This window comes from Oncorhynchus keta, chromosome 29 (genome assembly GCF_023373465.1).
Source record: "Oncorhynchus keta strain PuntledgeMale-10-30-2019 chromosome 29, Oket_V2, whole genome shotgun sequence".
Lineage (NCBI taxonomy): Eukaryota > Metazoa > Chordata > Actinopteri > Salmoniformes > Salmonidae > Oncorhynchus > Oncorhynchus keta.
This window is the reverse complement of record NC_068449.1, coordinates 38,874,754-39,000,934: the sequence shown is the minus strand read 5'-3', so window position 1 is coordinate 39,000,934 and position 126,181 is coordinate 38,874,754. Positions and strand designations below refer to the sequence as shown.

At 43.5% G+C, this 126,181-nt stretch overlaps 3 protein-coding genes across 3 annotated transcripts in view; 1 reads left to right on the top strand and 2 right to left on the bottom strand.

The window, feature by feature from the left end:
* Positions 1-11,562: 11,562 nt before the first annotated feature.
* On the bottom strand, positions 11,563-31,368 carry tmem229b (transmembrane protein 229B). Its single transcript, XM_035742281.2, has 2 exons — positions 31,026-31,368; positions 11,563-17,785 (listed from the first exon to the last, which is right to left on the bottom strand). The coding sequence occupies exon 2, from the start codon at positions 17,576-17,578 to the stop codon at positions 17,027-17,029; it is 552 nt and encodes a 183-aa protein (XP_035598174.1). The 5' UTR covers positions 17,579-17,785; positions 31,026-31,368; the 3' UTR covers positions 11,563-17,026.
* A 1,299-nt stretch (positions 31,369-32,667) lies between these two features.
* Positions 32,668-78,866, bottom strand: mta1 (metastasis associated 1). Its single transcript, XM_035743572.2, has 18 exons — positions 78,490-78,866; positions 78,297-78,397; positions 70,942-71,009; positions 63,380-63,473; positions 45,433-45,565; positions 45,184-45,247; positions 43,536-43,653; positions 42,497-42,599; positions 42,063-42,162; positions 40,692-40,880; positions 39,668-39,801; positions 39,042-39,232; positions 38,488-38,639; positions 38,096-38,285; positions 37,737-37,826; positions 37,386-37,541; positions 33,616-33,759; positions 32,668-33,383 (listed from the first exon to the last, which is right to left on the bottom strand). Exons 2-17 carry the CDS (start codon positions 78,322-78,324, stop codon positions 33,656-33,658), a joined length of 1,914 nt encoding a protein of 637 aa, XP_035599465.1. The 5' UTR covers positions 78,325-78,397; positions 78,490-78,866; the 3' UTR covers positions 32,668-33,383; positions 33,616-33,655.
* Positions 78,867-108,880: 30,014 nt separating this feature from the next.
* The window catches only part of crip2 (cysteine-rich protein 2), a 48,403-nt gene continuing 31,102 nt past the window's right edge, over positions 108,881-126,181 (top strand). The window contains exon 1 of the mRNA XM_035743573.2: positions 108,881-109,091. Coding sequence (XP_035599466.1) covers positions 109,049-109,091 — 43 coding nt within the window. The 5' untranslated portion in view covers positions 108,881-109,048. The remainder of the gene's footprint in view (positions 109,092-126,181) is intronic.

The window sequence follows — 126,181 nt, the reverse complement described above, 5'->3', positions numbered from 1 at the left end:
GCCCCCTCCTGTACTTCCTGTATACCCACGACTGAGTGGCCTCACACGGTTCCAACTCCATCATCAAGTTCGCTGACGACACGACTGTAGTAGGCCTGATTACCGACACCGATGAGCCGGCCTAAAGGTGCCAGGTAAACAACCTCTCCCTCAACGCCAGTTAAACTGATTGTGGACTTCAGGAGGAACCCGGGATGGACACACCACCCATCCGCATCAAGTTCCTTGGCGAACACATCTCCGAGGAGCTGAAAGGGTCGAACCACACAGACACCGTGGTGAAGAAGGCATGACAGCGACTATTCAACCTCAGGATGCTGAAGAAATGTAGCCTGTCCCCGAGGGCCCTCACAGTGTTCTGCAGGAGCACCATCGAGAGCCCGTTTCCATCACTCAGGCATGGGCAGTATAGGATCATCATGGCAAAAACTGTCAAACTGCCATATAGTTTCTACCCCCAGGCTGCTGAATAGCCACCACTAGACAGCTACTGCTCCCCCATTCTCCCTACCCCCCTCCTGCCTTCCTACCCCCCCCCCCACCCCACCCCCCACCCAAATGGACATTTATCGTTGCACAATTGTTAACATGTTTATGTTATTGTTTCAATTGTATTACTATAAATGATTTTATATATTACTATAAATGATTTACTGTTGTCTCATTGTTTTATTTCACTGCATTGTTGGAATGTCACTGTACCCTGTAAATACATCTGCAACATATGACTATTCATCCAATCTATTCTAGGGGGAAACTGTTGCAGTTCTTCTCTTCTTTATCATGGGACAACCCTGTGTGCCATGATGCAAAGCAGCGTGGGAAACCTCTGTTCTCTTCGCAGTGCCGCTGTGTCTCGTTATGCAAAGCTTGGCGGGAGATAAGAACAATGGCGCAACCGTTTCCATAACGGAAACAGCCTGCTATGAGCGAGCGTGCGCGCGCCCTAAACTGTTTTGTGTGAAACCTTTTTTTTTCTCTGAAAACAACTTTGCTTACGTTTGGATCACACTGAATACACCCCAGGGTAGGCCTATTCCACCGAAGGCTATATACACAGAATACAGGCCACAAACAAAACAGGCTCAAGAACTCTCATTTAAAAGAAGTGACTTGTCCGTATTGTTTAATGTGCCTTGAAAAGGGAAGTGGGATAAAGATGGCTGCTTCTCCCAACAGGCCTATTGATTCAGCAATCAAAGTAGCCAATGAAACTCTGAAGAAGACTACTACAGATATGTACATAATAGCGATTTCAGAGATACAAACTAAAAACAAATGGTGCTATATAGTGCCAAATAGAGGTTATTTGGCTTGTAACCATAGGATAACCCTTTTTGGTTCTGCTAGCAATAGTAGAGTATTATATTTCTCCTTATTCCATTTGTTAACAAGTTGTATCAGGTGTGCTTGCTCAGGAACAGCTGGCAGTCCCAGAGGAGAGAAGAGAGAACTACTGACTTAGTCAAGCATTCTCAAGTAACACGAGGCCCTCCATGAGTCATTTATAAGACATTATCTCTTTCCCTGCCATGTTTCACACTTTATATCATAACACAACAGATTAGATCAACTGGAATGACACTCTTACTCATGGTTGCACAAAAAAAGAGCTGTGTGCAAACCACGCCCCAAAATATGCTAATGAACCACTTCCCCCTACATTTGAATTATAACTAAAAAAGGAAAGAACCCTTTTTCTTCCTTCTTTTTTTTTTAAACTGTGAAGAACCATTGAAGGGCTCAAAGGGTTTTGGGGTCAGTATGGTTCCACATAGAACCATATCCCTTCCCAAAGAACCCTTGAGGAACCCTCGTTTCTTGGTGTGTAGTCAGTCTAGTCAAAAGCATGAGCTGATGCACACCAAATGTTTGTGGAGGTGCTGACTAACAGAGAGTAAACTGTAGAAAAAGAAAGAAAAGAAAGTGGTACACTATGTACAGTCCTAACAATTGAATGGGTAAAAGTTCCAGCACATTAGTGCCTACTTCAGGTTAAATTGTTGGGTGTGCGACTTTATTTTGATGTTTTTATAGAGCCATATGCTCAAACTGAAAGGTCACACAGACCCAGAGAGAAAACCATTAAGTTACACTATAGCTCCAAAAGTAGCTGTAATATATAACCCACACCCTGGTCTTCTGTACAGACCCAACCAGACTGGAGGAGAAGAGGAGACCCAGTTCAGTTCAGTTTGCCAAGCGGACCAGATGGGGAAAAAGTGACTCAAGAGTCACAGTTTTCCAAAGGTCTCAACAAGACACACACATGAACGCACACACCTAAACTTCTGACTGTCTACGACTGAGGCATACGAATGTGTTCCAGCGAAATCCAGAGGCATTCATTCATTTATTCAAACACATCTTTCGCTTGTTTCCCCCCCCCCCCTTTCTTTCTCGACCTGCATCCCGAAGGACAGCGAATGGACCAGGCCTTGGTCTTGTTGAAGGAGCGATTCACTTTGGCAACCAACCAATGCTCCCACCCCTCGTACACAGGCACGGTCCCCCAACAACTAACACATGGACCGCGGCGTTGTCACTCGTTCCACCTCTCTCCACTGCCAACGCTGACATGCAAGTGTTCAACACGTTCTGAGGACACCTTATACCCCTCTCACACCCCCTCCTCTCCCTTCAGACGCAGGGATCCAGTAACACTATATCTGCTCACCTCATTCATGCCTTTACAAACCACATCTGATGTGGGAAGGTGCTTTCATGTCGCTGTGGCTATTTCCTCCTTGCTGCTTGACTGAATTGGAAACTAGCCAAGACGAACACAAAGAAGTCACCAAACAATGATCACTACACACACACATGTACACACACGGTTGAAAGACAAGTACAATTGCTCCTGGGAGAGTAGCTTCCATTGTTACAGGTGGACAACACCACCTTTCCATATTTGGAGTGCTGGACTGTGATTGGAGGGGAGCTGGTAAAGTAATCCAGGTAAAGAGGTGGGGCCTGACCAGGCTCTGTGTGTTTTGTGTGTGTGTGTGTGTGTGTGTGTGTGTGTGTGTGTGTGTGTGTGTGTGTGTGTGTGTGTGTGTGTGTGTGTGTGCGTGCGTGCGTGCGTGCGTGCGTGCGTGCGTGCGTGCGTGCGTGTGTGTGGTTTTTCTTTGTGTCTTCAAGTGCAGTAGAGCGCAGGGCATAGTGGACACACCCTCACCTGAGATTCTGGTGAGTCATAGGTCTACTAATCCCAGGGACAAGCCCAGGGCCCAGGGGCCAGCAACTGGCAATTAAAGGATTTGTGAAGAGTAATTGACCTAGATTCCAGCTTATAAGCGCAAGCAAACACATACACACACATGTATGAGATTCTGACACACACGAAAGGTGAGGGAGGCAGTGAAAGTAGGAGAGGTAGAGAAGAAACGCCTTCAAGGCATTGTCATTGAGATTTTAATGAGAGCAAATAAATAGTCTTTAAAGGCCAAACTGAACATAAGATATGATGGAGTGGATGGAAACAGTGCTGGCGTGAATAACCCGTATTGAGTGTGAAAGTGTTGTCGTGTCAGTTTAACTCTGTGTAGAGTAAGGGTGTTTTCACATATAGTCCTCTTTAAAGTGAACTCTTGGGTAAAAACAAAAAGCTAAATAACTCTGTTTGTATTCACACTGTCCTTGCCTTTGAATGAGGGCGCAACTCTTTTGCCAGTTCCCTTCACCTATTTTGAGTCGTCTTTGCATTCACATTGCTACGTTTAGAAAGGAACCAAGATTTTTTTCCAAAATTCACTCAATGCATTCTGGGTTTTTAACAAAGTGCAGGACAAGCCATTCCATCAGAACGTGGTATCGGGCAAGCTGGACAGACCTACTTACATTTTGGAAGCTAATAGATTGCATTTAGGTAAAAGATGAGACATAATCATTATCATCAGAAGATAATATTATTTTGTAAATATTATTGGTAACAGAATTACGTAGCAGAAGAATAATACCGATTAAATACTGCTGCAATTGAACATTTTACACCCAGTGTAGGCTACTGCCCCTTTAAGGGCTAGCCTTGATTTTTGGGTAGGTGCTATCTGTGATCTTTGGGACGTCCCTCAATCCTAACCCCTACCCTTACCTTAACCGTTACCTTAACCCTTTTAAATGTTAACTTCGGTGGGTTAATGTCAGAGTTTGGACGTCCCAAGGCTCCCGGATAGCAAGCACCTTGATTTTGTACTCTATGTTCTGATTCTCACCAAATACGAACCGGACCACGGAATTCTTGTGTAGTTGTCCGTCTGTCAGCCCTCGTTTGTATAGCGTCATGGTTCGTTTTGTTATTTTGTTAGTTTGTTCAGTGTTCAGTGTTCATTATTTTAATAAATAAGAATGTACGTATACCACGCTGCACCTTGGTCTGATCCTTATAACGAACGTGACGGACTGTGGCTGTGGTGACTATTGGAAACCTTGTTAACCCCCTAGAGTCGAATTAGCATCATACAAAATCCCCATAAAAATCTGTCAATTTAAGCTAGAGATATCTGCACTTCCGCATCTGCGGTGAGAGGTGAGAGCTAGAGCAGTGTTCGTCAAGACCATGACACACATCCTGAAAATCAGTCTTCTCACAAAATTGTCTGCAGCTTCCGAACAGTTTAGCCTACTATTATGACCCCTTTTTATGGAAAGATAAAATCTCACAAACACGATGGTGTTCTCCGTTTTCCTCTCCGACCCCCACAAGCATCTTGGGACTCGTCTGAAGTCGGTACAGATGATCTGCTAACTTCTGTTGTAACGGCCGAACAGTTTTGGCTACACACTAACATGACCCCTCATGTACGAACACGTACATGTCGATTGTTTCGCTGTTTTTAATCAGGTATTATATCTCTCAGATATAGTACTGACACTTCAATACAAACTTCAATGCATTTGTATGGGCTAATAGCAGTAAGGCCCTCAAAAATATATATATTGTTTTGATACTTCAAGGGGTCAAATAGCAAAATGATCCTTGGTATGACCTTCTTAAAACAATTCCAAAAAGTTTAGTAGAACCCTTGCGTATGCTTATATACACCAACAATATATACTAAGAATGATATGCAGTAGATATATTAGAGTGAGCTATGTCAATAATTCAGTATATAAATATGCAGTGTGTATAAACAGTGTAAGATGCAATGCAATGTACTGTACAGTAGTAGATATACTCGAATGAGCTATGTGAAGAATACAGTATACAGTATGAATACAGTGTGAAAAACAACAGTATAAAATAAATAGTGTCCGGTGTGTGTGTGTCCGTGTTCGTTTGTGAGTATGGGCGTATGCGTGAGTGTATATGTGAGTACAGGAATCGGTTTGTGTATGAGGTGAGTGTGTGTGTGTGTGTTTTGTTTGGGTGAGTGTGTGTGTGTTTTGTTTGGGTGAGTGTGTGTGTGTGTGTTTTGATTGGGTGAGTCTGTCTTTGTCACTTACTACAGGAGGGCTCCCTCTTCTTTTTAATTTAAATTTAACCAGGTAGGCCAGTTGAGAACAAGTTCTCATTTACATCTGCGACCAGGCCTAGATAAAGCAAAGCAGTTCGACAAAAACAATAATACAGAGTTAAACGTGGGATAAACAAAAGTACAGTCAATAACACAATAGAAAAATCTATATACAGTGTGTGCAAATGGTGTAAGGAGGTAAAGGCAATAAATAGGCCGATAGTAGTGAAGTAATTACAATGTAGCAAATTAACACTGGAGTGACAGATGTGCATGTGATGATGTGCAAGTAGAAATACTGGTGTTCAAAAGAGCAAAAAACAGTAAATAAAAACATTATGGGGATGAGGTGGATGGGCTATTTATAGATGGGCTGTGTACAGCTGCAGCGATTGGTTAGCTGCTCAGATAGCTGATGCTTAAAGTTAGTGAGGGAGATTTTTGCAATTTGTTCCAGTCATTGGCAGCAGAGAATTGGGAGGAAAGGCGGCCAAAGGGGGTGTTGGCTTTGGGGATGACCAGTGAGATATAACTGCTGGAGCGCGTGCTACAGGTGGGTGTTGTTATGGTGACCAGTGAGCTGCGATAAGGTGGAGCTTTACCTAGCAAAGACTTATAGATAACCTTTTCTGTCTCCTGGAGTCCATAATCAGCTCCTTCGTTTTTTTATCTTGATGGAGAGGTTATTTTCCTGGCACCACTCCACCAAGGCTCTTAACCTCCTCCCTGTAGGCTGTCTCATCACGGTTTGTAATCAGGCCTACCACTGTCGTGTCGTCAGCAAACTTGATGATTGAGTTGGAGTCGTGGGTGAACAGTGAGTACAGGAGGGGGCTGAGCACACACCTCTGGGGAACCCCCGTGTTGAGGATCAGCATGACGCAGGTGTTGTTGCCTACCCTCACCACCTGGGGCCGGCCCGTCAGGAAATCTAGGACAGAGAGGGGTTCAGACCCAGGGCCCTGAGCTCAGTGACAAAGTTGGAGGGCGCCAGGGTGCTGAAAGCAAAGCTGTAGTCAATGAACAGCATTCTCACATAGGTATTCCTCCTGTCCAGATGGGATAGGGTGGTGTGCAGTGCAATGGCGATTGCGTCATCTGTGGATCTGTTGGGGCAGTGTGCAAATTGTTGTGGGTCTAGGGTGTCGGGAAAGTTGGAGGTGATATGGTCCTGGACTTCATGGGTGAGTGGGGGCACTTCATGGTTGAGTGGGGTGCAGGTACAATGGTGGACATCTTGTGGGGACAACAGATAGGGAGAGGAAGCTGGTCCTGGGGCTCTGTTCACAAACACAAACACACCCTACAGAGCCCCAGGACAACAGCACAATTAGACCCAACCAAATCATGAGAAAACAAAAAGATAATTACTTAACACATTGGAAAGAATTAACAAAAACAGAGCAAACTAGAATGCTATTTGGCCCTACACAGAGAGTACACAGCGGCAGAATACCTGACCACTGTGACTGACCCAAAATTAAGGAAAGCTTTGACTATGTACAGACTCAGTGAGCATAGCCTTGCTATTGAGAAAGGCCGCCGTAGGCAGACATGGCTCTCAAGAGAAGACAGGCTATGTGCTCACTGCCCACAAAATGAGGTGGAAACTGAGCTGCACTTCCTAACCTCCTGCCCAATGTATGACCATATTAGAGAGACATATTTCCCCAGATCACACAGATCCACAAAGAATTCGAAAACATATCCAATTTTGAAAAACTCCCATATCTACTGGGTGAAATTCCACAGTGTGCCATCACAGCAGCAAGATTTGTGACCTGTTGCCACGAGAAAAGGGCAACCAGTGAAGAACAAACACCATTGTAAATACAACCCATATTTATGCTTATTTATTTTATCTTGTGTCCTTTAATTATTTGTACATTGTGTATATATATATATATATATATATATATATATATATATATATATATATATATAATATGACATTTGTAATGTCTTTACTGTTTTGAAACTGTTGTATGTGTAATGTTTACTGTTAATTTTTGTTGTTTTTCACTTTATATATTCACTTTGTATGTTGTCTACCTCACTTGCTTTGGCAATGTTAACACATGTTTCCCATGCCAATAAAGCCCTTGAATTGAATTGAATTGAGAGGTTTAATATGTCCACACTCCAGCCAGCTGGTCTGCGGGCCGGTAGCCTTCGGAGGATTAACACGCTTGAAAGTTCTACTCACGTCGGCTACAGAAAGAAATGAGGAACCCGCGGTCCTCGTGAGCAGCAGGGGCCCACGACGGCGGCTCTGTGTTGTTTTCCTTGAAGTGGGTGAAAAACGTGTTACGTTTGTCTAGGAGGGAGGCGTCTACGTGGCTGGTGTCCCTTTCTAATCCTTGTTTGTCTGAAGTCCATGTCACGTAGGTCCCGTGTCTGAGCCATTTAATTGTGACTCCACCTTGTCCCTGTAATGTCTTTTTTGCCTCTTTGAATGGCTTACGGAGGTCGTAGCTGGTCTGTTTGTACTCGTACTCGTTCCCAGTTACCTTCCTGTGGTTAAATGCGATGCTTTCGCGATTTCAGTTTCTTTGCGAATGCTGCCATCTATCTATGGTTTTTTGGGTTGAATGTGTTCTAATCCTCACTGTAGGGACAACAACTTGCCTACAGCTGAATTATTGTTATGTTTTTACATTGTTATAATTCTAACACGTTGTCATGAAACGATTGATGTTGTCTTTGGCATATATGACAGAGTCAGGAGAGAATGACTGCCCCCTTTCATTGAAGTAACAACGCAGGAAACGGCAGTCCCATATTATAATGAATAGGAAAATCTTCATTGTCAATCTTTCTGTACAACAAAACAATCATTTGGAGACAATCATGGTACCAATAATTGCTTATTTCACCCTAGATGTATGTCCTTAAACCGATTGTTTTAAAATGGCACACAGAAGAAGTTATAAGGATAATTTAGTAGCGAATGGCAGCCTGCAGTACCCCGGTCGGCCTTCAACTTAAAATACTCAATTAGAAGATGCGTCACTGAGCTAGCCTCTGCAACGTCACTTCCTGGAGTAGCTCAAACGTCGCATCTAAGACACCATCTAAAACGAACACGTCCATGATGGTTGTTTCGCTCTATGACGCCCACAGGTTTCACAAGACTTGTCTGAAGGTCCCGCTTTTAAAACCTTCAGGACAGTTTTGAACATTCACTGTGTAGTTTTGCAACAAAAAAAATGTGTTTTCATACACATCTAAAATCTTTTTACTAAAAAAAATCTGAGAACAGTAATATTTTGCACTTCCTTGGCTTCAAATGCACTATTGAGTCTTCACATAGGAATGAATGGTGTCACGTGATCGATGGCTTTGTCCATTCGTATACATAGAGTCATGGCACACGGAGTGGAATGCTACTGAGACTGGTACCCAGGCTACGTTGCCTGGCGACTCGGACTGAATTCTTCTGCTGCTCTATCAATCTCTACATACTTCATTAATGCATGAATTACTTCATTTCAGAGTAGAAACGAACGTTGGCGGGTATGTCGTGGCATTTGGCCGGAGCAATGGGCCAGTTTGTTTTGCAACGGGCCCGGTGCCCCGGGTGGGTGGAGGTTTCACTTAAGGACCAATGGAATGGGTATAGAATGTGCCAGGTAAAGATGTGAGCATTGTTTAGGATTATCGATTCTGAAATGTGTCAGTGACATAATATGACATTCTGTGGTCATTCAAATACATTATACTGTTTCTAAAAACTTGCTGTTAAATGTCAAATAAATGTTTATTGTCGGCCCTTCTCGTTTTGAGGTTCTTTTTAATTCATTTGTGCTGGATCCATCTGCCGTTGGTTTTTCTGGACCATTTCTGGTTTCTGGGTATTTAAGCCATTTGCTCTCGGGGTGGCTGATCATGTGTAGACAATGTGCTGTTGATGTTGTGCTCATGTATAGAGTGCAATAGTAATCGTGCCTTTTTGTAGACACTAACGGAGGCTAACTCCGCCATGGCTGGTTGGCCAAACCCTATGAGAGAATTGTGGGATAATTGCAGGAAGAAGAAGGTCTGTGGTACACACAGGCTTAGGAGATATTATACGTTTTTGTTCCATGACGTAATCTTCATCTGCTTAACATCCCTTTTTGTGAGTTTGAAAGCATTTATATAATTGAATCAAGCATATAAAGCACATAAAGGCTTCATAATTCATAAAGGTCATGTTTAACCGACTGATATTATCTCAAATGTTATTTTCGGCGCATATCCCAAAACCTGATTGTTTCCCCATTAATTTCCCCCAACAAACAAGTAGAAAATGTAGAAAATGCTAATTAATGTCAGGTTTTTGGGACTACAAGCTGGCGAGCTATATTAGACTCATGTACAGGAAGAGTTTTTCGGAATTTCTTGCCGTGTTTGGGCGTTTTGCAATGGTAACCTATGTCTAATCCTTTTTTTGTCTGGTCTTTTACATTTTTTTAATTACAACCACCCTGAAATTCTGGACTACACATTTTGCAAATATCGTCATACCTTTTACACAGTGGGCTTAAATAAAAACAGATTTTTTTCAACCATCTTGCTCCAAAACCCAGCATTCCCACTGGCATTTGATTTGATTTGATTTGGCATCTTCTGACAAGACAAAACCCACTGATCTTATTATTTTGTAGCGCGAGAGCGACACCATGTGGCAGGATAATATCCCTGCAACACTACAGAAAGTTGGGTGAGAAATAATAGTAGTTCACTAGGAAAGTGCATCATCATCACTGCCCTCCGCTGTGTCCTATTGACATGCAGTGGGTCTAGGGTTTCTATAGTGAGATATAAAATATGGCTGGTCTGCTTATCCTCGTCACCCTCTTGTGTGTCCACATCGATGGAACAGTAGTGGAGAGGGTAGCTAGTTTTAAGTTCCTCGGCATACACATCACAGACAAACTGAATTGGTCCACTCACACTGACAGCGTCGTGAAGAAGGCACAGAAGCGCCTATTCAACCTCAGGAGGCTGAAGAAATTTGGCTTGTCACCAAAAGTACTCACAAACTTCTACAGATGCACAATCGAGAGCATCCTGGCGGGCTGTATCACCGCCTGGTACGGCAACTGCTCCGCCCTCAACCGTAAGGCTCTCCAGAGGGTAGTGAGGACTGCACAACGCATCACCGGGGGAAAACTACCTGCCCTCCAGGACACCTACACCACCCGTTGTTACAGGAAGGCCATAAAGATCATCAAGGACATCAACCACCCGAACCACTGCCTGTTCACCCCGCTATCATCCAGAAGGCGAGGTCAGTACAGGTGCATCAAAGCTGGGACCGAGAGACTGAAAAACAGCTTCTATCTCAAGGCCATCAGACTGTTAAACAGCCACCACTAACATTGAGTGGCTGCTGCCAACACACTGTCATTGACACTGACCCAACTCCAGCCATTTTAATAATGGGAAATTATGTAAATATATCACTAGCCACTTTAAACAATGCTACCTTATATAATGTTACTTACCCTACATTATTCATCTCATATGCATATGTATATACTGTACTCTACATCATCGACTGCATCCCTATGTAATACATGTATCACTAGCCACTTTAATTATGCCACTTTGTTTACTTTGTCTACACACTCATCTCATATGTATATACTGTACTCGATACCATCTACTGTATGCTGCTCTGTACCATCACTCATTCATATATCCTTATGTACATATTCCTTATCCCCTTACACTGTGTATAAGACAGTAGTTTTGGAATTGTTAGTTAGATTACTTGTTGGTTATCACTGCATTGTCGGAACTAGAAGCACAAGCATTTCGCTACACTCGCATTAACATCTGCTAACCATGTGTATGTGACAAATAAAATTTGATTTGATTTGATTTGATTTGATTTAATGTGTTTACCTGGCTTGCAGACAGGGTGGACTTCGTCCGACGACTAACAGAGGAGACGGAGACAAGAGGTTAGCCGAAGGGGCCTGTCGGTTCCATATAGCATCAATATTGTTAATGATTTCTCGACCCTTGTTAAGCATATGTACATTTACTATACAGCCAAATGGTTATTTCTAAGTCCCAAAACCAGCTTTTTAAAAAATCTAATAAATAAGTTTATTCCAAAGACTTATTACAAATTAAACACAATACATACACACTTAAAATGTATGATACAATACAGTGCAGTGTTTTCACTAAATATTTGTAAAAATAAATAAATAATAATAATAATAATTGAAACAAATAAATAATTTCAGTGACTGATCAAACCAAGAAAATAGACAACTTGGTTTGGGAAGATTTACAACTGAAAACATTCTGACATGCATGAGTCTTAGATTTCTGTGGTGAGAGATCAGAAACAGCCTCTCTCCCAGTGTCACTAAACATGCAAACATACACACACACGCACACTACGTGTAAGTTCTCATTTATAACTGAAAAGTAGAATTCCAAAAAGGCTACAGTACATAGGCATTTCCAGAAATGTTGGTAATTTACTGTTTAAAGAAATTGGTGTGTTTTTTTCACTATCTACATAGAATGGGGTTGTTCATTAACAGACATCTGTTTGTTTAAAATCTATCACTTGATGGTTTCATTTCAGAGACAAATAATCAAGTTTTTTTCCCTAAACGCTATATATATCTGCCTCACTCTCAAGAGAAATAAGGAGTACTGCTAGGTTTTACAAAGTCAATTGTAACAAATAACTACATTTTTTAATAAAGAAATGTACAAATGACAGAGCTGGCCGTCTGAAGGAAAACTTCGGAAAGTATTCAGACCCCTTGACTTTTTCCACATTTTTCCTTATTCTAAAATGGAGTAAATAAAGAAAATCTAAATCAAATCTACACACAATACCCCATAACGACAAAGCGAAAACAGGTTGTTAGAAATAATGGTACATTTATAAAAAATGTAAAACAGAAATACCTAAGTATTCAAACCCTTTGCTATGAGACTCGAAATTGAGCTCAGGTGCATCCTGTTTCCATTGATCATCCTTGAGGTGTTTCTACAACTTGATTGGACGCTGGGCGAATTGTGCACCGCTCCATGGGACTCCCAATCACAGCCCAGGATCGAACCAGGGTCAGTAGTGACGCCTCTAGCACTGTGATGCAGTGCCTTAAACCGCTGCGCCACTCTCTGGTCTGATGAAACTAAGATTGAACTCATTGGCCTGATTGCCAAGCATCACGTCTGGCGGAAACCTGGCACCAACCCTACTGTGAAGCATGGTGGTGGCAGCATCATGCTGTGGGGATGTTGTTCAGCGGCTGGGACTGGGAGACTAGTCAGGATCAAGGCAAAGATGAGCTGAGCAAATTGCAGAGAGATCCTTGACAAAAACCTGCTCCAGTGCTCAGGACCTCAGACTCAGGCGAAAGTTCACCTTCCAAAAAGACAATGACCCTAAGCACACAGCCAAGACAATGCAGGAGTATCTTCGGGACAAGTCACTGAATGTCTTTGAGTGGCCCAGCCAGAGCCCGGACTTGAACCCGATCGAACATCTCCTGAGATACCTGAATACAGTCGAAGTCGGAAGTTTACATATACCTTTGCCAAATACATTTTTCACAATTCACAGTGTCTTAGGTCAGTTAAGATCACCACTTTATTTTAAGAATGTGAAATGTCAGAATAATAGTAGAGAGAATGATTTATTTCAGCTTTTATTCAATTCATCACATTCCCAGTGGGTCACAAGTTTACATACACTCAATTAGTATTTGGAAGCAGTGCCTTTAATTTGTTTAACTTGGGTCAAATGTTTCGGGTAGACTTCCACAAGCTTCCCACAATAAGTTGGGTGAATTTTGGCCCATTCCTCCTGAGAGAGCTGGTGTAACTGAGTCAGGTTTGTAGACCTTGCTCGCACATGCTTTTTCAGTTCTGCCCACAAATTTTCTATATGATTGAGGTCAGGGCTTTGTGATGGCCACTCCAATACCTTGACTTTGTTGTCCTTAAGCCATTTTGCCACAACTTTGGAAGTATGCTTGGGGTCATTGTCCATTTGGAAGACCCATTTGCGACCAAGCTTGAACAACTGATGTCTTGAGATGTTGCTTCAATATATCCACATAATTTCCCTTTCTCATGAAGCCATCTATTTTGTGAAGTGCATCAGTTTCTCCTGCAGCAAAGCACCCCCACAACATGATGCTGCCACCCCAGTGCTTAACAGTTGGGATGGTGTTCTTCGGCTTGCAAGCCTCCCCCTTTTTCCTCCAAACATAACAATGGTCATCATGGCCAAACAGTTCTATTTTTGTTTTATCAGACCAGAGGACAGTTGCAAACTGTAGTCTGGCTTTTTTTATTGTGGTTTTTGACCAGTGGCTTCTTCCTTGCTGAGAGGCCTTTCAGGTTATGTCTCTATAGGACTCATTTTACTGTGGATATTGATACTTTTGTACCTGTTTCCATCTTCACAAGGTCCTTTGCTGTTGTTCTGGGATTGATTTGCACTTTTCACACCAAAGTACTTTCATCTCTAGGAGACGCGTCTCCTTCCTGAGCGGTATGACGGCTGCGTGGTCCCATGGTGTTTACACGTGCATACTATTGTTTGTACAGATGAACGTGGTACCTTCAGGCTTTTGGAAATTTATTTTCTGAGGTCTTGGCTGATTTCTTTTGATTTTCCCATGATGTCAAGCGAAGTTTGAAGGTAGACCTTGAAATACATCCACGGGTACTCCTCCAATTGACTCAAATGATGTCAATTAGCCTATCAAAATATTCTACAGCCATGACATCATTTTCTGGAATTTTCCGAGCTGTTTAAAAGGCACAGTCAACTTAGTGTATGTAAACTTCTGACCCACTGGAATTGTGATACAGTGAATTATAAGTTAAATAATCTGTTGTTGGAAAAATGACTTGTGTCATACACAAAGTAGATGTCCTAACCGACTTGCCAAAACTACAGTTTGGAAAAACGAGTTTTATTGACTCCAATGTAAGTGTATGTACATTTCTGACTTCAACTGTAGCTATGCAGCAACGCTCCCCATCCAACCTGACAGAGCTTGAGAGGATCTGCAGAGAAGAACGGGAGAAACTCCCCAAATACAGGTGTGCCAAGCTTGTAGCGTCATACCTAAGGAGACTCAATGCTCTAATCGCTGCCATAGGTGCTTCAACAAAGTACTAAGTAAAAGGACTGAACACTTATGTAAATGTGATATTTCAGTTGTTTTTGTTGTATAAATTAGCAAAAAATTCTAACAACCTGTATTTGCGTTGTCATTATGGGGTAGTGTATGTAGATTGATGAGGGGAAAAAATCTCCTTCATCAATTTTAAAACAAGGCCGTGATGTAACAAAATGTGGAAAAAGTCAAGGGGTCTGAACACTTTCCGAATGCAGTGTATTTAAACAAACGTTGTTGAAAATGATTCTATACAGTAATAAGAGATCTGTGTGTAAAACATTTACATTTGACATTTTAGTCATTTAGCAGATGGACTTACACCAAGTGCATTCATCTTAAGATAGCTTCATGAGACAACCACATATCACAATCAAATATACAGGAAACAAACATTCCATTGATCGTAGAAAACATAGGGAACATGAGATTGACTGACCAGGGGAATCCAGGTGAAGGCTATGATCCCTGCTACGTCACTTGTTAAATCCACTTCTATCAGTGTCGATGAAGGGGAGGAGACAGGTTAAAGAGGGATTTTTAAGCCTTGAGACGTGGATTGTGTATGAGTGCCATTCAGAGGGTGAATGGGCAAGGCAAAAGATTGAACTGCCTTTGAACGGGGTATGGTAGTACAGTAGGTGCCAGACGCACCGGGTTGAGTCAAGAACTGCAACGCTGCTGGGGTTTTTCACGCTGAACATTTTCCCGTGTGTATCAAGAACGGTCCGCCACCCAAAGAGCATCCAGCCAACTTAACACAACTGTGGGAAGCTTTGGAGTCAACATCCCTTTTCATCGCTTTCGACACCTTGTAGAGTCCACACCTCAAATAATTGAGGCTGTTCTGGGGGGGAAAGGGGGTGCAACTCAATATTAGGAAGGTGTTCCTGTTTTGAACACTCACCGTAGAGAGTTCTGGCCCTCCATCGTGACATCACTAGGCGGTAAATGAGTTAATAAACCAATAAGAAAGAGAGTTGCAAATCTCTGCCAATAACAGCTCGTTTTCAGTTTCCCCCTCCCCACTCAGACCACTCCCATACAGTCCTATCTAAATTCTTGCTTGAGAAATTGACCCTTTTACTCCTTTACTAAGAAGCTTGTTTTGATTTTCTTGGACCATTTTAATTGAATGCGATCACAGTAGGGCACTTAATTGTTACACAGAAATGATTTGATATTGAGATTTTAAAAAACGGCTGCATTGGGCCTTTAATGTATCGCTTTTGAATCCACTCGGTGGTTTGAGATCCACATTATTCTGCATCATCAAAACAGTGCCAGAGGCCATAAAGCAAGGGCCATTAATAGGGACAAACCAAAGAGATATCTGGGAGGAATACAGCTCCTGTAGTCCTATTTTTGAGACTTCAGATGAAGCTTTCAGATGCAGTATCATGTCGAGTCCACAAGGCAGCAGCAGCTCTTTCAGTGTGGTGACAACGTCCGTGGCTAATAGTGAATGATCACATCACGTGAAAATCAGAGATCCTGAAATCAGAAATCCTGATTCGAACAGATATGCAGTAGAAATAGCACACAATTTGTTGAGTAAGTTACCTGAGACCTCATTTCTCTATAGGCAAATAGCTTATGAGTAAACAGACTGCAGTTGCATACAGAACCAAGACACCTCCCTCATGCATTTCCAAATATTGTGGGTTATCACTAACTGTAGAAAATCATTCTCCATGACAATCAATTATGAACATATTGCATATAGCACCTTATTCAGATTGCTTTTGAAGCTATACAGAAATACAGTACTTATGTATTTCGTTAAAAAAAAAAAAATTATTATACATTTCCATACAATGTTTTAGTGCTTGAGTGGGATTCCAGAGTGATTCAGATTGACCTTTCCTCAATTGGATTTGCTCAACTCCTGTGTCCTCCCTCCTCCAGCCTCTCTGGACTCCTTTTGAAAAAGGTTCAAGGTAATCGTGGAGAGGTGGCGAGGAGAGGGAATGTGGATGAAAATGCGCTCGTATGAAATGAGACTCTCCTTCTCCAATCATGAGTCATCAAGCAAATGACTTTTAAAGGGTGGAATCCCCAAATAAATGTATAAAGTGATCAAAACAACTGTAGCCAGTCGTGCAAGACATGTTGTAGATAAAAGGATAAGTAAGCATATCGTTTTTAAACGTTTGCATGATTTTCTCCTTTGAGAAAAAAATGGCTGATTCAAAGCGGGTATGGGAGATTTCAAAACTCTTCCTCAAAGGACTCAGGTATGATACACTTGTGCTTCCTTGCCAAAAGGAGGCTACCATTTTTCTACTAACAAGTTGACACACTCCTCGACCACGAGACCACTTATATTTCCAGGTCACAGAAGAGAGAGGGCAGAGGTGCGAGGGTGGAGGACGGACTTTCCCCAAATGAGGAAATGCCCTTGTTCTTTGATCAGTCCAATTTAAGATAGCAGTTGGCTCCTCTTTGTTCGCCCCACACGTTCGTTCCTCCTCCCCCGCCTGCATCCGACTGGTCCCCTTCCACCCTGTCCCTGTCCATCCGTAACCGCAGCGTGTTGCGTATAACCAGTCGCTCCGTCATGAAAGATGCACAAAACCAGGGCAGGGCGTACTCCGCTGTGATCAACCCCATAAAGTTATACTGAAAATGGGAATAATCCCAGGGACAGGCGTCGAACTGGGTCAACAACAGCCCTGTACCGAACTCCCAGATATACGTCCATAGGGTATAGATGAGGCATCGCAGCAGCACGGGGCAACGGAGAGCTCGGAGGGCCAGGTACATGTGCTCCACGATGAGGATGCAGGTCCCGTAGATTAGCAGAGCCCATACACTGGTCACACCAGGAAACTTCCAGTTGCGGTTGACCACGAACTCCCAGGCGGCGGTGAACATGACCTCGCAGAAGTAGCCGTGGATGGCGTACAGGTACCAGCGAGACAGGACCGTCAGAGGCACTGGTGGGGGTGCCGGGGTTGCCATTGCGGTGGGCGCGATTTGGAATTGCGCCCTCGTGATAAGGCAGTCCTGCCTGAGAGACGGACCCGAAAAGTCGCCCTCAGACCACAAGGATTTTCTCTTGGTCTAATGGTTGGTTTGGCGTGCCATACTGTAGGTCTAGTTCAACGACACCCGTTACACCATGGTGACCTCCCCTCGCTCTTTATCTAGTCGAGGAGATGCGTAGGTCTGTAAGGGAGAAAGGATTAGAAAAGTGAGTTAGTCAGTTTGGTGTTATACCTCTGCTACGTCAAATGCCTACCGTATGCATGTGGAGCAAAGGAGTGTTTCATAAGGGCAATACTACACTCTTAGAGAGAAAAACAAGGTGCTAAGTCGAACCATACAGGCCTCTTTGAATTGTCCCTATAAGGGAAACCTTAGAACTCTATGCAATCTAGAGCACTCTATATAGGGTTCTTCAAAGAACAACCTGTACATAGTTCTACCTAGAACCCTCTATGAAGGCTTCTGCCTAGAACCCTCTGTGAAGGGTTCTACCGAGAACCCTTTTATCTTTGGACGGTTCTTCCCAGAACCCTCTATGAAGAGTTCCACCAGCCTTATTAGCCTTTAATATCATAAGGCCTTTTTTTTTAGGGCCTATTTATAACCTAAGCCTGCTGGCTTGTAAAGGGATGTGTAATTCCTATAGGAAGCCAGACAGAACTGGGATATCCAACAAGTGGAATTGTTAATCAACCGCAACCTGCACTCCGAATGGCTGCCAGAGTAGGGAAGATTGAATACTGAGACTAACCCAATCATTTAAACTGGAACATCCACCTCAGTAACGGGTGCAATAAATCCAACAGATTGGATTCGTTTAGAGAACTGTGTTACTTATCTTTGTGTAGCATACAAATGTATCAACCATCAATGTACATGCAAAAATACTGATATTATAGTAAAATAAACTATTCTGAAAATCTCCCTGCAATAGAGCATGCTGGGAAATATTAGATATGATTCTATGTAGAACCCTTCTTGCCTTCTAAAGAATCATCAAAGAACCCTTTCTCCCAAAAACGGATCTTCTGATCAAAACAGAACCCCATCCCTCTGCAAATAACTGTTTTGGAACCCTTTTTTCTAAGAGTATATGAAAACTACACAGACTGCTAATGATTAACCTTCAGATGACATGAGGCCTCTTAGATATCCCTTCCAACATTGTTGGCTGCTGGTACAAGGTCTTAATCTGACCACTTGACATTTGAATTAATGTCAGCTTGCATTTCTTTCCATGTCAGTTTGCAATATTAGAACCCGTGAGAATCAACGACTGATCATAAAGGAGTAGGTTGAAGTGGCCTCTAGAGCCTGATCTTGGGTCAGTTTCGCATTTCCCCCACCAGTGGTTAAGGTTAGGATTTGTCGTGGATCTGTAACTAGAGAAAACTTCACTCCTCAGCAATCAGAATGTTGTATCAGCCACACAATGCCATTACATCACAAGTGGTATCGGGGGTCAGACTAACACAATGCTTTCACATGTAGAGAGAGTTAGAATAGACCCCCCCATGATCTGTGTGCATAATGTGCCCTTGCTTTCTGCAGTGTAAATCCCCAGGTCAGACCAAAGACTATATAAATAACGGGTGCAGGGCCAGACACAGGCAATAAGCACCACTGGTATCAAGTGTCAGGAGGCCCTAGCAGGGATGCCATCTCTCAACCACTCCGTCATAGTATATAACCTCGTCCCCGGGCCCCATTGGTTTTGACAGAAAGCCTAAAGTATATAAAGATTCTATAGTGTTTACAGTATGTCTGAATCTGTTCGAATCCACTGCATAGGCCTACTGACTGGCACATGCACATTGGAAAATGGAACCAGTTTAGAGGTCAAACACTTTCGGCGCTAACAGTCACTAAAAAAGAAACACCAAGAGCATCTGCTCTTTCCATGACATAGACTGACCAGGTGAATCCAGGTCAAAGCTATGATCCCTTATTGATTTAAGTGCCTTTGACTGGGGTATGGTAGTAGGTGCCAGGCGCACTGCCTTGTGTCAAGAACTGCAACGCTGCTGGGTTTTTCACACTCAACAGTTTCCTGTGTGTATCAAGAATGGTCCGCCACCCAAAGGACATCTTGACACAACTGTGGGAAACATTGGAGTTAACATAGGCCAGCATCCCTGTGGAACGCTTTTGACACCCTTGTAGAGTCCATGCCAAAATGAATTGAGGCTGTTCTGATATTAGGAAGGTATTCCTAATGTTTGGCATATTCAGTGTATATATAGTTCTGTAAATATTAGTGAGTAAAAGGAGACAATTGTTTCATAATAGTCAAGATTGTAGTTCACAATCGTCAAAGGGGATGATTGTGGACTACAGGAAAAGGAGGACCGAGCACGCCCCCATTCTCATCGACTGGGCTGTAGTGGAGCAGGTTGAGAGTTTCAAGTTCCTTGGTGTCCACATCACCAACAAACTATCATAGTCCAAACACACTAAGACAGTCGTGAGGAGTGCACGACAAAGCCTATTCCCCCTCATGAGACTGAAAAGATTTGGTATGGGTCCTCAGATCCTCAAAAGGTTCTACAGCTGCACCATCGAGAGCATCCTGAATGGTTGCATCACTGCCTGGTACGGCAACTGCTCGGCCTCTGACACCAAGACACTACAGAAGGTAGTGCGTACGCCCCCAGTACATCACTGGGGCCAAGCTTCCTGCTATCCAGGACCTAAATGTTGTCAAAGACTCCAGCCACCCTTAGTCATAGACTGTTCTCTCTGATACCGCACGGCAAGTGGTACCGGAGCGCCAAGTCTAGGTCCAAAAGGCTTCTTAACAGCTTCTACCCCCCAAGCCATAAGACTCCTGAACAGCTAATCAAAGGGCTTCCCAGCCCCTCTTTTACACTGCTGCTACTCTGTTTATTATCTATGCATAGTCACTTGAACTCTACCTACATGTAGATATTACCTCAACTAACTGGTGCCCCCACATATTGACTCTGTACCGGTACCCCCTGTATATAGCCTTGCTATTGTTTTTTTTTACTGCTGCTGTTTAATTATTTGTTACTTTTATTATCTATTTTTAACTTATCTTTTTATCTTTTTTTCTTCAAATTCTGAAAGCATTGTTGGTTAAGGGCTTGATAGTAAAAGCATTTCACTGTAAGGTTCTATTTGGCGCATGTGACAAAATGAAATGTGATTTTGATTTGAAGATTATACATCCAACCGTAATACAATAGTACAATTAAATCCTATCAGAGAGAGGTTGTGAGTGTGACCATGTACAGTAAGAACTGGTTTGAAGAGCAGATGCTGGTTTGGCGAAGTGGGCAGAGAGCCAGGCTAATGAGGATTTTCCTAACAAGGAACAAATGGGCCAGGAGACTGGACTGACCTGCCGTAACGTTGTTTCCCTCACACTCTTCCTGCCTCCCTCCCTCTCTCACCCGGTCTTGCCCCACTGGATCCTAACTCCTGCTCCCTTGAATTCTCCTGAGCTCCTTCTAGTTTCTCTCTCCCTCTCTCCCTCACCCACTGACTCCCTCTCTCTCCCCACACCCCATAGCCCTCGTTCCTCTCCGCTCCCTCCCTCCCTCCCACCCCATGCTCCACCTGTCTCCTGCTGCCTCTAAAACATTCATAGCGTCCCTACCACCACAGTGTCACCTGACCCACACCCAAACACCCTTTAGCATGCCTCTGTAGCCCAGCTTGATCCAGAGCTAAAGCCTGACATACAGTTGCTTGTGAAAGTATTCACCCCCTTGGCATTTTTCCTATTTTGTCACCTTACAACTTGGAATTAAATTGATTTTTTTGGAGGTTTGTATCATTTGATTTACACAACATGCCGACCACTTTGAAGATGCAAAACATGTGTTATTGTGAAACAAACAAGAAGCATGCATAACTAACAACAGCTTTTTCTCTGGCCACTGTTCCGTAAAGCCCAGCTCTGTGAAGTGTACGGCTTAAAGTGTTCTTATGGACAGATACTCCAATCTCCGTTGTGGAGCTTCGCAGCTCCTTCATGGTTATCTTTGGCCTCTTTGTTGCCTCTCTGATTTAATGCCCTCCATGCCTGGTCCATGAGTTTTGGTGGGCGGCCCTCGCTTGGCAGGTTTGTTGTGGTTCCATATTCTTTCCATTTTTTAATAATGGATTTAATGGTGCTACGTGGACCAAACCCAACCCTGATCTGTACTTCTCCACAACTTTGTCCCTGACCTGTTTGGAGAGCTCCTTGGTCTTCATGGTGCTGCTTGCTTGGTGGTGTGCCTTGCTCAGTCGTGTTGCAGACTCTGGGGCCTTTTAGAACAGGTGTAAATATACTGAGATCGTGTGCCACTTAGATTGCACACAGGAGGACTTTATTTAACTAATTATGTGACTTCTGAAGGTAATTGGTTGCACCAGGTCTTATTTAGGGGCTTCAGCAAAGGGGGTGAATACATACACGCACCATTTTATTTTATTTTTTGAAACAAGTTGTGTTTTTCATTTCACCAATTTGGACTATTTTGTGTATGTCCATTACATGAAATCCAAATAAAAATATATTTAAATTCCAGGTTGTAATGCAACAAAATAGGAAAAATGCAGAGGGGGATGAATACTTTTGCAAGGCACTGTGGTGAGCTGGAACTGTTGGGTGTTGTTGATGATGATGATGTTGTTTTTGTTGTAGGTCCTCTCCAATGGTACAAAAAGTACCAAATTGGCATACTTGAGTAAAAGTAATGATACCTTAATAGAAAATGTCTCAAGTAAAAGTGGAAGTCCCCCAGTAAATTTGATTAAAATCCTATTCGACTAAAAGTCTAAAAAATATTTGGTTTTAAATATTCGTAAGAATCAAAAGTAAAATGTAATTGCTAAAATACACTTACGTATCAAAAGTAAAAGTATAAATCATTTTAAAATTCCTTATACTAAGCAAACCAGGCGGCACCATTTTCTTGTTTTTCTAATTTACAGATAGCAAGGGGCACGCTCCAACACTCAGACATCATTTACAAACTCAGCATGTGTTTAGCTAGATCAGAGGCAGTAGGGATGACCAGGGGTGTTCTCTTGATAAGTGTGTGAATTAGACCATTTTCCTGTCCTGCTAAGCATTCAAAATGTAACGTGTACTTTTAGGTATCAGGGAAAATGTATGGAGTAAAAACTACTTTCAAGTATTTTTTACTTAATTAAGTACTTTACACCACTGGTCCTCTCCCACCTCCCCACCTCCCAGTTGTCATGTCAGTTGTGGTATTGCTCCCTCCCTGGCATCAATGGACAGTTTAATGGCTTCTCACTGCTTTTTATTGATCATGATGGTCTGTTCTTGTTATTCTATTTGTGTGCTGCCTGCCATGAGGTGTTGGGTTCTAGGTCCATATCAATAGGAAAGATAGCTCATAAGCAATTACTTCTGGACTGCCTACTGGGTCTTGGCACTGCCCCCACTCTCAGTCCCACTGCCACCTGGGACCCCTACCTGCTTCTGTACATTGGGCTCAGAGGGTGTAAGAACAGGCCAAAAATAGCACTAATATCTGCTCTAATACCTACTACTACTATGCACCAACAGAGATGTGATGCAGAAGGAATGAACTGGTGATCAGGTCAGTCTGACTGTGAGAGTCATCCACTGAGAGAAAATTGCTGGGTGGATTATATAAAAAGAACCAGGTGATGCTGATGGAACAGAGAGAGAAAGATTCAGCGAGGGATTAAACATGCTCCTATAACGCTCCAGTAGGCAGGTTTAAAGGTTTTAAACTGCTACATATGGTCTGCGTTCCCATAATGACTCAAATGTGCTACCTGTCCTAAATGATTGCACAACTGTGATCTACTATTGCTAGGGATCCTCAGGGACAACCGCACAAACTTGACAAGTTCCTTACATTCTTTTTTTGAAAGGTAAACCAAAGATGTAATGTAATGATGCAAAATGTAAGGAAACTAACACTAAAGTGGAAATAACTGATTAAGTAGGCCTACCATAGTGGCTAATATTTAAAGCTGCAATATGTAACTTTTTGGGCAACCCACCCAAATGCACATAGAAATGTGTGTTATAGATCTGTCACTCGGTGAAAGCAAGTCTAAGAAGCTTTATATCAGGGCAGCAAGTAGCCAAGTGGTTAGAGCGTTTTTACTAGTAACCAAAAGGTTGCGAGATCAAATCCCTGAGCTGACAAGGTGAATATCTGTTGTTCTGCCCCTGAACAAGGCAGTTAATCCACCGTTCCTAAGCTGTCATTGAAAATAAGAATGTGTTCTTAACTGACTTGCCTAGTTAAATTAAAAATTAAAAAAATATCTCTTCTATGTACGCTATTTCTATGCCCGCCCCTTCTTTAAGTTTGATTTTTGCATCTTTTACTTTCGGTTTTGTACACCAGCTTCAATCAGCTGAAAATATAATATTTTTGTTATGGAAAATATATCGGTTTAGATGGTACAATGATTCTCTACACTATACTTGCTTGTTTTGTCACAAACTGTAAAGGTTTTCTTCCGTTAAAGGAGAGGAGGACCAAAATGCAGCGTGGTTAGTGTTCAACATGTTTAATAAAGACAATAAACGTGAACATTACAAAATAAAATTAAAACAAATGTGAAAAACCGAAACAGTCCTATCTGGTGCTTAAACACAAAAACAGAAGACAACCACCCACAAAACCAAACACAAAACAGGCTACCTAAATATGGTTCCCAATCAGAGACAATGACTAACACCTGCCTCTGATTGAGAACCATATCAGGCCAAACATAGAAATAGACAAACTAGACATACAACATAGAATGCCCACTCAGCTCACGTCCTGACCAACCCTAAAACAAAGAAAACACAAAAGAACTATGGTCAGAATGTGACAAACTGAAATTAAGTAAACTATTCAAATCAAGTTATTTGTCACATACACATGGTTAGCAGATGTTAATGCGAGTGTAGCGAAATGCTTGTGCTTCTAGATCCGACAATGCAGTATTAACCAACAAGTAATCTAACTAACAATTCCTAAACTACTGTCTTATACACAGTGTAAGGGGATAAAGAATATGTACATAAGGATATATGAATGAGTGATGGTACAGAGCAGCATAGGCAAGATACAGTAGATGGTATCGAGTACAGTATATACATATAAGATGAGTATGTAAACAAAGTGGCATAGTTAAAGTGGCTAGTGATACATGTATTACATAAGGATGCAGTCGATGATATAGAGTACAGTATATATGTATGCATATGAGATGAATAATATAGGGTAAGTAACATTATATAAGGTAGCATTGTTTAAAGTGGCTAGTGATATATTTACATCATTCCCATCAATTCCCATTATTAAAGTGGCTGGAGTTGAGTCAGTGTCAGTGTGTTGGCAGCGGCCACTCAATGTTAGTGGTGGCTGTTTAACAGTCTGATGGCCTTGAGATAGAAGCTGTTTTTCAGTCTCTCGGTCCCAGCTTTGATGCACCTGTACTGACCTCGCCTTCTGGATGATAGCGGGGTGAACAGGCAGTGGCTCGGGTGGTTGATGTCCTTGATGATCTTTATGGCCTTCCTGTAACATCGGGTGGTGTAGGTGTCCTGGAGGGCAGGTAGTTTGCCCCCGGTGATGCGTTGTGCAGACCTCACTACCCTCTGGAGAGCCTTACGGTTGAGGGCGGAGCAGTTGCCGTACCAGGCGGTGATACAGCCCACCAGGATGCTCTCGATTGTGCATCTGTAGAAGTTTGTGAGTGCTTTTGGTGACAAGCCGAATTTCTTCAGCCTCCTGAGGTTGAAGAGGCGCTGCTGCGCCTTCTTCACGATGCTGTCTGTGTGAGTGGACCAATTCAGTTTGTCTGTGATGTGTATGCCGAGGAACTTAAAACTTGCTACCCTCTCCACTACTGTTCCATCGATGTGGATAGGGGGGTGTTCCTTCTGCTGTTTCCTGAAGTCCACAATCATCTCCTTAGTTTTGTTGACGTTGAGTGTGAGGTTATTTTCCTGACACCACACTCCGAGGGCCCTCACCTCCTCCCTGTAGGCCGTCTCGTCGTTGTTGGTAATCAATCCGACCACTGTTGTGTCGTCCGCAAACTTGATGATTGAGTTGGAGGCGTGCGTGGCCACGCAGTCGTGGGTGAACAGGGAGTACAGGAGAGGGCTCAGAACGCACCCTTGTGGGGCCCCAGTGTTAAGGATCAGAGGGGAGGAGATGTTGTTACCTACCCTCACCACTTGGGGGCGGCCCGTCAGGAAGTCCAGTACCCAGTTGCACAGGGCGGGGTCGAGACCCAGGGTCTCGAGCTTGATGACGAGCTTGGAGGGTACTATGGTGTTGAATGCCGAGCTGTAGTCGATGAACAGCATTCTCACATAGGTATTCCTCTTGTCCAGATGGGTTAGGGCAGTGTGCAGTGTGGTTGAGATTGCATCGTCTGTGGACCTATTTGGGCGGTAAGCAAATTGGAGTGGGTCTAGGGTGTCAGGTAGGGTGGAGGTGATATGGTCCTTGACTAGTCTCTCAAAGCACTTCATGATGACGGAAGTGAGTGCTACGGGGCGGTAGTCGTTTAGCTCAGTTACCTTAGCTTTCTTGGGAACAGGAACAATGGTGGCCCTCTTGAAGCATGTGGGAACAGCAGACTGGTATAGGGATTGATTGAATATGTCCGTAAACACACCGGCCAGCTGGTCTGCGCATGCTCTGAGGGCGCGGCTGGGGATGCCGTCTGGGCCTGCAGCCTTGCGAGGGTTAACACGTTTAAATGTCTTACTCACCTCGGTTGCAGTGAAGGAGAGACCGCATGTTTTCGTTGCAGGCCGTGTCAGTGACACTGTATTGTCCTCAAAGTGGGCAAAAAAAGTTATTTAGTCTGCCTGGGAGCAAGACATCCTGGTCCGTGACTGGGCTGGATTTCTTCCTGTAGTCCGTGATTGACTGTAGACCCTGCCACATGCCTCTTGTGTCTGAGCCGTTGAATTGAGATTCTACTTTGTCTCTGTACTGACGCTTAGCTTGTTTGATAACCTTGCGGAGGGAATAGCTGCACTGTTTGTATTCGGTCATGTTACCAAACACCTTGCCCTGATTAAAAGCAGTGGTTCGCGCTTTCAGTTTCACGTGAATGCTGCCATCAATCCACGGTTTCTGGTTAGGGAATGTTTTAATCGTTGCTATGGGAACGACATCTTCGACGCACGTTCTAATGAACTCGCACACCAAATCAGCGTATTCGTCAATGTTGTTATCTGACACAATACGAAACATATCCCAGTCCACGTGATGGAAGCAGTCTTGGAGTGTGGAGTCAGCTTGGTCGGACCAGCGTTGGACAGACCTCAGCGTGGGAGCCTCTAGTTTTAGTTTCTGTCTGTAGGCAGGGATCAGCAAAATGGAGTCGTGGTCAGCTTTTCCGAAAGGGGGGCGGGGCAGGGCCTTATATGCGTCGCGGAAGTTAGAGTAACAATGATCCAAGGTTTTTCCACCCCTGGTTGCGCAATCGATATGCTGATAAAATTTAGGGAGTCTTGTTTTCAGATTAGCCTTGTTAAAATCCCCAGCTACAATGAATGCAGCCTCCGGATAAATTGTTTCCAGTTTGCAAAGAGTTAAATAAAGTTCGTTCAGAGCCATCGATGTGTCTGCTTGGGGGGATATATACGGCTGTGATTATAATCGAAGAGAATTCTCTTGGTAGATAATGCGGTCTACATTTGATTGTGAGGAATTCTAAATCAAGTGAACAGAAGGATTTGAGTTCCTGTATGTTTCTTTCATCACAGGGGCAGCTCAGGACCGAGGGGCAGCTCAGGACCGAGAGGCAGCTCAGGACCGAGAGGCAGCTCAGGACCGAGAGGCAGCTCAGGACCGAGAGATAGCTCAGGCTGGTTGACGGCTCTGGCGGTTCCTGGCTGAATGGCCTGGCGGCTCTGGCGGATCCTGGCTGACTGGCGGCTCTGGACAGGCGGGAGGCTCTGGACAGGCGGGCGGCTCTGGACAGGCGGGCGGCTCTGGACAGGCGGGAGACTCTGGCGGCTCTGGACAGGCGGGAGACTCTGGCGGCTCTGGACAGGCGGGAGACTCTGGCGGCTCTGGACAGGCGGGGCTGACTCCCGGGCTTCCATCCGCGCCGCCGTGCTGCCTCCTCATACCAGCGCCTCTCCGTCTTCGCTGCCTCCAGCTCTTCTTTGGTGCGGCGATATTCTCCTGGCTGTGCCCAGATTCCTTTCCCGTCTAGGATCTCCTCCCAAGTCCATGTCTCTAAATAGTGCTGCCTCTCCTGCTGCTGCCTGTTACCACGCCGCTTGGTCCTTGGTTGGTGGGTGGTTCTTGCGTTGAAGGTGAGGAGGACCAAAATGTGTACGCGCAAAGTTTGACTGATCCAATGAACCATTCCATATCTGTTCAAAATGTTGTATCAAGACTGCCCAAATGTGCCTAATTGGTTTATTAATAACTTTCTAGTTCATAACTGTGCACTCTCCTCAAACAATAGCATGGTATTCATTCACTGTAATAGCTACTGTAAATCGGACAGTGCAGATAGGCAGAAAGCTTGAATTCTTGTTAATCTATATCGGATATGTCTGTCCTGGACTTTTTTTTGTTACTTACAACCTCATGCTGATCACATTAGCCTACGTTAGCTCAATCGTCCCGCGGGAGGGACACCGATCCCCTGGAGGTATATCAAAAAGCATTATGAAGATTCCGAAGGTAGATGCAAAAATGTGGATGGGTTTTTCTCATTACATGGTAGGCCTACTGTGTTGTCTGTATCCAAGTTAAATCTGTAATTCAATGATTTACAGAAAAGTACAATATGTGGTCTTTCTTTAATTCTCTCAATTTTAATGAAAGACCCTGGGGATGTGGAGTTAATCCCGAACATCTTTGTCATGTCCCTGGGATTAGGAATCTGTATGCTCAAATTGAGAGGAAAAGACTTTGTTAAGATTTTGTTAACTCTTTAGTAGATTCACATGTGCATATCTGGAGTGACTAATGATTTCCCTTTATCAAAATACACAGGGAACAGGGTGTGTAAATAAGGCTTGCAGGTTGGCCCGCGACTCCTTGTGCAGGCCCAAGAGAGGAGTTACCGTTACTGCAGAATCACTGTGCCGGCTGCCCCATAGAGATACTAATTTGGGGGATGCCCCTCTCTCTCACTTTTGAAACTGTGACAACCTCAAATAATCTCACTGCGGCAACCCCACTGATAGTGGGAGAAATGTTGATGCCATATAGGACTGTGACAGTCATGGAATATTGGAGGACAGTAATTGGCCAGTAACAATCCTTTTTATTAGATTTTTTGGCACATTATCTCCTCTCCTCCACTGCATGTACCGCCATATACAGTGCATTCGGAAAGTATTCAGACCTCTTGATTTTTTCCACATTTTATTACGTTACAGACATATTCTAAAATGGATTGCAATTGTTTTCCCCCCCTCACCAATCTACACACAATTCCCCATAATGACAAAGCAAAAACTGTTTTTTATACATTTTCGCAAATGTATAAAACATTTCAAACTGAAATATTATATTTACATAAGTATTCAGACCTTTTACTCAGTACTTTATTGAAGCACCTTTGGTAGCGATTACAGCCTCGAGTCATCTTGGGTACGACACTACAAGCTTAGTACACCTGTATTTGGGAGGTTTCCCCCATTCTTCTCTGCAGATCCTGTCAATCTCTGTCAGGCTGGATGGGGAGAGTCGCTGTTCAGGTAGGTCTCTCCAGAGATGTTCGATCGGGTTCAAGTCCGGGCTCTGGCTGGGCCACTCAAGGACATTCAGAGACTCGTCCGGAAGTCACTCCTGCATTGTCTTTAAAGGGTGCTTAGGGTCGTTGTCTTGTTGGAAGGTGAACCTTCGCCCCAGTCTGAGATCAAGAGCACTCTGGAGATTTTCATGAATGATCTCTCTATACTTTGTCTGTTCATCTTTCCCTCAATCCTGACTAGTCTCCCGCTGAAAAACATCTCCACAGCATGATTCTGCCACCACCATGCTTCACCGTAGGGATGGTGCCAGGTTTCTTCCAGACATGATGCTTGGTATTCAGGCCAAAGAGTTCAATCTTGATTTCATCAGACCAGAGAATCTTGTTTCTCGTTGTCTGAAGAGTCCTTTAGGCAAACTCCAAGCGGGCTGTCATGTGCCTTTTACTGAGGAGTGTCTTCCGTCTGGCCACCTGATTGGTAGAGTGCTGCAGAGATGGTTGTCCTTCTGGAAGGTTCTCCCATCTCCACAGAGGAACTCTGGTGCTCTGTCACAGAGTGACCATCAGGTTCTTGGTCACCTCCTTGACCAAGGCCCTTCTCCGATTGCTCAGTTTGGCCAGCTCTTGGAAGAGTTTTGGTGGTTCCAAACTTCTTCCATTTAAGAATGATGGAGACTACGGTGTTTTTTGGGACCTTCAATGCTGCAGACATGTTTTGGTACCCTTCCCCAGATCTGTGCCTCAACACAATCCTGTCTCGGAGCTCTACGTACAAGTCCTTCGACCTCATGGCTTGGTTTTTGCTCTGACATGCACAGTCAACTGTGGGACCTTATGTAGAGGTGTGTGTTTTAGAAAAAGGCTGTAACGTAACAAAATGATGAAAAAGTCAAGGGGTTTTGAATACTTTCAGAATGCACTGTAAATAAAACGAATAGAACAGGCACTCCCATTCAAGTCAATGATAGCATAATGAGTGGACACGCGTCTGGCAGCTATTGCGAGTGTACCCATTGGAGCAGAGCAGAAAGTAAAAGCAGGAAGTGTACCCATCAATATGTGCTGTGATTTGTTGATTCAACTCAACTGACATTCCAAATACATTCCATTGCATGAGTCACATCAGATAACAAACACATCATTTGAATTAACATTCTACATTTCTTTAAGGAGCAACAAAGTTTCATCACGTTGTTAGGGGTCCATGTTACCGCAGAAACGGACTCAACCGAATGCTTAATTTTTTTAGTTCATGACTTCTCATCCATAACCTTCGGTTATACGGTTATATGGTAATTGTGCCAGCCCTAGGCTATGCCTTGCCTACTCCCCCCAAATCAAATATTGATTGCTCATGTGATGGCTTGGGCTGCATTTATATTAGGCTATCCTACAGTAGCCTATGCCAATAGTACACATTTTTCACATGTATCAGTGAGCATAAAAATGGCTAATATTATAGGAAAAACATACAAATAATGGGAAACGCGAAAACTGTTATAAACGCGGGAAATATGTGCTATTCATATTGTCCTCCCCATGGACAGCGCGTCAAGTGGGGCAGCAGAGTTTTTTTTTTAAACAATGAATTTAATCAACTGTATTCCTATGTCAGGATGACCAAAATACATCCTGTAGCCTAGTCTAACCACTGTCCTGCGCGGTTTCAAGTAGGCAGTAAAGTGGAACAATTATATCAACCCGCACATCTTACCGGGAGATTGTCGCCCACGGTTGTAGATTCCACGGAAATGCACCTCAGGACCAACGGTCAATGTGAAGAATCACCATCCGCAAACAGGACATCGTCTGACTGTCAGTTACAGGCTCATTCACCATTCCGGAGGGGACTACTGTCCAATGAAAATTGACACATTTTCCTTCACTGCAGTATTAGCCAGGACAGCAGCACATGCTCAGAGACAGAACGGTCCCTACTCCTGCTGTTCTTGCATCTTTCATTAACTCTTTCTTCACCTCGGTGAGTAGTGGGTTTTATTGAGCTCTGGCAGAATTCAGAGCTGGGTCGTGTTCAGTAGGGAGAAACGTTTTAAACAGCAGAGGTACAGTACTACCTGAACTTGTCCAGTAAGAACAGGTTTTAGTTTCAATCTTCCATAGCTAAACGCTTTGCTACAGTGGGCCGGTTTGAAGAGGACCCAGGCCTTTATACACCAGGAAAACAGTTTCTCTTGATAGTGGGGACATACAAAACAGTGTCAGAGTGCATAACTTAAGCACCTTTATATGTAATACCTTTGGGAATTGAAATCACTATCTTGGTATTTCTATTGCAACGCACTTACCAACTGAGCCACACTGAACTCCAGTCACCATAAGCATTTACCAGAGAAACCGCTCAGGGATGGGAGTTTCCAATAGAAATTAAATGGACCCATACCCTGAACATGATATAGAGCCTTGTCTCTAAAACGGTCTGTCATTGACAGAACCTCTGTGACCTCTAAGCACTTTTAGAGGGAGTGGGCAGGGCCAAACCACTGCAGTTGTATATAGCAAAAAAAAAAAAAAATCTCAGCGCCCAATCAGAGGTCGCATATGGCAGATTGGGTTTGTATCAGGGTTGATATCCACATATGGAGGTGGTATGGTATAAATTGGAAGGCAAAAGATCAGATTCAATATAGTCCCTATATACACCCCTAAAGTAGGACTGGGAATTGCCAGGGACCTCACAATAAGATATCAAAATACTTAGGTGGAATACAATGTATTGTAATCAAAGGTGGTTGGTGGCACATTCATTGGGGAGGACGGGCTCATAGTAATGGCTGGAACGGCTTATTGATATGGTATCAAACGTGTTTGATGCCATTCCAGTCACTCCATTGCCACAATTAGGAGTCATCCTCCCCTCACCAGCCTCCGGTGACTGCCATTCTATATGCATCACGATTCTATATGTACTGCGATTCGATAGTTTGGTTTTATTCCGATTCAATGTTTTAAATATATTGCTCATAGTGTCTGCTGCACAGGTACAAGACGCCATGAGAAAAAAAAAAGTTGATCCGTCATGGCAATAAAAGTGGTGAAAACATGTTGGCTCACCACTTAAAAATAACATTGAGGTCAACCTATAGAAGGAGAAATACTGGAGTTTTGGCACAGGTACAGCCGACTAGCGCTAGCCAACTACCCAAAAACATATCTTATAGAATCTTTACATGGGAGTAACTCTACTGTATCGATTTCTATTATGCATGACTTTAGCCCAGAACCCTGAGCCTGATGGTCAAAAGGACTGCACTATGTAAAATTCAGTGTGCCAAAATTTAGGGACAAACCTGGTTGTGGAACACCTTGAACAGTAATCCCACACAAGGAAAAAAAAAAAAAATCAATCATCTTTTTAATTACATCATTGAAGCATAAATGCATTACTTGTGAAAAAGGTAGAAAAAACAGCATGTTTCAGTTTTTCTCAATAAGTTAAACCTCTCGGGCCAAATAGGGTCGGGCCTGCTCACAAAAAAACAGAATCAGAAAACTCTAGAAGCTTTCAAAAGAATAAACAATAACAACCAAGGAATTATTCTTATGTCATTGAAATTATTTCTCATTGTTGTGTATTTAATAAACATGTAAAAAAAAAACATTTTTTTTTGCAAATGGCTTATATTACAATACAGTCGTTCTTTCACCCTTTTCCACAGGGGTTTTCCACGCAACAACGCCAAGAAGTTGTCATGAAACTTTAAGTTAGCGTTTTTTTAATTAACAATTAAACTGATAAGCTGTCGGGTTATAGTTGGTAAAAAAAATAATAATAATAATTATAATTACAATGACGACAGTAATAACAAGGTTAAGTAATAAACACAGTCCTGTAGAGTCAGGAAGTCTTCTGATAGGCCAAAGCCTTAGAGCCACTCCTTCCATTCCCAAAAACAATTGGTCCATTGGTCTTTGACAGTTTTGCAGGCTCGTGCCGATTGGGTGAGATGATGGACAATCAATGATGGTGCTGCGGCTGTCAGCCCTCCTCCACTCAAATCCCCCCCCAACTCCATCTCTGGATGTGGAAAAATACATTCCCCGTTTCATTTACCTGGGGTAAGAAAACGAGGGTTTAGACTTCATCTCTTATACGCCACTATATGATTCTACTTCAGAACACAATAAAGTACTATTTAACAATGTAAAGGCATTCCTTTTGGAATATCTAGTATCTTATGAGCCCATAAATCGACAGGACATCTTAAAAGACGAAAGTCAGTGAAATAACAAAGACATCAAATCAATCAGCCAACAAATTAATCCTTGAACGAGAGGTGTCCTACCTTTGTGTAAAGGTTGTAGTGAGGTTCCTGCTGTGGTCAGTCAGTCCAGCTCATGTACCTGCTGCATAGGGGCAGAGGTGGTCCGGCCTGGCTCAGCGGTCCTCTTGGCCATGATATCCCACTGAGGGGCTTTGGGCTTCATACCTGGCAGAGGCGAGATGGATATTAATACAGTCACAGACACTAGGGAAAGGCATGTGAAATTATTGCACCATTTAAACAATATCAGGATTTTCGGAACACACAGAGAGACCGAGTAGCCAAACTTGCGCTAGGTTAGACAAACGTGTTGCTGCAAAAGGTTCTCTCATCAGGTAGTGTCGGTCTCGACTGCATCAAATCGATGTGAAGAAGATAGCTAATGTAACGGGGCTAATTGAGGCTATTTTGCTGCGCTCCCTGTCCTGGTCTACAACAACTCCATATTAAAACATCATATACCAGTTGGCTGATCGTTGTAATTGTAGCCTACTCCCTCATTTAGCCAACTGAATCCAATAATTTTAAATTCCATTTTGCATTGATTAGAAATCTCCCACTTCACTTGCTACACACAGAGCCTCTGACTGTACTGCCGCTTTGATTGACAGACAATAACACGCTACAAGTGTGAAGTGCGTAGGCTACCGGTACATCTTTTTGTTAATAGGGCACACTCATAAAAACTGTCATAAAACTGATTTATTAAAATGTCTAATGTAATGGTCTATCCTTGCAGACTATGTAGCAATGTCATATACATCATTTCACTTTAGACAAAGCCTTTTTTGTTAAAAATAGGCCTATACATATTTTTTCCCCCTTTGGAAAAATGGATAGTCTTGCAAGTAATGGAATACTAACGTCTGCTCGGATACTGAAATATTCTAATACCCGTGCCCATGGCTAGCAGACATAATCAAGATTCTAGTCTATTGTAAAGCCTTTGCGCTGCCTTCAGCACTGAGCGACTGATGCTGATGGAGCAGCAGAATTAAAAGGTTACCTCTACTGCCCCGTTGATCTTCTATAGTACTGCATGTTCATGCCTGACCTCTACTGCCCCGTTGATCTTCTATAGTACTGCATGTTCATGCCTGACCTCTCCTGCCCCCTGTTGGTCTTCTGTAGTAATGCATGTCTGACCTCTCCTGCCCTCTGTTGGTCTTCTGTAGTAATGCATGTTCATCTGCCCTGCAGCAGGAGATCCACTCCACCCAGTGACACACTTCCTGTCCCAAACCCTGACCCCAGACAGAAGGGTGTCTTATTAGATAGACAATTGTGTGAACAGGGCTATAATCAAACTGATTTATACAGCATATCAATGAGATTGATGGAAACTTGCTGTAGCATATTCATGTTAATAATGTAGTTGTGCAGTCCGTGACGTGTGCGTAACCAGAGGACAGATCAATTATTTTTCCTAAATGAAAATGAGACATGAAGTGGTGTTCAGACAGACAGCACATGCAGTTGAATTCGGAAGTTTACATGCACCTTAGCCACCTACATTTAAACTCAGTTTTTCACAATTCCTGACATTTAATCCAAGTTCAAATTCCCTTCCTTAGGCCAGTTAGGATCACCACTTTATTTTAAGAACTTGAAATGTCAGAATAATAGTAGAGAGAATGATTTATTTCAGCTTTTATTTATTTTACCACATTCCCAGTGGGTCAGAAGTTTACATACACTCAATTAGCATTTGGTAACATTGCCTTTACATTTTTCAGTTCTGCCCACAAATTTTCTATAGGATTGAGGTCAGGGCTTTGTGATGGCCACTCCAATACCTTGACTTTCTTGTCCTTAAGCCATTTTGCCACAACTTTGGAAGTATACTTGGGATCATTGTCCATTGGTTGGGATGGTGTTCGCCAGCTTGCAAGCATCCCCCTTTTCCTCCAAACATAACGATGGTCATTACGGCCAAACAGTTCCATTTCATCAGACCAGAGGACATTTCTCCAAAAAGTACAATCTTTGTCCACATGCGCAGTTGCAAATCGTAGTCTGGCTTTTTTATGGCTGTTTTGGAGCAGTGGTTTCTTCCTTGCTGAGCGGCTATGTTGATATAGGACTCGTTTTACTGTGGATATTGATACTTTTGTACCCGTTTCCTCCAGCATCTTCACAAGGTCCTTTGCTGTTGTTCTGGGATTGATCACACCAAAGTACGTTCATCTCTAGGAGACAGAACGCGTCTCCTTCCTGAGCGGTATGACGGCTGCGTGGTTCCATGGTGTTTATACTGGCTTACTATTGTTTGTACAGATGAACGTGGTACCTTCAGGCGTTTGGAAATTGCTCCCAAGGATGAACCAGACTTGTGGAGGTCTACAATTTCTTTCTGAGGTCTTGGCTGATTTCTTTTGATTTTCCCATGATGTCAAGCAAAGAGGCACTGAGTTTGAAGGCCTTGAAATACATCCACAGGTATATCTCCAATTGACTCAAATGATGTCAATTAGCCTATCAGAAGCTTTTAAAGCCACAACATCATTTTCTGGAATTTTCCAAGCTGTTTAAAAGGCAGTCAACTTAGTATATGTAAACTTCTGTCCCACTGGAATTGTGATACAGTGAATTATAAGTGAAATAATCTGTCTATAAACAATTGTAATAATTACTTGTGTCATACACAAAGTAGATGTCCTAACCGACTTGCCAATACTATAGTTTGTTAACAAGAAATGTGTGGAGTGGTTGAAAAATTAGTTTTAATGACTCCAGCATTCGTGTATGTAAACTTCCCAATTCAACTGTATTCTAAGGAGTCTGTCCAAACCCAGAGAAGATGTCTGTAGACACCAGCAGCACTGAAGGGTTACCCCAAACTCAGTCCTGCCCCTCCCTGGGTGCACATTTTGGTTTAATGCCCGAGCACGACACACATGATTCAAATAACCAACTCAGCATCAATCTTTGCTTATTTGAATCAGCTGTGTGGTGCTCGGGCCAAAACCAAAACGTGCACCCAGGGAGGAGCAGGACTGAGTTTGGGAAACCTTGTATTAGAAGACACGGGAGAACCACTCATTGTAGGTAGTTTATAGGCCTAGCTCCCTCCCTCCCTCCGTTACGCTCCACATCTCCCCCCACGTTTCTCCTTCTATCTCCATGCAACACACACATTGACAGGTGCCCCTCCCTTCTGATCATGGACATGGTCCCTTAGTGAGTGTGGACTAGCCCTGCTGTGGTCCAGGAGAGAAGGCTTATTAGGGGGCGAGGTCCCTGCGAACCACACCAACCCTCTGGTCTCACTCTGGTCTCAGATAGGTCCTGGCTACCGCGCCGTTACCATGACAACACCCGTCGTAGCCTAGAGCGATAAACACCACAGAGAAAGAAACCAGCCTTCACTACAGCCTACTGAGATGGATGTACAGAGACAAAGAGAGAGAAATGGAGAGAGCAGAACAAACAAAAAGAAGAGAACGGTGCAAGAGAAGAGGAGGGGGGTAAAGGAGAGAGCGACGGAGACAGATGGTGCAAAAATAATAAACTGTCAAGGGAGAGAGAGAGAAAGTGAAAGGCGGAAAGTTGGTGAGCGAAAAAAAGAGGGGCATGTATAACCAGTTACATTGAGACAAAGGGAGACGAGGGGGAGGGGTGGAGAAAGGGAGGCTGCAAAAATAAAGAAAAAAAGATGGCCCCTAAGACACAAGACGTTGGGGTGCCGACTCAAACCCCAATGGAGTGCAGCAATGACCACAACGGTTTTCCATCAACGTCCCAAGGGCTCCAACCCCTTTCTACTCCTCTCCCGCACCTCGGTCTCTCACCATCAATGCCGTTGTGCTGCTCGTAGGTGCGTTTGCCCAGGATGGTGGGCGAGCCGTTGTTGAGGATGTTGGGTGTGGACTTGATGGGCGTCAGGCTACCCGTGGTGACCGTCTGGCCACGCGGGGGGTCATGTTTGGGAGGGCACGGGTGGGCCTCTGGGGACCCGGAGAGAGGAGGACAGATGAGAGAGGAGGACAGAAGAGACAGGAGGGAGAGAAAGGAAGAGAACGGAAAGATATGAGTTTAAATCGTAAAATCAACACTGGCTAAAACAGACAATATATATAATACAGTATGCCATTTAGCAGACTGAAAATTAGAGACTACAGATGGGCGTAACAGATCCTCACCTAGATATCGGACAACAGACTCCAGAGGCTTCCTCTCAACTGGCTTCAGCGGCAAGGGCTTTTTGGGCTCGTCTGGCAACCGCAGCGCACCTGAAATGCACCAGAGTCAGAATGCATGTACCACATTTCAGCAGACCGTTAGATAAGACAGCCACTGAGACCGGTTCAAAACATTTTGTACCAGGGAAATAAAACAAGGGTTTCTTATTGGACAATTCCAGGTAGTCCCTCCCTGTTTTACTTAGTTTTCGTCCGTTTGGTGCCTTAATGAACAGGACCCAGGTCCTTGTCGTACTCTCGCTACGCCTTGATTTTGGGTGGTGAGGTGGTCGTAGGGGGTTGAGGGGTACAGTACTCACACTCTTGTTTGATTTGGGCTGTATTGAGAGGGAGGTAAGGGTGTCGGGCGAGGAAGCGCGGTCTGATGATGTCCTGACAAACTCGTCGGGCGGCGCGTGTCACCTGGGTGGTCTGTAGGTAGAAGGCCTGTTTCGTCTTGACAGCAAACTTGGGGCTCCCACCGTGACGCATGGGAACACTGTGAGGAGACTGGCGGGTGGGGGAACAGAGAGAGGATATGAGAAATTGTCAAGAGAATGGACAACAAATCAGAGACAAGAGTGGAGTCCAAGACAAAAAGTTGTAAGTTGTTATACAGAAGGGCTGGGAAGTTCTCTGGTCAGTTTTGCATTCTCCTTGAAAATGGTTTTATATTTTTTTAATACATGATCTCTCAGTTTGAGTTGTTTACCATGTTGTTGCGGTTGGGTCCAGGTCGCTCTCCTTCTAGTCTGGTTGGCATCTTCAGTCCTCCATACTTCTTCCAGTAGGTCCAGCAGGAGGCACATAGACGACACTGCATGTTGGGGGGACCCCACGAGTACCACTGGTACGAGCTGGTGGCTTCATGCACAGAGAGAAAGGAGGACACACACACGTCGAGAGACACCCACACACAGACTCAGTGAGTCTTTAAATCATTTAAGACTTTATTAACACTACTAAAATAGCTCGGAATAGATTCTACTGCAGCGTGAGCTGAGCTTTGCCTCGCTCTCCCGTCTTAACTCCCACTCCTTCATTGTTAAAGAACAGCAATAGAGATGGAGGCTTGGCTTGGAGCCTTGCTACCCAAGCATGGGGAAGAGATCATACTAGGATGATTCTCAAGGTTCTTCAGGAGGTACTGTATATCTGTACAAGGAGTACTCTTGACTCCCAGGTTTACTTCCTGGTCTCTTTTCTAACATCATCATGGTCTTTATTATATCATCCAGGAAACAGGAGAGTTGTGGCGTTACTCACTGTAGCAGCTTTCGCAGGCGCGGCCCAGACCTGGGGTCTGTCCTGGGGGAACTGATATCACCCCCAGGGCTCCAGGCAAACCCCCGGCTCCGACTGCGGCTCCAGCTGCCGCCCCGGAGCCGTTCACCAGGCCTCCCACACATCCAGGCTTTACACTGTTAACACTCAGCTGGTTGGGGTTGGGCTTGTTGCTATGAGGAAGTGGGCAGAGGATCAGAGACAGAGATGCAACGTACTGTATAATCTGCGGTCGTCACTATCTGGGCAAGTTGCAAAGTCATAAACCTCGCCAATTTCTACAATTTCTCTTCTTAAAATCAGATTTGAAACCTAACTGATAACCTTATGCCTAACCCGAACCTTAAATTAAGACCAAAAAACCTTGCAGCTTGACCATCTAGTGGGAACCGTCATCTGCAGCCAGTCCCAAATATCTCCCTAACCCTTCGGCACCATCCCGCCATTGTTTGCAGACTCTCCACCATTGCCGATTACACTTATACAGAGCATTCCGATCTGCAAAGGCCGAAGACTTAGCGGCAGGGTGCAAAATGGGACCCGCTGTAGGAGTCTGACAAGAAATCACAGTATCCCAGTCCCCAGTAGCCAGCCAGACAGATACTCACTAGTTGGGGATGTAGACTTGCTTCAACTTGCTCTCTGCTTCTGCTGCTTTTAACCGTTTCTGCTGTACGTATCTGTCTGTGGTCTTCCACATATAGTAGTACTCTATGATACTGGTCAGGGATTTCCAGGGGAGCTGCCGGGGGAGGACGAGACACAAGCGGTTTCAACATCACAGATATCCCACCGCCATGCTTTAGAGCCGTTTCCACCTCACAGCAAAGCGGTCCTCGCCATCATGCTTTAGGGCACTACATTAGTACATTTCCTACATCTTTGTAAGCAAATACTTTGATCTTCGGCAGGGGGAAATGAGCACTTGCGCTCTTAAAAAAAAAAAAAAAAAAAAGTTTGAAAGTGGCAACTGAATTGTCAGGATGCCAGAGAGCAAGCCCCACCCCTAACAGCAGCCCGTGGCTGTGGGCTGAGTAGTGCACCGACTAACCCACCACCAGGTGGCAGAATGAGGCACAGTGTAAAGACAGCAGAAACCTCATTTATTCTCCCCCCTCAGGGCAACAGCAGCACCTGGCTGACAGAGATATAGACATACAGTATCCATCTCTATGGCTACAGCAGACATGCTGGGCTCTCAATAGGATGCCTGTGAGTCTCTGAGTTGAGTGTCTCACTATTAGAGACATAAAGGATGGGCAGCTTTGATGGGGGTGGGGGCCACACATAAAAAACAAAAAAAAAAAACATTGCCCCCCCCCCACCCACCTTGCGAGCAAAACATTTTTACCCTCTTGAAAGCAGAGAGAAAACATTTACATTTTACTGTTAATTTCCTGCAATGCTACAAATTTTGCCATGGGGTAAAGATATTTTCTAACTAATTTCATGTAATAGTCATTCTGCCATGGGGAAATTGATCCGCGGGCCACCAGTTGCCCATCCCAGAGATACATATTGTGAGCCTTGAACTGAGCCGGTTCCATGTACATCAAGAGCCTCCTTGTCGAGGCTATTCCAAGCCAAGGCAGCAGAACCTTCCTGACTGGCGACCCGTCGGTCTGTACTCACAAAGTCCTGTTGTATGTCTGTGAAGTCTTTTCCGTATTTCTCCAGGGCCTCTTCAAACAGGTTGGCCTCGGAGGCGCTCCACTCCTCCATCTCGTCCCGGCAGAGAACAGGCCCTCCCTGGGGAACCAGTGCAGCGATGGCCCGCGTCATGTCATAACGCGTCTTATCCAGGCTGTCCATGGCATGGAACTGGGGGGAGGAGAGGGGGGAATGGCGGGTAGTGTTCGGTAGGCACAAAACAGAAGAAATACATCAAAACTGGGGCGGTACCATCTGTACTGGTTCAATATGAAACACTTCTGTGCGTTTTTAAATTCTATTTAACATTATCGAGGCAAGTCAGTTAAGAACACATTGTTATTTACAATGACGGCCTACCAAAAGGCAAAAGGCCTCTTGCGGGGATGGGGGCCTGGGATTAAAATAAATACAATATAATTATAGGACAAAACACACATTTCATTTGATTTTATTTTTTTATTTTTATTTTACCTTTATTTAACTAGGCAAGTCAGTTAAGAACAAATTCCTCTTTTCAATGATGGCCTAGGAACAGTGGGTTAACTGTCTGTTCAGGGGCAGAACGACAGATTTTTTACCTTGTCAGCTCGGGGATTTGAACATGAAACCTTTCGGTTACTAGTCCAACGCTCTAACCACTAGACTACCCTGCCGCCCCACAACATAAACAGAAACCTAGGACAACATAGCGAGGCAGCAACACATAACATGGCAGCAGCACAAAACATGGTACAAACATGATTGGGCACAGACAACGGCACAAAGGGCAAGGAGGCAACAACAATACATCACGCAAATCAGCCACAACAGTCAGTAAGATTGCCCATGATTGAGTCTTTGAATTAAGAGATAACTGTGTGCCCTAATGAACACAACCCTGGTTTTTCCACATACACCCAGCAAACAAAACCCACCCTCGTAACATACAATTCAAGCAAAGGGTCCCCATTATTCTGCTCGTCAAAGCCACCAAGTTTAAGGAACAAAGCATAGTCAAAAAAACAGAAGTGGATGGGCTATTATCTTGTCACTTGACTTAGTGTGAGAGTCTCTATTGGCGAGTCTGAGAGGATGTGTGTTGTGCGCATGTGTTCATGGATGTGTGTACTCTGAAAGCTGGAGCTCGGAGGCCTGTGTTTCATGTTTTATATATGAGGTGCAGAAGTGGGCCGGAACGTGTGGCGTCTGGGGCAGGCTGAAGCCTGCTCGTTACTGATCCTCACACTATGGCAAGCGAACACACCTCACATACACACCTTCTACTGTAGCTCCCAGCATACCCCTGGGCTAACAGCACTCAACTCTGGCCTGACCCTACCTAGGGAAGTGGGCAATGTGTGTGTGTCTTACCAGGGTGATGTCTCGAGAGGCAGCAGCAGCACTCATGTGAAGACTGGGCTGCCGGACAGAACTACTGCAGTCTAGAGCCCGCGCAAAGGTACCAACTGACCTGAGAGAGAGAGGGATGAGGAGGCAGAGGGAAAGAGATGGATGAGACAGGGATACAATTTTTACATTTACGTTATTTAGCAGATGCTCTTATCCAAAGCGACTTAGAGTGCCAGATATCATGTTTTTGGCAATAGTGCAAATCTGACTATATGGACCAGTCTTCTTACTGATCTGATACCCTTGCACCCAGTTTTATCGAGCCTGCCAAAAAATGTCTTTCTAAAAAATATTTTACACTGGCTATCCAGTTCACAGCAGTCTTACCAAGGCACTTCTCCTACAGTAGAACCACTTACCCATTCACCACAGCCCACCGGACCGGAGCCACTTACCGAGCCACAACCAGGAACTGGTCGATCTGTTTCTCTGTGAGGGGACTGCTGGGGTCCCACACCCTCTCCTCCAGCTCGGCCAGGTCCCTGCCATCCTCCTCACCTGGGGGTCCAATTAGCACAGTCACCAGTGAGTAAGCAGTCAGCACAGTCACCAGTGAGTAAGCAGTCAGCACAGTCACCAGTGAGTAAGCAGTCAGCACAGTCACCAGTGAGTAAGCAGTCAGCACAGTCACCAGTGAGTAAGCAGTCAGCACAGTCACCAGTGAGTAAGCAGTCAGCACAGTCACCAGTGAGTAATCAGTCAGCACAGTCACCAGTGAGTAATCAGTCAGCACAGTCACCAGTGAGTAATCAGTCAGCACAGTCACCAGTGAGTAAGCAGTCAGCACAGTCACCAGTGAGTAAGCAGTCAGCACAGTCACCAGTGAGTAAGCAGTCAGCACAGTCACCAGTGAGTAAGCAGTCAGCACAGTCACCAGTGAGTAAGCAGTCAGCACAGTCACCAGTGTCAGCACAGTCACCAGTGAGTAAGCAGTCAGCACAGTCACCAGTGAGTAAGCAGTCAGCACAGTCACCAGTGAGTAAGCAGTCAGCACAGTCACCAGTCTGATACACTATTGGACTAGACAGCCCTGTGGTTAACAAAAGTCAATTTAGTTCTGGCTAAATTGACAACCGTCTTGGGGTGTTGTGGTTACGATTTCTTCGATAGAGGGATCCACAAAACGGTGAATAGCCTGCCCTTTGACCCTCTCCAACTCTATTTGTGTGACATGGCTCCTCAGTAAAACTCACTTTGATAACACACTCCTTGTCATCACGTTGCAAATTTGTTCCAATTGCAGTGGGTTTATTAGGCAGTGGGACAGACGCCCATGCCCTCCTACTGACTGAGCCTTGAGATGAGATTGGACCCTGCTTGCACTACCAGAGAGAATACTAGCCAGGAGGCTAATCTACCAGCCAGCGTGTCACATTTACCTATGGAAAATGCTAACCGTCCAGTTTTGTGTACGAGTGTCTCTGGCGTACGTACCCTCTTTAAGGAAGTCTGTGATGTCTGCCTGGTACTTGTTCCCCACCCTGATCTCCCCTTTATCAGCCAGCAGAGTCTTCTGTTGGGGGTCGTAGACCAGGGAGTAGAAGAACGCATCCTGGAGAGAGAGAGAGGGAGGAGGAAGAGAAGTGGGAGGGAAAAAAAGGAGGGATAGAGAGAAGAGAGACATTAGAAAAGAGTTAGAAGTAGGAATTAAGAAATTGAGTGGGGTTGTGGATTGTGTGTGTGTGTGTGTGTGTGTGTGTGTGTGTGTGTGTGTGTGTGTGTGCGCACGTATGTAGAGAGCAGTCTTTCGTCTCCTCATTACTGACTGTGAGAAGAACATTCTGGGTCAACACACTGAATTATTCATACAGCACTAAGTCTCACAACTAACACACATCACAGTCAGTTGGACACAGGCACACACAAACTCATCCAACATGGTCATACAGTACCAGTCAACAGTTTGGACACATCTACTCATTCCAGGGTTTTTCTTTATTTTTACTACTTTCTACATTGCAGAATAATAGTGACATCAAAACTATGAAATAACACACATAGTAACCCAAATTAAATATAAGTAGCCACCCTTCGCCTTGACAGCTTTACGCACTCCTGGCATTCTTTCAACCAGTTTCACATGGAATGCCTTCCCAACAGTCTTGAAGGAGTTCCCACATATGCTGAGCACTTGTTGGCTGCTTTTACTTCACTCTGCAGTCCAACTCATCCCAAACCATCTCAATTGTGTTGAGGTCGAGGGATTGGGGAGGCCAGGTCATCTGTTACAGCACTCCATCACTCTCCTTCTTGGTCAAATAGCCCTTACACAGCCTGGGAGGTGACAAAATATATCCAATCTGGTTTGCGCTTAGTGGGACTATCACTGCAGAATGCTATGCTAGCCATGCTGGTTAAGTGTGCCTTGAATTCCAAATAAAATCAATGAGTGTCACCAGCAAAGCACCATCACACTTCCTCCTCCATACTTCACGGTGGAACCACACATGCGGCTATCATCCATTCACCTACTCTAAGTCACACAAGGACACAGCATTTGGAACCAAAAATATCAAATTTAGACTCATCAGATTAAATGACAGATTTCCACCGGTCTAATGACCATTGCTTGTGTTTCTTGGTCGAAGCAAGTCTCTTATTCTTATTGTCTGTTACTTGAACTCTCAAGCATTTATTTGAGCTGCAATTTCTGAGGCTGGTAACTCTAAAGAACTTATCCTCTGCAGCAGAAGTAACTATGTGTCTTACTTTCCTGTGGCGGTCCTCATGAGAGCCAGTTTCATCATAGCAATTGATGGTTTTTGCGACTGCACTTGAAGAAATGTTCAAAGTTCTTGACATTTTCCGTATTGACTGACCTTCAGGTCTTAAAGTAATGATGGACTGTTGTTTCTCTTTGCTTATTTGAGCTGATCCACATGCGTTATTTCATAGCTTTGATGTCTTCACTGTTATTCTACAATGTAGAAAATAGTTTAAAAAAATAAAAACCCTTGAATGAGTAGGTGTGTCCAAACATTTGACTGGTACTGTACATCAAAGCCATACATAAGAGGCTATGGCACACACCATTCACTCTCTGAGAAGACAGTGTGTGAGGACAGTAAAGACAGCCACCTACCTCCCGGTCCAGATATGATTTCAGAGCCTCAGTCTCATTGAGCAGAGTGACACAACACTTCCCCCTGAGACAGACACAATCTGATTGAGATGTAGCTCTTAAATACAGTACAGCCGTATAACACCAATGCGTTCCTATAATACAGGTGAAAGTGCCATCTGTTTTCCAGGCTGTGTTTTAACATATAACAACTCTCATGGTCTGTAGCAAGGAGCTAACATAAGGTGAGATGGTAAGTACATGTCATACCGGATGTGTGTAGCAGGTAATGACTCTAGCTGCCGGGACAGGAACAACTCTCTGTGTCTCAGCTGGTGTTTCTGTTTCTCTGGCAGGTCAACTGGGTTCAACTCCGGGTTCTCCATCTCCTCCTCCAGCTCTCCTGATAGGGGTCAAAGGTCATGTTAGTTAACTCGCACACACACACACACACACACACACACACACACACGGGGGTTTCGGGCAGAACTGGCAAGGACTGAGCCAAGTGCGGGCACCACATACTGAAGAACCAGAGACCTAGAGCGAAAAACTAAAGGATTAGATGCTACAGAGATTTGTTTTCCAGGAAAACAGTGACGACAAACAAAAACAGTATTCACACCATGAAGGTAGCTAGGGTAATGAGGCAGATGAGCTAGGGTAATGATCCATAGGAGTTCACGTCAATGCTTTGTGGCACTGCAGGTGCCAGGCTCATTTAGTAAATGAGAATATTGATCCCTGCCTGGACTGGTGAGTTTGTCTATAAGCCCCTCTATTCTCCCCCAGCATGTTTCTCTCTAACCTCTCCCTCTATTTCTTTCTTTATACCCCCTCTCCATGTGGGAGAAGACACAGAAGAGACTGTAATTGCAGCAGGCGTTGGATGCGTGTGATCTATGAGGAAGGAGCTCAGGGCGGGAGGGAGACGAGGGGGGAGGCGAGAGAGCGACAGTGCATTCGGAAAGTATTCAGACCCCTTCACTCTTTGTTACGTTACAGCCATATTCTAAAATGGATTCAACATCCCCACAGCATGATGCTGCCACCACCATACTTCACCGTAGGGATAATGCCAGCTTTCCTCCAGATGTGACACTAAGCACTTCGGCCAAAGAGTTCAATCTTGGTTTCATCAGAGCAGAGAATCATGTTTCTCATCATCTGAGAGTCCTTTAGGTGCCTTTTGGCAAACTCCAAGCGGGCTGTCATGTGCCTTTTACTGAAGAGTGGCTTCCGTCTGGCCACTCTACCATAAAGACCTGATTGTTGGAGTGTTGCAGAGACGGTTGTCCTTCTGGAAGGTTCTCCCATCTCCAAAGAGGAACTCTAGAGCTTTGTCAGACCATTCTCCCCCGATTGCCCAGTTTGGCCGGGCGGCTAGCTCTAGGAAGAGTCTCGGTGGTTCTAAACTTCTTCCATTTAAGAATGATGGAGGCCACTGTGTTCTTGGGGACCTTCAATGTTACAGAAATGTTTTGGTACCCTTCCTCAGATCTGTAAATCAACACAATCTGTGCCTCTCGGAGCTCTATGGACAACTCCTTCTACCTCATGGCTTGGTTTTTGCTCTGACATGCACTGTCAACTGTGGGACCTGTCTCATAGCAAAGGGTCTGACAACAAAAGGATCTGTTTTTAAATTAAATTAAAACCTGTTTTTGGTTTGTTATTATGGGGTACTGTGTAGATTGATAAGGAAAACAAATCATTTAATCAATTTCAGAGTAAGGCTGTAACGTAACAAAATGTGGAATAAGTGAAGGGGTCTGAATACTTTCCAAATGGACTCTGTGTGATTAAGATCCACATCTATATATATATATATATATAAGGAGCGAGGGTGACCGAGAGAAAGAAGGGAGAGGGAAGACGAGAGAGACCAGCAGGCACATGCTCCAGCTCATTTGAAGTTTCATTAGAGAAGGCGCTAGACCGGAGACAGGGAGACCCAGGAGAGAGGGAGACTGAACCCAGAGAGAGGGAAACCGAGACCGGAGAGAGGGAAACCGAGACCGGAGAGAGGGAAACGGAGAGAGGAGACCCAGAGAGAGGGAAACAGAGACCGGAGAGAGGGAAACAGAGACCGGAGAGAGGGAAACCGAGACCGGAGAGAGGGAAACCGAGACCGGAGAGAGAAGCAATCAAAGGATTTCCAGGCGAAGGGAAGTGGGACCAGAATCAATAAGTGCTCACTCTTGCCAACACTCACTCAGCACCCACAAGACAGACTCTTATAGAGACTCTCTTCTTATAGACACCATCACAGAATGGACAGACACTACAGTCCATAGTCCCACAGCCAAACCAATCTGACAAATCATGTACGTTCAGGCAATAGATAGTTGGCCAATGGGCATAACTGATGCGGACAATATAGCTAGAGGGATCTTTTACCATGCCATTTCGGAATCGGACAATATTAGCTAAAAATGCCTTGGTAACAGCCCGATGTCTAGTTTAACACCATGCCTAAACCTTGCGCGCATATCTATCGGAATCGGACAATATTTAAAAATGCCAACATCGGTAACAGCCCGATGTCTAGTTTAACACCATGCCTAAACCTGATGCATATCTATCGGAATCGGACAATATTAGCTAAAAATGCCAACATCGGTAACAGCCCGATGTCTAGTTTAACACCATGCCTAAACCTGATCGGAATCGGACAATATTAGCTAAAAATGCCAACATCGGTAACAGCCCGATGTCTAGTTTAACACCATGCCTAAACCTGATGCGCGCATATCTATCGGAATCGGACAATATTAGCTAAAAATGCCAACATCGGTAACAGCCCGATGTCTAGTTTAACACCATGCCTAAACCTGATGCGCGCATATCTCGGAATCGGACAATATTAGCTAAAAATGGACAATAGTTTAACACCATGCCTAAAAATGCCATAACGGAATCGGACAATATTAGCTAAAAATGCCAACATCGGTAACAGCCCGATGTCTAGTTTAACACCATGCCTAAACCTGATGCGCGCATATCTATCGGAATCGGACAATATTAGCTAAAAATGCCAACATCGGTAACAGCCCGATGTCTAGTTTAACACCATGCCTAAACCTGATGCGCGCATGTGCAAATTGATTTTGCCCCCCCCCACCACCACCACCACCACGACACAAGTTGAAATATCAAAACAAACTCAACCAATTATATTACATTTGGGGACAGGTTGAAAAGCATTAAAACATGTATGGCAATTTAGCTAGCTAATTTGGGATATAAATGTTGATTTGTTATTTTACCGCTACTCCGACAATTAATCCACACATAAAAACAGTCAACCGAATCGTTTCTAGTCATCTCTCCTCCTTCCAGGCCTTTTCTTCGTTGGACTTTATGCGGCGATTGGCATCTAACTTTCAGAATATGGTGTAAAACCAGAACCGACCGACCTCAGTTAATCTTTCAAATCACCCACGTGGGTATAACCAATGAAGAGCTGGCACGTGGAGACATTCTTCTATAAACCAATGAGGAGATGGGAGAGGCAGGACTTGCACCGCGTTCAGCGTCACAAATAGAACTGACTTCTATTTTATCCCTTGGCTACGCAGAAACTTGTTGGCTAGCGCGAGCAGTGCATTCATTGAATAACATGCATGCGTACATTTATTTTGCAACGCACGCGACGTGAGCAGTGTGGTCAGCACGTAACACCGATGTCAAAGCTGACGTGCATACCTATATAACGTAGGTACTTGACTTAAACGTTGCGCTACAAGTATTCCTAACCTAGTCCACAACGTCTGCTGTGTGGATCGGAGCAGTCATTTGAAAGAGTAAGAATATTTCAGCGAGACAACTAAGGTGAAATCCATTAACGCCAAGATCATGGAATTCATTGCCCTTGACAATCAACCGTTCTCTGTCATGGGTGATGTTGGCTTTTGCTATTTTTCAGATGTTGCCCTACCGGAGTTGCACAGTAATAACTGCCATTAGCTTCACGACATACTATGGAACGCCGTTTGGGTCTTTGCGTGTCAAAAAAAATATGTCAAATAAACAAGCAAACACAGGACACGAACGGTGTTTACACAATACCGTGTTGGTAATAAAGTGTTATTTGTTCGACCGCAACTTCTGGGGTAGCGAGCTAGCTTTAGCTTGGTACCTGGCTAGCACCAATACAACCAGCCTGAAAACAATGACCAGTAGAAACTGCAGTCATTTTCATTATTCTTAGCAATGATTTAGGAATCCTTGTGAGTAAGTATTAGCTAGGTAGCCACTTGTTCACCTTTTGAAATTGAACTTCAGTTCATGAAAATAAATAGCTAGCCAGCTACTTAGCCCTGTTGCCCAAAGCTAACGTTAGAAGCAGCCAGCCAGCGCCATCTGGCTAGTAGGCTCGATCGTGTTGTGAAGCTAGCCACAATAAGGATTAGGCACAATAGTTGAATTTGCAGTTTGCCTTCAACATAAAAGTACCTATTTGAAAGCAATGCAGAAGGTTACAATTGATGGAATCATGACATATTTAGACTAGATAAATGTTAAACAAGGTTGGAATCTGAAGTTGGAATGTGAAGCAATGAAATGGGGTATCAGTCTACTCGGTGCCACCCACAGAAAACAACTGTTAAGAGTTTACACACATATTAGCGTTGTAGCTCTTATCTCGGGACTGTGTGTGTGAAATCACCTCCCCAGTCAGCCCATTGCGTGTATTGACATTCATAATGCACTGTACAGCTTTACCTAAGGATTGGGGATTAATGAAATGGGGTATCAGTCTACTCAATACTAGAGGTCGACCGATTAGGATTTCTTAACGCCGATACCGATTATTGGAGGACCAAAGAAGCCGATACAGATTAAATCGGATGATTTAAAAAAAATGTATTTGTCATAATGACAATTACAACAATACTGAATGAACACTTATTTTAATCTAATATAATACATCATTAAAATCAAATTAGCCTCAAGTAAATAATGAAACATGTTCAATTTGGTTTAAATAATACAAAAACAAAGTGTTGAAGAAGTACAATATGTGCTATGTAAGAAAGCTAACGTTTCAGTTCCTTGCTCAGAACATGAGAACATATGAAAGCTGGTGGTTCCTTTTAACATGAGTCTTCAATATTCCCAGGTAAGAAGTTGTAGGTTGTAGTTATAGGACTATTTCCCTCTATACCATTTGTATTTCATTAACCTTTGTTCTTATAGGCACTTTAGTATTGCCAGTGTAACAGTGTAGCTTCCGTCCCTCTCCTCGTTCCTCCCTGGGCTCGAACCAGCAACACAACGACAACAGCCACCATCGAAGCAGCGTTACCCATGCAGAGCAAGGGGAACAACTAGTAGAAGGCTCAGAGCGAGTGACGTTTGAAACGCTATCAGCGCACGCTAACTAGCTAGCCATTTCATTTCGGTTACACCAGCCTCATCTCGGGAGTTGATAGGCTTGCTCATAAACAGCGCAATGCTTGACGCACAACAAAGAGCTGCTGGCAAAACGCACGAAAGTTCTGTTTGAATGAATGTTTACGCTCCTGCTTCTGCCTACTATCACTCAGTCAGATACTTGTATGCTCAATCAGATTATATGCAACGCAGGAAACGCTAGATAATATCAACCATGTGTAGTTAACTAGTGATTATGATTGATTGTTATAAGATAAGTTTAATGCTAGCTAGCAACTTACCGTGGCTTACTGCATTCGTGTAACAGGCAGTCTCCTTGTGGAGAGCAAAGAGAGAGAGGCAGGTCGTTATTGCGTCGGACTAGTTAACTGTAAGTTTGCAAGATTGGATCCCCCGAGCTGACAAGGTGAAAATCTGTTCTGCCCCTGAACGAGGCAGTTAACCCACCGTTCCTAGGCCGTCATTGAAAATAAGAATGTGTTCTTAACTGACTTGCCTAGTTAAATAAAAAGTATAAAAAATAATAAATACATTAAAACATAATGATAATAAAAATCGGCGCCCAAAAATACCGATTTCCGATTGTTATGAAAACTTGAAATCGGCCCTAATTAAAATCGGCCATTCCAATTAGGTCGGTCGACCTCTACTCAATACATGTTGTTTTCCCAACGTCCTCCTCAGAGTTATTAGACTCCAAAAACATCCACGCTGTATTGTTTTTCCTCGGGAATAGTGTTCAATATACATAGGTTGACAAAAAATGTGGCTCAATTCACAGTTGTTTCAGAGTCCCGCAATAAGAGCTACGACGCTAATGTTCTCTGGGTGTCACTGAGTAGACTGATAACCCATGTCATTGATCCACAATCCATAGATAAGACTACAGTGAAATAAGTATGCCCCAATGCAGTTCTAAAAGAATAATACATTCCGTGTGATTAACAGATGTGAAATTAACAAATTGTGTCTTTTGTTGATTTATATATAACATTCCATCCTCATTAGCATGATCTATTCAATTTTGGCATAAATCTACTTTGTATTCATTTACATCACTGTCTATGACATACTTTTATTTTGAAGGCAAACCGCAAAGTCCAATATTGGGCTTATCCTTATTGTGGCTGGCTTCACAAATGGGTCCGACCCACCATTAATCAAATAAGAGCAGTCTTATAAAATTAGGGTTATTTTTAGATGACACCTAGCTATATAGTTTGCTAGCAACTATAGCTACTGAAATAGATGTCGTTTTGCTATGTTGTTCAACCTCTTGTCGTCTGAGATTCCCAAAGATTGGAAAGCAGCTGCGGTCATCCCCCTCTTCAAAGTGGGGGACACTCTTGACCCAAACTGCTACAGACCTATATCTATCCTACCATGCCTTTCTAAGGTCTTCGAAAGCCAAGTCAACAAACAGATTACCGACCATTTCGAATCTCACCATAACTTCTCTGCTATGCAATCTGGTTTCAGAGCTGGTCATGGGTGCACCTCAGCCACGCTCAAGGTCCTAAACGATATCTTAACTGCCATCGATAAGAAATATTACTGTGCAGCCGTATTCATTGATATTCAACCTTCCAGGCAAGCTTCAATGCCATACAACTCTCCTTCCGTGGCCTCCAATTGCTCTTAAATACAAGTAAAACTAAATGCATGCTCTTCAACCGATCGCTACCTGCACCTACCCGCTTGTCCAACATCACTACTCTGGACGGCTCGGACTTAGAATACATGGACAACTACAAATACTTAGGTGTCTGGTTAGACTGTAAACTCTCCTTCCAGACCCATATCAAACATCTCCAATCCAAAGTTAAATCTAGAATTGGCTTCCTATCCTTCACTCATGCTGCCAAACATACCCTTGTAAAACTGACCATCCTACCAATCCTCGACTTTGGCGATGTCATTTACAAAATAGCCTCCAATACCCTACAACAAATTGGATGCAGTCTATCACAGTGCAATCCGTTTTGTCACCAAAGCCCCATATACTACCCACCATTGCGACCTGTACGCTCTCGTTGGCTGGCCCTCGCTTCATACTCGTCGCCAAACCCACTGGCTCCATGTCATCTACAAGACCCTGCTAGGTAAAGTCCCCCCTTATCTCAGCTCGCTGGTCACCATAGCATCTCCCACCTGTGGCACACGCTCCAGCAGGTATATCTCTCTAGTCACCCCCAAAACCAATTCTTTCTTTGGCCGCCTCTCCTTCCAGTTCTCTGTTGCCAATGACTGGAAAGAACTACAAAAATCTCTGAAACTGGAAACACTTATCTCCCTTACTAGCTTTAAGCACCAACTGTCAGAGCAGCTCACAGATTACTGCACCTGTACATAGCCCACCTATAATTTAGCCCAAACTACCTCTTTCCCTACTGTATTTAATTTATTTATTTTGCTCCTTTGCACCCCATTATTTTCATTTTTACTTTGCACATTCTTCCATTGCAAATCTACCATTCCAGTGTTTTACTTGCTATATTGTATTTACTTTGCCACCATGGCCTTTTTTTGCCTTTACCTCCCTTATCTCACCTCATTTGCTCACATCGTATATAGACTTGTTTATACTGTATTATTGACTGTATGTTTGTTTTACTCCATGTGTAACTCTGCTTTGCTTTATCTTGGCCAGGTCGCAATTGTAAATGAGAACTTGTTCTCAACTTGCCTACCAGGTTAAATAAAGGTGAAATAAAATAAAATAAATAAAAATGTTCTTGTGGAAGAACATTGTTTGCATCCATGATCTAGCTAGCTTTTTAAAATTTAAATGACCAGCCCTGTAGGTGAGCGAGACAACTTTACCAGCATCACAGCATACGTATCAATGAAGCATTGTGACATGAAATACAAGTGAGTGTAATCAATGTGTAATAGCCACGCTAAAGAAATGAATGAACGTGTTAAATTATTCTGTGACGTGCAGTCATATACAGGTCCTGATTGGTCAACAAGCTTATTTGACGTGTATTAACGAAACAGCACAGCAAGTATGTGAAAGAAATAGGTTTTGATTATGTTTTACTGGTAATGGGGACATACGTAAATGGTCAGAGTGGTGTGTGTGTGTGAAGTGTGTGTAACCTTTATTTAACTAGGCAAGCCAGTTAAGAATTATCTTTTACAATGACGGCCTGGCCTACCCCGGCCAAACCCGGACAAAGCGGGGCCAATTGTGCTCCGTCCTATGGGACTCCCAATATTAGTTTTGGATTACATTATATTTGACTAGTCGGCTGTACCTGGTCAATAATAAAAATCGCAGTACATATAGAATCACAATACATATTGTATAGGCAGTACTGTGTTAATATCGTCCCAGGCAATTCCCAGCCCGAGTTGAAGAGGGTCAACCATCAGGCCTGCTTTGGCCTGGGGGTATGTAGCCAGGTGGTAGACAGGTGCAGTGGCACCATTATCACCAGCCCCTGACTGACTCCCTGAGCCATGACCCACTCTATCCATAAAAAGACACAGCCAATTTTGTGGCACATCACCAAATCCATACTCTCCACAAATTGCCTCTCCATGCCTCTCCTGCCCGTACCAATTCTCAATTATTGATGAATGAGAGGCCTTACGAGTAGAGGGAAAGAAGAGAGGAGCGACACCTCAGATCCTGAGCTCTGAAGGACTTTTACTTTATTTCAATGATGCATTCTTCTAAAAGTTATGAAGTCTAGCCTACATTGAGAAACGGTTCTTCTGTACTTCCCCACTCGTTTTTTTTGTGAATGGATTCATTGTCACCATTGATGTCTATTGTTTACTGAAACCAACAGCCTAGAGTTCTAGAGCTCTCAGAATAGAAACGGAAATTAAAGAGAGGCTAAGTCATATGGGCCTGAGGGAGGGGCCAGAGGAGCAAAAGGCCATGTCAGTGGAACCGACCACTCAGGAGGCAGCTCTGCCGACAGGGGCGGGGCTAAGACATGGAGTAAGGGTGCAGTCACAGGCCCTCTAAGGGAAGGCTCCAACCGAATCCCGGCAAGGGAAATATTTGATCTGTGACTCACAGCACACACACACACACCGCACAGGCAATAATCCAGAATGGAGAAAGAAAGCCATCCGGTACAACACAAGGACAATGTTCCACAGGGCCACTCTCAGAGTGTAAAGTTCCCTCTCCCATTTCCAAACACACACACTGTTTGGGAAAGCCAACAGGCCCTCAGATTTCCCCCTTTTCCCTCTTTGTCCTTGGGCTGACGGCTCCAGAACTCAGACAGGATACAGCAGCAGCCCACCACCACACCCATGGGGTGAAGAGCCATTCCTTACATGCATACTTCACATATTGCAAATGGCTGTCTGGGGTAGCGTCCCAAACGGCACCCTGTTCCCTACATAATGCACCGAGTCCAGGTCGCAAGTAGTGCACTATATAGGGAATAGGGTGCCATTTGGGACAATTAGGAATTCTGGAGGGACTGACTGATGGTGCTGGCTGCACATAGAACCAAGAGGCCCATACTCCACACACAAACCAGCACAAGTTGGGACTGTCCGGGACACACACAGCTCTCAAAAATGAACAAGTGGTTCTCCCGCAGGAACACACAGAGAAAGAGAAGAGAGGAGAGAGCTCATGGACTCCTGGGTTTTAGAGTTGGATAAATGTAGATAAACTTGCATTTTTTTCACAAGGACTTATACAGTATACTAACCTAAACATTAAAACCTCCAATCCAATTTTTTTTTACTTGATTTTGGACAAAATGACCTGAATGGACTATTACTAACTAAGGACTATCAAGGAAGAAAAAAAACTTCTAACAAACCAAAACCTGCAGAAGAAACACAGTGGAACCTGGAAATACCCTCCAACACAAAACTGAGTGAGTAATATTCAGTCCGAAGCTACTAGCCAAAAATGAAAGGACAATAATCTCTAGGTAATTTTGTTATGTAAAGCTACCCTAAGTCTGATCACACCTCTTCAAACTAAAGGATAGTCACACCACCCACCCCCCTCCAGCACTGAACACACAGAGGTCCCACAACTGCACTACTCCTCCATCACTCAGAGCGAGACACGGTGGAGCTCAGAGCGAGACACGGTGGAGCTCAGAGCGAGACACGGTGGAGCTCAGAACGAGAAGCGAGACAGGGTGGAGCTCAGAGCGAGACACGGTGGAGCTCAGAGCGAGAAGCGAGACACGGTGGAGCTCAGAGCGAGACACGGTGGAGCTCAGAGCGAGACACGGTGGAGCTCAGAGCGAGACACGGTGGAGCTCAGAGCGAGACACGGTGGAGCTCAGAGCGAGAAGCGAGACACGGTGGAGCTCAGAGCGAGACACGGTGGAGCTCAGAGCGAGAAGCGAGACACGGTGGAGCTCAGAGCGAGACACGGTGGAGCTCAGAGCGAGAAGCGAGACACGGTGGAGCTCAGAGCGAGACACGGTGGAGCTCAGAGCGAGAAGCGAGACACGGTGGAGCTCAGAGCGCTAGCCCACACAATCCAAGCCCACAAAACAGACTAGCACACAACAACCCCCCCCAACAAGACCTGAAAGGCAGAAGGTGGAGATGGACAGCTGTCAAAGAGCTGGCTGCTCTACGGACTAAGACAACCTAAAGAGGTACAGATGGCACTGAAGGACGAGGTCGGAAAGCTGAGGTGTGACAGAGAGCAGGACAATCCCCCAGGCAAGACAGCAGAACAGCCCGACTCAGACCTGGTCCACAACACCACAGTGGGACAGACAACAAAGGACCCGCCAACCCAACAGACACCACCCCCCGTCAGCCCTCCTGACAACCCCCCCCACATCCACTGAGGACACACATGACAGAGATTGTGCTACACATTGACTCAAATGGCAAATACATTCAATAGGATAAACTTTTTCCCCAAACACAAAGTGGCTAAACCCTGATTCCCAAACACAAGGCATGTCCTGGAGCTATTGTCAGAGGACAGACTAGGGTTCCCCAGCCACCTAATTCACAGGCACAAATGACCTGAGGGGCCAGCAGGAAAGGGTGACAACAGCACTCAAGGGAGTAATTGAAAAAGCTTCTTCCACTTTCCCCAACACACATGTGGTAATCTCCACCCTGCTACCACGAAAATACTTTCACACTGCCACCATACAAAGGATGAATGCAAGAATTTCACGAGACTGTGCCTCAAAACCTAATGTCTACCTGGCCCACCACTCCACCCTGGACTTGAACAGCCTTTACAACCAGGTCCACCTCTACAAGGCAGCAATCCAAACTTTTGCCAGGACCCTGAAGGACATCACCCTCAGCTGCAGCCCCAGCACCTCAGACAGGAGCAACAGACACCAACGCCCAGACCAGCGAGACACCCTCCCAGACCGGCAAAACCCCCTCCCGAAGGACATGCAGAGAGAACCCACGCCAAGAGGACCTACACCCAGACCACAGCATCACCAGCCACACCCCAACCAGCTAAGACCACCCCAAGCAAACCCTCACCACACCCTATGTAGGCCACCCCATATCAGACCTATGCCCCCCCGCCCCTGCGGCAAGGACCTCAACATAACAGGCCATGAGCAGAGCAACAGGCCCAACCCTCACTATTACCCCCACCCAAGCCCATCCTTCGACCTAAGCGGTATGTATCAGATGCTCAACATGCTCTGCTCACATCTACTGTGATGGTCTGGGCCTAAACCACACAAAAACAACACTAGACGCTATGGAACACAAAGCTTCTACTATCTCATCCTGGAATATACAAGGTCTGATGTCATTTGCATTTGGCCTAAAGAGCAGCAAACTAGACTTCAAAGAAATTGGAAATACAGACAGTCATCCTACAAGAAACACTGTATAAAAGAGCTGGATGCACTGGTTGCCCTCTAGGTTACAGAGAGCTGGTAGTCCCATCCACCAAACTACCAGGTGTGAAACAGGGAAGAGACTCAGGGTGTATGCTAATTTGGTATAGAGCAGAACTAATCCACTATTAAATTAGTCAAAACAGGAACATTTTACGTCTGACTAGAAATGATTAAGGAAATTATCTCAGAAAAATGTCCTCGTGTGCTAGCTATATCCCCCAACAGAATCCCCATACTTTAAAACGATGACAGCGTCTCCATCCTAGAGGGGGATCTCAACCATTTCCAGGCTCAGGGACATGTACTAGTCTGTGGCGAACAAAATGCCAGAACTGGACAAGAACCAGACACCCTCAGCACACAGGGGGACAAACACCAACCTGAAGGTGACAGCATTCCCTCCGCCACATGTCTCACTAGACATAATATACTATAACCAACAAAAACGGGTCACACCTCCTACAGCTCTGTCACACGCTGGGTAAGTACATAGTCAATGGTAGGCTGAGGGGACTCCTACAATAGGTACACCTATAGCTCATCTCTTGGCAGTAGTACCGTCGACTACTTTATCACTGACCTCAACCCAGAGTCTCTTAGAGCATTCAGTCAGTCCACTGACATCACAGCAAAATCATGTGGCATCAAAACCAAAGGAATTGAATAATAAATCAATGCTATAGATGGAAGGAAAATAGTGTGGAGAACTACCAAAAAACAATTAGGCAACAACAAATTCAATACCTTCTAGACAATTTAGCTGGAAAAAAAGGTTTCACTGTGAAGGTGTAAACTTAGCAGTAGAAAACCTAAACAGCATATTTGACCTCAAAAAATTTAAAATGTAAAGCAGACAACCTAAGAAATTAACAATGACAAAAGGTTTGATGAAGACTGCAAAAACCTAAGAAATTGAGAACCTATCCAACCAAAAACAGAGACCCAGAAAACCTGAGTCTACGCCTTCACTATGGTGAATCTCTAAAGACAGAAATACACTACGGAAGAAGGAACAGCACATCAGAAATCTGCTCAATGTAATTGAAGAATCCATCAAATCTAACCACTTCTAAGAAAATTGGAAAACTCAAAAACAGATGTATGGATATACCACTTCTCCGATCTTTTTTGCTCTATAACAGATCAGAAAAAAACATATACATGATCAAATACAAATCTTAGAATCAACTATTAAAAGACTCCCAAAACACACTGGATTCTCCAATACATTGAATGACCTACAGGACAAAATACAAACCCTCCAACTCAAAAAGGCCTGTGGGGTTGATGGTATCCTCAATGAAATTGGCTATACTTAAACTGTTTATCATCCTCAGCTCTGGCATCTTCCCCAATATTTGGAACCAAAGACTGATCACCCAAATACATAAAATTGGAGACAAATTTGACCCCAATATCTACCAGGGGATATGCGTCAACAGCAACCTTGGTGGAAAATCCTCTGCATTATCATTAACAGAAGACTCGTATGTTTCCTCTAGAGGTCGACCGCTTAAATCGTAATGGCCGATTAATTAGGGCCGATTTCAAGTTTTCATAATCGGTAATCAGCATTTTTGGACACCGATCATGGCCGATTACATTGCACTCTACGAGGAGACTGCGTGGCAGGCTGACTACCTGTTATGCGAGTGCAGCAAGGAACCAAGTTGTTTTATGCTAGCTAGCAACTTATCTTATAAAAAAAAATGTATCAGCATAATCACTAGTTAACTACACACGATTGATGATATTACTAGTTTATCTAATTGTCGTGCGCTGCATATAATCGATGCGGTGCCTGTTAATTTATCATTGAATCACAGCCTACTTCGCCAAACGGGTGATTTAACAAGTACAGTCACGAAAAAAAGCACTGTCGTTGCACCGACGTGTACCTAACCATAAACATCAACGCCTTTCTTAAAATCAATACACAAGTATATATTTTTAAACCTGAATATTTAGTTACTATTACCTGCTAACATGAATTTCTTTTAACTAGGGAATCTGTCACTTCTCTTGCGTTCTCTGCAACAGAGTCAGGGTATATGCAGCAGTTTGGGCCGCCTGGCTCATTTATAAACTGTGTGAAGACCATTTCTTCCTAACAAAGACAGCCAACTTCGCCAAACGGGGGATGATTTAACAAAAGCGCATTTGCGAGAAAAAAAGCACAATCGTTGCACGAATGTACCTAACCATAAACATCAATGCCTTTTTTAAAATCAATACACAAAATAATATTTTTTTAAACCTGCGTATTTAGTTAAAAGAAATGCATGTTAACAGGTAATATTAAACTCTGGGTAATTGTGTCACTCTTGCGTTCATTGCACGCAGTCAGGGTATATGCAACCGTTTGGGCCGCCTGGCTCGTTGCAAAACTAATTTGCCAGAATTGTACGTAATTATGACATAACATTGAAGGTTGTGCAAAGTAACAGGAATATTTAGACTTATGGATGCCATCCGTTAGATAAAATACGGAACGGTTCCATATTTCACTGAAAGAATAAAAGTTTGTTTTCGAAATGATAGTTTCCAGATTTTACCATATTAATGACCTAAGGCTTGCATTTCTGTGTGTTATTATAATTAAGTCTATGATTTGATATTTGATAAAGCAGTCTGACTGAGCGATGGTAGGCAGCAGCAGGCTCGTAAGCATTCATTCAAACAGCACTTTACTGCATTTGCCAGCAACTCTTCGCAATGCTTCAAGCGTTGCGCTGTTTATGACTTCAAGACTATCAACTCCTGAGATTAGGCTGGTAATACTACAGTACCTATAAGAACATCCAATAGTCAAAGGTATATGAAATACAAATGGTAGAGAGAGAAATAGTCCTATATTAACTAATAGACAAACAAAAAGGCAAAATCCTCATACTTTGTTGATTTCAAAAAAGCATGACTCAATTTGGCACGAGGATCTGCTATACAAATGGATGGAAAGTGGTGTGGGGGAAAAAAAAACATACAACATAAAATTGGCAAAAAAAATGTTTTATTTCCACAGGAACAGGGGGGACGGGGAGACGGGGAGACAGGGATGCAGCTTAAGCCCCACCCTCTTGAACATATATATATATATCAATGAATTGGCAAGGGCACTAGAACAGTCTGCAGCACCCAGCCTCACCCTACTAGAATGTGAAGTCAATTGTCTGTTTGCTGATGATCTGGTGATTCTGTCCCCAACAAAGGACGGCCTACAGAAGCATCTAGATGTTCTGCACAGATTCTGTCAGACCTGGGCCCTGACCGTAAATCTCAGCAAGACAAAAAATAATGGTGTTCCAAAAAAGGCCCAGTTGCCAGGACCACGAATACAAATGTAATCTAGACACCGTTGCCCTAGAGCACACAAACAACTATACATACCTCGGCGTAAACATCAGCGCCACAGGTAACTTCCACAAAGATGTGAATGATCTGAGAGACAAAGCAAGAAGGGCCTTCTATGCCATCAAAACAACTAAATTCAACATACCAAATTAGGATCTGGCTAAAAGTACATGAATCAATTATAGAACCCATTTCCCTTTTTTGTTGTGAGGTGTGGGGTCGTTGTGAGGTGTGGGGTCAACTCACCAACCAAGAATTCACAAAAAAATGGGGCAAACACCAAATCCTCTGCGTACAACGTAAAACAGCAAATGCCTGCAGAGCAGAATTAGGCCGATACCCGCTAATAAACTAAATCCAGAAAAGCGCTGTTAAATTCTACAACCACCTGAAAGGAAGCAATTCCCAAACCTTCCTAACAAAGCCATCAACTACAGAGAAATTAACCTGGAGAAGAGCCCCCAAGCAAGCTGGTGCTGGGGCTCTGTACACAAACAGACCCAACAGAGCCCCAGGACAGCATTACAATTAGATTCAACCAAATCATAAGAAAACAAAAAGATAATTACTTGACACAGCAAAGAATTTACTGGCCATAAATAGAGAGTACACAGTGGCTAATACATGACCACTGTTCCAGACCCAAAATTAAGGAAATCTTGACTGATGTACAGACTTTGTGAGCATAGCCTTGCTATTAAGAAAGGCTACCACAGGCAGTCCTGGCTCTCAAGAGAAACAGGCTATGTGCACACTGCCCACAAAATGAGGTGGAACTGAGCTGCACTTCCTAACCTCCTGCCAAATGTATGACCATATTAGAGACACATACTTCTCTCAGATTACACAGATCCACAAAGAACTCGAAAAATAATCTAATTCTGATAAACGCCCATATCTATTGGGTGAAATACCAGTGTGCCATCACAGCACCAAGATTTATGACCTGTTACCACAATGGCAACCAGTGATGAAAAAGCATCATTGTAAATACAACCTGTTTATTTATTTCCCCTTTTGTTTCCCTTTGAACTATTTGCACATCATTGCAACACTGACATGACATTTGAAATGTCTTTATTCTTTAATGTTTACAGTTCATTTCACTTGTTTTGTAACATTTTTATCTATTTCACTTGCTTTGGCAATGTAAACCTGTTTCCCAAGCCAATAAAGCCCCTTAAATTAAATGTCGAGCTCCTCCACAAAAAAACAACCCACTGACACAGAATCCCCCCCACTTCTCTGCACACACGCTACGACACCCAAACTAACATTCAGCCCCACAGATGCAGTCGTATGAGTGGACACAGTAGTGCAGTCAGTGAGTTAGGCCTTGGGAGTGTTGCAGTCCAGAAGGCTTAAATTCTCTAGTCAGTCAGATCCTGGGTCTGATGCAGAGCTCCCTCTTCTCAGTCTCAACATAAAAAGGTCCAGTAATGAGCAGCCCAGTGAAACCACATTCAACAAACTCACAGCTACCGCCGGCAACAGCTACCGTCGGCAACAGCTCCCACCCTCACAGCTACCGTCGGCAACAGCTCCCACCCTCACAGCTACCGTCGGCAACAGCTCCCACCCTCACAGCTACCGTCGGCAACAACAGCCTACCGGCAACAACAGCTACCGGCAACAACAGCCTACCACCCTCACAGCTACCGGCAGCAACAGCTACAACCCTCACAGCTACCGGCAGCAACAGCTACAACCCTCACAGCTACCGTCAGCAACAGCTACCACCCTCACAGCTTCCGTCAGCAACAGCTACCACCCTCACAGCTACCGTCAGCAACAGCTACCACCCTCACAGCTACCGTCAGCAACAGCTACCACCCTCACAGCTACCACCCTCACAGCTTCCGTCAGCAACAGCTACCACCCTCACAGCTACCGGCAACAACAGCCTACCACCCTCACAGCTACCGGCAACAACAGCCTACCACCCTCACAGCTACCGGCAGCCACAGCTACCGTCAGCAACAGCCACCACCCTCACAGCCACCGGCTGCAACAGCTACAACCCTCACAGCTACCGGCAGCAACAGCTTCAACCCTCACAGCTACCGGCAGCAACAGCTTCAACCCTCACAGCTACCGGCAGCAACAGCTTCAACCCTCACAGCTACCGGCAGCAACAGCTTCAACCCTCACAGCTACCGGCAGCAACAGCTTCAACCCTCACAACTACCGGCAGCAACAGCCACCACCCTCACAGCCACCGGCAGAGCGAACATACACAAAACACTGACATTTGCCTAGATTAGTCCAAGACGGATACATAGGTCGTTCACTACACATTCACTCTTCAGGCAGAAGTCATTAGGTTAAATTAGGTTTAGATTGCACATCTGAAAACCTTATACACCGAGCACTTGAGTTACTGTCCATTTGATCTATACAAGGCGATGAAGTGTCATTGGATGCTGAATGGTGGTTAGTGAACAGGTCTCTCTTGCAAGACGTTTAATCGGAATGAGAATAGCCTGTTTAAAAAGGTTCCATCCATTCAAAAGTGGTTTCTGACTGAACAGTCACTACTAGAGGATTTGAATTTTAGCATTCGATGTTGAACAGTGGTTAGATGGTGAAGACTTCTGATTGAACAGTGAACCGTGCGTGTCACTCACGTGCGTGTTTGTCGGCCAGGGCGATGAGTGTCGAGGAGATGTCCCTGCGTCGATAGAAACACACCACTTTAGCCTCCACGTTTCCATTGGCAGTCTGCAACACAACACGAGAGAGATGAGATGGAGGGTTACCATGGTAACGACCGTAATCCGCCAGCCCAGCCTGCCACACGTCATTGGTCACACACCGAGAGAGTAGAGTTGGAGTTTGCTGATGATCTGAGAACAGAAAGATCAATACCAGCTAGGCTTATACGTACTAATGAGAAACTAGCCCGGTGAAGTTTTACATGTTGTAGAAACAGTAGCACAACTAGGCTAGGCCTACGTAATAACTAAACTATTTTACATTTCAGTGTTGATTGGTTGATCAAAGTGGGTCGACTACTCATTGATGAGGCACATTTATCTGAATTAGTCTTCGCTTGATTCATCACCTCCTTCCTTCTCAAAAGGCTTCGGAGTAGATGACCCAAAGTCCCTCCCCTCTTACCTTTTCCTCCAATGCGTTGAGGATTCGGAGAAAGAATCCAGTAGAGACTTATCGGGAAAGAGACAGTGTTATGCCTGTCTGGACAGACTGACTGACATGAGAGAGGCAGCTTAGCTAGGCCTACACTCAGCTCTGTGTCTACTGTCAATCACAGACACTAGTCTCCAGTACAATTAAACAACCAGACAGGACAGTTGGCACCTGTTAGGACAAGGGCTGTTGCAGTGACAGTATCACCACCACACCGGCAGTCATGAGTCATACCTCACCAAATTCCACATGACCGTTGAATCACAGTAACTCGGCTTCTCCAAAACTGCACTCTGATGTCGCAGATGGTCATTAGTAGCCTACTAAACTTGCTAACAGCTAGTCGCTAATGGCCTGGTACTCAGCGCTCCAATGTCCCGCTAATCACTCGGACGTCAATGCAAATACAATCGAATTAAACACTTCATGAGAGCCCTGGCATTCAGAGTTTGAGCGGAATAGGATCCCCAGTTGCCCAGCGAAAGAAAGCCAGCTCCTCATAGCTGGTTGATGCATGGAATGAAATAAGTGTTCCTATAAGCCAGTGTTGCACAACATTTCTTCTATAGGCTTTGCAACAAAAATAAGCTATCTCTAGGCTTGGCCTACTATATTTAATTTCTCAACTTTCCTAATATTAAGCACATTGCTACGCTTTACAACCGGAGTAGCCTACCTGGCTGGCATGAAAAATAACTGCCGTAAAAGCTTGTAGATGGTGGTTGTAAGATGGCTGCCATATCATGGGCTCTTCACCAACCTTGCTATTTTTTTTTTTTTTTTTTTCTCTTCACATTTTTTGTACATAATGTTGCCGCTACAATCTCTTATGACCGAAAAGAGCTTCTGGAAATCAGAACAGCGATTACTCACCTTGAACTGGACAAAGAATTTCTCTTTAATGGAGTCGGGCAAGAGGGATTTACTCCAGGCACCCAAACAGGCCCTCATCCCCATCATTCACAGGAGAAAAAGACAGAAGAGGTATAGCGGAAAGAGATCGGGGTGTCTTGTGAGGATACGCCGCCGAGTGGCTAACCTGCCTTTGCCATCCGTACTATTGGCCAACGTACAGCCGCTGGATAATAAATTGGGACAAACTAAAAAAGCAACTATATCCTACCAACAGGAGATTAAAAACTGTAATATCTTGTGCTTCAACGAGTCGTGGCTGAACGACGACATGAATGACATACAGCTGGCGGGATATACACTATCGGCAGGATAGAACAGCAGCCTCTGGTAAGACGAGGGGTGGCGGTCTGTGTATATTTGTAAACAACAGCTGATGCATGATATCTAAGGAAGTCTTAAGGTTTTGCTCACCTGAGGTAGTCTCTCTCATAATACGCTGGAGACCACATTATCTATCGAGAGAGTTTCTACATTTTTCGTAGCTGTCTACATACCACCACAGACCGATGCTGGCACTAAGACCGCACTCAATGAGGTGTATACAGCTATAAGCAAAAAGGAAAAAGCTCATCCAGAGGCGACACTCCTAGTGGCCGGGGACTTTAACGCAGGGAAACTTAAATCCGTTTTATCTCATTTCTATCAGCATGTTAATTGTGCAACCAGAGAAAGAAAAAGGAACTAGACCACCTATACTCCACACAGTGAAGCGTACAAAGCTCTCCCTACATCCTCCTGATTCCTGCTTACAAGCTAAATTAAAGCAGGAAGCACCAGTGACTCAGTCAATATATATATTTTTTTAAGTGGTCAGATGAAGCAGATGCTAAGCTACAGGACTGTTTTGCTAGCACAGACTGGAATATGTTCCGGGATTCTTCCGATGGCATTGAGGAGTACACCACATCAGTCACTACTTCATCAATATGTGTATCGATGACGTCGTCCCCATAGTGACTGTACGTACATACTCAAACCAGAAGCCATGGATTACAGGCAACATCCGCACTGAGCTAAAGGGTAGAGTAGAGCTGCCGCTTTAAAGGAGTGGGACTCTAACCTGGAAGCTTATAAGAAATCCCGCTATGCCCTCCGACTAACCATCAATACAGGACTAAGATCAAATCGTACTACACTGGCGCCGACGGTCGTCCGATGTGGCAGGGCTTGCAAACTATTAGACACTACAAAAGGGAAGCACAGCCAAGAGCTGCCCAGTGACACAAGCCTACCAGATGAGCGAAATTACTTCTATGCTCGCTTCGAGGCAAGTAACACTGCAACATGCATGAGATCATCAGCTGTTCCGGGCGACTAATCACACTCTCCGCAGCCGATGTGAGTAAGGCCTTTAAACAGGTCAACATTCACAAGGCCGCAGGGCCAGACAGATTACCAGGACGTATACTCCAAGCATGCGCTAACCAACTGGCATTTGTCTTCACTGACATTTTAAACCTCTCCCTGTCAGAGTCTGTATTACCAACATGTTTCAAGCAGACCACCATAATCCCTGAGCCCAAGAACACTAAGGCAACCTGCCTAAATGACTACCGACCCGTAGCTCTCATGTCTGTAGACATGAAGTGCTTTGAAAAGCTGGAACACATATGTGAAACTACTGTTCATTGACTAGAGCTCAGCGTTCACCACCATAGTTCCCTCAAAGGTCAATACTAAGCTAAGGACCCTGGGACTAAACACCTCCCTCTGCAACTGGATCCTGCAAGCCCCCATGCTCATCGACTGGGCTGTAGTGGAGCAGGTTGAGAGCTTCAGGTTCCTTGGTGTCCACATCACCAACAAGCTATCATGGTCCAAGCACACTGTCGTAAAGAGGGCATGACAAAGCCTATTCCCCGTCAGGGGACTGAAAAGACTTGGCATGGGTCCTCAGAGCCTAAATAGAGATTGGATCATCAGTGGATCTGTTGGTGCGGTATGCAAATTGGAGTGGTTCTAGGGTTTCTGGGATAATGGTGTTGATGTGAGCCATGACCAGCCTTTCAAAGCATGTCATGGCTACAGACGTGCGCGCTACAGGTCGGTAGTCATTTAGGCAGGTTACCTTAGTGTTCTTGGGCACAGGGACTACGGTGGTCTGCTTGAAACATGATGGCATTACAGTCCAAAACTAATTTCACACATATTATTTAATATATGTAAAAGATTAAATTGAGAATAGTCTGATGGGTGAGAATATCATCACTTGTGAATGATGCCCAGCATGTTCAGTCTAAGACAAGAAACTGCACATACATTACCACTTTTTTTCTTTTTTCATGCATCATATAGTCGACCCCATAGAAACCTCATCAAAAACATGTAGGCCCATCACAACTAAAGAGTCCAAATAACTACAAAACATAGCCAATAGGCCTAGAACATGGTTGCAGAGCTCATAACCTACACACAGAGCCTAACGGAACGGATTCATATCAGCCCAGTAACTGCGCAATAGCGTGTGAAAACAGAGCGTTGACTCCCCGCCATTTAAAAGAGGATGCCAGCTTCCTCGTGCCGCTATATTTATTTGCTCAAATCTTAAAATGAAACACAAATCAATCTGCTTTACAACCGGTGTAGGCTACCTGGCACATTAACATGGGAAGCTCTTCCTCCGTTCCCTATTCAAGTGCAGCCCATGGATTACATGAGGGTTTTTTTGTGGGCCATTCTAAATAACATAAATCCACACATACTAGTAGACATGTAAAGACCAGATTTAAATTGACGATAGTCTGAGAGGTGAGAATATTATCAAGGGCTTGTCAAATTGTGGATGAAAGACTGATGGCGTGAAATAGCAGAGCTCTTTCCTTTCATGCAACTTTCTTTGCAAATCATTAGTTGCATCATGCAGCCTTAGAATGTATTAGGGGAAAAAAGGCAAACATGTAAATCGTTTGTATTAGTGTTGTCACAATAAGGGGGGTAATACTTGTTGACACTTGTTCCCGTTCTGCGCATGTGCCATGGAAAAAACCTGTCAATGAAATTCACACTTCTACTTAATACAGCAGATTGAATTTACTTTCACACTGTTTAGTGAATAATAGAATACTGCATAGAACGCAAATATGAGCAAAATCAGCCAAAGGCCTAACTGTGATTTGGCTGGAGGAATATACCGTTGAAGTCAGAAGTTTACATACACCTTAGCCAAATACATTTAAAACACAGTTTTTCACAAATCCTGACATTTAAATCAGAGTAAAAAATTCCCTGTCTTAGGTCAGTTCGGATCACAACTTTAAGAATGTGAAATGTCAGAATATGATTTATTCCAGCTTTTATTTCTTTCATCACATTCCCAGTGGGTCAGAAGTATATATACTCAATTAGTATTTGGTAGCATTGCCTTTCAATTGTTTAACTTGGGGTCAAATGTTTTGGGTAGCCTTCCACAAGTTGGGTGAATTTTGGCCAATTCCTTCTGACAGAGCTGGTATAACATTGTCAGGTTTGTTGGCCTCCTTGCTTGCACATTCTTTTTCAGATCTGCCCACAAATTTTCTATAGGATTGAGGTCAGTGTTTGGTGATGGCCACTCCAATACCTTGACTTTGTTGTCCTTAAGCCATTGCACCACAACATTGGAAGTATGTTTGGGGTCATTGTCCATTTGGAAGACCCATTTGCGACCAAGATTTAACTTCCTGACTGATGTCTTGGGATGTTGCTTCAATTTCAATTTCCCTTCCTCATGACATCATCTATTTTGTGAAGTGCACCAGTCCCTCCTGCAGCAAAGCACTCCAACAACAAGATGCTGCCACCCCCGTGCTTCACGGTTGGGATGGTGTTCTTCGGCTTCCAAGCCTCGCCCTTTATCCTCGAAACATAACAATGGTCATTAAGGCCAAACAGTTCTATTTCATCAGGCCAGAGGATATTTCTCCAAAAAGTACAATCTTTGTCCCCATGTGCAGTTGCAAACCGTAGTCTGGCTTTTTTATGGCGGTTCTGGAGCAGTGGCTCCTTCCTTGCTGTGTGGCCTTTCAGGTTATGTCGATATAAGACTCGTTTTACTGTGGATATTTGATACTTTTGTACCCGTTTCCTCCAGCATCTTCACAAGGTCCTTTGCTGTTGTTCTGGGATTGATTTGCACTTTATGCACCAATGTACGTTCATCTCTAGGAGACAGAACGCGTCTCCTTCCTGAGCGGTATGATGGCTGTGTGGTCCCACGATTGTTTGTAAAGATGAACATGGTACCTTCAGGCATTTGGAAATTGCACCCAAGGATGAACCAGACTTGTAGAGGTCTACAAATTTGTTTCTGAGGTCTTGGCTGATTTCTTTTGAAAATTAGTTAACGACTCCAACCTAAGTGTATGTAAACTTCCAACTTCAACTGTACATGCACAATGATCTGCATGTCATTGTGTCCGTAAGGGAAAACACTGCATGGAACTTCTACTCTTCAATTAAAACACACACACTCTCCCTCCCACACCGTCTCCCTCATACTAAACACACACCATTCTCGCTCTCCCACAAACACTGCTCCCAACTTTTAATACGTTAGGCCACAAACAAAATTTAAGGAGCACCAGAAAGAAATTGATTTGTGAAACAGTTTAGGCTTACATTAGGCCTATATGAATCCTACCTTTGAAGCACATATTTTCCTTTCTTCCTGTGCCAATCAAATGAGCCTAAACCTACTGTCAAGTTACATTACCAGGTTGTTAGCTAGCTAGGTGACATGACTGAACAACGTTGTTTGTTATCAAAGCAATAGTTTGCAAGACAGGATTAGTTTAAAAACACAGTTTGTGAAACTATATAAAATGCACGTGAAACTCGATAGAAAGTAAAATATGCATCTGGTAATATGGGTCATATTTTGTTAACCGTATAGGCTAGAGACAAGCCATTGTCTTGGCTGTAAACATGCCTGTCACAAAGCAGTGCTCCATTTTCAGAGGCTGCATTGTCAGTAAACTTACAAAGTCTGCTTAGACTGGGCCTGTACTCCTGGTTATAACAGGTGATGAAATGATACAATGTAGCAACATTGCTCCCTCTGGACACTGCTCCAATGTAACAAACCCCCCTCTGGACACGGCTCCAATGTAACAAATCCCCCCCCCCTGTGGTATCGTGATACCACTAGGTATTGTAATACTTGGCCTGGAATCGTTAGTAACATTTTGGTATCGTGACAACACTAATACAAACCTTAGCTTATATTCTTTTTTTCCCAAATAAATTCTAACACAGCATGGTGCAACTGGTCTCCCCGAGTGGCGCAGCGGTCCAAGGCACCGCGTTGCCGTGCTCAGGCGTCACTACAGACCAGAGTTTTGTTCCCGGGCTGTATCACAACGGCCGTGATCGGGAATCCAATAGGGCACGCACAAATTGGCCCAGCGTCGTCCGGGTTAGAACGGGCAGGGCAGAATGTCATTTTATATAAATAAAGAGGTAGTACCATACGAAACAGAACTACAGTATTCTAAAATGTTGGTATCATAAGTATAACATTTTGGTAACATAATATTACTGTGGTACCGGTATACCATGCAACACTAGTGTGTATCACAAATAACTAAATTAGGCAATAAGAGGATCTGTTTCTTCATTAACCTCAACACAGAATATTTTGAAATAGTTCAGGGAAAATATCTTTGCAATTTTACTCAGCCATGAACAACTGTATTCTCCTTACTTTAAAATAATGTAATGCTACAGGAATTAGAAGCCAATCTTACCTGCCAAATCAACTCCTGCAGCCTACGGCCATATAGAATAGCTAGATCAGAGCCCAACTTAAGACTCGGAATATGCGATTTCTGTTCTTCTGAAATATGATATGAGATAAAGTAGACTAATGTTTCTTTAGCCTAAATTAAATCATGGATTTATTGTGATGGTGTCGGCTATAATAAATGGATTCATGTTCCAAAGATCAGAATCGGTGGCTTGCTTGAAGGCTACGCATGGAAGCCCTGAAATGCTAAAAACGTGTTTATGTTCATTTAAAAAAGGTAAATTACCGTGAGACCAGCAGTTATTTGAGTGACAACTACCGGCTGACAATTTCATGACTACCACAACCCTAGTTAGGGCCAGAGAGACTGTACACACACACACACACGCACCACCGTCTCACCTTGTTGAGCTCTTCTATCCGCCGGATCAGCAGTGGGTTACTGGATGAGTTTTCAAAATAAACATAATCTGTTGAGGAAAAGGGGTGGAGGGAAGAGAAGGAGGAGGGAGAGAGAGAAAACACGTCAGTAGAGCGTCTTAACAAGGTTAGCCTAGTCTGTATAGCCAACAGAGATACAGCGTCAACTGTATTCTTGCGGCGTGATTTGGCCACCTGGACCAATGGAGGACTTCAATAGCTTGTACAGTATATCAAAACACTATTTTCTTCCCATTATTTGTCCACTGGATTTCTGGCTCCCTCTCCTCTTTCCCTCCCTCTCCTTTCAACCCCATTCCCCTTGCTCTAAAACTAGCCCCCCCCCTGCAGTCCTCCCTCTCTCCCTCAGGCCCTGGGCTTAGTAGAGTGCGTGCCTTTCCTCTTTAACCTGCATGCAACTTGACTAATGTCAGATTATCATACCCCACCCTTGATAGGCTGCCTGGAGCTAACTAGGAATTGGAATTATATATATATATATATATATATATATATATATATATATACACACACACACACACACACAAGTTTGGGGTCACTTAGAAATTCATGTTTTTGAAAGAAAAGAAAATTGGCCATTAAAATATCAAAATGATCAGAAATAGTGTAGACATAGTGAATGTTGTAAATGACTATTGTAGCTGGAAATGGCTGATTTTTAATGGAATATCTACATAGGCCCATAATCAGCAACCATCACTCCTGTGTTCCAATAGCACGTTGTGTTAGCTAATCCATGTTTATCATTTTAAAAAGGCTAATTGCTCATTCGAAAACCCTTTAGCAATTATGTCAGCACAGCTGAAAACTGTTGTTCTGATTAAAGAAGCAATAAAACTGGCCTTCTTTAGACTAGTTGAGTATCTGGAGCATCAGCGTCTGTGGGTTCGATTACAGGCTCAAAATGGCCAGAAACAAATAACTTTCTTCTGAAACTTGTCAGTCTATTCTTGTTCTGAGAAATGAAGGGCATTCCATGCGAGAAATTGGCAAGAAACTGAAGATCTCGTACAACGCTGTGTAATACTCCCTTCACGGAACAGCGCAAACTGGCCCTAACCAGAATAGAAAGAGGAGTGGGAGGCCTTGGTGCACAAGTGAGCAAGAGGACAAGTACATTAGAGTGTCTAGTTTGAGAAACAGACACCTCACAAGTCCTCAACTTGGAGCTTCATTAAATAGTACCCGCAAAACACCAGTCTCAACGTCAACAGTGAAGAGGCGACTCCGGGATGCTGGCCTTCTAGGCAGAGTTCCTCTCCTCTGTCCAGTGTCTGTGTTATTTTGCCCATCTTAATCTTGTCTTTTGATTGGACAGTCTGAGATATGGCTTTTTCATTGCAACTCTGCCTCGAAGGCCAGAATCCCAGAGTCGCCTCTTCGCTGTTGATGTCGAGACTGGTGTTTTGCAGGTAAAAATAAAGAAAAGCCCTTGAATGAGTAGGTGTGTCCAAACGTTTGACTGGTACTGTAAATATCACCCCCACCCAGTTCATATAAACAAAGAGCTAGAGAGCAATGTAATAAATAAATTACATTTCAACAATGTTTAAAAAGTTCAGACCCCTTGACTTTCCACATTTTGTAAATATATTAAATATTTTTTGCCCCCTCAAGCTACACACAATACCTCATAACTACATAGCAAACAGATTTGTTTTTGTTTTTTTTTGGGGGGGGGGGGGGCAGGTCATTTAATAAATAAAAAAATGTAAGTATCACATTTACACAAGTATTCATTCCCTTTACTCATTACTTTGTTGAAGCACCTTTGCCAGTGATTACAGCATTGAGTCTCCTTGGGTATGACTACAAGCTTGGCACATGCATTTGGAGAGTTTCTCCCATTCCTCTCTCCAAATCCTCTCAAGCTCTGTCAGGTTGGATTGGGAGCGTTGCTGCACAACAGAAATGTTCGACCGGGTTCAAGTCCAGGCTCTGGCTGGGCCACACGGACATTCAGAAACTTGATTGTCTTGACGGTGTGCTTAGGGCTGTTGTCCTGTTGGAAGGTGAACCATCGCCCCATTCTGAGGTCCTGAGCAGGTTTTCATCATGGATTTCTCTGTCCTTTGCGCCAATCATCTTTTCCTCGATCCTGACTAGTCTCCCAGTCCCTGCCGCTGACAAACATCCCCACAGCATGAAGCTGCCACCACCATTCTTCACCGTAGGGATGGTGCCAGGTTTCCACCAGACATGACGCTTGGCATTCAGGACAAAGAGTTCAATCTTGGTTTCATCAGACCAGAGAATCTTGTTTCTCATGGTCTGAAGAGTCCTTTAGGCAAACTCCAAGCGGGCGGTCATGTGCCTTTTACTGAGAAGTGGCTTCCGTCTGGCCACTCCACCATAAAGGCCTGATTGGTGGAGTGCTGCAGAAACGGTTGTCCTTCTGGAAGTTTCTCCCATCCCCACAGCCTAACTCTAGAGCTCTGTCAGAGTGACCGACACAATCCTGTCTGAGCTCTACGGACAATTCCTTCATGGCTTGGTTTTTGCTCTGACATGTACTGTCAACTCTGGGACCATTCCAAAGCACGTCCAATCAATTTCATTTGCCACAGGTGGACTCAAATCAAGTTGTAGGAACATCTCAAGGATGATCAATGGAAACAGGATGCACCTGAGCTCAATTTTGAATCTCATAGCAAATGGTCTGAATACTTATGTAAATAAGATCTGTTTTATATATTTTTTATAAATTAACAAAAATGTATAACAACCCGTTTTCCCTTTGTCATTATGGGGTATTGTGTGTAGATTTGAGGATTTGTATTCATTTAAAACATTTTAGAATAAGACTAACGAAAAAAAATGTGGAAAAAAGTCTAGGGGTCTGAATACTTTCCGGAGGCACTGTAATGGTCAGCCATGCACTCACGTGTGTACTCCTGTAGCAAGTACACTAACCAACTCAATTTGAGCGGTTTACTAATGGGAAACATGCAGCGAATCTTACACTGAACATGCTCAACCACAGCCTTCAAAAGAGCTCAAAAATGTAATAAAAACATACAGAACAGGCAAACCTGCCTGCCCGTCTCTCCAGCTCAGTCTGTCGGTCTCTCTTCCTGCCTGCCTGTCTCTACCAGCCCTCGCCTACCCTCCTGCCAGATCAGCCTGCATGTGCCCACAGCCCGCGTCTGCTACCCCCACCCCTCCCCCACTTCCTGCCTCAGCCAATCATGCGCCATCACTACTCGCCACGTCACAGTGCAGTCAAATTCCCTCAGAGCCAATCGTAGCATGTAGCTGAGCCCCAAAGACAGTGTGTCCATCCATCTCACTCAGATAGAATAGGCCCTGCATTTTCTTTACCTAACACCAGCCAAACTTGGCATGATCATCCATACTGTCTGTGACCGTTAGGAAAAAGGTGGAGGCTATGACTTCTATCTGAGCGGTGTGTTTGCCCTCTGTCAGAGAGCCTGTATCAATTCTGCTGCCAAGGAGATGCTGTGTATCTATGCCGGCTACCACAGTTTGGCTCCAAGGAGATGCTGTGTATCTATGCCGTCTACCACAGTTTGGCTCCAAGGAGATGCTGTGTATCTATGCCGGCTACCACAGTTTGGCTCCAAGGAGATGCTGTGTATCTATGCAGTCTACCACAGTTTGGCTCCAAGGAGATGCTGTGTATCTATGCAGTCTACCACAGTTTGGCTCCAAGGAGATGCTGTGTATCTATGCAGTCTACCACAGTTTGGCTCCAAGGAGATGCTGTGTATCTATGCAGTCTACCACAGTTTGGCTCCAAGGAGATGCTGTGTATCTATGCAGTCTACCACAGTTTGGCTCCAAGGAGATGCTGTGTATCTATGCCGTCTACCACAGTTTGGCTCCAAGGAGATGCTGTGTATCTATGCCGTCTACCACAGTTTGGCTCCAAGGAGATGCTGTGTATCTATGCCGTCTACCACAGTTTGGCTCCAAGGAGATGCTGTGTATCTATGCCGTCTACCACAGTTTGGCTCCAAGGAGATGCTGTGTATCTATGCCGTCTACCACAGTTTGGCTCCAAGGAGATGCTGTGTATCTATGCCGTCTACCACAGTTTGGCTCCAAGGAGATGCTGTGTATCTATGCAGTCTACCACAGTTTGGCTCCAAGGAGATGCTGTGTATCTATGCCGTCTACCACAGTTTGGCTCCAAGGAGATGCTGTGTATCTATGCCGTCTACCACAGTTTGGCTCCAAGGAGATGCTGTGTATCTATGCCGTCTACCACAGTTTGGCTCCAAGGAGATGCTGTGTATCTATGCCGTCTACCACAGTTTGGCTCCAAGGAGATGCTGTGTATCTATGGCTCTACCAGAGCTCGGCTCCAAGGAGATGCTGTGTATCTATGCCATCTACCACAGTTTGGCTCCAAGGAGATGCTGTGTATCTATGCCGTCTACCACAGTTTGGCTCCAAGGAGATGCTGTGTATCTATGCCGTCTACCACAGTTTGGCTCCAAGGAGATGCTGTGTATCTATGGCTCTACCAGAGCTCGGCTCCAAGGAGATGCTGTGTATCTATGCCGTCTACCACAGTTTGGCTCCAAGGAGATGCTGTGTATCTATGGCTCTACCAGAGCTCGGCTCCAAGGAGATGCTGTGTATCTATGCCATCTACCACAGTTCGGCTCCAAGGAGATGCAGTGTACAAACGTCTGTTGCCACTGGTCACTTGTCATTTTACCATATGTTCTCTCTGGGAAAATGTTTCGGTTATTGCTGCGGATCGAAATCACATCAAATGCATTAATAAAGCCCTTGTCACAAAGTACTTATACAGATACCCAGAGAGCAAGCAACGCAGAAGTACATCACACTCAAGGGGTCAGTGATTGACATTTCCACTGATGGCCACTTGCTGAAGATACTGCTTTTTGGTCGGTCTTCCTTTACACAAACATCGATCCCATCATGCACTCTCTGCATGACATGTAGCCAATCACACCTGTAAGGAAGATGCCATGTGATAGTGCCATGGGGGAGGGAGGGGGGGGGCTTTCACCAAAGAGCCAATTCAACTGAATAGTAAAGCTTGTCCAAGCAACCAACTACCTGGATCCTCTCCTGAACTTTGACCCCAGGGGGCCTGAGTTTACACACCTACAGGGAAAGTGGCCGTGGTGCTTTCAATTTGGTGCTCATTCAGTGTGTGTTAGCCAAGACAATAAGCTGAAAATGCCAGACTGATGCTACCGATCAAGGAACTTTCCTCCTATGCCAGAAACAGCACATCGGTTTAGGATATTATGATGTTAGTTCACAATAATGCTGTGTGATTCCAAAATCAAAAGCAACCATACAGACCCTTGTTTTTATCATTTTCCTTGGGTTTTGGAGGGTAAAAATGGTCAGGGACCCTAAAATGCCAGGAGAGGCTCGCTCTCCAGAAGAGTGACCTACAGAAGACAAAGACAAATAAGAGATCTATCGGAAGAAATAAGGCTAAATGGACTTTGGGGTGTAAAATGTTGAAGGCCCATAAGAGTGATCTGCTGTGTGGAAACAAAAAACATTAGGTCATAGTTAGCCTACTGTGTATGTGTGACTGTCTATGCTTCAGCCACAAGGGAAGTCCTCCTCATTGCCTCTGATGATCCAGCATTGTCCACAGCATTGCATTTTTAAGTGTCAGCTATCTTTAAGGGGAACCCGGCTTTGCTCAGATGCCAGGCAATGCCGTAGACTGGAGAAGGGGACAAGGCACCTACCCAGAGAGGCATCCATTTGATCCTGGACCTTATTAGATTTCAGTGTACTGCAATGAGCGGTTCGACATTGAACCAAAGAGCTGAGGCAACGACTTGTGGTTGTCGGGCCAAACGGGACCTAAAGGGAATGTAGCAGGTCAGAAGAGGACTGGCCACCCCTTGGGAGCCTGATTCCTCTCCAGGTTTCTTCCTAGGTTACTGCCTTCTAGGGAGTTTTTCCTAGCCACTGTGCTGTGCTGAACGGCCTCTGCATTGCTTGTTCGTTGGGGTTTTAGGCTAGGAACTGTCAAAACAGTTCCATCAAAAGTCCATCGTTTCTAAAAATGAGTGTGGAGCAGTACTGAATCTGCTGTCAAAAGGTTCCATTCCCCAGCTATCAATTAAAATGATATGCTGTAAACTACTCTGTGTGCACCAACTCTGTGCATAGCAATGAGTGGCTTAAATTCCCCACTTTCCAAAACAATTAGATGGGTCCTCTATTCGGCAGAATCAGAACGATCACAAGCAGATGGACAAACTGTCACCATTTCTGTACAGTGCCAACTAAACTATATATTTTATGAACACTAGCTTGATTGGCTCACTCCTCTGACAAACAAAATGATTCATAACACAACTGGAAGCCAGTTGACATGAGTTAATAGTAAGAGACTAGGCTAGGTTATTGTTATATAGTAGTGTTTCCTCCGTGTTAAATAGTTCCAATAAAAAAAATAAGTAAAACATCGTTTCCTCTAGGACTGGTCACATTGACCCCATCCATCACAATCCACAACTGGTGCTGCTGAACACAGACTGTCGTGGTCGAACAGAAACATGTTCACACACCAGCTAACAATGAATGAAGCTTGGTTTAAAACCTGTGGCATGACAAGCCTACTGCTGGATACAGTTGCCAATTTGATGATTAAAATGTATTGCAAGGGGGAGGGAGTATGACACCGGACCTCAGTATGCACCGAACGAGCCAGGTGAGTTGAAAACTAAATTTAAGTCAACTTGAACCCGAGTAGACTAACCTTGCTTAGGTAGCTATTGTTACTGTAAAGTGGTACATATTATGAAATGCAAACGCTGATCCATTTGATATAGACAAAAAAAAAAAAAAAATCGGTCTAATATGAAATACAGATGCTCTGATTAGACAATAGGCACCATCGTAATGTATGTTCATTACTCTGAAAGTACAACTTCAGAGGCAAGCAGCAGTTAACGTTACCGTGCTCTGCCTCAAAATTATCAACTCTCACCAGAGCCAAATAGCCTGTTAGCCAACTAATGCGTTAGCCAGCCGAACTTACTTTTAAACGCGAAACCGTTGAATAATGACTTTAATAGAAACAAAAAAAACTCTGAAGACGACCATATTGGTTTGTGTGACAACAACAGCGAGACATTTAGAAACAACGAGGGGGGCCGGGGTCCCTACGAGACTCTTCATCGCCATCCTCCTCCTCCTCACAGTCACCATCATCTTCATCACAGACTGAAAGCACAAGGCACTTTAGCTTATAACATTAAAAGACAAAAACCATGCTGCAAAACCCGCGACGAACCAGGGAGAACGAGACACAAAATTGTCCATAGCTGTGTTCCCCTTACCTCCAACCCGGTACATGTTCGCTGCCATGACTGCCCCGGGTCCTGGCGTCTCCAGGTAGGGCTATCTCTCGCAGGAGCCGTCGCTGTTACCACTGCCGCCGCTGTGTGTTGGAAAATGGTGGATTGATCAATACGAAGCAGACTAGCCAAGAGATCTTAAAGAGACAGTACGCGTTATTTCTCCAACACCTACTCGTCCGGTTAGTCCTGCTGTATTTTTTAATTGAGGCGGACTTGAGTAACCCGCGTAAAATGTGGATACAGTTCGTAACAAAGCGGTTTCCCCTGGAAGTCAGTGCACGACCGAGGAGTGGGCTGCAGTGGGAGGGGGAGGGGAGGGGGCACTATTCAGCATCGTTGCCCTCTCACTACCCCGCCTCCCTACCTGCACGCAACACAACAGTACTGTGTTATTTCAAAACTAACGGGAACATTTATAAAGTATTAAACTGTTGCTGTTTGAGTAGCCTACAAAAAAAAAATGTTTTGATTATGGCCAGTTCCTTTAAAAATGTATGTTCATATCTCCCTCTGTCTAGCCCCCTCAACCTTACTGAAGCCAGTTCCACTGCTTTTTTTCATTGTTCCCCTCTAATCGGAAACCAGGTGTGTGCAATTAATTATCAGGTAGAAGAGAAAAGCAGGCTCCAGATCTCTTAGGGTAAGAGTTGAATAACCCTGATCTAGCCTTTTCATTGTCCCGTCATCTTCAAAGGGAAGAGAGAGATGGATAATGCTGTAGTCTTTAACTAGGCTATATTGTAGGCTATGTGTTTTCAATTACTATCAGACAAAGTATAGTTTAATTCTCGTATGATCACTCCTTTGTTTTGCCTACCAGTCCTGCCTGGACTGGTAGGCCAACACTGATGTCACATAACAGCTAATTCTGAACTAAATTAGGTAAAACATCATAGGTATCCACTATCCACACTGTAGTCTTTCTGCTTTGGACAGATTCATGCCTTCAAGAACTGTGGTGTGTGTTATGGCCCATGTCTGAGTCCAAGGAGATGTAGCTTGCTGTGAAAACATGATCCTGGGTGGTCTCCTTAGAGAGAGAGAGAGACATAGAGACAGAGAGAGAGAGAGAGAGAGAGAGAGAGAGAGAGAGAGAGAGAGAGAGAGAGAGAGAGAGAGAGAGAGAGAGAGAGAGAGAGAGAGAGAGAGAGAGAGAGACAGACAGACACAGACAGACAGACAGACAGACAGACAGACAGACAGACAGACAGACAGACAGACAGACAGTGACACAGAGAGAGAGAAGAGAGAGAGAGAGAGAGAGAGAGAGAGAGAACAGAGAAAAACTGGGAGAGAGAAACCCAGGGAGAGGAGAAAAAGAGAGGAGGGAGAGTTTTTTTATACAGAGCAGAGAGTCTATTCCAGGAAGACGGTGCTTCCTCTGATGGTGTACTGAATCTCTACCGTGTTTTATGAGGTGGTTTTCAATGTAAATGTAGGCATGGAGGAATTCCCCTGGTGTACATCTGATCTATACCATATGGCAGAGTTCCCAAATAGGTGGTATGCGGGCCAAATTCAGCCCGTGTGTGATTTTATTTGGCCCCTAAAGTCACCTGAGAACAAAACAACATGAGCTCAAAGTGATTTTAATTTAGGAAATCTGTTCCCAAGTATCCCAACACCTAAGAAGAGAGGCATATGTGATCGTGTATCCCAATGCAATCAAGGTTTGAAATTAATATATTTTTCTCAAATGCTATATCTGTTTGAGATTCTGCAGTGTACAAATTATTTATAACTCTGTTCCGACCCCCTAAAAAAAGAAAAAATAGACCAACTGCCGAATGTAACTGAGCACCCTTCCATATGGAAAGCTCAACTACTAGGCCAAGAGTCTGCAGTCATATGACCATGGTAAGCCAATCACAAGTCTCTCTATATATTTTCCCACCAGTGCACTCAAAATGAAGAAACTCTTTGCAACAGTAGAGAGGGTTACTATTGTCTACTTGCACATTCAAGATGAAGTAACAGTGTGTGTGTGTGTGTGTGTGTGTGTGTGTGTGTGTGTGTGTGTGTGTGTGTGTGTGTGTGTGTGTGTGTGTGTGTGTGTGTGTGTGTGTGTGTGTGTGTGTGTGTGTGTGTGTGTGTGTGTGTGTGTGTGTGCATACGTATATGCCACTGTAGGCTGGCACTTCTATACTTTTACCAACGTTGTTGCCAGTGTGATGTAATTATAACTAGACAGCATCTTCCTGTGACTCATCAGAGATCTAACCCAAGCATTCATCAGAGATCTAACCCAAGCATTCATCAGAGATCTAACCCAAGCATTCATCAGAGATCTAACCCAAGCATTCATCAGAGATCTAACCCAAGCATTCATCAGAGATCTAACCCAAGCATTCATCAGAGATCTAACCCAAGCATTCATCAGAGATCTAACCCAAGCATTCATCAGAGATCTAACCCAAGCATTCATCAGAGATCTAACCCAAGCATTCATCAGAGATCTAACCCAAGCATTCATCAGAGATCTAACCCAAGCATTCATCAGAGATCTAACCCAAGCCAATATGCTCTCAAATTGAACTAGAAGAAAGTTGTTTCCAACTTGTTTACCTGTTTTATACTATGAACTGTTAGTGTGCACGTGAGCGTGCATGTGTGTATGCACTCGTGCAGGTGTGCGTGTGTATGTTGGTAGGGAACTGGGAACTGTGAATAGGAGTTCCTGTGTGATGCTGATTGTTTTCTTGGCTGCTCTCTGGCTGCTCTGCAGACGTCTTTGATTGGCTGGCTCCTCTTCCAGATGTTGGTGATGTCAGAGTGCTGTACAGGCAGTTAACCCACTGTTCCTAGGTCGCCATTGAAAATAAGAATTTGTTCTTAACTGACTTGCCTAGTTAAATAAAGGTAAAATTAAAATAAATAAAAAATATTGTTACTGCACCATGCATTACTCCGTTCCTGTACTGGTATGAATGGGACAGCAGGTGGCACTGTTGTCCCATTTTCCATTACTTCCATGATGCACTAAGATGCAGTTTCCTATCTTCACCAGCAGAGATCGCTACAAACACATTGTCCTCACATGCTCCCTTGACAGCAGTGCTGAATGGACAGCAGACAGGGCAGACTGTTCAGGCTGTGCAGCGATCCCTGAGGATCCAGACATGACACTTCATTAATTGATTTATTATGTATTTTGGGGCTGTTTGAGTCACACAGTCAGTGTTTTTCCGACTGAGGCCCAGACCAGCCGACAGAGCTTTAGCCTCTGCTGACCTCCATTAACATCATTTTATTAATTGAGGCACTCTTTTTACTTCCACCATTATTGCCCTCGCTTTCCCGTTCCTTTCCCTGTTGGTCTGTTAGATTAGGAAGAAGAAAGAGGTTTGTGGGTTGTGCGTGTGTGAGAAAGTGCGAATGATAAAGGTTGGCAGTTTGGGTGGGGAGAGACAGTCCATGGCTAGATAAGGGCAGTGCCATGAAGGAGGGCGGTTATACAAGGTTAGTGGAGATTTCACTCCTTACCAGAACCAGCATCTCAGCCTATGTTGTTTTCATCCCAAATGGCAGTATTTCCATCAGAAACCCTTTCATCATATTTATTAAATATACTGAACAAAAATATTAACGCAACACGCAACAATTTCAAAGTTACAGTTCATATAAGGAAATCAGTCGATTTAAATAAATTAATTAGACCCTGGCTGGGCCTGGGAGGGCATTGGCCCACCCACTGGGGAGCCAGGCCTTGCCAATCAGACTGTTTTCCCCACAAAAAGGCTTTAGTACAGACAGAAATACTCCTCAGTTTCATCAGCTGTCCGGGTGGCTGGTCTCAGATCATCCTGCAGGTGAAGAAGTCGGATGTGGGGGTCCTGGGCTGGCGTGGTTACATGTGGCCTGCAGTTGTGAGGCCGGTTGGATGTAATGCCAAATTCTCTAAAATGAGGTTGGAGGTGGTTTACGATAGGGCTGGGCCATATATCGAATTAATTTGATTAAATATAATTTATGTTATTGGTCGATATTCCAAACGTCTGTATAGCAGAATCAAGTATTTTATTTTATTATTATTTTTATGAGCATTTATGTATGCTTGCTCTCTTGTATTTTTGGTGCTGTGTGCACCTTCCCATTTACACCAGAGATTTGTATAATGACGAGATGCTCATGTCTAAACCCTAACAATGGGAGTCGTTGTCCCAAAGGCGAGAAGGCAGGTGACGAGCTTAGGTTCAAAATAAGCGCATAGAAACGTATTGGGCTGATTTTAGACAGATTTTGGCGAAAGTGAAACCTCCCGCTTCGCCTCTTTCTCCCGAGCCCCTCTCCCTACCACTCACAACAACAAAGATGAGAGATCACTTCTTCCTGATATTATTTTACTGTATTAGAGGAGAAGTTAACCTTTCGAACCATACCCTGTTTATGTTTCAATCCCTAAAAATTTGAGAAGAGCAGACTACTAAAATGGATGTGCCAGTGAACATTCATTCTGACAAATGAATGCTCAGTTGGTCGTGCGCACATTACGGTACCACGTATCTCTAGCAGCATTTTAGTCAAATAAATATTGCTATACTAGCTGTTTAGTCTGTGTTTTATAAATGTGCAATATGCATAAAACAATTATATAAGGAACTGGCAACTCGTTCTCATTCTGAGAACTAAGGTAGGCCACTTGATGGAAACATCGGAACAAAGTGGACAGGCTAGCATGCTGTTCAAACTGTTGGAGACGGACAGAAGGGTGTGTTCATAACAACTGTTTTGCCTTGTTCGCTGAATTCAGAGCTTGTGAAATTATACCTAGATCCCAGTTGGCTAACCTTGAAATATAAATATTAGCCGGCTACTCACTAGCACGTGAACTTATGCTTGAGATATTGTTTATGAGACAGGTGTTCATTTTCTAAAATATTAGTGAATGGGCATTATGCTTGGTTCTGGTTAAAATTGTAACAAAAGGGGCATTTTTATAGACAGACCTGGAAGCCAGATCAGTGATTATTGCAAAAAAATAATTCAATTATTAGTGGGTTTTACGGTTGTGTAAGTTGTATAATTTCAAAAGCTCTGATTTCATTAGATTATTGCTGACTGTTTTAAATACAGTGTATTTGACCTTTAATTGTACATCAAAGAGTTTTTATACAGTACCAGTCAAAAGTTTGGACACACCTACTCATTCAAGGGTTTTTCTTTATTTTTACTATTTTCTACATTGTAGAATAATAGTAAAGACATCAAAACTATGAAATAACATACATGGAATCATGTAGTGACCAAAAAAGTGTTAAACAGATCTAAATATATTTTAGATTCTTCAAAGTAGCCACACTTTATTTAATAAAGAATAAATAAAGATACAATTTGCCTTAATGACAGCTTTGCACACTCTTGGCATTCTCTCAACCAGCTTCATCTGGCATGTTTTTCCAACAGTCTTGAAGGAGTTCCCACATATGCTGAGCACTTGTTGGCTGCTTTTCCTTCACTCTGCTGTCCAACTCATCCCAAACCTTCTCAATTGGGTTGAGGTCGGGTGATTGTGGAGGTCAGGTCACCTGATGCAGCACTCCATCACTATCCTTCTTGGTCAAATTTGTATTTAATTTTATTTCACCTTTATTTAACCAGGTAGGCTAGTTGAGAACAAGTTCTCATTTGCAACTGCGACCTGGCCAAGATAAAGCGTAGCAATTCGACACATACAACAACCAGAGTTACATATGGATTAAACAAAACATACAGTCAATAATACAGTAGAACAAAAGAAAACAAAAAATCTATATACAGTGAGTGCAAATGAGGTAAGTTAAGGAAATAAATAGGCCATGGTGGTGAAGTAATTATAATATAGCAATTAAACACTGGAATGGTAGATCGGCAGAAGATGATTGTGCAGATAGAAATACTGGGGTGCAAAGGAGCAAAATAATAAATAAATAGATACCAGTATGGGGATGAGGTAGGTAGACAGATGGGCTGTGTATAGGTGCAGTGATCTGTAAACTGCTCTGACAGCTGGTGCTTAAAGCTAGTGAGGGAGATGTGAGTCTCCAGCTTCAGAGATTTTTGCAATTCTTTCCAGTCATGGGCAGCAGAGAACTGGAAGGAAAGATGACCAAAGGAGGAATTGGCTTTGGGGGTGACCAGTGAGATATACCTTAGCCCTTACACAGCCTGGAGGTGTGTTGGATCATTGCTCTGTTGAAAACAAATGATAGTCCTACTAAGCACAAACCAGATAGGATGGCGTATCGCTGCTAAATGCTGTGGTAGCCATGCTGGTTAAGTTTGCCTTGAATTCAAAATAAATCACTGACAGTGTCACCAGCAATGCACCCCCACATCATCACACCTCCTCCTCCATGCTTCACGGTGGGAACCACACATGCGAGATCATCCGTTCACCTACTTTGCGTCTCACAAAGACACGGCGGTTGGAACTAAAAATCTAACATTTGGACTCATCAAAGCAAAAGACGTATTTCCACCGGTCTAATGTCCATTGCTTGTGTTTCTTGGCCCAGCAAGTCTCTTGTTCTTATTGATGTCCTTTAGTAGTGGTTTATTTGCAGCAATTCGACCATGAAGGCCCGATTCACACAGTCTCCTCTGAACAGTTGATGTTGAGATGTGTCTGTTACTTGAACTCTGTGAAGCATTTATTTGTGCTGCAATTTCTTAGGCTGGTAACTCTAATGAACTTATCTGCAGCAGAGGTAACTCTGGGTCTTCCTTTCCTGTGGCAGTCCTCATGAGAGCTTGTTTCGTCATAGTGCCTGATGGTTTTTACGACTGCACTTGAAGAAACTTTCAAAGTTCTTGAAATGTTGCATATTGACTTCATGTCTTAAAGTAATAATGGACTGTAGTTTATCTTTGCTTATTTGAGCTGTTCTTGCCATAATATAGACTTGGTCTTTTACTAAATAGGGATATCTTCTGTATACCACCCCTACCTTGTCACAACACAACTGATTGGCTCAAATGCATTAAGAAGGAAAGAAATTCCACAAATTAACTTTTAAGAAGGCACACCTGTTAATTGAAATGCATTCCAGGTGACTACCTCATGAATGGTTGAGATAATGCCAAGAGTGTGCAAAGCTGTCATGAAGGCAAATAGTGGCTACTTTGAAGAATCTCAAATCTAACTCCATTTGACTCCATTTGTGTTATTTCATTGTTTTGATGTCTTCACTCTTATTCTACAATTTTTGCTGAGGTACTCGAAGTGCCCATCCAAGAAGGCTCAAGGTCGTTGGCCACAGATAAAATGACATCAAATGACGTTGTATCTACCATAGCTTTGATTGGACTGATCATGTCAACGTCATATTTTCAAAATCTTAGCTAGCAGTCATCATCATGAATCAAGTCGAAAATCTACTGGCAAATCCTTTTCAATCTTTGTCATGTGAAAAGAAATGATGGCTAAAATGTATCGGTGCTCATCGGCCATAATCATTACACAACAAGTTAGAAATTGCAAATTCAAAAATGAGTGGTTTGGAAGGAATCAGTGGCTAACTGCAAGCATTGCAAAGCAATTGCTAGCATGCTATTCAGTGGAGTGGGTGTGTGGTCCAAGTCTGGGTTTAAGGATCTCTTTTCCAAGCTTAAAAAAATAAATATTCAACATGGGCTATGCTGTCAATCCAGCATGACTTCTGTCGCGTTCAGAACAACTGGAAACTCAGAAATCTCAGACTTTCCGTGAGTTCAAGATAACTAGAAAATACGTTTTGAACAGTCATCCAACTCGGACTTTCAAGTCGGGAACTCAGGCCTCTTTCTAGAGCTCCGACCTTAAAGATCACTGACGTCATGATTCGGCCTTCTTTTTTTCATTGTTCCCAGTTGTCTTGAAAGCGTCATAAAGTGAGCATGGCTGTCGTCCCAAAAGGAAGCCTCTTCTAAAGATTATGCACAAGAAAGCCCGCAAACAGTTTGCTAAAGACAAGCAGACTAAGGACATGGATTAATGGAACCATGTCCTGTGGTCTGAAGAGACCAAGATAAACTTATTTGGTTCAGATGGTGTCAAGCGTGTGTGGCGGCAACCAGGTGAGGAGTACAAAGACAAGTGTGTCTTGCCTACAGTCAAGCATGGTGGTGGGAGTGTCATGGTCTGGGGCTGCATGAGTCCTGCCGGCACTGGAGAGCTACAGTTCATTGAGGGAACCATGAATGCCAACATGTACTGTGACATACTGAAGCAGAGCATGATCCCCTCCCTTCGGAGACTGGGCCGCAGGGCAGTATTCCAGCATGATAACGACCCCAAACACACCTCCAAGACGACCACTGCCTTGCTAAAGAAGATGAGGGTAAAGGTGATGGACTGGCCAAGCATGTCTCCAGACCTAAACCCTATTGGGCATCCTCAAACGGAAGGTGGAGGAGTGCAAGGTCTCTAACATCCACCAGCTCCGTGATGTCGTCATGGAGGAGTGGAAGAGGACTCCAGTGGCAACCTGTGAAGCTCTGGTGAACTCCATGCCCAAGAGGGTTAAGGCAGTGTTGGAAAATGATGGTGGCCACACAAAATATTGACACTTTGGGCCCAATTTGGACATTTTCACTTAGGGGTGTACTCACTTTTGTTGCCAGTGGTTTAGACATTAATGGCTGTGTGTTGAGTTATTTTGAGGGGACAGCAAATTTACACTGTTATACAAGCTGTACACTCACTACTTTACATTGTAGCAAAGTGTCATTTCTTCAGTGTTGTCACATGAAAAGATATACTAAAATATATACAAAAATGTGAGGGGTGTACTCACTTTTGTGATATACTGTATGCTGTCGCTAGGAAAGTAATACTAAGTGCTTGTTGTGTAGTAAGCTGTTAGTAGTCCATGCTGAACAAATAGTTTTATTGACTACGTCCGTCCGAGCTCGCACATTAATGTCTTAATTACCGATTGTCTTCTTATCCGCTCGTCGTCTCATTATAACATGGTTTGTACATCTCAAGTGTCAGTAGAAACCACATTGGTTTCAGCGAGTCAGCCATATCAGCAGTTTTTTTTAAAGGCAGTAAATTAGGCTGAATGAACTGTTTTGCTGCCAGACAAGTGTCGTATCTTTACTATCATTAAATTGAAGACTTTGTTTTTTATCAAAGATTCTCTGTAAATAGTATTACGCGATTAAACTGATTCATCATGTAACTGTAATGAACTAGGAAGTCGGGGCACCAAGGAAAATATTCAGATTACAAAGTTATCATTTCCTAAAATAACTTTTCAGATATTTTATATCTGATCAAATAGTCTTCTGAATCAATTAATTACTTATTTTTCCTCACATTAGTCTCATTCCAAACGTCATAAATTGTTGGTTATCTGCACGAACCCAGTCTTCACTATGAGTCATCCATACATCAATTGTCTTAAATCATTTATTTATTACTAACTAAGTAATTCACAGAAATGCATAAACAAACAAACAAAGTCAATATGGTTACAAGAAATGATAGGGGAATGTGCCCTAGTGGGCGAAACTGGCATCGCGGCTTGGTGGACAAAAGGGGGAGTCAGCTGAGAAGTCACTACAGAGTGATAATTATAACAATTGAAATGCTAATCCTTTGCACATGAACGCTCACTCATTCGGGAACAATTGCAATCAATATATATATATTTACGCTCAGTGTGTCGTCTTGATCGCTGTTGAAAAGTTTGTTTCTTTTGTAGAATTGTCCGTCACTTTCTCTCTGTCGTGGTTATAGTGGATAGTTCAGAGTGACATTCATTCATGTTGTTGTAGAATGTATGTTTCGGCGGTTGTCGTTCTTCGCGTTCAATGATAACGAATTCCTAGCTGCAGACTAATAATTAATATCAAGGTCTTGTTCTTATTCTGTCGGTATCGATAGTCTAAAACTTTAATGGCTCGTGGGCTGTCCTCTGATTTAGTTCAACTCAAAAGGGAATTGGAGTTTCCTTCATTAAACAGTCCAAAATCACATTACACTTTTACAAACAGTATCATACTCACTCATTCATCTTATACAACAAGTAGATGTAAACCTCATATCTAAGGCTATTATATAAACAGTGTTATGGTAATGTGGCCACACCGTCTCCCATGAGCTTCCCCAAGTTGTAACAAACGGACCAGTTCCTAGCTGGATTCTTCACCGATCTTTTATACTTTCTCCGGATCATGAAAGTTCTGTGAGGTGGAAGAAATTCCTTTGCTCTCTATGAAATTTCACTCTGTCTCTTATACTGTCTGGCCATGAGGCAGGGTCTTCTCCTCAGGAATTTACGACCTCTCTCTGACCACAGCAGCCTAGTTGAAGGAGGCAAGGAGAGAAGGATGGGGATTGCTGTACCCAAAGAGGGCAACGTCATGACACAAGGCTCCGCTGATAGCCAGGTGTAGCAGTAGTAAGGTGTTGGGACTCTGCTGTTGGGACAGCTTTATGAAGGCCCTAACAATTTGTGGGCACAGTTTGTGGGCTCCGTTTGTCACCGTTATAGAGCAATTAATGTATTGTTCAGTGTTGTCTTGTGTAGTGACTTTGCTGACATGCATACAAAAAATTTTGGGGAGTTTGCTCCACCTAGATTTGCGTGCTAAAATCGCCACTGTGTACAATGACGAAAATATGACTAAAACATTGACAACTTCGTCAAGAAACATAAGGAAACAAATACTGTATAGTTCTTGCATTCACTCACAACGAAGGACTCCATTTGTTATAAAACCGGAGATTCTCTGCACAGCCACAGGTAGTGAGCTGAACTTGGGAGTTAGGCTAATTAACACTGTGAGCTCATGCTGCTAGCTGTGATGTCGTGAGTCACTCTTAAAGGGACAGGCTTTCTAACAGGTGAATGAAATGAATATAGGACTGTTGTTTCCGATCAATGAAAATGTTGTAATTAATTCAGAAAATCTGGAGGGTCTCCAACTGATTATAGATGCATAAGTTTAATAAGTTGTGACAATAAAATAATAACAAAGCTAATAAGCAATAGAATGGCAAACATCTTACCAGACTTGATACACATAAAACAAACAGGGTTTATAAAAAATATACCCTTACTAGGATATACATGAACATGTTTCAGTTTAATATAACACTCAAAATAACAAGATATACATTTAGCAGTAATGGCTGTTGATGCTGAAATTGCCTTTTCCAGGGCCGGCTCCAGGCATAAGCAACATAAGCTGTCACTTAGGGCCTCAGTCAGGGTCTCAACATACTGTTGAGAGATGGATTAGTAGAATACACAATGTGCAAGTTTGAAATTTGCTTGTGCATCAGCATATTGGTTTTGTTATTTCAGTCACTCACAGTCACTCAATTAGCCCATGTCGGCCCCCTTTGATATCACTCAGATATTATGGCATAAGTCATGGTAAAATGTGTAGAATTGCAGGAAATTAGCTTTAAAACTGAACAAAAATTCTCTCCGCCCCATGGCAAAATGTGTAGAACTGCTGGAAATTAACTTTAAAATGTACATTTTTCTCTCCAAACTCAAGGGGGGACTTTTCTATTCAAAGCTTTGGAAGCTTTCAACTTTCCAACTGAAATAATACATTTAATACAAATATTATATAAATGTCCTAAAGAAAAATTATACACAAATAAGACATTATCTGATTAAATTGCTTTAGAAAAGGGCTCAAGACTGGGATGTCCCCCCTCCCCTCTCCTGTTTACACTGGCAATTGGACATCTTGCAGAAAGAATTAGACAGGACCCAAACGGAACAGGTATCAGTATTGGTAAATATGAATATAAATTAAACTTCTTTGAAGATGATCTCTTGATATACTTGACCAATATCAAAACTCAATGTCCCCTTTGCTAAAAATATTTTCAGAGTACTCTAAAATCTCAGGATGTAAAATGTATATGGATAATGGCAATAGGAAAAAGAAAAACAGTAACTCACAATCTACAGAAATCCTTTTCAAGTGGACCACAAACAATATTAAATACACATTTTGCTTAATAAGTGACAACAAACAACAAATATATAAAGACACCTTTATTCCATTACTCAACAATATAAAAGCAGATCTAGTTCAATTGAACAATATTCCCATAAATCGTACAGTACTGTAGAATAAACCATACAGAATGGCATGGCTCCCAAAGCTTTTATCTTTATTTTCAGTAATACCAATTACCCCATTGAATATATTCTTTAAAATAGTATACTTGGTCATAACAGACTTTATATGGCCAAATAACATTCATAGAATTAAAAGGAATGTTTTACATCTTCCTAAGTATGACGGTTTTAACCTTCCAGACTTGGAATTGTATCAACTCGCTACCCAAGGCTTTAACTCACGACATATAGTTAAATACATTAAAGAGGAGCAATGGGCACATATTGAAGATGCGCATGTTCATCCCCAGAATCTTTTTACGTGTGTAATTTAAAAGGATAAAGCTAAGAACATTAACTTCATAGTGTGTTTCTACACAATAACAATATGGAAGAAAATGAAACGTGTTCTACAAGAACCAATATCACATCCCTAAAAACACACCCTTATGGAACAATCCTTGGATAGCGTTTCGGAATTCACAGATAAATTAGTCCACATGGAAAATTAAAGGCATGGAAACCGTAAATTACTTGGTAAAACAGCTTTTTCCCATTACAGCTTATAAAATACATTTTGGATTGACCAATGTAGATATTTTCAAATACATGAAACTTACGTTTTATGTCACAACATTTAGTTTTCAAATCTTTGGGACATCAGAGTAATCTTGAGGGAATCCTGTTTGAGTCAGAAAAGGATATTCATATGATTGGTAAGCTATACAGATTCTTGCAGAGAGCCTATCCAACTGACAATCTCATAGAAAAAATATAAACTTTTGGAACCCAGACTTAAAAATAACTAATTTTGGCACAAGATGGAAGGAATGTTGAAACATAACTAATGAGATTACAGTTCATGGAAATGTAGGCTTAAAACTTCTTAAGGCTAGGGGGGCGCTATTTTCACATCCGGATGAAAAATGTGCCAAAAGTAAACTGCCTGCTACTCAGGCCCAAAAGCTAGGATATGCATATAGGTATATTTGGATAGCAAACACTCTAAAGTTTCTAAAACTGTTAAAATTATGTCTGTGAGTATAACAGAACTTATTTAGCAGGCGAAACCCCGAGGACAAACCATCTAGGAAAATTTGTTTTTGAGGTCACTCTCTTTTCAATGGGTTTTCTATGTGGATCTAGACTTCTAAGGCACTTGCTTGCAGTTCCTATCGCTTCCACTAGATGTCAACAGTCTTTAGAAATTGGTTGATGTTTTTCCTTTGAGAAATTAAGAAGTAGCCATTTCCTATCTGAGTGGATAGCCAAGTGTACTGTTGTCGTTGGTGGGCGCGACCTGAAAGCTCGCTCCATTTTGTTTTCTTCCGGTATTGAACACAGTTTATTCCGTCTTAAATTTGATCGATTATTTACGTTTAAAAATACCTAAAGTTGGATTAGGAAAGTTGTTTGAAATGTTTGGATCAAGTTTACAGGTAACTTATTAGATACTTTGTAGTTATGTTGCGCATGTTGGAACCGGTGTATTTTCTGAATCAAACGCGCCAAATAAATAGCCATTTTGGGGACATAACGACAGTATTTATCGAACAAATGTTCTGTTTGGAATCTTCCATGTGTTATTTCTATTTTCGGGATGAATTATGATTTCCATGTGTTTGTGTGATGGGGTGCTGTCCTCAGATAATAGCATGGTTTGCCAAAGCCTTTTGAAATCTGACACTGTGGCACCTCTTTTGAGGGATTTCATAAAAAACGTTTTAAGCGCAATATTTTGTCACAAAAGATTTATCATAATTGACAGCTTTGGAAAGAAAAATGGTTTCCAAAACTGCAAAGATATTATCTTGAGTGCCCCAGAACTGATGCTACAGGTGAAACCAAGATCAAACTTCAAACAGGAAATGAGCAGGATTTTGAGACTCTGTTTTTAATTGTCTCCTTAATGGCTGTGAAAGTGCCAGGAATGAGCCTGATCGTTTCTCAAGTTGTTCAAAGGTAAGGCATGAATTATATAGTTATTTCTGACGATATTTGATATGTGAAAAACACCTTGAGGATTGATTCTAAACAACGTTTACCATGGCGATATTATGGAGTTAATGTGTAAAAAAGTTTGCCGTTTTGATTAATGAATTTTGTTTTTTTGGTAGCCAAACATGACGCAGAAAAACGGACCGATTTCTCCTGCACATATAATCTTTCAGGAAAAACTGAACATTTGCTATCTAAATGAGAGTCTCCTCATTGAAAACATCCGAAGTTCTTCAAAGGTAATTGATTTTATTTGAATGGTTTTATGGTTTTGCTTGTTGCCTGCTGAATAACGCTAAAGCCTAACTATTTGTTACACAAATGCTTGTTTTCTATGGTTGACATATTTTTTGAAAACTGAGATGACAGTGTTGTTAACAAAAGGCTGCTAGCATATTTAATTTCAATTTTCATGAATAGTTCATCTTTAAACCGGGATGTATAACAAGAAGTTCATCTTTTGTATGATTTATGAATTGTTATTATGAGTATTTCTGTCTTTGAATTTGGCACGCTGCTATTTCACTGGGTGTTGTCAAATCAATGCCATTAACGGGATTGTTGCGCGAAGGGATCACTAAGAAGTTAATCCAGTATAAATGAATGTTTTAGAATTTATTATACAAGATACAAAAAACATAAATTCTACAGCACAATGGCAGAGTCATATTGTTACAGATGTCTTCCTCCTCCTCAGTCGAGGAGGAGTAGTAGGAAGGATCGGAGAACCAATGTGCAGAGTGTTATGTGTTCATATTGCTTACTTTTAATAGAACACTGAAAAGTACAAAATAACAACGTGAATAAATGAAACAAACGAAACAGTCCCGTGTGGAACTAACACGGAAAATAATCACCCACAACTCAAAAGTGAAACCAGGCTACCTAAGTATGGTTCTCAATCAGGGACAACGATTGACAGCTGCCTCTGATTGAGAACCATACACAGAAATCCCAAATCATAGAAAAAGGAACATAGACAACCCACCCAACTCACGCCCTGACCATACTAAACAAAGACATAACAAAAGAACTAAGGTCAGAACGTGACACATATCTGACGTGTAAAACTAATAATGACTCAATAATCCATGCCTTCTGGGAATGTTATAAAGTCAAAAATTGTGTGGGTTGTAGTCTAATTAAGCAATAAGGCCTGAGGGGGTGTGGTATATGGCCAATATACCACAGCTAAGGGCTGCTCTTACGCACGACACAACGAGGAGTTTCTGGATACAGCCCTTAGCTGTGGTATATTTGCAATATACCACAAACCCCCAATGTGCCTTATTGCTATAATAAACTGGTTACCAATGTAATTAGAGCAGTAAAAATAAATGTTGTCATACCCGTGGTATACGGTATGATATACCATGGCTTTCAGCCAATCAGCATTCAGGGCTCGTCCCACCCAAGTTTATAATGCCTCTTTTATGAGTGTGTGTCTAATGCACCTCCATTTTCTTCTCCTGAAGCAAAGGACCACTGTCTCCATCTGCCCCAACCTGCAGGGGAATCCACTCACCCTCCATAGCACAGGAGGAACACCATATGCCAAGAATCCCAGGCAGGATCCAACCAAGACCCGGATACGTTCAGTTGGAGAGATAGCTGTTACAAATGTCCTCTAAGTGGTGTTCAATCTTCACAGAGAAACCCTGACAGTTGGTGGAGGGATGATGGTATGTGTGGTGTATGCTGAAAACCACAAAGCGGAGACCATGAAAATGGTATCAATGCAATGGCAAAGATATCAATGGAATATGGAATGGCAATTGGCTTTAGAGACTCCCAATTCAGAATTGATCTTATTCCGAATTCCATGTCTGTCTTTGTATTGGCTATCACCACACCACCACCTTCCAAAGCTGTGATACTTCAAAGTCTGGTTATACAGTACACACCCACACACGTTTCAACTATTTTCCTTAGCTGGCCTCCTCCTAGTTCTGATGCATTGCTAAATGGTATAGTCAGTGTCACAGAGTGTACTGTACTGTGTGCCCAGACTGCCTACAGACTGCCTACAGATGCAATGTGGAAATAGTGAGTTCTGTAAATGGAGAGAGAAAAAGGATAGTGGAAACGTGCATGTGGTTGTTTTACCTACTTTAGTTAAGTGCACTAATTGTATGTCGTTCGGGTAAGAGCGTCTGATAACTCAAATAGAAATGGTGGGGAGTCAAGAGGATCGGGTGTACCAGATGGCGAGGCTGAACTAGAGTTGTCTGCCACAGATATCCACACCTCAAGCCCTGTTCTCCAATAGGAAACAGCAGGAAAACTCAAGGGATGTCCTCTTGTAAAGGGCCCTTCCAGGATCTAACTAACAACAGGATGGAACCTGTGTGTACCTCAGAGAGACAAGGAGGCTTTGTTTTCCCGTTCCGTCTAGTGCCCAATGTTGAAAGGGTTTATTTATGCGACACGGAGCAGAACACTGTGTGCGCTAACTAAGTTTCCTTGCTTGCGTCAAGTGGAACAAAACTATGAAAATAAAATGCTGCTGGCTGAGACCAAGTGTACTGACTAGGCTCTGTTAGAAATTTAAAAGGGCCCCTTGCCTTGCTGTGATGTAGAAATACAGACTAGTCTTTGTTAAACGCTGGCTTTCAGGAAACTTTCCAGTGGGATTTTATCCTTTTTATGAGAAAAAAAATGGATTGCCATGGAAGGGCCATGTGGGCAAGACCTCCAAGCTGAAGCAGAGCAGATATCGTTCCGGATTTAGCCAGGGAGTTCCCAGCAGAAAAAGATAGCAGACAGAATATGTCAAACAGGAGACAATGAACTATTTTCTCTCTCTCTCTCTCTCCTTCTCTCCCTCTCTACTCTTTCTCTCTCTCTCATTCTCTCTGACACACACACTCACACACGCAGCCATGTCAAACAGAGCAAAACCTTCTTTCATTTTGAATCCACAGTTGGTTTGATTTACGCAATCATTCTTGAACGATGTAAGAGCTTATTGCCTAAAGATTGTCCTCAATACAAGTTGGTGCAGATTCAGTGAACTGCAGAGACATACAGTAGGGATGTGACTCTGTAGTTCTCTGAATCTGCAGCACCTCGTATTGAGGATGCTCTTTATGTGATAAGCCCTTAGGCTACATCGTTCAATAATGATTTGTATAAGTGAGACGGACTGGAGTTAAAATATTGGGATCCTTCTTCCTACAAGTCTTGAAGTCTCAGACAAAGTTACTTACTCATCATCACACCAGCGTAGTTCAGCCGAACCACCTCTGTGTACATTAGCTTGTTAAATATGCACTCTGGGATCTTAAGCACAACACATTTGTATTATACAGCCACGTGGGTCTTGGTGGGCCGGGTCCCACCCACTGGGGAGCCAGGCCCACCCAATCAGACTGAGCAACAACAACAAAAAATATGTACACTACCAGTCAAAAGTTTGGACACACCTACTCTATCACTCCCTGACCTTAGATAGCCTTTTAATGTCTCTATTTGGTTTGGTCAGGGTGTGATTTGGGTGGGCATTCTATGTGTTGTATTTCTTTGTGTTTGGCCGAGCGTGGTTCCCAATCAGAGGCAGCTGTCTATCGTTGTCTCTGATTGGGAATCATACTTAGGTAGCCTTTTTTCCCACCTATGTTGTGGGATCTTGTTGTTGTTTGTTGAGGTTGAGCCCTACAAGGCTTTACGTGTCATTGGTTTTCTCTTTCTTGGTTTTCCTGGTTAGCATTAAAGAATACTGCATCTTGGTCCACTTCCTCAGACGAGCTTTACATACTCATTCAAGGGTTTTTCTTTACTTTACTATTTTCTACATTCTAGATTAATAGTGAAGACATCAAAACTATGAAATAACATACATGGAATCATGTAGTAACCAAAAAAGTGTTAAACAAATCAAAATATATATTTTAGATTCTTCAAACCTTTTGCCTTGATGACAGCTTTGCACACTCTTGGCATTCTCTCACCAGCTGTAACGGCTCTCTTCTATCTCCTCCTCTGACGAAGTGGTAGAACAAGGATCGGACCAAAATACAGCGTAATGATGATTCATGATATTTTAAGGAAGGAAAACCTATACATACAGAAACTACAAAAATAACGAAATGAAATAATGAAAACCGAAACAGCCCTATCTGGTGCAAACACAAAGACAGGAACAATCACCCACGAAAACACTAACAGAATATGGCTGCCTAAATATGGTTCCCAATCAGAGACAACGATAATCACCTGACTCTGATTGAGAACTGCCTCAGGCAGCCATAGACTACGTAGACACCCCACAAAACCCCTAAGACAAAAACACACCACAATAACCCATGTTACACCCTGGCCTGACCAAATGAAGAAAGAAAACACAAAATACTAAGACCAAGGCGTGACAGAACCCCCCTAAGGTGCGGACTCCCAGACGCACCTCAAAACCATAGGGAGGGTCCGGGTGGGCGTCTGTCCATGGTGGCGGCTCCGGCTCGGGACGTGGACCCCACTCCATTAATGTCATAGTTCCTCCCCCTCGCGTCCTGGGATAATCCACCCTCGCCGCCGACCATGGCCTAATAGTCCTCACCCAGAACCCCACTGGACTGAGGGGCAGCTCGTGACTGAGGGGCAGCTCGGGACTGAGGGGCAGCTCGTGACTGAGGGGTAGCTTGGGACTGAGGGGAAGCTCTGGACTGAGGGGTAGCTCGGGACTGAGGGGTAGCTCAGCACTGAGGGGAAGCCCAGCACTGAGGGGAAGCCCAGCACTGAGGGAACGCCCAGCACTGAGGGAAAGCCCAGCACTGAGGGAAAGCCCAGCACTGAGAGGAAGCTCAGCACTGAGAGGAAGCTCAGGCAGGTAGTTGGCTCTGGCAGATCCTGGCTGGCTGGCGGATCTGGAAGAGTCTGGTTGACTGGCAGATCTGGAAGAGTCTGGCTGACTGGCAGATATGGAAGAGTCTGGTTGACTGGCAGATCTGGAAGAGTCTGGTTGACTGGCAGATCTGGAAGAGTCTGGTTGACTGGCAGATCTGGAAGAGTCTGGTTGACTGGCAGATCTGGAAGAGTCTGGCTGACTGGCAGATCTGGAAGAGTCTGGCTGACTGGCAGATCTGGAAGAGTCTGGCTGACTGGCGGATCTAGCTGCTCTGGCTGCTCCATGCAGACTGGCAGCTCTGGCTGCTCCATGCAGACTGGCAGCTCTGGCTGCTCCATGCAGGCTGGCAGCTCAGGCTGCTCCATGCAGGCTGGCAGCTCAGGCTGCTCCATGCAGGCTGGCAGCTCTGGCTGCGCTGAACAGGCAGGAGACTTCAGCAGCGCTGTAGAGGAGGAAGGCTCTGGCAGCGCTAAACAGGCGGGAGACTCCGACAGCACAGGAGAGGAGGAAAACGCTGGCTGCGCTGAACAGGCGGGAGGCTCCGGCAGCGCTAAACAGGTGGGAGACTCCGACAGCACTGGAGAGGAGAAAGGCTCTGGCTGCGCTGAACAAGCGAGGCGCACTGAAGGCCTGGTGCGTGGTGCTGGAACTGGTTGTACTGGACTGAGGACACACACAGGAAGCCTGGTGCGGGGAGCTGCCACCAGAGGACTGGTGTGTGGAGGTGGCACTGGATAGACCGGACCGTGCAGGCGCACTGGAGCTCTTGAGCACCGAGCCTGCCCAACCTTGCCTGGCTCGATGCCCACTCTAGCCCGGCCAATACGAAGAGCTGGTATGTACCGCACCGGGCTATGCACCCGCACTGGGAAAAGGACCCTGGGCACTCTCCGCTTTCTCTACCTCCAGTTCTTCTTTGGGGCGTCGATATTCACCAGGCCGTGCCCAGGGTCCTTTTCCGTCCAATATCTCCTCCCAAGTCCAGAAGTCCTGTGATCGCTGCTCCTCACGATAAACAGGGGGAGTTGGCTCAGGTCTGAACCCTGACTCTGCCACACTCTCCCTGAGCCCCCAATACATTTTTGGGACTGACTTTCGGGTTTCCTTGCCAACCATGTTCCCTCGTAATGTCGGCTCCTCTCTCTGGCTGCCTCTGCTCTCCTAAGTGCCTCCACCTGTTCCCATGGGAGGCGATCTCTTCCAGCCAGTATCTCCTCCCAAGTGTAACAACCCTTGCCATCCAAAACGTCTTCCCATGTCCATTCCTCCTTTCGCTGCTTCCTCTGTCGCTGTTGCCTGTTACCACGCTGCTTGGTCCGGGTGTGGTGGGTGATTCTGTAATGGCGTTCGTCTGTTGAAAGAGAGTCGGACCAAAATGCGGCGTGGTGGTTACTCATGTTCTTTACTGAAAATAGAACGATACATGAAATAACTACATTAGCAAAACAACAAACGGAATGTGAAAACCTATACAGCCTATCTTGTGACAACAAACACAGAGACAGGAACAATCACCCACGAAAACACTCACAGAATATGGCTGCCTAAATATGTTTCCCAATCAGAGACAACGATAATCACCTGACTCTGATTGAGAACCGCCTCAGGCAGCCATAGACTACGTAGACACCCCACAAAACCCCTAAGACAAAAACACACCACAATAACCCATGTCACACCCTGGCCTGACCAAATAAATAAAGAAAACACAAAATACTAAGACCAAGGCGTGACACCAGCTTCATGAGGTAGTCGGTGACCAAGGCGGTGGCCCGTTCCTGTAGGTTCATGCTCTACAACATCCGCAGAGTACGACCCTGCCTCACACAGGAAGCGGCGCAGGTCCTAATTCAGGCACTTGTCATCTCCCGTCTGGATTACTGCAACTCGCTGTTGGCTGGGCTCCCTGCCTGTGCCATTAAACCCCTACAACTCATCCAGAACGCTGCAGCCTGTCTGGTGTTCAACCTTCCCAAGTTCTCTCACGTCACCCTGCTCCTCCGCTCTCTCCACTGGCTTCCAGTTGAAGCTCGCATCCGCTACAAGACCATGGTGCTTGCCTACGGAGCTGTGAGGGGAACGGCACCTCAGTGCCTCCAGGCTCTGATCAGGCCCTACACCCAAACAAGGGCACTGCGTTCATCCACCTCTGGCCTGCTCGCCTCCCTACCACTGAGGAAGTACAGTTCCCGCTCAGCCCAGTCAAAACTGTTCGCTGCTCTGGCCCCCAATGGTGGAACAAACTCCCCCCACGACGTCAGGACAGCGGAGTCAATCACCACCTTCCGGAGACACCTGAAACCCCACCTCTTTAAGGAATACCTAGGATAGGATAAAGTAATCCTTCTCACCCCCCCTAAAAGATTTAGATGCACTATTGTAAAGTGGCTGTTCCACTGGATGTCATAAGGTGAATGCACCAATTTGTAAGTCGCTCTGGATAAGAGCGTCTGCTAAATGACTTAAATGTTAATGTTAAATGTAGTCTCCTGGAATGCTTTTCCAACAGTTTTGAAGGAGTTCCCACATATGCGAGCACTTGTTTGTTGCTTTTCCAACACTCTGCAGTCCAACTCATCCCAAACCATGTCAATTGGGTTGTGGTTGGGTGATTGTGGAGGATAGGTCATCTGATGCAGCACTCATCACTCTGCTTCTTGGTCAAATAGCCCTTGAACAGCCTGGAGGTATGTTTTGGGTCATTGTCCTGTGACAGTCCCACTAAGAGCAAACCAAATGGTATGGTGTGTTCCTGCAGAATGCTGTGCTAGCCATGCTGGTTAAGTGTGCCTTGAATTCTAAATAAATCACTAACAGTGTCGCCAGCAAAGCACCCTCACACCATAACACCTCCTCCTCCATGCTTGACAGTGGAAACCACACATTCGGAGATCATCCGTTCACCTACTCTGTGTCTCACAAAGACACAGCCGTTAGAACCAAAAATCTCACATTTTGACTCTTCTTATTGGTGTCCTTTAGTAGTGGTTCCTTTGGAGAAATTCGAAGGCCTGGTTTACGCAATCTCCTCTGAACAGTTTGATGTTTATGTGTCTGTTAATTGAACTGTGTGAAGCATTTATTTGGTCTGCAATCTGAGGTGCAGTTAATTGCCAATTTCTGAAAGTGGTAACTCTAATGAACTTATCCTCTGCAGCAGAAGTAACTCTGGGTCTTCATCATAGCGCTTGATGCTTTTGCAACTGCACTTGAAGAAACTTTCAAAGTTCTTGAAATGTTCCAGATTGACTGACCTTCATGTCTTAACTAATGATAGACTGTCATTTCTCTTTACTTTTTGAGCTGTTCTTGCCATAATAGGGCTATCTTCTGTATACCACCCCTACCTTGTCACAACACAACCGATTGGGTCAAACGCATTAAGACGGAAAGAAATTCCACAAATGAACTTTTAACAAGGCACACCTGTTAATTGAAATGCATTTCAGGTGACTACCTCATGAAGCTGGTTGAGAGAATGCCAAGAGTGTGCAAAGCTGTTGTCAAGGCTCAGGGTGGCTACTTTGAAGAATCTCAAATATAAAATATATTTTGATTTGTTTAACACTTTTTTGGTTACTGTCACGTTCTGACCATCATTCGTGTGTGTTTTCCTTGTTTTAGTGTTGGTCAGGACGTGAGCTGGGTGGGCATTCTATGTTGTGTGTCTGATTTGTCTATTTCTATGTTTGGCCTGATATGGTTCTCAATCAGAGGCAGGTGTTAGTCATTGTCTCTGATTGGGAACCATATTTAGGTAGCCTGTTTTGTGTTGGGTTTTGTGGGTGATTGTTCCAGTCTCTGTGTTTGCACCAGGTAGGACTGTTTAGGTTTTCGCACGTTTATTGTTTTTGTTAGTTTATTCATGTATAGTGTCTTTATAAATTAAACATGAATAACCAACACGCTGCATTTTGGTCCGCCTCTCTTTCACCAGAAGAAAACCGTTAGTCACTACATGATTCCATGTATGTTATTTCATAGTTTTGATGTCTTCACTATTATTCTACAATGTAGAAAATAGTACAAAATAAAGAAAAACCCTTGAATGAATAGGTGTGTCCAAACCTTTGACTGGTATTGTATATATTCTTTATGCTCTCTACTTGTCAGTGTTCCAAATGGGACATTATTTGTCTTTTTACCTAAACATGCAAGCACCATCAGATAGAATTCATAGCAATCAGTGCACTGGAATGACATTCACTCTCATGGGATGGGTGGCCAAAAATAACTAACTGAAAGCCACACCCCCAATAAGCCACAGATATGACCGCATTGAGGCATATGTCACTGTGATTCTATGGCTATATGCACCATGCCTCTGCTTCATTTATTCATTTAGTAAACAAGACATGTCATACATTATAATCCAGTGCCTTTATCACAGTCAACACAGCTATGTTTTAGCTTGAATTAGATTTTAAAAATGTATCATTTTCCCTCTGCCTCCTGGCAAAATATGTAGAATAGCATGAGATTAGCTGTAAAACTGCACATTTTAAGCTTTGTCCCATGGCTAAATGTGTATAATTGCAGGAAGTTAGCTGTTTTCTTTGGCCCATACAAATTTCTGCAGGCCCACCCACCAAATAATTTATGACTACACTACTGGTATCATATTGCACAAATTGGATTTGTAACATAGCATATGAAATAGATCACGTAGTACACAATTGGATGAAGTAGTACACTGGCTCATGAGCCCATTTTCAAAACTAGTGGCTAAAATTGTACAAACGTTCGAGAGTGCATCTTTAATTAAAGGCTTCCCACATACAAACTAGGGGTGGAAGAAATGTGTCAGTCAGCTGAGCTTAAGTCTAGGCACTAGTTTGGGGCTCTAACACAAGTCTTTAGGTCCACCGTTACATAAGCATGATAATGGCTTCCCACATGCAAACTGGGGGGGGGGGTGGACAGAAGGACATGATGATGAATGAGCTGTCTGATAGGTTGGCAGTGGTGAGGGAGCCCTCTGCTGAAGGGTGCCGTGTAAAAGAGCACATGACATAAAAGAAGGGCACACACAGCAGAATAACGGCTGACAATTTCTCTGGCTCAGCCAAACACACATTGCGACGATGGATCACTAATCAATTACCAATCAGTTACACAAAAGGCAGCAACATCGCTGAACACAGCTTAGTCTTTCATTCCTTTCATTAATAAAAACATCAGCCGTTTTTTAATTGCTGATTTCAAACACACAAAGACACAGTATGTCTACGACATGCTTTCTCCTGTGTGCATTTACAGTGTAACGCCTTCATACTGTGTGATCCTCAAATGCTGAACCTCTGAGCTGGCCATTCCAGTAAGGGTAATAGTATGTTATTATGTAATAGCATAATAATATTATGTAATAGTATATACTGTGGGAGATGAAGGAGGGTAGGGATCACACAGAACTATATGGTGGAAATAGAAATGTCAAACCTCAAAAGCTTCTACTCCTACTGCTGTTTCAACCCGCTATTCCTTCCTTCCCTCCACTATGTGAACTTTCATGTATGCCACTCCCCTGGAGACGCAACCCTGGAAACAAACATCCATCCAAACAACCCAAAGCAATATGCTTCTCCCCTTCGTAAACAAACGCAGAGCTGGAAATTAAATAACACAGATTTGAATAAATACTTTGTCTATAAATGCATGTTTTAGATCAGAGAGGGGTTGCGGTTAGACGGTTAGAACACTGGGGAGTGGGAGCTAGGGGGAACTCCCGAGAGAGAGCCATGAGGATGTGCATCGCTGAGTGAAACAATATCCCCTTTAACAGTAAAAATGACATTCAGTGGAATCTGAGACAGGGCACATAGGCAGCCCCAGCCAGAGGGCATGTAGTCTGAGCCTGGGTAGCGGGGAGGGTAGTCTGGGGCTGAGGCAAGGGTATGAGTTTGGGGCAGAGGCTGAGACTGGGGTTGGAGCCTGGGCTTTGTCTAACTGTTTTTTTTTTTACATCCTTCAGATGACGAGATACAGAGAGAAGAGGTTAGATAAAGCTCACTCCCCCTCCCCTTGTTCTTATCCATTAAAACAGATACATGCCCACTCACTCTCACTCAGAACGTTCCATCCTTGATAAGACTTTAGTGTTCGACAATAGTGATCATCTGTTTGTCTGTCTGTCTGTTGTCACTCTCCCTGTCTGCTTAGGCCTACTGACTGACTCCTCTCCAACAGAAAATGTTCCAGCAATGTTCCAACAGAGAATTCACTCTGTTAGAGTTAAATTAACACCCAGTAGTGTAAAAACAACCCCAGTGTTGGTGTTAATAACCAGAGTTATTGTTTTACACTATGGAGAGTAAAACAGTCCCATCAAAACTACACCCATCATTACCATATTTCCCAGCATGCTATGCATGTACATTGATTGATTATCTTATGCTACACAAAGATAATAAAGACCATTTTTCAAGATCAATAACATACATTTTTCTAAACAAATACAGTCAGTTAGTTACATTTATTGCACGCGTCACTGAAATGGTTGTTCCGGTTTAAATGGTTGAGGTAGTCTCCTTTATCTGAGTTCCTAACCCTGGTAGTCATTCTGAATACAAGTTGTGGTTGAATAAAAACTCTGTCTGAATTCTAAAAGGAATTAGACATCACATTGCCAGCCAGCATAATGTGACTTGCAGGCCTGATGATGCCTGTAATTTGTAAACCAGGATTTTCCTAACACCATTCTGTTAGGGGGAAAACTAGGCCATCAAAGCAAGGCCTTATGATATATGTGATGTATTGTCATCAAGTAAAATTTGTAATGATAATATTCACCTAGGTACTAATTTGGTGAAAGCCACAGGCTTTTAAAAGGCAAGAACACTAACAAATACAGTCATGGGTGGTAACTCTACAATTCGCTCGAAAAGAAAAGGCACCATATGCAAATTAGTGCTAAAATAACACCCAAAATCACTCACTGTAACAGTGTTTTTGCATACCACTAGTAGGAGTTGACTCTAGATTAACACTAGCTTTGAATATAAATTACACTGTGAGTATTACTTACCCAATAGTGTTAAATTTGAGTTGATTTCCTACACCACGTTACAAAAGTGAGTGTTACAAAAACACTCAAAATGGAACACTATAATCAGAGCACTCTGTAGAGTGGGACCATATGTTGTCTGAGATGATGGCAGTGGTTTAGTAGCCTGGTCCCAGATCTGTTTGTGCCGTATAGCCAACTACTAGGTCATTGGTTATAACTTACAGTACAAACAGATCTGCGACAAGGCTAGTGTCGAGGTCTAAACTCTGAAGCAAGTAGCAGATCAGAGTGATTTTCTGATGCCTGTTGACCTGGATCTGTCCAGCCACTTCAGTCCCCTCCAGACCAAGCCCAGGCCAGGCACGTTCTAGGCCCATAGACTGTATATAAATAGGCCTCACCGTAGCATTCCCTTCCTCGATCCCCTTTACACTGTCATTTTCCCCCTTTATTCCAGCCTCCATCCATCCCCTCATCCATTCCCTCCATCCATTCCCTTCATCCACCTCATCCATTTCCTTCATCCCCTCATCCATTCCCTTCATCCCCTCATCCATTCCCTTCATCCCCTCATCCATTCTATCCTCTCATCCATTCCCCCCATCCCCTCATCCATTCCCTTCATCCCCTCATCCATTCTCTTCATCCCTTCAACCCGTCTTTCATTCCCTTCATCCCCTCATCCATTCTCTTCACACGCTCATCCATTCCCTTCATCACGTCATCCATTCCCTTCATCACTTCATCCATTCCCTTCATCCCCTCATACATTCCCTTCACCCCCTCATCCATTCCCTTCATCCCCTCATCCATTCCCTCCATCCCCTAATCCATTCTCTTCACCCGCTCATCCATTCCCTTCATCCCGTCATCCATTCCCTTCATCACTTCATCCATTCCCTTCATCCCCTCATACATTCCCTTCAACCCCTCATACATTCCCTTCACCCCCTCATCCATTCCCTTCACCCCCTCATCCATTCCCTTCATCCATTCCCTCCATCCCCTCATCCATTATCTTTACACCATACTTTCCCCCCTTTTTCTCTTGATCTCTCTTGCTATCTTTCACAATTTTCCTGCCTAACTCTCATGCTCAGTCGGTTCTCTTTCCCTACCACAGGCTGGGAGGCATCTCTTTCAGATCTTAAGTTATTACACTTTTTCTCAATCGCTTTAGTTCAATTCTCTAATGAGAATTTAAAAAATGTGAAACTATAGGTTCAAATCTCTGAACAATTAGTTTGTTGTTCACACCAGATTTCAATTTCTTATTAATTTAAACAATTTGCACGTGTTTTGGCACGTGTGCAAAATAGTAAGTACAATTGTCTACAATTTGCACAATAACTACATGCACATGGCTGAACAAACTGATGAGTTGATTCTCAGTGTAATTATCATACTCTTCACAACTTCTAAACATTATTTCATCGTGTGGGCCATCACATGCAAAATGATCCATTCAATGATCAGAATCAATCAGACATACATACATACATGTATATTCCATCAATATCTATGACATGGAATGTTTGTGATGTCTGCTAAATTGGCAAATTACCTGCCAGGTGACATAGTTTTTAAAATGTTTTAATTTGACCTTTATTTAACTAGGCAAGTCAGTTAAGAACAAATTCTTATTTTCAATGACGGCCTAGGAACAGTGGGTTAACTGCCTGTTCAGGGGCAGAACGACAGATTTGTACCATGTCAGCTCGGGGATATGAACTTGCAACCTTTCGGTTACTAGGCCAATGCTCTAACCACTAGGAATCACAATCTTACCAATCACCAATCAAGTTTGGAAGCATATATATGGAGCTTGCCCACAGCACAATCACTGCCATTTTGAACATGGAGGGGCATCACAACCCTGAACAGCAGCTACATGCTCGTGGAATAGAAATCAGAAGATGTGTAAGAATGCGTGGTGGTGGTGGTGGTGGTGTTAGGGGAAGACATAATAGAGGAAGAGGTAGAAGGCATGAAGGATGAAATCAGAGCCACAAATGTGGACCATATCATAAACCATGGTCTGACAATAGAAGAGGCTGGTCGGAGAGTACAGCCTAATGTAAAACAGGTCCACAGTGTCATCAATTGTGCTAACATTCCGTAGGGAAAACAGGTTAACATGTACTCGTTCTTTACTTTTGGTACAGCATTTCATTCACAACAATACAGCAACTATTGTAAAGGTAAAGGCAAGTCTGAAAATCACAATGTACTGTAAGATATGTATGAGGAATATACAGTAATACAGCACATTTTGAATGCAATATATTATCTGTAACATGATGTATTTGTGAATTCTACATGTCATATATAGGACTGCACAACGACCTCATGCTGGTGGCAGAACAGCAGTATTCACCACTAGTTCATCTGAGAGATTTTTTAAAATATATTTTTTTATTTAACCTTTATTTATCTTTGTAAGTCAGTTAAGAAAAAAATCTTATTTACAATGACGGCCTACCAAAAGGCAAAAGGCCTCCTGCGGGGATGGGGACCTGGGATTAAAATAAATAAATACAATATAAATATAGGACAAAAACACATCACAACAAGAGAGACAACAGAACACTACATAAAGAGAGACCTAAGACAACAACATAACATGGTAGCAACACATGACAACACAGCATGGTAGCAACACAACATAACAACAACATGGCAGCAACACAACATGGTAGCAGCACAAAACACGGTACAAACATGATTGGGCACAGACAACAGCACAAAGGGCAAGACGGTAGAGACAACAATACATCACACAAAGCAGCCACAACTATCAGTAAGAGTGTCCATGATTGAGTCTTTGAATGAAGAGATTGAGATAGAACTGTCCAGTTTGAGTGTTTGTTGCAGCTCGTTCCAGTCGCCAGCTGCAGCAAACTGAAAAGAGGAGCCACCCAGGGATGTGTGTGCTTTGGGGACCTTTAATTTGTTTTTTTTTAATGACTATGAAACAATTCTACAAGGTGCCATTTGAGAGGAATGGTGACAGAATGAAGGAGCTGTGGTACCAGTATGTCCAGGTAAAACATTGGTGTGAACATGGTATATTGTAATGGGAGTTACAATGATGCCTGTATATACTTCTTGAAGTTGTAGATACCCATAAGAGAATAAAACATTTCTTCTTTACTAAATAGTCTGATTCTAGAATAGACTATGCAAAACTAACTTTATATTTTATTTCTGTGTTACTATATAGAGAATAATGGAGCTGGAAGGACATGAAATGACTTGCGTTTTTGTGGAGAGGCTGGGTTCAATCTGGCCAAAGGCAGGAGATGTGGCCACAATCTCATTGGACACCAAGCCACAATTGCCACACCAGGCCAACGTGGGGACAATATTACAATGTGTGCTGCCGTTTCTGAGAATGGTGTGAGCACACATATTCCACACAATGGGCCCTATAACACCCAACTTCTCCTGGTCTTCCTAAATACACTTTACAGAGATCTAATAACAGAACACGAAAGAGGTTTAGTTAGACCAGATTTGACAAATTATGTAATTGTGTGGGGTAATGTCAGCTTCCACCAAACCAACATTGTTAGGGAATGGTTTGCTGCGTATGAAAGGATAACAGCGGAGTATACTCCCCATTCCTGAATCCAATAAAATAGTTTTGTTTAGCATAGAGGTGGAAAGTATATGACTATCGGGCACACTTCATTTGAATTTTGGTGGCATTGGCCAATTTACTGACACAATAACTAGGTTTTGAAGCATGAATTAAATGTTTCAAGTGAGTTACTACATTTTGCAGACATGCAACAGAGTTGTGATGTCCCATGAAACAGTTGTGACAATTGCACTTACAGTTTAGAGAATGTTAAGACCGTTTCAAAAAATGAACCAAAGTGACTGAGAAAAACTGTAAATCCCCTTCCCCTCATTTTCCCTTCTCTCTTTCTCCAACCCTCTTCTCTCCTTTCAGATGATCGTCTTACGCCGAGCCAGATTCTGTACTGCAGCTGAATGAGCCGAACATACACCTGGATGCAACCACAGCAAAGTGAGGGACTGACTAGTAATGAAGTCATGTCTTCTGTGGCACACACACAGTCACCTGTGCCAGTGAGACAGACACTCAGCAGCGAGACAGCCTGATGGTTGGAACAAGGAGGCTTTTAAAAATAGTGAGCTCAGAGATCAGATGAACTAGTGGTACTAATATTCTGGGAAACTCAGAGCTCTGAGAAATAGCTTCTGGAGAATGTGTGTTTGTGTGTGTGAGTGTCAGTTCTTGGGCTGGGACCTGCAGTATGTGACCCATGTGTACAATGTGTGTGTGTTTCCCTCTTCTCCCTATAACATGTTTTTCAGTGTGGAGTTTACGTTGAACCGTCAAATGTCAAGGCACCGTCATGAAATAAATGATTATACTATATTAGCCCCCATCTCTCTCCATGGCCATTCAATCAGCCAGATAACTGATTTCAAATGTCAACGTCTGCCATTATCACGCACGCCCGTAGAAATTCCTACTCCTCTTCAGTGAAAGAGCGCATTGTGAATCAAACGAACACTGCCTACTCGCCGAGTTGAGAAAAAAAAGAAGGGGTGAAAGGATAGGAGAAAGTGGCTGGTTGAGTCAGTGGCTGAGCGCTCCGGTCCCACTCCGTAGACATCACCGTGCTCTACCGACTCCCGCCGGATCAGTGACTGACCGCGCGCTGGACCAAAGAAGTGAGGCGCGAGAGGCGGGATTTATGCAAATGAGGCGCAGTGAGGAGACGCTCGAGCTTCAGTGAGGCACTTTGTGAACACCACTTCATATGATCTTTCGTCGATATAAAATCATCGCAACATGGCTTCAAAGTGCCCCAAGTGTGACAAGACTGTGTATTTTGGTAAGTTACTTGAATTTCCTGACTCTACTCTAGTTTGTGCACATGGTTCGTTGAGATTTATTCGCGAAATGACACCCGTGGGAAAGGAAGGATGCAAAGACCGTGACCTGCCACAGCTAGGCTTGCCACGTTATTATGTAGGACATGTCCTTACCCAAAATCACGACATTTGTGTTTCGGCCTTCAAGTTGGCACAGTTTGGCATTGTTTACAATAGCTAGCTAACGTTACTGTCATCATGACTAATTATCAAGGAGGACCAGCTTATCTAAGTAGTAGTAAGTCTCTGCTTTGTTGTCAAAAAACAACTAACGCTAGATAATATATCAAGTAAGTTATATGACTGGATTTGTAAATGTACTATACTAAATAGATGATTTTCTAAATCCTACATGGTCCTTTAGTGTTCAGCCTGGCACGTTCCTGACAATCCTAACGTTTAGAACAACAGTTTAGTGGACAAATCTTATGCAGTGTAAATACTGGAATGATAGTAGATGATTGGACTAGCTAACGTTAGTGTCTGAAGAACATCCATTCGATCTCACAATAACATCCTTGCCAAAATATGGGACATTTGTATGTATGCATTAAAATGTTTTACAATTTTTTTTTATCCTAAAAGATTAGATGAATCGCTCAGTTGACACAGAACTAGGACACAGCAGTAGTACATTTGTTGTGCTTGGGATATATACGCCTATGGCAGCTTTGGAGGTTGCTGCTCAGTCAGTGTCCTTGCTCACTCACTCAGTGCCAAGTGTGTGATAATGCCATATGCTGAAAATACTCAATATGAAGGGAGGCAGTGTAGCCTAATTTGGTGGTCAAGCTGTTTCAGATGTACCAAACCTGCTGTTCTGTCAACCATATGCCCAGTCTGGACCACAAATATATCAAAAAACTACTTTGGCAGTGTATAACTGTGATTTACACACACACACACAAGTTTGTCATGATTAAATCAATCACCTGATCGACGTGTGTGTGCTTGTGTTTTGCTGTCATCATGGAAAAAACACAGTTATTCCTGGCTAGTTCACATCCTATCTCTAACTACATCACACACGAGCCATCTAGCACAGTGCTTGAAGTGGTCATGGGTTCCAAATCAATTAAGTGGACACGCCTGTTATATAATAACAGGCAGTGCACATGGCAGCTGCTCCTCATCCTATTGGCCAATAGGGCTGTGACGGGCATGGCATTTTGGATGACAGTTATTGGTTTCATCACGTTGTAGAGTCCATGTTACCTCAAAAATGGACTCAACAGCACAAACGCCCGGGCCTCCCGTCGTCAGTCAGTTGTGCGTTCCTCACAACACCAACAAAAAAGTTTTTTTTTTAAACGGTTATGACTGTTATTTTATTTTCATGACGGTCTTCATCCAAAACCGTCGGTTATACGGTAATTGTGCCAGCCACACTCCCTCAAGTCAGACAACTAGAAGCATACAGGTGTAGGATCTTCATTTGAGCCAGTTTGCTGGAAATGTTCTTTATTATGTGAATTGTAATTAATGGTCATTTTTGTAGGGCTGATACATTTTTTTGGAAGGGAAAATCAAATTACAAACGTCAGAAGACTTTTTTTAAACCTCAAATGCACTGGAACAGTGGTCACCAACTGGTTGTTCCCGATTGACTGGTCAATTTCCAAGGCATTCCTAGTCAATCGCCAAACATTTCTGTAAAAAAACAACAATGATAAAGCCTTGCTTTCCTTTTTGTTTTGTTTTTGTCTCGTGCTGTTGCCTGTAGGTGCATCCGATTCAGCTGTCCTGCGCGCCAGATTGGCAAAGTCTTCCCATTTTTAATCATTTCATGTGTCTGAGGGTACAAACTCTGCCTTCCCGGCAGGCCCGGAGAGCAAATCAAGTGCACTATAGGCCTACCGCTGGCCAATCCGATGGCTCAGATTAACGTGTCTGCAGTAGCGTGCCAGGCTTGAAAGAAAGCTACAGCAAAGTTTATACTGTGATATCTCAAACCTTTTAAAACCCATGACTAGAGAGACTGTCAACGAACACAGCAAAGTGCTGCTGTTTTTATGACTGAGTTCATGTTTAAGTTCTTACTCAACACTGTCAACATGTTTTATTCAACACTTTTCTAGGCTATTAAAATGTGCGTTCTTCCAACACTGCAGCAGTAATGAATGAGTAGGAAAGTGTAGCTATAGGCTTGCATTGTTATCATTAGAGGCTTGGGTCTTTATTAATATTGGGGAATATAGTTCGTAGGAGTAACAACATGAATTTGTGCATGAGGCAGGAATAATGCGGTGCGACTTGAGTTTCGCCATCAGCTGGAAGAAGGTGACCCTTTTTGGTCAGCGGAGGAAAGGGAGAACAGAGGGACGTTGAGAGGCGGACCCTCAGTCTGCTGCTCTCTCCCTCACTCCTCTGAGACTGAACATCAGATGAAGGCACCATCTGCCCAGTAAAGTATTTAAATGTATGCTCACTCAGCTGTGCCTTTACAAGTAATACAACAACGGATATATTACCGGTGTGATCATATAGCCTAGCTCAAATTTTTACATATATAAAAAACTAAAAATGCTCTGAACAACAATGCATTGGCAGCGCAATTCAAGCATAGCCAATATGAGGTGCTAATATATTGGTCTTAAATCTGAGCAGTACATCTCGGCTTGCATTTTGACTCAAAGTGATTTTGACTTAGAAAAGGTTGGTGACCACTGCACCACAAACTTTAAATGTACTGCATTGCAGGAAGGTTCTTCTGCGAAAGTGTGATCAAATTAACATCTTACATCTGTACTGCAGGCAAATAAGAATTGAGATGCGAACCAAGTAATACATTAATACTGGCATTTTTCTAATCTTAGCAGTAATTGATTACTCCCCATTTATTTATACTTTTTTTATGTAACACACACAAACAGGGAAACAGACAGACACACACAATGCGAGCACACAGGGGAAGAGAAACAGCCTATTGAAGTTATTTTTACTGGGACTGCGTGTGGTGGGGTGAAGTGTTCACATCACAGTTGGATGGAGTGCTGCCTCCTGCCTGGAGCATGCAAGTTTATCTGAAGTGCAGAATGGGGTTGGTGCTGGGGTTATGTGAACAACTGATGCTGGGGTTATGTGAACAGCTGATGCTGGGGTTATGTGAACAGCTGATGCTGGGGCTATGTGAACAGTTTATGTTTGTTTTTTAAAAATGTAACCTTTATTTAACTAGGCAAGTCAGTTAAGAACAAATTCTTATTTACAATGACGGCCTAGGAACAATGGGTTAACTGCCTTGTTCAGGGGAAAAACAATAGATTTCTACCTTGTCAGCTCGGGGATTCGATCTAGCAAACTTTCAGTTACTGACCCAACACTCTAGGCTACCTGCCACCCCATGTAGGGGATATGTGAACACAACATTTTATTCTGGGGATACAGTAGCTGTAACTGACAGCAGTCAGTCAGTGACTAGCCTCAGTGGTTTGCTTCAGAAGTCAGAATGGGAGAGTGGGTGAGTGAGTGAGTGAGTAACTAACTATAGCAGGGATGGGCAATGGGGGTGGGGGCCACAACAAATCTGAACTCACCATGAGGGTCTGCAGTGGCTTGCTGATTATTACAAGTTTAGATAGCTGGCTAGACTAACTTACCTATTTAAAAAAAAATGTTTGCTGACATGGGCTAATTGAGTGACTGTCAATTAACTGCTGATGCAAAACAACATTTATAAATTGCACCTTGTGTATTCTACTATTCTAACTCTCAGCATCAAGTTAAGACCCCGACCTAATAACCCAACCCAAAACATTTTGGGATTGTTCTTATTTGGGAGCGGGGACTGGTAAAATTGATCCGCGGGCCTACAAAAGCTCCACGGGCCTATTGATCTGCGGACCTACAAAAAGTAACAGTTTTACTGGGAATAGTTCACGCTGTGGCTAGTCAGAACAGTCAGTGGTGAGACTTGTGTGGTTTTGTCTGCATCATAAGTGATTATTGGAGATTATACAACGGGTGGGTTTAATCCTGAATGCTGATTGGTTAAAACTGCATTCCAGCCAGTGTCTATTCCACAAGGTACCACCGGCTAAATCTATGACATTAAAATGCCTCTTTACTCTGTTCCATCTGACTGTGCAATCCACTGTCTCATCAGCCCAGCCAGGCAAGTTATAAACTTGATCTCTACTTTAAAAATCATCTAGACATGATGAATTTTCTTTTAGACTAACATTTAGTTTTCAACAGCAGAGATATTTATAAACCTTGCAGTCTGTCTCCCTGACATTTGCAACATTGTTTCAGTATTCAAATTCAATCTCCAGCTGTCCCATAGTAATGAAAGAGTCAGGACGAGACAGAAAGGCAGGCAGAATTTCTCAGCCAGTTGAAGTCATGAATCAGCTAGCATCATTTTTATGGATATATACAGTGCCTTCGGGAAGTATTCAGACCCCTTGACTTTTTCCACATTTTATTACGTTACAGCCTTTATTCTAAAATTGATTAGCAATCTACACACAATAACCCATAAAGACAAAGCGAACACAGGTTTTTAGAAAATTATAAAAACAGAAATACCTTATTTACATAAGTATTCAGACCCTTTGCTATGAGACTTGAAATTGAGCTCAGGTGCATCCTGTTTCCTTTGATCCATCCTTGAGATGTTTCTACAACTTGATTGGAGACCAGCTGTGGTAAATTCAATTAATTGGACATGACACCTCTCTGTATAAGGTCCCACAGTTGACAGTGCATGTCAGAGCAAAAACCAAGCCATGAGGTAGAAGGAGTTGTCCATAGAGCTCCGAGAGGCACAGATTGTGTTGATGTACAGATCTGGGGAAGGGTACCAAAACATTTCTGTAACATTGAAGGTCCCCAAGAACACAGTGACCTCCATCATTCTTAAATGAAAGATGTTTGGAACCACCGAGACTCTTCCTAGGGCAGAAGGGCCTTGGTCAGGGAGGTAACCAACAACCCGATGGTCACTCTGACAGAGCTCTAGAGTTCCTCTGTGGAGATGAGAGAACCTTCCAGAAGGATAACCATCTCTGCAGCACTCCACCAATCAGGCCTTTATGGTAGAGTGGCCAGACGGAAGCCACTCCTCAGTAAAAGGCACATGACAACCCGCTTGGAGTTTGCTTAAAGGCACCTAAATACTCTCGGGACCATGAGAAACAAGATTCTCTGGTCTGATGAAACCAAGATTGAAGTCTTTGGCCTGAATGCCAAGTGTCAAGTCTTGAGGAAACCTGGCACCATCCCCATGGTGAAGCAAGGTGGTGGCAGCATTATGCTGTGGGGATGTTTTTCAGTGGCAGGGACTGGGAGACTAGTCAGGATCGAGGCAAAGATGAACAGAGCAAAGGACAGAGATCCTTGATTAGAACTTGCTCCAGAGTGCTCGGGACCTCAGACTGGGGGCGACGGTTCACCTTCCAACAGGACAACAACCCTAAGCACACTGCCAAGACAACGCAGGAGTGGCTTCGGAATGTCCTTGAGTTGCCCGGCCAGAGGCCGAACTTGAACCCGATCGAACATCCCTGGAGATAATTGAAAATAGTTGTGCAGCAACGCTCCCTATCCAACCTGACAGAGCTTGGGAGGATCTGCAGAGAAGAATGGGAGAAACTCAAATACGGGTGTGCCAATCTTGTAGTGTCATACCAAAGAAGACTCAAGGCTGTAATTGCTGCCAAAGGTGCTTTAACAAAGTACTGAGTAAAGGGTCCGAATACTTATGTAATGGTGATATTTCCGTTTTTTATTTGTAATACATTTGCTAAAATTTCTAAAAAAACATTTTTGCTTTGTCATTATGGGGTATTGTGTATAGATTGATGAGGGGAAAAAACGATTGAATCCATTTTAGAATAAGGCTGTAAAATAACAAAATGTGAAAAAAATAAGGGATGTGAATACTTTCCGAAGGCACTGTACAAAGAAATGTAAATTGAAAACGGGTACAACGAAATGAAGTGCAACTAGTTTGTTGTCGTTCTTGCTGCAGTTTGAGGTGATTGTGTTAGCTGTGTTGTTGGCTACCTCCTCTGAACAACAGTGTCCTGATGACTGAGCACATTCTCTGGCGGAATCGCACCTCATTAGCACCTCATTAGCTCATTGTTATGGATGTATCCAAATACAGCTTTAACAAATTCAAATGTGGCTACGTTGCTGTTATTCAGGCTGCACTTTTTGACATGACTGTAAGTTAGTCGTAAGAACATTGCCAGCCAGTATGGCAATTGACAATTTAGAATGAACGACTGGATCGCGTCCATAGATACAGGACAAAAAGACTGAACATCTGGGTCGCGTCTCTGGCAACCAAACCGATAGAACGAACGACCAGCCAGCTTGGGTAGCAACCCTAGATTTGTGTCGGGATTGTATTTTGTGGAAGGATGAAATAGTATGAATAAATTAATCAAAATATGAAAATATGTTAATCATTGTTTAAATATTTTGGTAACCCATTGTATACAAATGATAATGCTCTCGAAGTCAGTGTTTGGAGGATATATTGGCATCCTCCTAACAACACCCGTGCTAGCTTCTCTGGCATTATCACTTAAGTGAGTAAGTGATGCAGTCTAGTCTGGGCGAGGCAGTTGGAACATCAGGTGGACTTCACAAAGGAATTCTAGAATGCAAGTGTGTAGAACGAGCTGGACTTGCTGCCTTGTTACAATACCACCTAGACAACTCTCTTTAACCACCTTACCTGACTCACTTTAGCTGGAAGCGATTGCTGCTACTGAATGTGCTGCATGGATTCAAGCAGCATGGTGGTTGACATGCGCTTTATCGATTAGGCCTACTATGCACCTTGCGTCCTACTATGGAGAATGGCTATGCCAAAGAAAAATATAAAATCCATTTGGAAAAGGATCATCTTAGCTCAAGCATTTCTACATTGAATTCTATGTTTGCCAGTATATATTTGGCGTTGCCATCTGTAGAAAAGGACCCGCCTTGCCTTGTCCAACCTCGTTCTCCAGTAATTGGCATTGCCCAATATTGGAACAGCGGGCATTTTATCTATACCTATTTCTTTCTTTCATTCTTTTTTAAATTCTCTCTCTTTCTTGATAATATATAGACTGTCGTTTTAAACCCTTGGTGGTAAGCCACTGTCTAGAATGGAAACTTTTGCTTCGAAAGGAAGTGTTTTATTATTTTCCATTTGTTCTTTATTGGGCTGCTGTTAGCAGATGGTGACATTTAGTCGCCAGTAACTTAATACACATGTTGACTGTGTTAGTGGCGTTTTAAAGCCTTTACAATCATCTTATTTCAAATGTATTTTTGGTGTTAAATCTCTGCTTAGCTTGTGTCTCTACTTATTCATAGTGTTTCTATCCCATGAAGAGAATCTGTACCAGATTAAAGAATCAAGAGTATAAAGTAGGGTGTTGTTTAGCCTATATTTAGGATTCTCACGAATTTAAGCTAACTTAATGAAATCCAAATACATCCATAATAAAACCTTAGCCCAAGTGTAGGCAGAGAAAGAATGCAGAATGTCCCTTGGGTTAGCCTAGGTCAGGATGACTGCTTCTTCACTCGTTGCCGAGAACTCTTAACTCCCAGAGTGCATGGTGCACATCTGTCAGAAGAGAGTTCTAGTGTTCCAACTGCTGCAGCTCTACCGATGTAAAACTGTATTGGAAAAGCACAGGGACTATTGATTGACGTGACTAGGACAGAGACCTACAGGGAATTGTGTGTGTGTGTGTGTGTTTGTGAGTGCATGCATGGTGGCACGACTCAGTAAACCAAACGTGGACCTGAAATAGGCTAAGTGGGCCAATATAATGGCAGGCAGCATCACTTGTGCACAGCATGATAAGTGAAAAACTAGGAAGTGAATGATGCTGTGCTGCCATGACTCTATTCTATGTTAAATCTCTCTCTCCATCCCGTAACAATGTGCATATTGCCAAAGCATATAATTCCACACACACAATTCCCTGTGGGTCTCTGTCCTTAAGTGATTCATTTACAATATTAACATAATTGAAATAATTATCATCAAGATTGTCAATGGGACAATCAGGAACAACAATAATCAAGGGTAAAAAAATCCATACAATGGACAAAAGCAATGGCATAGAGAACATGTGCTGGTTGGTTGTTCTGTCAGACACTGTCCCTTCTTTTATGGCAGGCTGCAATGTAGTGCGCTGCCATCCCACAGCTCTATGCGTCATCCACCAACAGGACGGGTAGCCTATCCTCATCAGAGAGGTCTTTGAACCTCTTTCTCTGTCTCTATCCCTCTACATCTCTTTATCCCTCTCTTTAAAAAAAAAATCATACTCTTTCTCTTTCTAAACCCAGGCCTTAAATTCCTCTCCTGAATCTAAATGAGGTGGCAGGGGGAGCGAGGCGGGATGGGGTGAGTGGAGGGGAGTTGATTGACATGGCTTGGTCTTTATTTAAAGCGAGCCTCAAAGTGCCTCCTGCATTATAATGAGTAGCAACACCTCTATTCACACAAGGCTCTTTCTGTCTTTTTCTGTGTATAGTAGCTACATGCAGTTGTCCTTTCAGGTTGCTAGAATACCTTAGTCCTCCTCTTAGGCAGGCTCTCAGGGCAGAAGAGAAGGATACCCTATTTCCCACACCGTAGGCTACACACTCATACACACACTGACAGACACACACTGAAACACACACACACCGTACACACACAATCTGCTCTTTCTCCCTGTTCATGGTGGAGTACCCTGTTTACCACTTGGCTGCCCCTGGGGCTGACTGAATGCTCCACATTAGGCCTAGGCTACGTTATGTAATGTAATTTCTTGATTCGGTGCCTCATGTGGCATTGGGTTGCATAATAACCCTCAGAGCCCCTGTGAAACTATAGCTGGTCAAGGAAGGGCCCTGTTGTCTATCTGTATGCCTCTTCCAGTCACAGTTTGATCCTCTAACAGAGATCACACTATTGTGTCCCAATGGCACCCAATCCCCTATGTATGCACTACTTTTGACCACTGCACATAGGGAAGTAGTGCACTGTATAGGGTGCCATTTGGGACGGACTATGCTGTGCCCTTAAAATGTTGGCTCCCGAGTGGCGCAGCGGTCTAAGGCACTGTACCTCAGTGCTAGAGGCATCACTACAGACACCCTGGTTCAAATCCAAGCTGTATCACAACCGGCCGTGATTGGGAGTCCCATAGGGCGGAGCACAATTCGTCCTGGTTTGGTCGGTGTAGGCCGTCATTGTAAATAAGAATTTGTTCTTAACTGACTTGCCTTGTTAAATAAAGGTTTAATAAAACAGACGGTCGGTGCCTTTCTCAGTTCTTAATAATCAAATGTGTCAGTCACAGACGGGTGCATGGGACTCATGCAGAAAAATTAGATTATACTCTGTTAATCTCCAAAGGGAAATCTCTTTGGGATACTAACATGCATAGTAGAAAACCAAAATATAGAATAAATACCTTTTACAGTGCACACTGATACTCTCTAAACTCTATGGTTCCCTAGGATATGATCCTTAAATAGAACTGATGTTTAGGCCTAATTTGTTTTTTAAATTATTATTATTATATATCTACACTACCGTTTAAAAGTTTGGGGTTACTTCGAAATGTCCTTGTTTTTGAAAGAAACATATTTTTTTGTCCAAGAAAGTAAAAGTGCAATATGTGCTATGTAAGAAAGCTAACGTTTCAGTTCCTTGCTCAGAACATATGAAAGCTGGTGGTTCCTTTTAACATGAGTCTTCAATATTCCCAGGTAAGAAGTTTTAGGTTGTAGTTATAGGAATTAAAGGACTATTTCCCTCCATACCATTTGTATTTCATTAACCTTTGACTATTGGCTGTTCTTATAGGCACTTTAGTATTGCCAGTGTAACAGTATAGCTTCCGTCCCTCTCCTCGCTCCTCCCTGGGCTCGAACCAGCAACACAGCGACAACAGCCACCATCGAAGCAGCATTACCCATGCAGAGCAAGGGAAACAACCACCCCAAGGCTCAGAGCGAGTGAAGTTTGAAACGCTATTAGCGCGCGCCAACTAGCTAGCCATTTCACTTCGGTTACACCAGCCTCATCTCGGGAGTTGATAGGCTTGAAGTCATAAACAGTGCAATGCTTGACACTCAAGCAATGCTTGACACTCTGGCAAAACGCACAAAAGTGCTGTTTGAATGAATGTTTACGCGCCTGCTTCTGCCTACCACCGCTCAGTCAGATACTTAGATACTTGTATGCTTGTAGGCTCAGTCAGATTATATGCAATGCAGGACACGCTAGATAATATCTAGTAATATCATCAACCATGTGTAGTTAACTAGTGATTATGATTGATTGTTTTTTATAAGATAAGTTTAATGCTAGCTAGCAACTTACCTTGGCTTACTGCATTCGAGTAACAGGCAGTCAGTCTCCTTGTGGAGTGCAACGAGAGAGAGGCAGGTCGTTATTGCGTTGGACTAGTTAACTGTAAGGTTGCAAGTTTGGATCCTCCGAGCTGACATGGTGAAAATCTGTCGTTCTGCCCCTGAACGAGGCTGTTAACCCACCGTTCCTAGGCCGTCATTGAAAATAAGAATGTGTTCTTAACTGACTTGCCTAGTTAAATAAAGGTTTAAAAATCGGCAAATCGTCGCCCAAAAATACCGATTTCCGATTGTTATGAAAACTTGAAATCGGCCCTAATTAATCAGCCATTCCGATTAATCGGTCGACCTCTAGTCTCAGCGTCAGCTGTGAAGAGTCGACTCCGGGATGCTGGCCTTCTAGACAGAGTTCCTCTGTCCAGTGTCTGTGTTCTTTTGTCCATCTTTATCTTTTCTTTTTATTGGCCAGTCTGAGATATGGCTTTTTCTTTGCAACTCTGCCTAGAAGGCCAGCATCCCGGCGGCAGGTAGCCTAGTGATTAGAGCATTGGACTAGTAGCCGAAAGGTTACAAGATCGAATCCCTGAGCTGAAAAGTTAAACATTTGAACAAGGCAGTTAACCCACTGTTCCTAGGCCGTCATTGAAAATAATACTTTTCTTAACTGACTTGCCTAAATTAAGGTAAAATCAAATCCCAGAGTCACCTCTTCACTTCTTTAATCAGCACAACAGTTTTCAGCTGTGCTAACATAATTGCAAAAGGATTCTCTAATGATCAATTATCCTTTTATAATGACATTGGTACAATGACACATTTGAATTAGCTAACACAACGTACCATTGGTACATAGGAGTGAGGGTTGCTGATAATGGGCCTCTGTACGCCTATGTAGATATTCCATTCAAAATCTGCCATTTCCAGCATTAACAATGTCTACACGGTATTTCTGATCAATTTGATGTTATTTTAATGGACCAAAAAATTGCTTTTCTTTCAAAAAACAAGGACATTTTGTAAGTGAACCCAAACTTTTGAACGGTAGTGTATATTTTTTATATTAAGACATACAATCTGACTGCAGTGAAGCCGCTCTAATTTGGTTTTGGTCTAGGTGCAGAAAATCATTCATTTACACCCCGCCTACCCCTTTTATCTTCCTTAGCCAATTCAGCTGAACACTACCAACTTGTGTAGTGAACTCAACGCGTCTGAGAGACCCTTTTATTTAAGCACTTACTGTGCTCGCTCTGTGACTCTGTGAAGGTGATGTGAATTACAAATAGCATTTGGTTCCACAAGTAAACAGGGGCCAGACCACAGGTGCAAAGTAACCTGCATACAGTACAATAGGCATCCCAAATGGCACCCTATTCCCTAAATAGTACACTACTATTATCCAGAGCCCTATGGGCCCTGATCAAAAGTGGTGCACTATGTAGGAAACAGGGTGCCATTTGGGACACATGCTACATCATTAGTAATCATTAGCAGTAAGTCACACAGTCCTGTACTAGGCATTTCAGCCTAGTACTTCTCTGAGAGCTATGTTGACCTACATGAAGCCTAGACTCTCCAGTTCAGAACACAATGTCCTGGCTGGTTAGTGGTTGCAGATGAGTTGGAGCTGAGGGTGAGAGGCTGTGTGTTCCATATTTAACCCAACCCCTCGGAATCAAAGAGGAGCGGAGGGCTGCCTTAATCGACATCCGCATTATCGGCGCCCGGAGAACAGCGGGTTAACTGCCTTGCTCAGGGGCAGAACGGCAGATTTTTACATTGTCAGCTCGTGGATACGAACGATCCAGCAACCTATCAGTTACTGGCCCAACGCTCCTACCCGCCAGGCTACCTGCCGCCCCGAAAGGTGAACAGGGCAAGGCAGAGAGGCTATGAAAATGGTGCTTTCCTCTTGACCAGTACAGACTAGTGTTGCACGGTACCACAGTAATTTCACGGTACCAAAACATCATGATACTTATGATACCAACATCTTCGAATACCGTTGTACCGTTTCATATGATACTACCACATTTTTCAGCCCTACAGATCGAAAGAACCCGCTGGCGCCCGTTAGAGAATGTTGATATACTCCGTTTGGTTTATACATTCAGTTGAATTGAAACAACAGCCACTAGTCTCTTGTATGCATGGGTCCACTTCACTATCTACTTTACTTCCATGCCCACATCACATGTGGCATCTGTAATCAGCCAGCCCCATCCCCTACCAGCCCACTCTCACAGCTTCTCTCTGTCCACTCTTCATGTACATCTATTCCTCCAATCAGTGTAAAAAAAAATAGAATTTAGCAGTGATGGCGAGCGGGGATGCAGACAGACCCTGATGAGTCTTCTGTTGTTGTACACGAGTTGTACATTTGTTACATTGGAACAGCACAGGGCAAAGCAAGCCGTGTTGAAACATTGTATCATTCCATCGCCTGTTATAACCAAGATCACAGGCCCAGAGTAGACTTTGCAAGTTGTCAGAGAGGGAATATGGAGCACCGTTTCGCGACGGGCATGTTTACAGCTTTACAGCAAAGAAAAGGCTCGTCTCTAGTGGAAGCGGTAAAAACAATATGACCCATATTACCAGAGATGTCTTTTTTTACTTTCTATCGGGATTTGCACACATTTGATATAATTTCACAAACCATGTCGCTGGCCATTTTAGAATAATCCTGTGTCGCAAATTTTTGGTTTGATAACAAACAACGTTGTTCAGTCATGTCACCTAGCTAGCTAACAACCTGGTAATGTAACTTGACAGTAGGTTTAGGCTCATTTGATTGGCACAGGAAAAAAGGAAAATATGTGCTTCAAAGGTAGGATTCATATAGGCCTAATGTAAGCCTAAACTGTATCACAAATCAATTTCTTTCTGGTGCTCCTTAAATTTGGTTTGTGGCCTAACGTATTAAAAGTTGGGAGTAGTGTTTGTGGGAATCCCTACTGTTAACTAGTGACCGGCGAAGGGGCGTACACGTCGGCTGGCCTGAAGACATTTTTTGGTGTGCACGAACAGCCGATAAAACCCTTGCCGAGGATCAAAACAAAAAAACGTCACAAAATGTCATCATAATATATGCATCAACTGTTCTAGAATGTTGCGGATGGGAAGCATATTGATTTCTGTGCGTAAAAATGAGCACGGGACCGGAGTGATTTTTTTATCGGGATGGGACAGGAAACTTCCCGGGTTCTAGAACTGTTGCAGGATCAGGATATTTAGGGAAAAAATTGGACAGGACAAGACGGGAAGAATGAATTTTCACTCCCGTGTCAACCTGAATATGATCCTATGTAACCCTATGTACATCACATCATTTTGAACAAACACAACACGTAATTGAATCACAGACTTTCGGACTTTCTGTATTGCTAGCAGTGTAGCACTTACCCCATCTTGTCCCACTAATGAAAGGTCATCCCCATCACCCTCATGATGTGGTGGTTAACAAGGTCAACACTGTTGATGATGTGTCCTAAAGGACAGCTAGCCTGTTAAAAACAATGGTAACGTTTTACATTAAGGTATAGCCAGTGGGCAGTGTGAGTTCTGATGACAGCTGAACAAAACATAGTTTGCTTCTACTGCTGAGAAGCAGACAGAGGTCAGAAAGCGATTGATATGCCTGATACTGTACCTGTCCTGTCCTGTATAAGCAGCTTAGCTGTGCTTTGAGCTCCTGTGGTGAGAAAAGCTCTCCTCTTCAGTCTGTGGTTCCTTTGATCTCTGTATAGTAAATATGGTCCTATCTTTTATCTGGCTGAAATATGTGAAATAACTCTTGTGACGCTATCCCTTACGCTCTGTTGGCAACCTGGTTTAACCCTAGGATGGAGGTGTGCTTGTGTTAACCCCCTGTTGGCAACCTGGTTTAACCCTAGGATGGAGGTGTGCTTGTGTTAACCCCCTGTTGGCAACCTGGTTTAACCCTAGGATGGAGGTGTGCTTGTGTTAACCCTTTGTTAGTAGCCTGGTTTAACCCTAGGATGGAGGTGATGGAGGTGTGGTTGTGTTTAACCCTCTGTTGGCAGCCTGGTTTAACCCTAGGATGGAGGTGTGCTTGTGTTAACCCCTCCTATGTTACCTCATCCTTTTGACTCAGGACGACTATGTCTGGATGAGCCATTTTTGTAACAAAGCAAACCTACAGTTGACAATGTTCACAGTGTGGGTAAAACTTGACTGTAAGGGGCTGTAAGGTGCATGTGAGGCCACAGCAACTGTTCACAGAACTGGTCTATCATAGACACACATCGGTCTTCCGGCGCCGACAGAGATGGCCGCCTCGCTTCGCGTTCCTAGGAAACTATGCAGTTTTTTGTTTTTTACGTGTTATTTCTTACATTAGTACCCCAGGTCATCTTAGGTTTCATTACATACAGTCGAGAAGAACTACTGAATATAAGATCAGCGTCAACTCACCATCAGTACGACCAAGAATATGATTTTCGCGACGCGGATTCTGTGTTCTGCCTTTCAACCAGGACAACGGAATGGATCCCAGTCGGCGACCCCCCAAAAAAAAACGACTCCGTGAAAGAGGGAAACGAGGCGGTCTTCTGGTCAGACTCCGGAGACGGGCACATCGTGCACCACTCCCTAGCATTCTTCTCGCCAATGTCCAGTCTCTTGACAAAAAGGTTGATGAAATCCGAGCAAGGGTAGCATTTCTGAGGGACATCAGAGACTGTAACGTTCTTTGCTTCACGGAAACATTGCTCACTGGAGAGACTTTATCGGAGGCGGTGCAGCCAGCGGGTTTCTCCACGCATCGCGCCGACAGAAACAAACATCTTTCTGGTAAGAGGGGCGGGGGCGTATGCCTTATGGCTAACGAGACGTGGTGTGATCAAAGAAACATACAGGAACTCAAATCCTTCTGTTCACCTGATTTAGAATTCCTCACAATCAAATGTCGACCGCATTATCTACCAAGAGAATTTTAATCGCAGCCGTATATATTCCCCCCCAAGCAGACGCCTCGATGGCTCTGAACAAACTTTATTTCACTCTTTGCAAACTGGAAACCATACATCCTGAGGCTGCATTCATTGTAGCCGGGGATTTTAACAAGGCTAATCTGAAAACAAGACTCCCTAAATTGTATCAGCATATCGATTGCGCAACCAGGGCGGGAAAAACCTTGGATCATTGTTACTCTAACTTCCGCGACGCAGAAAAGGCCCTGCCCCGCCCTCCTTTTGGAAAAGCTGACCACGACTCCATTTTGTTGATCCCTGCCTACAGACAGAAACTAAAACAAGTAGCTCCCACGCTGAGGTGTGGTGTCAGGAAAATAACCTCACACTCAACGTCAACAAAACTAAGGAGATGATTGTGGACTTCAGGAAACAGCAGAAGGAACACCCCCCTATCCACATCGATGGAACAGTAGTGGAGAGGGTAGTAAGTTTTAAGTTCCTCGGCGTACACATCACAGACAAACTGAATTGGTCCACCCACACAGACAGCATCGTGAAGAAGGCGCAGCAGCGCCTCTTCAACCTCAGGAGGCTGACGAAAATGCAACTTGTCTCCAAAAGCACTCACAAACGTCTACAGATGCACAATCGAGAGCATCCTGTCGGGCTGTATCACCGCCTGGTACGGCAACTGCTCCGCCCACAACCGTAAGGCTCTCCAGAGGGTAGTGAGGTCTGCACAACGCATCACCGGGGGCAAACTACCTGCCCTCCAGGACACCTACACCACCCGATGTTACAGGAAGGCCATAAAGATCATCAAGGACATCAACCACCCGAGCCACTGCCTGTTCACCCCGCTATCATCCAGAAGGCGAGGTCAGTACAGGTGCAGACTGTTAAACAGCCACCACTAACATTGAGTGGCTGCTGCCAACACACTGACACTGACTCAACTGCAGCCACTTTAATAATGGGAATTGATGGGAAATGATGTAAAATATATCACTAGCCACTTTAAACAATGCTACCTAATATAATGTTACATACCCTACATTATTCATCTCATATGCATACGTCTATACTGTACTCTATATCATTGACTGCATCCTTATGTAATACATGTATCACTAGCCACTTTAACTATGCCACTTTGTTTACATACTCATCTCATATGTATATACTGTACTCGATACCATCTACTGTATCTTGCCTATGCTGCTCTGTACCATCACTCATTCATATTTCTTTATGTACATATTCTTTATCCCCTTACACTGTGTATAAGACAGTAGTTTTGGAATTGTTAGTTAGATTACTTGTTGGTTATTACTGCCTTGTCGGAACTAGAAGCACAAGCATTTCGCTACACTCGCATTAATATCTGCTAACCATGTGTATGTGACAAATAAAATTTCATTTGATTTCACAACCTTCTCTCCCAGGGAACATGGGAGTCATAAGGATGGATCTAATAGAATCAGCTTTGAGGAAAATTTGTTTCTGAAATCATGCCAAGCCCGATATGAGATGAGCCATGTGATAGACTATATCTCAAAGGGGAAGTGCTACGCTGCTATCAGTGATACAGGTTTAGCAGAAAGTCGTCTCTGTGATTTGGTTACGTATTTTGTTTGTTCAAAATTATATGATGTGATGCTACTTTGGATCATGTTCGGCAGGGAAGCCATTAGGCCTACTGTGAGCGTTATTCTTTGGACAGTTAAGTTCTCTAGCCATAGTGGGGTCTCTGTCTGTCTCTGTTTCTGTGTGTGCGTGCGAGC

Coding starts and splice junctions, on each gene's coding strand:
- tmem229b (XM_035742281.2), bottom strand. CDS start 17,578: ATGGCAACCCCGGCACCCCCACCAGTGCCTCTGACGGTCCTGTCTCGC.
- mta1 (XM_035743572.2), bottom strand. CDS start 78,324: ATGGCAGCGAACATGTACCGGGTTGGAG. Junction 38,286..38,487: donor GACCCAACCGCAACAACATG/GTAAACAACTCA, acceptor CCCACCCGCCAG/TCTCCTCACAGTGTTCCCAT. Junction 33,760..37,385: donor GCAGCACAACGGCATTGATG/GTGAGAGACCGA, acceptor CGCCTCTGCCAG/GTATGAAGCCCAAAGCCCCT.